General features: G+C 40.5%; 6 protein-coding genes and 3 non-coding genes across 11 annotated transcripts; 4 read left to right on the top strand and 5 right to left on the bottom strand.

The window, feature by feature from the left end:
- Nucleotides 1-2,900: 2,900 nt before the first annotated feature.
- On the bottom strand, nucleotides 2,901-33,963 carry STX7 (syntaxin 7). Its single transcript, XM_059468473.1, has 10 exons — nucleotides 33,863-33,963; nucleotides 27,366-27,506; nucleotides 13,211-13,280; nucleotides 11,596-11,686; nucleotides 9,831-9,968; nucleotides 9,131-9,183; nucleotides 8,373-8,463; nucleotides 7,695-7,767; nucleotides 6,861-6,943; nucleotides 2,901-4,310 (listed from the first exon to the last, which is right to left on the bottom strand). The coding sequence occupies exons 2-10, from the start codon at nucleotides 27,445-27,447 to the stop codon at nucleotides 4,218-4,220; spliced, it is 774 nt and encodes a 257-aa protein (XP_059324456.1). The 5' UTR covers nucleotides 27,448-27,506; nucleotides 33,863-33,963; the 3' UTR covers nucleotides 2,901-4,217.
- A 15,088-nt stretch (nucleotides 33,964-49,051) lies between these two features.
- On the bottom strand, nucleotides 49,052-50,565 carry TAAR1 (trace amine associated receptor 1). The gene has a single exon (XM_059469244.1). It carries the CDS (start codon nucleotides 50,548-50,550, stop codon nucleotides 49,549-49,551), a length of 1,002 nt encoding a protein of 333 aa, XP_059325227.1. The 5' UTR covers nucleotides 50,551-50,565; the 3' UTR covers nucleotides 49,052-49,548.
- Nucleotides 50,566-64,343: 13,778 nt separating this feature from the next.
- LOC132071560 (pantetheine hydrolase VNN2-like) lies at nucleotides 64,344-70,612 on the bottom strand. Its single transcript, XM_059469201.1, has 7 exons — nucleotides 70,391-70,612; nucleotides 70,163-70,293; nucleotides 68,918-69,110; nucleotides 68,026-68,317; nucleotides 66,505-66,878; nucleotides 66,178-66,348; nucleotides 64,344-64,832 (listed from the first exon to the last, which is right to left on the bottom strand). The coding sequence occupies exons 1-7, from the start codon at nucleotides 70,601-70,603 to the stop codon at nucleotides 64,713-64,715; spliced, it is 1,494 nt and encodes a 497-aa protein (XP_059325184.1). The 5' UTR covers nucleotides 70,604-70,612; the 3' UTR covers nucleotides 64,344-64,712.
- A 6,646-nt stretch (nucleotides 70,613-77,258) lies between these two features.
- On the bottom strand, nucleotides 77,259-90,369 carry LOC132071559 (pantetheinase-like). 2 transcript variants are annotated; one of them, XM_059469199.1, is made up of 8 exons: nucleotides 90,027-90,369; nucleotides 88,068-88,308; nucleotides 87,840-87,970; nucleotides 85,919-86,111; nucleotides 84,196-84,487; nucleotides 82,663-83,036; nucleotides 80,020-80,190; nucleotides 77,259-79,632 (listed from the first exon to the last, which is right to left on the bottom strand). In XM_059469199.1, exons 2-8 carry the CDS (start codon nucleotides 88,278-88,280, stop codon nucleotides 79,453-79,455), a joined length of 1,554 nt encoding a protein of 517 aa, XP_059325182.1. In that variant the 5' UTR covers nucleotides 88,281-88,308; nucleotides 90,027-90,369; the 3' UTR covers nucleotides 77,259-79,452. The 2 variants fall into 2 exon arrangements, with proteins under 2 accessions (XP_059325182.1, XP_059325183.1); XM_059469200.1 differs by lacking the exon at nucleotides 90,027-90,369 and having other exon boundaries at nucleotides 88,068-88,375.
- Nucleotides 90,370-93,688: 3,319 nt separating this feature from the next.
- SLC18B1 (solute carrier family 18 member B1) lies at nucleotides 93,689-112,090 on the bottom strand. 2 transcript variants are annotated; one of them, XM_059468180.1, is made up of 14 exons: nucleotides 111,969-112,090; nucleotides 109,229-109,368; nucleotides 108,073-108,168; nucleotides 106,304-106,377; nucleotides 105,398-105,545; nucleotides 102,470-102,626; nucleotides 100,842-100,978; nucleotides 99,243-99,344; nucleotides 98,697-98,788; nucleotides 97,594-97,689; nucleotides 96,935-97,009; nucleotides 95,144-95,237; nucleotides 95,000-95,046; nucleotides 93,689-94,186 (listed from the first exon to the last, which is right to left on the bottom strand). In XM_059468180.1, the coding sequence occupies exons 1-14, from the start codon at nucleotides 112,012-112,014 to the stop codon at nucleotides 94,117-94,119; spliced, it is 1,374 nt and encodes a 457-aa protein (XP_059324163.1). In that variant the 5' UTR covers nucleotides 112,015-112,090; the 3' UTR covers nucleotides 93,689-94,116. The 2 variants fall into 2 exon arrangements, with proteins under 2 accessions (XP_059324163.1, XP_059324164.1); XM_059468181.1 differs by lacking the exon at nucleotides 111,969-112,090 and adding an exon at nucleotides 109,744-109,907.
- Nucleotides 112,091-116,422: 4,332 nt separating this feature from the next.
- On the top strand, nucleotides 116,423-120,391 carry RPS12 (ribosomal protein S12). The gene is made up of 6 exons (XM_059469438.1): nucleotides 116,423-116,476; nucleotides 116,616-116,667; nucleotides 117,086-117,202; nucleotides 118,896-118,998; nucleotides 119,453-119,554; nucleotides 120,302-120,391. Exons 2-6 carry the CDS (start codon nucleotides 116,654-116,656, stop codon nucleotides 120,362-120,364), a joined length of 399 nt encoding a protein of 132 aa, XP_059325421.1. The 5' UTR covers nucleotides 116,423-116,476; nucleotides 116,616-116,653; the 3' UTR covers nucleotides 120,365-120,391.
- LOC132071895 (small nucleolar RNA SNORD101) lies at nucleotides 117,913-117,987 on the top strand. Its single transcript, XR_009418239.1, has one exon. It is a non-coding gene; the product is annotated as a small nucleolar RNA SNORD101 (small nucleolar RNA).
- Nucleotides 119,303-119,389, top strand: LOC132071905 (small nucleolar RNA SNORD100). The gene has a single exon (XR_009418248.1). It is a non-coding gene; the product is annotated as a small nucleolar RNA SNORD100 (small nucleolar RNA).
- LOC132071904 (small nucleolar RNA SNORA33) lies at nucleotides 119,823-119,957 on the top strand. Its single transcript, XR_009418247.1, has one exon. It is a non-coding gene; the product is annotated as a small nucleolar RNA SNORA33 (small nucleolar RNA).
- Nucleotides 120,392-142,257: the final 21,866 nt, after the last annotated feature.

Here is a 142,257-nt window from a genome sequence, read left to right as displayed (position 1 = left end):
CCTCCTCTGCACCACACCCACAAGTGGGATGCATTCCCCTTCTTGAGTACTTTTCTGGTATTTGAAATAGTGATATACTTGGGATAGGAGCAAACCAAATCACTACAGCTGTGCTCAACACTAGACATTCAATACAGCCAACAGGAGAAGTTGAGAATGAGTTAAGAAGCAAGTTACAGCATCATTTGTTGTTCTCTGCCTCTAAAAGGTGAAGATTTTGCTAACTTTTCTGGTTATTCCTGGATTTGTGGAGTTCTTTATTATTATGCAAACACAACTCCCTTTATCATAGAAGGATATCATGTATCAGGATACAGAAAGCTGAGTAAATGCTTTGTTATCTGCATTCTTGAACTACAGAAACCCCTGTAGCATCAGGGGCCCCCTCAGAGACTCCTACATGGACAAAGATGCCTGGTAGCTGATTGCTTTCAGATATTTATTCTTGCAACACTTATATTGCAATGGCATCTAGAATGGCTCTGCAGGTGGGCACCTCATCAGAGCATAATTAGTCCTCACTCCACATCAGCTTTGGGTGAGAGCTCTGGACTTAATTGCAAACTGAAAGGGAAAGCTGTGTGGTACCCACTTAAGCACCACTTTGCACCCCAGGTACCCTAAGAAACAGAAAGTCATCAGCTGTTGATACCCAGCAGCAAGGAGATCTCTGTACTTTCCTCTCTCACTGGTGCTCTCTAAATCATCAACGAGGTTCAATCAGAATTAAACAAAAGCCAAGCAAGTATATTATTTCACATGTGATACTCAACAACACAGTGCTTGAAACATCCTAGGCCAGTGATAAACTATGAGGGTATTGGTTCAACTTCACTAACAGATCACGTCATTCTCTCCCTCCCTCCCCCCACCTTTAGACCCCTTACTCCTTTTTTTCATGGTTTCAAGCTACTGATATCCAAAATCTAGCCCACCCCTCTGACACCAAACATATTTGCTGACAATACACACACAATGTGCGGGTGGGTGACTTAAGAAAGCTCCTAGGTACGAAGTGAGCTTGGTATTAGTATTGCATACCCTGCTGATTACCAGAACAATTTAAAAGGGTGGAGGGAAAAATAAAAGAAAAACCTTTAAAAAGCTGTGTGCCCCTGTGATTTTCAGCCCTTTGAAAAGTAAGAAAGAACAGAAAAACACCCCTGGTGTGTGGTTAAGATAACTACAAAGGAACTATTCTTAGCAGGTTCCTTCGGTAAAATGAAGGGTGCTTTGATTGCATTTTTTGGCCTTCCTAATCTGACAGATATTGATGGATAATTCAGAACAGCCAAAATCTTTGTTCTAAAAACATTGACTCATACATATTACACCCAGATGTTTTATTGGATTCTTAATAGATTTCAAAACTTCCTTTAAAAACTTGAAAGTTGCATTTCATACATTTAAGAGTGTATGCATGTAGGGGAGGGAAATGATAGAGAGAAGCTCCATTAAGAGCAGCTTAGAAAGGAGTATTTATGCCCCCCAACATGGACACTCTAAACACAACCCTTCCCAGCACTTTGTTTCTGCCTAATCAAGTTTGAAAATGAACAGCACCAAGATCCTTAATGTGCAATTAGGGCCTTGCAGGCTGGTCTCTCCAACAGGTACACGAGCTTGTGTGTAAACACTCCAGCATTGACCTCCCCACCAGCCCCTGGGGTCACAGCAGCCACCACCATATCTGCCACAACATCCCTGTGACTTCTGAGAACTGGCCCATTGTCTCATCCAGAGGTAAAGAGCTCCAGTACCCCACACCTCCACAGGATTCAAGGAAGAATTCTTTCATCTGAGAGCATGTTGGGGAGGCACCCCCACACCACAAACAGAGTTTTATTTCAATAAATCATGAATGAAAGAAAGCAAGGCACCCACGGGCACTCTCAGCAGTATTCTTCTCCCTGAGTGCCCCAACCACTAACACCAGAGAGCAGCTGAACAGGCACATGACTCTGAAAATAAAGAGACAATTCCATGTGGGAAATAAAGACATGCACACAAATCAGACACAGAAGAGCAGTGACCGCAGGTTGCAGCAGGAGTTTGGGAAATGCAATGTTGTGAAACTTGCAGAATTTCCAAGTTATTTGGTGTTGTTGCCCCAGCTTGATTCTCACCAGCTCCTCATAGTGGAAGCTTTTATGTACTGGCTATCCCACCATGCAGTCACTACTGGACAACCTCAGTGAAGAGGGTATTCACCCCTTCACAAGGTAAACAATCAAACAAGATGGTAAATATGCCATCTCTTTCTAAGAACAATATTATTCAAGGTGGTATGCATTTTAGTAGAGAATCCTCCTAATAGAAAACCAAACAAGAACAAATGCAATGTAATGAGTATCAACCATAGACAGAATTTCTGATCCGTCAGGAGTCAGATGTGAAGTTCTGCTGCCAAAGAGCTCTTTTCATTCCTCAGCATGTCAATGAAATCAGTCACTGACAGAGACAGATATGAGGTATTGCAACAGGGAAAAGATTCTCCTGGGCAAATAGGATTAGGTCATTCTTCTGTGCCTGTTTGCAGTAGCACAAAGAGTTTGTTAAACAGTAAAGCCAGGAAATTTCCAAAGTCAGTTTTAGACAGTTCATTGGTAAGAAAGCTACCCAGCTAAATGTTGACTGCTGTTCTAGTTTAGACTAGTGTAGTCTGAAACCAAAAATCCCAGAGCATTAGCATCACTAGCTGGGAATGCAAGATCCAGAAGTATTTTCATTAACAATGTGAAGTACAGTACAGGAAGAGAGATTTCCTGGGGCCACCTCACCAGCTGAGCTGAAATTCTCTGGAGTTCTTCAGAGAAGTTTCAATCATTCACATAAAGGCAAAGACAACAGCTGTACTTTTAAAGATGGATTCTGGAAAAAAAAGGCAACTACAAGAAAAGTGCACCCTTTAAAAGACCTTTATTTTGGTTGCATGGTTACAATTCATTTATGCTTACAGTTAGATTCTTTCCAAATAATATTTCATAGCTCACCATGTACACAGTGTATTCTCTATCATTCTGTTATGGAAGAACTTTATAAAATACAGATTAAGTGACTTTTTTATCTGTACACTTTTCAGATTAGTTAATCAAGATTAAGTAAAAAGGCAAATAGATTAATTGGCAAAAAAGTGGTTTTACATTTTTAATATATTAGTACAAAATGGCACAAAAGGAAAAAAGGTAATTTTAAAGGCTATAAGCATCAAACTTTTAAAATGTTTTCAGTCAGTTCAACTGATTTAACTTAATTTCAAATACCAGTGTTGACCTTGGAATTGAACTTGTAATCTTCTTTTCTTAAGCTGTGTGATAGACATCACATACAACTTTGCACCTGTTCATGGAAACTAAATCACAGCAGTTTCAGAACACTGACATTCAAGTGCAGCTAGGAAGTTGGGAATTTCTATTCTTCCCAGTAAGTCTATGAAGTCACAGACTAGAGCATATTTTCATATAACCAAATTCACTCATGCACACTTCAGATGCAAAGATACCAGATGTGTGCAATAAAGCACAGTATTTCTTAATGCAAGGACTGGAACAAAAAATTCACATACCTACATCATTCAACCTCCCTATCTTTCTAGGAGGCTTCCAGACATAACCATACTTGATGCCAGATATAGAGATAAATGGAACATTTAAAAGATTTCAAGCAAACTGAAGGCTTAATTCACAGGCTTCAGGTATAACAGAGAGATCACATCAACTTCAGCAATCTATGTTTTATGTTTGAACCACCCATATCAAATGGGTAGGTGAATGTGATGGAAGGGAAAGAGAGAAGAAATATTTCTAACTTAAAAATAAATTCTGAGATGTGAATTCGTTGCCTCAAGCAACAATTCAGGAGTTTGTTTTGGCAGCAACATTTAGCAATATCCCAAAAGATAATTACCCACCCTGTCAACACAAGTTATCATTACTTTGATTAGCCCCCTAAACCTTAAGATGCTTCATGTTTAAGTTAACGGAACAGTTTATGATCTTGACTGTTATTTTCCTGGTAAGACAGCACCCACATCTGAGAGGCCAGGCAGCTATACTGATGGCAGTACTGAGAACATTATTTCTCAGGTTAAAACAAAAAGTCTTATTAAAAAAGTGTGATGAAGTACAGAACCACTATTTTACTCAGCTTCACAATGAGCAAACCATGACTATGAATTTCCTAATTTAAATACAAATTACAAAGCTTTCTCCAGAGACTTATCTTGCAATTAACCATATGATGACTCCAAGAAGCAATGCTCCAATAGTAAGTATAATAATGAGTATGCACATCTTCTTTCGAGATCTTTGCTGGCAAAAGAGAAAAAACAAAGTTGATTTAAAACTGTACCACATCAGAAAACTATTCAGATGCTTTTATGGTCCTACTACTTGCGCCCTTACATATAAAGATGATCAAGACAGCTAAAGATGTTTAAGGAAAAAAAACCTATCTACATTACTTTATGGCTATATTATTCAACAGAATGATTTCAGTGGTATTTTCTGGTACACATAATAAATGAATTAAAGAAAACACAGTAATGCAATGAATGGATGTAATCAGAACTCCAGGGGAAGTAACATGAGGTGACAGCATAGAGAGGAAAATGGACAATCAGTTGCATAACAGAGAAAGTAGAAATGGTCTGCTAGAAAAAAAAAAAGACTATTAGTGTATATACAGAAGGGAAGAACAACACACTAAAATTTTGGGCTCCTGTGTATCCATTCACAGTTATTTTAAAGGTGTTTTTGCCAAGTTTCTTAGGTAGAACTTGCTCTTAAAGAAAACAAACAAACAAAAAAACACAAATGAAAGAGACATGACTAGAGAACCACTTAAATAGATGTCATTACAATAAAGTCCAAGCTATGAGCATGTTGAGAACTTTCACATTTTCCATACAGGTCTATAACTTGAGATACCAAAGCACTCAAGAGCAGTAGCAGTCTTTCATCCTTTACCTGAAGGGTATAGAATCTAAAGGTTTCCTTCAGAGGATGGAAGAAAATTACCAAATGGGTTTCTCAGGCTCTTGCTAATAGCCAAGGAATAACAACTCTGATCTTGGGATTCTAGGCCATAGTCCCAGAAGTAAAGACAGTCTGTGCTGAATTTGGCAAAAGTTCTTCTGCCTGGTGCCTGGGTGGTTTTGATGTTTTGGGTTTTTTTAATTTTTTCTCTCTGAAGAACAACATCTGTGTCAGTTCTTCATAGAAGCTGTCAGTTCTCTGATGAGTAACAGCCAGACCACCACATTTCATAACAATTCTCTTCTTCTAGTTTTATTGTCTCACTGCCACTTCTCCCACAATCAGGCTAAGATTTCTTCATTTCATTGTTTTATTTGCTAGAACTCAATCAGCTTGCTGGAGTACCTTCCTCTTCTGTCCATTATCATCTCCTTACACTCACAATCCCTTCCTTCTGCATCCTGCTGACACCCCTCTTACCAGAAATTCACTGAAGTCAAACATTTCCCCTGTGATACTTAGCAAGGCATGGCAAACTTAATTTCAACATACAACTGATCATCCTTCCCACAAGTGCTGAAGCAGCCTGGCTTTGCCCATATTGCTCTGCTGTGTGAATGCACTCCTCACAGCAGAAGAGTGATACAGAGCTCACCCAAGCACAAACAGGAGCTGTAGGAGTATCAACAGCCTTGTCCCTCCCAGCATACCTGGGCCTCTAACACTTCCTTGAGAGGGTCAGGCCAGATACAGTAGTTGCTGAAATTTTTCAGCACCTTGGAACAAGGATAAGTTTTCAAGGAAAGGAAAGCAAATCCAAAGCAAACTACACAGTCCTTTCATCCAAACACAGAGCAACTCTACAGTGTTTGGTGCCTCTTGCAAGACCCACTGAACAGAAGCTTGTCAAGTCTTGATAACCTTCCTTTGAGATCAGAAGATCCTTTCCTCCTCAAAATAAATCATGAAGCTTTTCATTTTAAATTTCAACCAATATAAGTGGAACCTTATACCTTCCACTGAAATTTTTGGCTGCTATTATTTTTTTCCTGAATTTTTAAAGTATCAAAATAGGAGTCATCAAACACACTTAATGTGACAATTAGTCCCACTGAGAATACAGTTCAAGGATGCACCCTCTCCTACTTCTGAAATCAGCAGGCAGTCTTTCAGACATTCTGTCACTCATTTACTGCCCTAGCTACTACTAACACACATAAGAGGATTTTTAAAAAAAAAAGTCTAAGGACTAACTCTAACTTAAAAGGGAAGATTAATTACTAATACGATTATTTCTAATAAGTTCCAAAAATGTTATAAAGAAATGGCATTTAAAGTTATTGAAGGTCTTTTCAAAGAAGTTTGACAGTTTAAAATATGTTTTTAGCATCGAAGTAGGAAATAAAAAAGCTGGATATATACAGCTTCAGGAAGATTTCAGACAGCAAAAATTGGTAATAACTGGCCACATTTTCAGAAGATTTTCCTGCCTATCTTCTCTACTCCTCCAGTGATCTCCAAAGGCTTGCTCTCCCATATACAGGAACCTTAAACTTTTTGAATTATAAAAGTAGGAGTCTGTTTGTGTAAGGCTTTTTTGTTGGTTTGGGGATTTTTGTTTGTTTGTTTTAAGTAAAGGTGTAACTCCCGGTACTCTCATAGAATCTCAGAAGATACTGAAACAGTCTGGCTGGAAGCAGCCTCACAGGAAGCCCAATGCTTTCAGAAGTCACTGACTTATTTCATATTGACCTAGAAATACCACTGTAGTCTAACAAACTTTTAAGTCTCCAAACTTAAGGCAACTTGCTAGGCAAAATCTGAAGTGCATAAGAAAGTGTAAGTCAGGACTACTGGAGGACAGTTTCACACAACTGGCATTACCTGGTAGTTTGCTGCTCTTGACAGCTGCTGGTTTGCTTGCTGCACATGTACATCTGCACTTTCCACATTGGCTTCTATGCTGTCTTTGTTTTGAAAAGAAAGATTGCAAATTTTGATAAGTCATAACCCAGACAAAGGTTTGGAATGCTGAAATACACTTGAGAGCATATAAACAGCTGCCCCAAAATGCTGTTGTCTTCATCAGTATTCATCAGTGTACCTTGTATTATGAAAGCTTGATCCATCCTACACTTATGCCTGAGCTCATTCCAGAACTGCCCAGGCAATAATTGGCTGAATTTATGTCAGGTAACAGCTCTCCTGTTCTGCATGCAAGGCTAAAACTTCAATACCAACCAAGGCAGAAGTTTTTCAGTACTTCTACTTTTTTTTTTTTTTTTTCATTTTTAAATTACCTTTTACTTGTCCTCCAACTTGCTACCGACTACTCTCTGCTCAGATTAAAAGAAGTCCTAAGGTTTATGAAACAGAGGCAATGGAACACACAATACCCAAGAGGCATGATTCTAGTTTGGTGTTCTATCATATTGACACAGAGTGTATTTTTTCCAATTTTATGTACCAACAGTTCTAAAAACTACTTTAGAGACATTTTACACACCAGAAAAATTACATGTTTTAAACTGGATTTTAAGCACTCTTACTGTATTCCCAGTCATCTCAGCCAGTCTACCCATTATTAGGTTCTATCTGATTTGCTTTAGCATTGATAGTGTCATTAAAGGAATTTTTCGAGCAAAGGGAAGTTCTACACTGCAGCTCACCAGAGAAAGTGAATAAAAAAATTTCAGGTAATATTTTAATTGGACTTACCTATTACATCACCTTGTTCATGAATCATCATTCCTAGATCTTTGAAAATTTCATTGATGTCCATAATATCAGCCTGCAAAATGAAATCATTAATGCACATCACACATTTAAGCATCTATGTGCATTATTTAGATAGAAATACTGTTCTTTCTCCTCCAGGATGTGCATCCATGACTCCTTATACTACAGGATGAAAAAAAAAAAAAACCTTAATGTGCTTATTTTAAAAGCTTTTCTCGTACTTCAAGACCGAGTTTATGAAGCCCTTTCAAAAAAGTCCACTTAAAAATGAACATGATGAATACATTGGGAAGATGTGTGACAAGAGGTATAATTTTGCTACATTTATGTTCACTGTTTAAAATAGTTCTATATTATGACCATATTGGAAAAAAATTGTATGTATCTTTTCTTGCAATCACATAAGCACTCTTATTCCACAGCAGAACCACTGAAGTTAAACACAGTATATCAAAACATGGCTTTCATACAGTAGATTTCAAATGTACATTTCACATCCTAAGGTAATATTTGCAGTTTTGAAGGAAAAAACCACACCCACAGATAAATCCAAACTACTCAAGATTCATGCCACCAATCAATGCTCATGCTCCCTTAAAAATGCTATTTCTTTGGAACATCAAAAACATGTTCTGCTGTAAAACCACTTGTACTTACTTCAAGCTGCCTAATGGAAGATTCCCTCTCCTCGATAAGACGGAGGTCATCTTCTGTAATTTCTTCATCTTGCACTTGTGCTTGTGGTTGACTATCACACAAAAAAAACCAACACCAAAACCCATGCAGAATTGAACAAACACAGTGAGAAATTATTCAGAAGGATAAAACTACAGTTAAATACATAGCACATTTTACATTATCAGTCAATAAAATGTCTGGTTTTACCTTTGTCTGTGCCTGGCTAACAGAAATGGTATAACCATCAGAGCTGATGGTGTAGCAGAGCTGCTGGAGCAGTGCTGCACAGAGCAGGGGACTGACTGGAAATTCTAAGTATGAATACAAGGTCAAAGTTCCCTCTGAATTATCAACTGCAGAGTTTACATCTATCTGAGCAACAAAAAAGAATCTGAGTCTAAGAAACAGTTCTTAAAGAATATGAAAGTAATGGGAGTTCCCAGTAAACACTGGGCCCTTATCACAAAAGTTTTACTTTATTCAATTTGGAGTCTTGTTCCTCAGTTTGGGTCCCCGAAAACCCAAATGCAGCTTAGGGGAGCTTAAGGACCTGTCTGCAGCTGAAGCATCAGGTAAAAAGGAGGGACATTATGTGAACTGCTTCTTTTTCTCCCCATGTATGCCATCAAAGTATCTTCTTTAGGCTAAACACCAAAAAAAATCATGGCCAGCTTGCTTCCCTGCAGGCCATTCATTATTCTGAGCTAGGATAAGGCATATTAAGTGATTCAACCTACCTGTCCCAAGAGACAAGTGTTCCTTCTTTGTAGTTATCTTCTGGAGCCCCACCCTACATGATCAGTGTTTAAAAATATAAATAAAACATTATACCCCTGAAAAGAGCACTGGCAGCATTTCTATAAGGAGTCAATACTGGGAGGTTTCTGGTAAGTCAAACTGAAACATGATTCAACACGTTCTGTCTGATTTTGCTTTATGCATGCATAAGGCTGAAATATGAGCAAAAGCATTCAGCTCAGTAACTGCCTGCTACAACTTACAAGTATAGAATGTGTATTGGCATAGAGCAAAATTGATATACTGACAAGGAAAATCTGAAGCTATTCAGCACTTCTCCACCTTAATACTCCTCTGAAATCTGGCAATTCATTCTTCCCCAAAGGAAAAAATCTGTTGATATGTACAGGTAGAGCAAAAGCATTACAAAATCTACTAGAAGCTTTTGCAAGATTACAGCATGAAACAGGGGCAGTTCATTCCTTTTTGTGACAAAGGAAAGGAAAAAGTAACAGTTGTCCAGGGAGGTTATTACAACTTAATGCATCCTTTATTATAAAATCATATAGCACATGTTCTGCAGCATGTAGACTCAGCTATAAGCTAAGTGGCACTGTGGAGGCAAATCTGTTCTGTGGAGACACAGAACACCACTAACATCAATGTAAAGAATATAGTGGCACATTTTCTGATACTTACAGACACCCTTGAGCTGGCTCTTACTCTGGCTACAAAGTCTTTTTCCTTCTCAGCAGCTTGCCTTTGGAGTCTTTGGAAGTTTGTTAGTGCTGTGGTGAACTCTCCCACAAGACGGTCTTTCTGTATTTTCCTTTGACGCTGTTGGAGAAAAAATTTTACCAAGTCAAATGAGCTCAGGCTTTTCAAGGCTTTACTATTTCCAGTCTGCTAAATACCAAGGCATATATATTCCTTTTTCTTCTGAATTGGTGTAAAGTAAGGCTGTCAACAAAACCATTCGCAATTTCATGGACAAGCCTTCTTTCCTTCTAGGATAACATAACCACACAAATTAAGGCATTTAAAGAAGAAATCAATGTATTTATTTTCATTTAACAACTGGAAATGAGCAGTGATAAGAAAGCTTCTACCTTCCTTATTATCCACTGATTGTAAAATGTTCTGCTTTGTTGTGAAATAATTTGACACCAGGAATGCTAAATATGCAGAGGTGACTGAATATAGAGGGGAGAAAGGATGCAGAAAAGTGCAGAGCACTTAATATATATTTTACATAAATGCTGGAAATACATATTGAACTGAATCCAGCAGTGGGTTCACATACTCCTTTAAATCCTTTAAAACAGATCCAGAAATACTTGTTCTATCCTCTCAGGTTTGTTTTTTTTCAAGATGTAGTGAGGGGAAGGGGAATATTGGGCACCCAGGAGAGCCTCCACCATATTTTCCTAAATATATGCATTCATCAACCCTTACAATTTTATGAAAGGTTGTCATTTGCCATTCATGAATCTGTTATTTATGTATTTCATTAAGAAATAGCTTTGATAAAAGGGTAAAATTAACCTGTAAAACATTTCACTGTGAACTTTTCAACTCCAGATAAGCAAACAGAAAAAAACCCAACAAACTAAAGATACTTTGGCTGAACTAGAGATTATATACCAAGATCAAGTTCTAACACTGCTGTTAGAAGTTTACAGCTTGACAGGATGAGCACACACGGATCATGGCCTGCCATTTGTACTCCTTGTTTCAAGACCATTCACTTTTCCAAAGGCTCCTTACTAACTACCTGCAGACCAGGCTAGTTGTTTAAGTGACAATAACCTGAATCCATGTTTTCTAGAATCCTGTTGTTCTTCCCTTATTTAAGTAACAGATTTTGCTAGGATTAGAAACCACAGGAGGGCAGACAGGAGTGTGCTAACCACAACAGCCACTTCACATGTTTCTGACTGAAAGATTTTACACACACTTCAGAAAGAAGATTGATTTAGTAACAGCTCCTGTCTAGTCCTCTTGAGAAAGGAAAAGCCTATGACAAGACATAGCATATGCTGATCAGAATGATGCAGAACAGACATACTGTGATAATCAAATTATTCAGACAGTGAGTGAACAGTGTTTAGGCACACAATTCCTTGACTCTGGAAGCAGTCAGAGTGCTGGCAGAGTCAGATACAGCATCACTACAATCGATTACAAAGTGTCCAGCTACCTGAAAAATCAGAAAGGCACAAAACATTGCCTTGATTCCCACTACTTCTGTCACATAACTTCATTCCTGATACATAACAACAAGTTTGGGACAAGTCTGGACGGCAACAAAATATTCTTACATTTTAGTGTATTCCCGCATTGTGCAAATGTGTTGACTAACTAACTAAACAGTGCTTTGAAAATAGGAATAAAGAAATGAAGTGGCTCAAATACTTTACATGAGCCAACATAGTCAAACAAGCCATGCTTTTTGGTTTTATACCTGTTCACTCGTTGCAGGCAAAGATCCAAACTCTTTAATGTATTTGTCAGTTTCTTTGGCAAGTTGGTTGGTGTATTGCTGCTTCTGTTGCCTACAACCAAATGCAAATTTTTGTTAGAGACCACCAGGTATCTTTGCTGAATTTCACTGATTCTCAAAAAAACCATCAGTACTAAAAGCTTCTCTGAAGCCCACAAGGCCATCTTTATTCTGTTGTTTGCTGTAAAGGCATGAAATCATGGATTCCAGGCAAGACAGGTGTTGAAGAAGGTGTATTCTGCAGTGTGACAACATAATTAATAATTACTCACCTTTTTTTTGCCCTTAGGTTTCCTCTATTTTATTCATGTGCAGTAATACATTTGTAGTCATTATGAATACATAAATATACTTCCGATTTTATCACACAATCCTTTATCAATATTCACCTTTATTTTGTTCTGAAGCAACTCAAATTCTTTACCTGCTTTGGTATCTTCCCCACCCAGTCTATATAAAAAGGTTTTATCTGGAAAGTCATTATCAAGCCATCTGCATCATAATCAAATAACTCTTGGAAAGGCCAAGTATTCAGACAAGTGAAAGATAAAATAAAAACTCAAGCAAGGTTACATATATACATAAATTATTCCAATAAGGGTCTGAAGCATGTCCTTAACAACAGTTTCTGCACTGTTTAGGTGTCAATTTATGCTTAGATCTTGTTGGGTTATTGCATCAACTGTGTATGTATGTTGCTCTTCACCTATTCTCAGTCTCCAGTAGAATATCCCCTGTGGATTGTACCTGGCTAATGTTATGGGCCCTAAACATGGGCTGTTATGAAGAAATTTGGCTGTTCACCAAAATGAACATCACAACTTTGGTCCAACACACACCTCCTCCTACTAGTCAATCGCCACAGCAAAGCATGAAACACACAAAAAATGCCAGGATGAACACATGTTGCTTACATGCATTTGTGATGCTGTGATTAATGTGGTAAAGAAGTTTAATGAAAACATCATACTGGTTCATTAAACCATGCAGAAAAGCAGAGAGCAGCTGCAGTCTCTCCTAGAGGCATGTTAGAGAAAGTCCACCTTTAGGTGACTGAACTCCAGCAGAGCATCTGCCTTGGAGTCTGATTTCACTTCTGTTATGTTACTATTTCTGGTAGGTATTTATTCTATAATGTCACCCCTTACTGTAGCTTTCATCACTAAAAATTATATTCCCCTTCCTCTCCCAGTATTCCACCTCACAAAAAGCCCATCCCAATATATTCATTACATTGTGACACTTCTACAAGCAGATTGGAAGCATTGGCTGGAGTGGAGGGGTGTGGTGGTATGTTTTTGAGCAGTGATACTGCTTTCTGTTTGTGCCACTTTGCTAACAAACAGCACAGGTTTTATAGATGCACTGATACTGCAGGCAATGTGCATGGGCAAATCAGCACATTTGAGTCTACCCTACTTTATAAAGCACATCTCAACATCTCAGTTTCAAATCTTTCTCTATGCTCACCTTTCTCAGGGAAATCAAGCACTGCCTAACAGAAACCCACCTCATCACCTAAGAGGAGATTGTTTACAATGCAACGAAATGAAGTGTTATGATGTGAAGTACTCACAGCTGTTGCCTCAATTCAGGCGTGTCCTGTGGTGTTCCAAGCTGATGGAGTATTCTTTGTATTTCAGCAGCTGTTTGTGAAGAGGAAGAAAAATTTGAATGGGGCAGAAACAATTGCTATTCAGTTTAATGCATTTTTGCTTGACAATTCTAAAGCCATATAAATAAATTGACAGAAATGGATATGCAGGAGTTTTTCAACCTACTACAAAGATTCCATTTGTAAGTGCCAAAACAACTATTGAGTGATTTTTGCCATGTCAAAGACAAAACCTGAGGTTTCTTATGAAGGATAGGAATGTATTAAAATCTTTAGGTAGAAACAGGCAATTTAAAGATTAGTCAATTATTTCATTATAGTAAGTCTAAATCAGGGGCTTTATTATATTTTTTAAAATAAACAGCACCATTCTTATTCTGGTTTATTTTATATATGTCATTTTGGAAAACCATATGGAAGACTTCTATAACATCTTACACAAACATTTCAGAATCCATGCATCAATGAAGAGACAGCAATAAAGCATTCATAGGTTAACAGTACATTAAAAAGGAAAGAAAATTTGTGTGTCCAGGTTTAAATTGCAATTTTGAGAACCTTATGTTTTTAAGTCTGGGATACAAACTGCCAGTGATTTTAAACTGTATTTCATGAAACACATTAGTTTTGAATTGCAAGAAATGACATATTGTCTGAGCCTTATTTTCAGCCTAATATATTTTACTGACTTATGAGAAAGCAAGGAAAAAAATGGACAGAAACTTAAAGGATAGGTAATTTTTCACACTGCAAAATTTAAAGTTTCCCTGTATTTCTGTGCCCCCCCCAGCAGACTGGTTACCACACAGACAGATATGGTACGATATTATGTGGGATCCTCACTTCCTTAGCTCACTATCTATTTTTTTCCCTAAACTAAGTTAAAAATGCAGTAAGTGACAACCTTACATAAGGAAGAAAAACATATTAAAAAAAGAGAGTACTTTTCTATGCACTATAGAAGTGATCTGTAGCAAACAGAACTACAGGTAAGCAAATAAGCTGAGTTATGTTAACTAGTTAGTTAAAACTGCAATTCCTTAAAGCATTTTTATTAATAATATTAATTCTGATCTTTGCTTCATAACAAACCTCCAGTGAATGTTGTATAGCTGATACTGGATAATCTGCACTGTTTTACAAAACATCCCAACTGCTATAGCAAATACTTTGTGTGCACACCCACATAATGAATACATCAAAACAGTAAAGTTAGATTTCTATGAGGTAAAAAAATCAAATACTTCAGGCAAGTGTTTTTGAGATAACTAAATGGCATAAACTACTAACAGAAAATTTCTGTGTGGAATAGCGCTGTCAGATGGGTTTCATGCAGCTTGTATTTTAACTGAGCTGAAAAACAGCAAAACATGAGTGAAGATTTTTGATTTTGGCTACTAAGGAGCAGCCCTTCCCTGCCCCCTACCTGCTAGCCACGGCAGTGCCCGTCTGCCCGCACTTCTGGGCAGCTGCAGCTGCTCGCAAACACTGATTAACACGAGCTCGGGGAAATTAAGCTTCTTTTTTATGGACAGTGCAATGCATTGTTTTAAAATAAGCAAAATGATAACTGGCTAGTGTTATCTTCAAGAATATGGAGTTTTAATATCTATAAAACTGAACACTAATTATTCTGTATTTGTTCGAAGGCACTATGCCTTCTGACTGCAGAGCCGAGGAGCTCGGTTACTCGTATGCACTTTGAAAAGGGAAAGTAAAAAGAAAACCAAAACAGACCGAAAGAAGTCTCGGTGTGTCCTAGCCCCACCTAGAGGTGTATTATTTAACTGCAAGTGAAGAAAATACAGGTTTGTGTTTTAAATAAGAATTCCCCGAAACATGGCCTATACTTAAAATATTTGCATTCCAAGCTAACTGCACATTTATCCGACTTCTAAAGCTGAACACAAGTAGATAATTGAGAGAAAATTAAAAAGCAGTACTGCAAAATTGGTCAGATGTACAATTCCAAAGGCAGAGTTTATGGCAGTTCAAGTCTTGTGATTCAAAAATTTAGCATAAAATTCAAACACATTTTATCATGAAGTCTGTAAGTATGCATAAAAATAGTAAATTTCTATTAGGACTTCAAATCACAAGGGGAAAAGTTTGAGGAAAAAAACTGAAGGACTGAAATAATATCATTTCTAAGGACTGAAATAATATCATTTTCTATGCTTCCTATAATTCAGTATTTTCCACCTTAACCTTTCTCAATAATGGGTATTACTGAAAAAAATTATTGTTTATATGAAGTATAGCAAAAAATATTTACATAAGAAAATGAAAATGCTTATTTGAGCAAATAAATAGAAAAAAAAGAGCAGAAAAAGTAAATTTTGGGCAATAGCCTTCAGCAGCACTCTGGAAGATGCTTCATAAAAAAGCCAAAAACAAGTTAGTAGGAACAGCATAACAAAGGAAGTGGAGAAGCTGACTTTCCTGAAATCTTGATTTACAGTGTATGCCTACAGGTTGATGAGTTAAAGAAATCCAGTCTTTGTACTCCTTTGTATTAATATAAATATGCTGGCATGTATACAGACTAAAAATACATTTTTTTATAGTCTTCTAACTCTTTTGGTTTGGCTTGTTTTTACTGATTTCTCACTGTAGCTACTCCTCATTCAAATATTTGATCTAATATTATAGATATAATCACAAAGCCACCTAAAATATAGACGTTAGGTTTATAGCGATAGTTTCATGAACAAAAATTTTCAACAGGTTTAAAGATATTACCATGGGGATCACAGAGGGAAAGGGTCTTCTTCCCTCACATGCACACACAGGTCTCACAGAATCTGATTAAAAGCAAGACCTAGCTTTGCAACTCCTTAGATCACAGGACAATATCCCTTCCTTTCCTCAAGGGAAAAGCAGGTAGCCTTAGCATCTCCTACTAAAGGTTAGACTGCAGAAATACCTCTGCTTGCTCCTTCCATGGCTCCATGTGTGAAACAAGCAGGGAGAAGGACCAAGCAGGCAATTGAGAGCAAAACTGCTGAAAAACTGTGATTACTCTTTGGAAGACAGAAGTTCCTAAATTCCTGATTTCACTGCTGATGGTTGTATTTATAAGGGTTCTGCCTCCTTCCTTCATTTAGCCAGCATTTCAGGCCTGTGTAGGGAGTTCAAGCTGGCAGATCACAGCACACAGCATCTGCTCTGGTGCCCTCAGTCCATCAAGTGTCTCAAGTGTCCCAGAGAGCCAAAGGCTTAGGCCTAGCTCACACAGCCATAGCACTGCACTGCAAGCATACTGGTAACAGTCAGGGACCCAAGATCACAGCACAGCTTTGACAAGTTCCTAGGCTCGTTATGGTCTTCCCTTCCCCAGTTTCCCAATTCTTCAGACATCCCAAGGAGTTCCAAAAGACAGGAATAACCTAAGGTCCCTCCTGTCCTGGACATTACCAATCCTGCCACAGACACTGACTGAATCTTGTGCATGATTTGAATTCATTTCAGTGCAAAGTCAGACACTGGCTCACGTGAGCACTTAGGCTCCTTGGCATGCATAGGTGGCTGCTGGACTTTGCCCAGGAGCTGCACAAGGGCACACACCACGTGTGCATGCAGGCGTTCTTTACCAAAGTCACCGGCGCATGGCAACAGCCTGCAAACTCCTGCAGCCACTTCACACTGCACATCAGGGGAGATGTTTGCATAGAATGGAAATCAACAGCTCTGGCAGGGCTCACACTGCACTGGCAGGAACAGCACCTTGCCAGCTGTGGGCTGGCAAATAAGAAAGCAAGTCCACTTTGGAAACTGAGCAGAGCAGGAAGCACAGTACAGCATGCAAGTAAAATGCATTTTTCCCAAGAAACTGCGTGCAAAGGAATCCCATTTTTTTCACCTGAAAATTAGTCATGTCTTAGAAAGAAGCAGTACCATAACATTAAGAAGACTTTTCATTTGTCTTTGCAGCATTCCTGATCTAGATGTCACAATACACAACTATTAGCTGATAAAAGCTACTCAGCTTCTCTAAGGCTGATCACATGCTCAGAAACAGGTCAGACATGGTTAATGATGAGCCAGAGAAACAATTAAGACCTAACCTGAATTCCTACAGAGAAAATTATTCAAGAGTCAGCTCATGTTTATTTTTACTAAGACAAACAGTGGTTCCATTTCTAGTCAGTGGAAGGCTCTTCCTCTAGTTAAGGAGAACATAAAAAGGAAAGTAGTAGTCTGATATAAAAGACCTCCTTTTCTCTACAAGAGTCATGGAAGTAGAGATAGTTGGAGTGGAAATATTTACAATGTTTAAAAGGTAGGAGTACTTGAGAAACATGTTCCTGACTGATCTGTAATACATACTTTTTTTTCATAAATAAAACCATGTTTCACATATTGGATCACACAACTACCCTTGCTTTAGGCTGGCAAGCAAAGAAGAAAGCTTCCTTGTATCAGTAATTACTGTAGAAGGTGTAACACCACAGCATTGCTGCAGTAGAAAAGGCAAAAATAATCCCCACCCAAATCCTTCAGTAAAATCCTAATGTTTGAAAGGCAATGGATCAACTAAGAGAATGGAAATGAAGAACAGAGTGGAGGTCACTTACCTTCTCTGGCAGAGCTGAGAAGTGTCCAAGACTGTTACTGATGTTCAACTACAACATTAGACAAAGGACACTGAGGATGGTCTTACTTTGCAATGTTTACAGCAACTCCAGCTACAGGAGAGAAGCTTTCTCAAGTACCCACAATCAGCTATCTTCCTACCTTAAACTCTGTTCTACTTTACATTGAGAAAACCAAACTTTAAAACCCCAAGTGACCATGACCAAGCTTGTTGCAGCTTTATAAGTTGGAGAATGACATGTATCAACAACATAATCCTGAGAGTTCTAAAAAATATACCTCAATATAGAAGTATGAAACTGAGGGCAAATATGTTTAATTAGTGCTGCTTATTACCGCACTGCAGTAACTTCACTTCTTACTTGGATCACACAAAACTGCTTTATAGCCATCCAGCAGCTGTTTTTTTCCTTCAGCTTCCTTCAGCCAGATCCACCACACTGCCCAGTTTCATAAAGCTATGGTCTAATACTTCCACAGCAAAATGTGGCACTCACTGGGTGTGCATGGAAGAAACACCAACAGCAACACAAGCAACAAACACTGAGGCACTGCAGAGGACAAGAACCAGACAAACAGGAAGAGCAAGAACAATGAAACCTGCCTTACAAAACAGCAAGGACTGGGACCTCATAGGAAGAAGGAGCAGAACAGCTCCTCCTGAATGTTAATTGTAATGGTCCCACCTATGTCACCATCCTATACTTAAAAAGTGACAGACAGGGTTTTAGTAACTGAGGTTCACAGGGCTAAAACAACAACAGATATTTAAAGATTGCTTTTCACTCATTTTCCTTATTCCTGTGCCCAAGGAGAAGAAACAGAATCAGCAAAGTGTTTCTTTGTGTACACCTAATGCAACATTTGATTTGCTCCATGTGAGCCTTATGCTCCAGCTAAGTCTTCATAAGGCAAATAAGCAGTGGCTACAGTACCAGCACAGTCACCTTGCAGAAATGCTTTGTCAAATACCTCACATGCGCTGCGACCGGCTGGGTAACTATGAAGAAATTTCCTATTTCTTTCCAGCTGAGCAAGAGAGTCAACAAACAGCACATCCAGTTACAGATTAATTTGTGTGGAATCTAATAAACTTCAGAGTCCCTTCAGAGCAGGTTATTGGAACAAAAGAATTATTTGTTAAAATTACACCAGTTCAAACTGCTTTTGCCTGGGGACAACAAACTTCCTAAATTTATTCAAATCCAATTCAATGTGTTTTCTTTCTGCACTTCAAACGAGGGTACTTGACTAAAGATGAAGAGATGCTGCAGAAAACATTCCTAGATCAAGGAAAATTAAGAGAGACACATTTTACAAGGGCACCTAGTGGTTGGACAAGGAAGATTGGCTTCAGTCTGAAAGAGAATAGGTTTAGGAAAAAAACTCTCTACTGTGAGGGTGATGAGGCGCTGAAAGGTTGCCCAGAGAAGCTATGGATGCACCATCTCTGGAAACCTTCACAATCAGGCTGAATGGGGCTTTGAGCAATATGATATAGTGGGTAGCATCCCTGCACATGGCTGGGAGTTGAAACTAGATGATCTATAAGGTCCCTTCCAACCCAAACCTTTATATGGACCCAGTGATTCTGACTTAGTTGCAATATCTTCATTAGATATAAGTGTTCTGTGTAAGACACTCTTTAAAGCTATTAATCCAGTTCACTCCCTCAAATTTTACATAAATGCCACAGTGCTGTCTTGCTAGCCCTACTTTAAACAAGAGTGACAGTTTCTCAAAGGAATCAAATCCAGGACACCAGTCAAAAGAGACCAGTTTACACCAAAAAGCATCCCCAGGAACTCACCTAATTGAAATCAAATATCCAAAAACTTCAGTAATTTGGTTTAAGGTTTAATTTGCTTTATTCTATCTAACTCAGTATGCAATACTGATTATTCTAAAACAAGAGAGTGCGTCAGCACAGAAAAACAGTAAATGATGCATGTGTGGGAAGGAGAAAATGAAATGAGGATAGGCCTAAAGATTGTCCCCTGAGCTCTAAGGACCAAAGACAGTATACTTGGACTAGTGGGAAAACATCCAGTCTTGTAACCTTTTCTTTGTATTTTGTTACAACTTCTGGCATTTCTAAATAGAATCATGCCCCAGAGTGACCAGGAACACCAGCAACAATGCCTGAAGTTCAGGATCTGCCCTCATTTTTTTCAGTGCTGTTGTAATTATTTCATTCCAGAGTACTCCCATTTATAATGGTCTTTCAAGGATAGACTGAAGCGGGGGGATTGAAGTATTGGCTGTTCTTCAAATGTGGGCGTAGAACACACTAAACACACATTGTTAAAGTGCACAATAACTGATCATGCAATCAATTATTACAGCTCAGCCAAGGTGAAGTCATTAAATCAATCCCTTTATATTCTAATCCTAAAGTATCCCTGGTAACTTCCTGAAACCCAGAAGTTTGAGCATTTCTCTAAAGAACACCAGTAGCTTTTTAAATGCTGAAAATGAAGCATAGTTCCACAGTAAACAGTAACTGCACAAACACCATAACCCAACCCACTTCCATGAAGGAAGTCTGGTTTTTAAGAGGCCAGGTCATTACTGCAGCCACCTCAGGAGCTGACATGGAAAGAGACACAACACACCACAGACCAGTCAACACAAGCAAGTAGCTGCTACTGCAGGGTCACTCACAATCACAATGAATCACTGACCTGGACTTGTTCTAAGCCCTAACAGGTGTCCAGCCCAGCACAGCAGCTTTACAGCAGATTTGATAGAGAGCTCCCTGTATAATCAAGCTGCTATGCAATCTCCTGTCCATAAGGAGATAAATCCAACAAAACTGAGCTGCAACAGGCATTTTAAGTACCTTAGAGGGATCTGAAATACAATTCTCTAGAGACAGGAAGAAGCATGAGGACTCTGGCCACATCCCTTCTCCTCTGCTGCAAGTGCAGGCTGTTTTGAAAAAGTTATCTTGCTAAGGTGAGTCCATTTATACTTGCTCCATCAACAAAAGCAACAGTTCCAGTAAAATTGTGGATGTCTTCACTGGCCAGCTTGCTCCTTTATAATTGTAATGCAATACATTGACAGTCAAGGAAAAAACTCTCCCTTTTCTGCATATATTGACACAAACTGTGCTGGGGCATACATGGAAGACTCATTTTTTTCAATCTATTCTGGTGCTAGCATAAATAAATCCCTGCCCCTCCTGTGCAATGTCAGCCAAATAAGACAAAGACAAGACGAAACACAAAAATATTGAAAAAACTTCCCAGATTCAGAGACAAATCTGTGAGGCATGCTTTCTTAAATGTATATGCTATGTATTTTACATAGAAAAAAAACCTTTAAGAACTGCATGGAAATGATTCAGGTTGAAGATTTCTATTTTAAGAAATAATTTATTTCTACAAGAACTATGAGCTTCATAACTTCACCTCATTGCAAAGACAAGCATTTAGAAAGACTCAAATTAGCTAACTTTCTCCGCAATTCCTCAGCCTTGGAAGAAGTCCACAAAATGAAATGTGTAAGGATATAATGGTTCTTAAAATCCCTAAATAACCAGCCTTTTCCAGGTTTTATAGCAACTTCACTCTCTATCCAAGAAACCTTCTGGACAACAACAACAATAATAATATAAAAATTGTTTCAGCTGCTAAGTTCCCACAAAGTTTAATCTGGTTAACTGCAGCTAATTGGAAATTTCTGACAATACCACTTTTAGAAGCCTCAACAAGCTCTACTGGGAGGCTGTTTTCTTTAGAACCACACCTGTACAAAACCACACTTTTTATATATAGACAAAACAGAATTTTCTTTTCATACAGGCTGTGATTTCAACACCTCAGTGATCTCATTTACTTTTCATGTGCCCATCTGTGTTCTTCTATAGCCAAGAGTAATCATGCAAACCTGCTGGTGTTTCAAACATAGTGACAGATACAGATTTTCGTGAATGTTTTTAGCTGAACATTTTAACTACCTACTAGGCTTAAACCACAACATAAAGGCATCCATTGAAAGTGTTAATATTTTTCAGGGTTTAATTTACATTTATTATTTTCTACAGTCAGATAAAGTCACAGGCGAAGTCATATGATTGATTTAACTCCCATCTTAATGATATTCAGTGAGGATAGTAGCTTCTACAAAACTTGAGATGCAAGAGAAATTGAATCAAATTGTTGTCACAGGACAGGTATCACATGGCAGAGGGATCTCTGCTGGTTTAAGCTGACCTTCCAGGAATGTGCTCTATATGAATTGATACTTGTGCTGCATTAACAAGCAGCAAAGGACACCAGCAGAAAGTAGAAGTCCCTATGCGAAAGTATCTCTCAAAGTCAGCCAGACCGCCTCCAACCATATGTGGATTGTGGCTACTGAAATTTATTTATTTTTATTTTATTTTTATTACCTTGCAGCATGCAGAGAATGTGTTTGTTGAGCTGGGCTGATCTCCAGTGTGAATGAACAAGTCAAATACTTTATTAGTGACCTACCATGCCAATACTGAGCAAGGCTAGATTATGCCATTCTTACTGGCATCTCAACCAACTCTGTGCAAAATGCTGACACTACCTGGAGCAGTTGGGAAGTGAAGGAAGGGTTTGGTAGGGAAGGAATATGAATCCATTACTACAGTTAATGTAGGTTCTCTAGCTTGATTACTGTTTGCAAACAAAAAAAAAAAAGTGCTTTAAAAGAAGTGTTTTAAAACCCAAAGATGGGGTATATTTTACCAATATCAGGCTTTGTTCTGTGTTTCCAAGCAAAAGACAGCATTCTAAACTGCTTCTAAATGGGCAGCTCCAAAGCCCAGCTCAAGATGCCAGTGGAGACTTGATAGTTAGAAATCTAGCCTGCACCATTCTTGCTTTTCTTCAGGGACTGCTCCAGGTCCCTGAAGCATTTATTTTGTAGCTACAAATAAAATATTAATTACAAAGCAAAACAAAAGCACACTAGTCTGCTTCTTCCTCAGTGCCCCACACATGGCAGAGTTATTGTATGTGGGGGGAGGAAAAAGCATAGCTGTCTACTTCTTGCAGTGTTCCTGTCAGAGACATGAGTCAAATCTTTCCAGCTGAGCAGAAGAGTCACCTACTCCTCCAACTCCTCTAACTGCATCCTTCCTACATTTATAACTGTGAAGTTGTTCCTGTAGAGGAATGCAACTCCCATTTTTCTCCCTCTTGGGAACATCTTTTTAAATAAAATGCTTTCCCTCTTTTAGCCACACAAAGAGAATCAGTTCTTTAAAACACAGAAAATGGTCAGATTTCAAAGAACTGCTCCCCCTCATCTTCAGTTGTGAGAAATCTGAAAATTACATATTTTAAAGTCTTTAAATTAGGCTTTTTGTTTGTTTCACTTAATCTACTTTCATCTGTCCACTTGTTGGAAGATCAGATTTATACAATTGTATGCCCTTCCAAAAGAGAGGGAGGGGGGGAAAAAAAGGAAAAAAAAAGGAAAAAAACAATCACATGTGTTCATCCTCCCAGGCATATCCCAGTAAGGTAAATGAACATGACTAGAAATACAGCTTTGTAAGCAGGCAGAATTTGTTTTGTTACAGAGATATATGTTTTGATAGCTCATCTTGTATCTGTGCATCACACTCATTCCTTGTCTATCCTGTTGCTGTAGACAAGAGGAAATATTTCAAGGAAATATTGAAGGGAAGCATTTAGATTTGTCTCAAGTTAATAGCACTGCCATTAAGCTGACAAATAGGTGAGAGTGCTACCTGTGAAATCCAGTTCTAGAACAACTGCTCCTTCAGTAAACTGATTAAACCACCTTGATAATAGGTTCTCTGTCTGCAAAGGCCAGACAGGTTGGAGCTTTACATCCCACATATATTCTTCCACATATTCTCTCCTCCATATTCTTGTTCTTCGTATTCAGAAAGCTAGGGACAAACCTCAGCCACCTTTAAACTGCACTGGACTTTTAAAGCATGAAATATAGGTCACCTAGATTTTATAAACAGATATAATATAGGCCTGAAATGAGAATTACAGTTACTTTAGACTAGGATCCAGACAGACTGTCAAACCTTAACTACCAGTTGTGTTCTAGTAAGACAGAAATTTAGCAACTATCCAAGTCTAGCTCATTATACACTTCTTTGGTTTCATTATTTGAATCTGAAATTCCCTTAGCTGTTTGCAGATCTGCTTCTCATCACTGTTAATACAGACCCGAAACCAAACCAGTGAGACATGGCTTGCAGGCATAGCTGCCCTCACTGAGGTTCAGCACACAACACTGCAGCTCATTTGAGCACATGTGATTCAGACTCCCCAGACTTCAGAGCACTGCTCAGAGTCACATGGATACTCAAACTCCAGCAGTGGGTCTAAGAGCCTCTCTCTCTCCTGCCTGAGGCCCACCACTTTCTCTGGATGTCAAGAGCAGCCTTAAGTTTTGCAACTCCAGCTTCTCAGTGAAACAGTTGTGACAAAAGTAATAGAGAAATACCCCACTGACTAGTTCCCTAAATCTCAGCTCAGAGATGTCACTGAGTTTCAGGCTGAGCAAAGCAACTGTTCTCTAGATGTTGTTAAGTGATGTTATACACATTTATTTCTGCAGAAATGCTGCAAAAGTGAAACAAAGCACATCCTTCTCTACGGAACAGCTGAGAGAAGTTTTACACACAGAATGCTCTGGGGTTGGGGATCTCAAACACAGGCAGGTGTAAGAGAACTCACAGTACACACAGCAGCATATGCTGCTTCCCATTAGCTAGCTCAATTTCAATTTTCAAGGTCCTAAGAAGGACTCACCAACACCCTCTCCTCCAAAGAAACTCAAAAAGTCCAGTACAGATAGCATTTACTGCAGTAGCTGAACAAAGGTTTGTACAAGGCACAAGCAATTTACAGCTCTTAACACACCTTCAACAAAACAATCAACGGCATGATTGCATCAACAGATAAAAAAATCTGTCCTTTAAAGTTAAAAGGCTAACCAAGATGTTACCAAACACAAGTGTATGTCCTTCCATTAACCCAGACCAAAAAGAATAGTATCTTGCAACTGATACAATTACTGAAGCAGTGTGTTAAACCAGCATAGAGAAGAGCTTTCCTAGCCAATCAGTAACAGTGGGCTAGATGAGCTAGGAAAGCAGTGAGAATACAACATCAGCACCCTGCCCATGCATTATGAGTGAGGTACTTAACATATGTATTTTATCTTGAAACAGATCAGTTTTATTACTTGGAAGGTGAGGATGTAGTAATTCAACCTTGAAGAAATGTTAAAGATTGTTGTTCTCACCCATGCTACTTCCTATAAACTCTGGTGTATTACTAAATCTTGGCTGCACAATGTTATCTAATATAGGAAGTTCTGTATTTCCCCAACAAGTTAAAGGGCCGGCTTGTAGCTCTAAGGGCCAGTTTCTTTTTGACTAATCTGTATCTCATCTCCATCTCTATAGTAGTATTCCCACCTTGCTTGCAAGAAGTGTAAACTAGTTTTGAGGTACCTCCTGAAATAGCCTGGTGATCTGAAATGAAATTCATTTCCTCTATTAATCTCACACTGAAAACCAGAGTATCTACACACCTCCAGGTTAACCAAGAAGAATTCAAATGTGTTGACGCCTCTCACAAATGCTTAGCATCTCCAGGCAGAATTGCAAAACCAAGGCAACTGCTTAGATGGAAATCCATGCATTTATGGTTGAGATTCTTGTCTCTCCCCCTTCCTTCCTAACCAAGATGAAAAACTGCAGTCTAAGAGACATGTTCAGCATCTCACTAGCACTATAGGTGCCTAAGCTTGCAGGTTTCTTCCATCTGACCTGGAAGTTCCTGCAGCTCCCACACTCCAATAGAAAGCTGCAAGGGTATTACACACAGTGGGAAAAAACGCTAGAAAAGTCCTTAAGTCTCTAAAGACCTCAGTTCAGGAAACACATAGGATCCAGACTCTCATAAAAATCTATGGACTGCAAGAGTAACTGAGTGGTTGCAATTCAGTCAGATCTACACAAGAGCAAGGGATGGACTCCAGCTGTGTCCCTACCAGGACTAGAAAAGTGTTTGGCTGCTGCTTTTCAGAGCAAAGCTCCTGTTTCTGAAGCCATGCAGCAGTGGGGCTTAGAGACATTTGAACTTGGATCTTGGCATGGCAGTAGCACCTATTTATTGCTCAGACTTCAGCCATCTAAATTTCAAGATACAAAAGACAGTAGGACTGCAGATAACTCTTCTGGCACATCTCCTATCTATGCATGGGCAGCTTGCTGTTAGCGTGCCTTGGGGAGGAGACAGAAGAAGGAAGAGCAGGGACGGAAGGGGAAAGATGAGATTAAGGAATCAGTGAGTCCAGCACAAGACAGTTAATTATGTTCAGCAACTTTCATAATACTCTAGTTTCAATTGCTGACTTTATGTTTTCATCTGACAGAAAACCCTTTTTTACATCTTGGAGCCTCAGTGTCTGTCACAGGTGGACAGCTGCCTCTGGAAGACCAAGTTAGAAGCCATCAGACTGAATGAGTTCACTGCGCAGATTTTAGGAAATAAAGCATGAGGACTTTTACAGAGTTGGTTTGTTAACTTTAGGTTGTGGAAATACCACCCTGAAGTACAGAAACTTTTCAATAAGGCAAAATTGCAATTTTTGTTCTTGTCTATTGAGATCTGAAGAAATTCTTTCTGAAAGAAAATAGAAAATATAACTGGAAAAATGGGAAAAAACCCAGTCTGTGCCACTAACCTGCACTACAAATACCAACTTCTAGAATTTGTCTTCAAAACAAAGATTAAAATTTTAATAAAAACTGACATACGTGACTGTCCAGAATTCATTTGAAGTTTTAACATAAAATACTCATTTCTGCATGCACTCTGCATCCTGCACAACATAAAACACATGTACCAAAACTAGCCACATATTGTTCATGACTATTTCCCTTCTGATTAACCATATGCTTAACATAGTTTGTCAATCAAGTTGTATTTGCTTTGTATACACACACATTAAAAAAAATGGAAAATGGTGGAAAAGGGAAAAAGGATTGACAATCCCAGCAGCCTAATTAACCTCTAGCTTGAATACCCCAATTAGGTGGCTAAAAAATACTAAGTAGCATGAAACTAAGCACTGGTATTTTAAAACTTGTAGAATCTTATTTACATATCTAAGACACACAAGGAACAAGGGGAACCTGCAAGGCCACAGCTTCTGTCCCTGTTAAAAAATTCAAGCTTCAGTGAATACTTATGCAATCCTTGCTCAGCAAACACCTCAACCTACCATCTTAAAGTGTCCTTTAACTGCCAGGACAAAACTGGTGAATACAGTGTGATACTATCTGTACTTGCCATGGCAGATCACTGCTAACAATACACATGAAGGAAGGAATGGTCACGCTGTGTGGGGTGCCACAAACCTACCAAATGAGTAGGCAGAGTCAGAGTTAACTCCCATGAATGAATCTGAGACACTCACCTCGAGTGGGGCCACCACCATTACTAAAATTTTACACAAAACATGCACAAATGTAACTTACAGCATTGTGTGATCTTCTGGATGTTAGAAGTTATGCGTTGGGCTAGTTGATTAGGATCCCCCAAACCTGGTCCGTACGACATGGCTGAGTAGATCTGCTGTCACAGTCATCCACAACAGGAAAATGACAGGCAGCCTCTACCTACAGAAAACAATAGTTATGTTTTGGTCATTGGTTTATAAAGGTCTTCATCTTCTTAAACAATACATGGGAGAAGATTAAAGAAAACTCCATATCCTAATATTTACCCTCCCTGAACGCACTGTACTTCAAAGACAGAGTTTATCTTTTGTCAAACTACTTATATATTTTCCCCATTGTAATCAAAGAATGTCATTTTCATTGTATTTACCATTCCAGTAAAAAAATGTTTAATCTGAAACTGCCAAACCCTCTGAAGAATTACATCCCAAACCAATTACATTGTTACTTACATGCCATATATCACCCACCGCAACAATAAAATCCAGCATAAGTAACCACTGGAAAAAAAACTTCAGAAAAAAAGGCAGCAACCAGTTTCCTCCAAACACCAATCATTTGTATCAACTTCAGTTTTAGTTTAACCCAGTGCCACCTAAGTTCTATGAATGCTAATCAGCACTTTATCCTGTTTCAGCTGCTGTATTTGCCAATATGAATTCATTTTTCAACAACTTGGGTATTCAAACACATTTTTAGGGGTGTTTTTCCATCCATACAGATAAAATTTCAGCACAAGCTCATAGGCACATATCCTAAATCAAAATTAATAAGACGTAAATTACAATACCTGTGCAAATCAAAATTGGTGGTTTATCTGTTCTGCAGTGAGAATGCAGAATAATCAAGTGCAACACATCCAACACAAACCCACAATTTCATCCAGGCTGTGCTATCCTGCACATCACCTTCACAGGTTGAACATTTTAGCTTCACCACTTCCCCGCATTTCCACTGTTCAACCCAAACCATGTGCCTTCCAAACAATGTCCTCTCCTTCTGTCCCATGAGCTTCTGGTTAAGAGACACCACTAAAACTCCATTTCAGGTATAGAGAAAAAGAAAGCAAATTTACTGTGTGAAAATAAGGAAATGAAATACCAACTATTTGTCAAGTATGACAGCAGCTGTACTACAATTTGCAAACCCAAGTCCTTAAAACCTTTTTTTTAAATACAAACAATTAACAGTGCTTGTTGCCAAATATTTCCTTCTACCTTGGAAATGCCTGTATTAATCCAGGCAGCAATACCCTGGCTGCTTTAAAACACAACTGGTTTCACATCTCTGTCATATAAAATGATCTCTAGCAGAGCCAAGACATGTACTGGTCTTGACATTGTGCAACTCACCAAAACTTCACCAGAGATGTAAATACAGAGGTCAGGCCCATCCCTGCCACTCTGCAGGTGACATCACCTGTGCCCCATGAAAAAGCTGCTGCTACCATGAAGACAAACTCGGCTTAATTTCAAAATGGCTGCTTCACTATGATCCCAAGCCCTGCTTGGGGTGATCAGGCCCTACTAATGAACAACCTGACTGCAGATGAGGCCACAGGGAACGTACTTGCACTCTTCTTCTTGCTGCACCATTGCCAGAGCCATGACAACTGTCTGCAGTGTCGTTTCCTTTGTCTGTACCACATGCAGATTCAAGTTATTTTGACTAAAGTCTGGAGTCAGTCAGCCAGCCAGCCTAAATCCCACTTATCTGGGCCAAGGCTGGAATTACAACCTTTGAATTTTTTTTGGAGATTCCAGGCAACATCGCACTGAATTTGTATTGCAAGACCAAACCCACGCAACCTTTACAGCAAATAAATGGCTCTATACCTTAGTGTATTGACTAAGTAAGGAAATCTACCAATTCAGTGAAAAATACAATAATAGGCATAAAATCCAAAGAAACCACCTAAAAACTAAATTTGAAAAAGATTTCTCAGAACTGCTGACAGGTTTTTGTAAAAGTTATTACTATTTCTAGATACCCTAGTAGCATGCTAACTACAATGCTACTGACTAAAAAACTTTTTAGTTAAATATTACAGTTAATGTTAAAAGTTGTTTAACTTTTATGTTTAATGGTAATGTTAAAATGCCCCTGCTAAGGAGAAGAGATGGCAAAAGACCAAGCCACCTTGTGTAGAATTAACTGAAACAACATTTCATGATTGGTTTTTCTTCTTTCATATTGGTATTCACCTAACAGCTGCCTGTAGCACTGTTCTCAGGAATACCTTTACAATAAGAGATATGCACTGAATATTTCATCCAAGTCTTGACAAAAGCAGTTACTGCTTTTTTTTTTGTCTTGCAAATTTCTACAGCAAACTGTAAATATCTTTAAAGAAGTTACACTCCACTACACTGACAAGCATACAGATTGTCCAATACATAAGACAAGAATTTTTCAACTTTCTACAACAGCCAAACACAATAGATAGCAAGATGTTCAGATGACAGAGTACAAAGTCCACAAGATATAGTTCAACTTTTCATCTGCACCTGTAGATCTCTCTAATTGTTGACACAATTCTTTTTATCAACTGTCATACTTAAGAATTGAGACTTATAGCAAATTTGTAGGATAGCCATGTAAATTCACAGCTGGTTTACTCCAGGCACATTCTTCTGCTAACAGAGCTATTCCTGAGTATTTCAATAATACAGGTAGGTGACAGTAAGTGACTGTCTGGGGAACAGACAGAAAGAGAGGTAAGAGGACAGCCATCGGCTGTCATCACCTCCCAATCTTCACCACATTTTCTCCCTCTAGATCTCACAGTAACAAGGGCCTCTGAACCTGATGAACACCCTTCTTGCACTCCCAGCCCCTTCACTTGTGAGTGCTGAGTTACTCAAGCTCCTTTGAAAACAGAGATAAGCTGAGCCCTTGGAAAGTCAACTGCTGATGACCTAGACAAGGTCAGGGTTTCAACCACCAGGAAAAAAAAGAAGCATACACCAAGCACTTCTTTCCATCCAGGGTGATAGGAGCATTCATCACGACACTGCATTTCCACAAAAATTACCCCTTTTCCCTTCCACAGCATTTAAGTACTCTGTTGTGATGTATTTGGTATGACTGGCTGCACAACTTACAAAACAGGGAAGTTAAAGGCCTGCTGCAGTTGCAGGAAGTACACTTTGCCTTCAGACTGGAACCGAGCTGCACTTGTGGTAGTCTTCAGTTCCTCTAAAAGTTTCAGTCAGGTGTGAGTTTCTGATGGTACATTTTATTATCTTCTGCTCAACATCACTGCCTCTGAATGGGAGTACACCAAGTGCCAATTCGGCTTTTCAAGCTACTGTAGAAATTCCAAGGAACTGAGTTGACAGGCACAAATTAAATGAAAAATCAGAACATTTTGTTAACACTAACTGAAGCAGGATCTCACTGTACATTGAGGCTTAACTCAAAGGACTGAAGATGTTTTCCATAATTTCTGCATTAACTAGTTCCTACGTCATTTGGTCACTTCATACCAAAACAAAAAATGAACCTTAGTACCAACATATCTTCTAGCCAGGTGTTTATCAGGCATAAGAAAAAATCCACTTTTCCATCGACTATGAATGTAGAGACCAGAAAGTCTCCACATCTGAGCAGCTCCCCAGTGTCATTCCTGAAGCTCCATCAGGACAAAAGGAAGTGATGTGACAAGCACTGCACATGTCAGATTTCACAGCAGTAACACGAATATTCTGCAGACTCCAGTAAGCTACAGTTAATAAGCACCTAATCTATTTTGTATTTTCTCATTTAGATATTTGAAGAATTCTCCTTCTCCCAGAAGTCTAGCTCAGATACATTAGGATAAGAACCCTTAAGCAATAGTTTTACTGTTTGAGCAATATTATAGCATTAGGACCTAGAATGTTTACATGGACCCTTAACTTTCAGAAAGCAAAAAGTACCCACTGCATTCCATAGAACACTTGAAAATTTACATCTGATCTGATTTTATGCATTTAAGTATCCAGAAATAAGTCATGGGGCTTTCCTTACAGGATATTCTTTTCCTAAATAAAGGTCACAGTAACAAAGCTTCTCCTAAACAATATGTGGCTTCCTCTATGAACTACCCCTCCCAAAAATAAAAAAGGTTAAAATTCTTCAAGCAGGGTGAAAACACAGTCAAAAGTGATGAACTGCTGAAAAACTTGGGCAAAAATTTCAGCAAGTCACAATGTTTGCTACAGAAAAGATAAGGACCTCCTGCTACAGCACCTGAGGGATTCTCATAACAGACTCTTAGCAACAGGATTAAGCAGATACAGGTGAGCATTAAATCTGTCATTATTTTGCTAAGGGATGAGGGAGGTTTAATTTTTTCCTGGACTGATGTCTCTTTTTCATTTATACTTCAATATTTAGAGACTGATATTACATTTCCCACTTTCTGCTTTTACAGCTCCTTGTGCTGAAATCCTGGTCCACAGGCAGGCTGTAGGCCCCCATAATACAAAACCTACCACTGAGCATAACAAATAAGCAAACAAAGTAGCAGTAAAATTAAATTCTTCTTGCCTTCTTAAAAGAAAAGTTTCCAGATTATTTTTTTATCCTCTACTTTCAGGTAGAAGTCAAACTTAAATCCATATACGGTAGAAAAAAGCAAAGTTTATTTAAAACTGCATCAACACTAACAGAAGAGATGTCAAAAGGTACTGCCTTCCTACTCTGCACAATTCCCATGTTACTGATGCTGAAACCTACCAAAACCAAGCTCGCATCATCTAACAGCTCTGTGTTTGGGGTTTTTTGAAATAATTACTAGACTGTGCCACTGGTCAGTGTTTTTAGTCATTTTTTTCTAAAAATGATTCTGTTGAACAGAGATGCAATTTAAAGCAGCGACATTTAAACTGCTCAGCATGAAAAGCTAAATTACAGAAGCCTGAAATTCTGCTAGGCCTAACGCATCACCAACGCTAAGCATATATGGATAAAAATTACCACCCTTACAATTGTCTGATTCATCCACACTGATATTTATGATGAACTAGGTGAAGGAAGTGCATAGCTTTCACAAGCCTAAGAGAACATATTAGTGCTTGGCAAAATGCCTTAAGCAAGAGAATTATGATTCCTAGGAGCACACAAGGCATTTTAAGGCCTTACGATGAAGCAAGGAAAAGGAACACTGGGGACTGGAACTATGGGGAAAGAGAGGGAATGAGAAGTCTGAAAATGGACCTGATGTCCATTTCAAAGTGCCCAGTTTCTTTTGCAGCTGGTTATCTCACAGGAAAAAGAAGATGGATGAGAAGCCTGATATATGTGGTGCGCTGTTTGTTCTCGCCCAATTCTTCATGGTAGCTTGTTGGCAACTAAGTGAACAGATCAAGCACACCAAGGGATAAGTTACCTTTGCACAAAATCTGATTGCAATGCATGCCAAGTCTCTCTGAGGCCTACCAGGGTGCTAATGACCACATAGAGCTCATGGTCTCTTTTCTTCTCCTCTCTCAAGAGTTTCACTTCAGTGTAAGTCACCAAAAAGAGTGCTACCTCATATTCTTCCAAAGACTATGAAAGGCATCATCATAAAGCAAACACAGACACAGGTTATAACAATGCCAACACTGAGTAGCATTTTCTTCTAATTTTGACATATTTTAACTCTTTTTTTTTGTCCCCTTTTCCTTCTTTTCAATTAAGAGCAATTGCACAATCCCCAGGCTCCAAGCAGAAGGGCTGCACTGCCGGCAAAGCACAAGCCTGTATAATGACCCGTCAGGAGGGCTTCACTCGCCCGGCTGGCACAGCCCTCTGCCTTTGAATGGCTCGTGGAGGGGATCACAGCACAGGAGCACATTGCTTCTGACCAAGTATCCTGAGATTTTAACACCGGGCGTTTTCAATTAAGGTGTAGTGCCCTGCGGTGCATGCAAAGCGGAGTGAAACCTTCCACTGCCTTGTTGAGTTTGAAGAAGCCTGAGTTTCCAATGCAGCGCCGAGTGATTCACCAGGAAAACAGCGATAACGCCGGGCGCCAGGCCCGGGCTCACTATTTACACCGGCTACTTTTATAATGTCCCCTCCTCCCGCTGACATGCTCACCTCGGACTTGGAACAGCAAGGGGAGCATTTCCACTAGGAGAGGGTGCCCGTCCCACCCCACAGTTCCACACCAGCTGCTATAAAACACCCGCTGTAGGCCCCGACCCTCCCCCGAGAGCATCGCCAAGCCCAAAGCCCTGGTACCGTGGGTGTCACAGGGAAGGGTGCGGGGAAAGAAGCTGCTGCTGACACGACCGGCCGCGCTCCAACACCGCGCTCCCTTCGCAGCCCCGACCCCGCCGCCCCCGCCTCGCCCACAGCCGCCCCGCTCGCACCACGGCCGGGCACGGGGGCGCGGCCCCGGCTCCAGGAGGCCCTTCCCGCCGCCTTCCGACAGGCTCCCCGCGCCTGACAGCCCCTTCCCGGCGGGCCGGACGCCGCCCGGATCCCCCTGCCTGCAGCAGACGGCACCCCCAGCGCCCCAGAGGAGCTCCCGCGGCTCTTACCCGGCTCCGGCGAGCCCGCTCCCAGGGGTGCGGCTGGGGGCGGTGGCGATGCAGGGCGTGGAGGGGCGTGCAGGCCCCGGCTCGGCCTGCCCCGCCGTGACGGGAAAGGCGGGAGGAGGCGCGGCCCCGCCCGGGAGGCTGAGAGCGGGGCCGGGCTGTCCCAGAGGGGCGGCTCCGGCCGGGCCTGCGGGGGGACCCTGCTGCTGACGGCCCCCCGGGGCTGCCCAGGGGGTCGGGGCCGTCCCGGCAGCCGTAGCCCTATGCGATTGGAAAAAGTAAGGGTGAAGGGCGGAGAGAGTGTCTTTCAGGGTGTTGCATGGTTGCTGTTGTATCAGGAAGCAAGGCGAAAAGATGGGCAAGGATACAATATTATAGTGAAAAATACGACGTTACTTTGTTAATAGCCTGCTTTGCCCGCCCTGCCTTCCGCTTGGGTTATTTCTTCTCTAAAGGGGAATGGACAATTCAAAGAGAGTGCGTGGTAAATTGTAGGTCTCTTTAAAGATGCCTTTGAATGCAGAGTTACACAATATACAGCTGGGATGGGAGGCAAGCGATGCCAAGAGCAGGAAAAATGAAGGATGCATTCACACGGCTGCCGGCACCGGGCTCGGGAGGACAAGGAGGATGCGATAGCCAAGCACCAAGGCTCCTCCCGGCCCAGCCACCTGGGAAGTGACAGAGGAGCCTCCAGGCTGCCTGCACAGCATTGGAGGCATTTCTGCATCCTCCCCACTTCTTCAAAGGGACAGTGACAGGGCCAGACGCTCCCCAGAGCCCCGAGGCTGAGCTGCTTCGTCTGCAGGATAGCCCCGTGTGCGTTAAATAGCACAGAGCAAACAGCCCGCAGACCCGATTGCTGGGAACGCCGCCTCCTCCACACAGCCCAGCCTCGCCTGAGGAAGAGCTGCAGGAACTGGGAACTGCAAGCTTAATTCTGCTTCATCATAGAACTTGGTCGTTGCTAAGATTTAGAAGTAGCTGAAGCAGTGAAAGCATACTAGGCATCCTAACCCAATAATAACAGAGAAGTCTAATAAACTGCAAACACAATGGAGTGTTAAGTTAAAGGCCTGAAATAGGCAAGACTACCCTTTACCTTACATGGCTGGTTCTTGCTGGGTCTCAAAGCGTGCTGAGAGACAACATAGTCTCCGAGACTTGCATGCCAATATAGAGTTCTGACGTTAATTGATGGTTGGAAGTGTCATTTTATCCCTTTCATGAATTGAAGTTACTAAGGAGAAAAGCCATTCTGATATGTCTTTTTGCTGCAGGAATGCGATATACATAGGCAATCTATTTTTACCAGGCTATTTTATTAGCGATGATTTTAGCTTTGCTACATGTGCAGGTGTTTCCCCCAAAATCCCACTAGATGGTGCACTAATGAGAGTATAATGAACATTCCTTCCAAATTAAGGGCCTGCCTCGATTATTATTTCTGTCATATAAACTCCATTGATTGACCCAGTCACTCCTGCTTTATAAAACTTCAGTAGAGATCACTGTCAGTTTTCCTCCAGAAAATAGTACATCTTTATGATTTCAAAAATGCATTTCCCCTTAAAATGTGACCCTTCATCAGTGAGAATACTTTTTCTGCAGGTCACCATTTGGATACTTTTTTTTAGGCTTAGAGGTAAGACCTAGTCATTGCTGATCAATGTTCATTCTCATGCTACAGAAACAAGGTATCCAAATGCTTTCCTAGTGAAGCTGTGTGCTTTATGAAGAACGTCCTGCTCCTCACCTACTGTTAGCTCATAACCATCATAACCATCCACATTTTGCTGCTAAACATCTCAAAGTCATTATTATTTAAATAACCAGTTGAAGAATAATATAAAAGCCTGAGAGGGAAAAAATGGATTATAAAATAAGCTTTTCAATGAAATGTCTGTATATAAAAATACCTAAATAGCCTTTGCAATAGAATCATAAAATAATTATGAATATACAGTACTAGACTATTGATCATATTTATTGATCAGAACTGCTAAGAGCATGGTATGCCCTCTGAATATTTTTGTTAACTCCTATAGAAAAGCCATTGACTGGGAGAACACGTCCTATTTCACCCTTATAATAAAACAAGAAGATTCCCTCAGTTTCCTATTCTAGCAATGGTGCACAGACAGGGCTGTAAAGAAGTCATGCCTAAGTGTTATCAGAGATGCTGATGCATTTGTGCCCCTAAATGCATTTCATTGGCTTGTCTCTAGGGCTCTCACACCAGCATTACCTGGGGATTGAATTAGGAATCATCATCCACCTACCTTTCCTGTTTCTTGTGGAACATAATCAGATTTCAAATGACTGAATTAAATGGGGAAATGTTGACCCCCTGCTATGCACAGTCACTGCATACCATGGAAGATGCTCTGGATATTTACTGACTGAAGGTCAGAGTGTTTGCTATTTATATTCTTGTCATGTGTGTAAAATGAAAATGAAAGGATGTCCTGTTTGGGGATCCATGCCCAGTATAATGTCTGAAAGAGATGGAAGTTAAGCCACACCATCATGGTGTGATTTGGAAAAAGCACACCTTCTTCCTAGCCCAGTATCCAACTCAGAACCCACCTTCCTGACTGTATTTCTGCCTCCCACCTCCTGCTCCTGCCCTGGCCCTAACGAGCAGGCACACAGGCCCGGCAGCGTGGGTGGCACCAGCTCCAGGGCCACCAGTGATGCAGAGATGAGGCACTCATTTCCATGCAGCTCCTAGGGCTGGCACAATGCATGGTGAAATGAAGGAGAGCAGCCCAGCCCTGGCCTCATGTTCCTGATGAGTGTCCTCTTTCCAAGGCAGGAGCAGTGCCTGAGCAGTGCGTAATTTACTGTACGGGCCAATTTCATTCTCTGCTGTCACATCTCACTTGCACACCTCTAGATTTACACAGGAAGAGTAATGTTTTCAGTATTTGGCAAAGAGTCTGGCAGAGCTTCCCAGACAGTTATTACTGATGCATTCCACCATCAGCAGGAATTCCTGTTATTATCATTGTCATCTCTGCTAATTTAATCAAAATATCCACTCCAGAACCTGAAATGAGATTAAGTTCCTATTATACCCAGGCCAGTACATAATTACAATGGATGATGGTTTCCAGCTTGAACAGATTTATGGGTTAATTATACTGTAGAATGACCTGTAAGACCTCTTAACTAAAAAAAAAAAAAGAGAAAAGCAATGACCATTTCATTCACCATTTGCGTGTTATTTAGGCTGGCACTTGCTCTCCAGCAACAGTAATTAACATAGTAGCATATGTTTTAAATAAGCAGAGAATTCTATACCCATATATTGATCATGTTTTCTTAAAAAAAAAGAAAAAAATCACTACCCACTTATTTTCAAATCTTTCTTTGCCTAACAGTTTAACTTCCAAAGACATGTTATACTTTCATCTGTAGTAGTGAAATGAGCTGACATTAATATTTCAAAGCCCAATGTTTAATTAAGTAGTACCTGAAAATACATAATTTCTCTAACTTCAGACAGACCATTTTGAAACAATTAACATTTATAAAAGGCATAAAATGAAACAGCATTGCTTTGTTCAGATATAGAAATACAACCCTACAGAAGAAAAAAATATTAAAAATGAAAGAATCTATTGACTGCAAGTTCAGCAACTACATCTGATAGAATCTGATAGGCCTTCATGTGGAAAATGAGGTCATTGTTAAGCAACCAATATTCATTATTTTACAGCTCATCATCATCTTTGTCCTCCTCTTCATTTTCAATTCATAATTACCTTAATTGCTTTCAGGAACCATGCAAAATAAAAGAAGAAACTTACACAAAGGAATCCTGACAGAATTTGTCTAGGTAAACCAAACAGATATCAAAGGTAAGGGTACACAGGGCAGAGCTATAAAGGTAAGGAAAATGTTGTTTAATGATATTTCCAAAATGTAGTGTCAGAAAATCAGGAAATCTTGGCTAGAATTTTAGCACTATTTCCTCCTCACTTACCTGCTCTGCTGTTGCTACTGTACACATCAGTGCTCTGGCTCCTGCTTTTTCCCTTCTCCATCATTCCAGCCTGCAGTTTAGCCAAAAAGGAGATCTAGCCACAATAACAAGATATTATGGCACAATTCTCACATAGCAGCATAGATGGTGGTCACCCACGAAGGGACTAAATCTTGTCCACTTCCACAGAAGAAAACTATAAAGCAGATTATGCAAAGGGACTAAAAAAAAAATAAAAATAGAGTGATTAATTGACTGCATTCATGGCATATACGCTCTATAATCTGTTGAGGACTGGTAGAAAATATCTGATTAGCAACTTTGTGAATACTGCCTTTCTCTATAGCCTTGGCTGCAGTGAGTTCAAAGCAAAAGATGTCCGTGTAAGTTATTAAAGGTGTCAATGTTGTTTAGTTGCCCCCAGGACATGACTCAGTTTGAGGCTTGCAGATTTCTGCACAGCTAAATGTCAAAACTTCTGTTGTGTGCCTTGCTTAAGCCTGATGCCCCTCAGAAAAGCATCTTGTGCCATTTCAGATGCCCAGATATGTCTCACCTAGCTCTCAGCTACTGTGTAGGCATCTCAGGTTCCCTACTACACCTTATGTGACATTTGGCAAATTATTCATAATTTCTGAATAGCCACTGACCACTAGAACTGGAATTTAAACAGCCATTCCAACTGTAGCTATAATCAGGACTTAGATACTTACCAGAATTATAAACACCTACTTATAAATTTAAGAGTCTTAGTCTCAAAACTCATCCCACAGTCTAGGTCTTCCAGTGTGTGCCACAGCTTTCCTATGTATTTCTGTGGCAATTTGGCACCAGAATTTTTACAAGAATTCTATTCTGCCCTTCACTCTTCAGCCTGATCCTGTGAGTTTGGTAATCTTATAGAAAATCTGAAACTACAGGCAGTATGGGACAGGTTTTTACGTTCTGCTACAGCATGAATAGACAGAGGAACAGTAGAAGCAGCTTTGGCTCCTGTTCCAAGAAAAAATGAATATTAATCTGGTAAAATGGGGGGACATCAGACAGTGGGAGAATGGAGTAAGATTGAATTACACTCCAACTCCAAGCACAAGGCCTCTTATAAGTCACAGTTTAAAACCACCAAAATTTTATTATTACTCTCTATTCAGGAAATCCCAAAAATATCACATAGGCCCTCTTTCTCGTCTCCTTCCTCCAGATATTTGCTCTAATTTCAGATGCTTTGAATACCAATATTTTTTATCTGACCAGAGTCCTAACCTTATGGACAATACCAAAAAGGATTTGAAATAAACAGATGTCAGAACAGATTACATAATCTCAAAGTTGTAACTAACTAAGAAAGGAAACTGTTCTTGACATTAAAAAAATAATAATGATTAGATAAAACAGGGGGGAAAAAGTTTTACCATTTATTTTATTGCACATATTAAAATATGTAGCAGCTACAACAATCACTATATTGCTCTGATGTCCTACAGAATATCTACAGTGCCATTCCTTTTTCTAGTTCTTACATATGTAGGGCCTGATTCAATTGCCTGCTTTGAAAATTGTGAAAAATTTACCACTTTTCAACAGGCTGTCAGGTATCTGCTGGTCTCTTGCTGTTAGCTTCATACTTCCTACAGTTGTTTTTTTCTTCTAGTGTTTGTACTTTTCCCCCTCTCTTTTCATCTGATCATGGAAAAAGAGACCAGTTAACAATGAAGAGAAGGGTCAAATAATGACAATTCACTCTTTCTAATTTGGAACAAGTAGAGATTTTTTATCACACATCAATTTACAATGTTGAGAATGCTATCACAAAATTTTAAAATGCCCATCATTCCTTCTTCAGACAAAATTGCTGGGTACAGTCTCAAACTGAACTTTTGTTTAATGTGCTATGCAGCCCAGCAATCCACAGGAAAACCCAAAAAATAGGATGAGTGAGCTCTCTGATGTGGCTCAATCTACAATGAAGTCATGCATAGCCAATGCCTTTTTTTATTGAAACTGCTGCACATAACCTCTAAGATCTAAATACCTCCAAGTAACATCTGAATCTCAGTTTCTTAAAATAGAAGAAGACAATTTCAGAGGATTATTGATTTTCTAAAAGGGCCATAATCGGTGCCCCTTTGCTGTGAAAATTTTTCCTTAGACCTACCAAAAGAGCCAATCTGGGATCTTTAAATTGAATATAACAGTTTGAGAAGCTATGGGCTTACTAAAATGACCTACACAGAGGTAGAACACTCATATATCAAATCATCCATCACATGTATTACAGCCCATAGTGCTGGCTTTTGCTCTCCCTTAGTGGTGAGTAATGACTACCTCTGAAGAAGCTGGTTGAGTGTTTTATCATTAATGCAGAGTGGTGGGAATGTGTGTAGAGTAAATACTCCCTCAGTTCCTTTTAAGATCCTGCTAGGTGTAGCACACCCCATCTCCCAGACCGGGGGTCTCCATAGGATATGGTGTGTCATTTCATATTTCTTGTACAAACATAAAGGTTTGACCTTAAGCTTTGCAGCTGGAAAATTCTGGTCTAAAGCACTTGCAATAAGTTCCTCCACTTGCTGCTTCCTATTTCTATGTAACTTCTGCTTTTATGTTTTCCTGCTTTTAGTTATATTGATCTGTTTTCTATCTATTGAACTGCTCATGTAGGACACACCTATATGATCAGCTTTAGAAGCAGTACCTCTGTAAGCAACTTAAACCATGTTAAAAGTGAATATGGAAAGAAAAGAAATCACTGCTTTCTCCAACTGTAATATCTTTGTCCAAATTAGTCAGCTGTAGAGAAGGATTTTTAAAAAGGACAATTTAGTTCAGAAAGTCAATAAAAAGAAGATATTTGTCTCTTATCTTTGAAATTAACAACTCATATATAGAAAAGAGCTGAATACTTGAATGTGACAGTCTTTGGGTCAATGCAGAAGAACTGCAGTTCCCTCAGAACAATTAATTAATAACAGATGTTAAAACTAATCCCTAAACTGCACAAGAGTTCTGCAGGTACAACCAATATAGCCCTTCTCCAGAGTTTCCAATTCCCTTTGCTGTTGTTTGCAGTGAGCAAAGCACAAGTCATCTGGGAATAATCTAACCAAAACAACCAAGGTGTTGCCAGGACTTGTTAATTCACGTTTCAGAAGAAAAATTAGAAACTTAGGCTATTTTAAGCTGATAGAAAAGGAAGGGAGAGGGGAGGGTAAGGTGGTGTGCTTCACAGCACAGGCAGAACAAAATAAATGAAGAATTAATATACTGAAATACAAGTCACCAATTAGTCCAGCCTGTGGAAAGCACCAAATGGCCTCCAACCACCTGAATATGGCCCATCTAAAGCTGCCTTTTCACACTGAGCAATATATTAGTGGTAGAAAAAGGGATGAGGTGGCTGAACTGGCCTGGGCAAAGGGTAGGAGAGAGTCAGGCAGGTCAAAGCAGACCCCCACAACCCCCATATTCTGCTGGTTCCAGGCCCCACTCTGACCTGCAGGCAGACTGCTGGTCCCAGGCTGTGCAGGTACCACTCACTACCTGCAATTTCCACCAAAGGAAGCAGAAATGGCCAATATATAATTGCCTTCAATTCCTTCCTTGCTTGTCCAGTGGTGAATCTGTGGGATTAGAGGTCATGTTCTGGTCCAGGACTTCTCCATAGACTTTAAACATAATTTTCAAACTCTGTAGAAACATATTTTCTTCCTTTCTGAGTGTGCATTTTGCACGGCTAGTCATGTTGCTTGAATGAAATACTGATTTCTGCTAAATTGTCACAGTGAGAAATAAAAATCACTGCCACTATTATTATGGGCTGATAAAAAAAATTATTGGCCCATAAAATTAGAAAAGGCGGATATACCAGAATGTTTTGCATCACCAAATAGTGTCATCTTCCATCTGTACTCACACACTAAAATAGCTGCATAGCAGCACCCAGCCATCCCTGTGTGTCCTATCTGTGGGAAAGGGGTGCAGTGCAGTGACCACAGGGGAGACATAGCTGAAGCTTTGCCCATGCAATCTTTGATAAATATTATAGGGTTTTTATTTATATTTCACTTATTCCCTTTTTGAAAAATCTAACCTTTAATTTCCCTGAGGGAATGTGTCCACCTTCCTAAATGATAACTTATTTTCATAAAGAATGCAGTATGAAAAGTAGGCACTGTTTCCAGAAGTAAGCCATCATACCGTAAATCAACCCACATTTAAAATATGTTTCAGCTACAGAATGAAAAATTACTTTTATAAAATCAGGCTGAGATTGGTTTACCATGAAGTAGGTAAGGTAGGTAAAAATGAGTAGGTAAAAATTATGAGAGTATTTTCAATTGGAAAAAAGTTTTAGCTCTGTTCTCATCCCCTAGCTCATTTGCAAAGATTGGTGTAACTAGGGTGGTAATTTTCAGACAATGATATCTAAATAACTACCTCCTGTGATTTAAACATGAGTGCTTCCACTGACTCATGGATACAAAGGTTCTCCAGGTCTTGGCTGTGTAACTTGTGACAGTGTACACACAGCAGAGAAGCTGGATAATGTATCCTGTACATGTTTCAGTGTGCTGGGTCATTTCCCAGAATCTGGCACAACATTTCTTAGGTTATTGTATTGTCTTGCTGGATCTAAGTCCACTCATAGGTTACCTGTTGCTATATGTGACAGTAAACGCAAATACTGAAAAGATAAAGGAATCTAGATAAATTTCTGAAAGGAATGCCTGGAGTTGCTAATTAATTTATAAAGAATAGGACAGGACAGGAAGGCAGTAGAGCACACGGAAAATAGTAGTGTGAGGATTGCAACTGCAGTGACTATTTACAAAGTGTTTTTAAATCAAATGATAAAGCATAAATTATAGACCAGCAGGCAAAGCTAAAATAATCCATCCACAAGGTGTCATTGCACAAATCCTTAGGTGCTGAGAACCTAGTTTCAACTATTGAAAAAAATAATTCAACTATTGAAGAAAGGTAGTCAAGAACAACAACAAAAAACAACCTTTGAACCAACAACAACAGCAAGAAAGCCAATCCAGAACTGTACAAACCAGCTAGTATTTAACCCTGAGAAAACCAAGCTGAAGGCTAACAAGAATAAAATTGAAAAGCTATCTAAGAAAATTACTTCTTTCACAGGGATGGTCATTTTGGTGATCTATGGAAATGGGTGGAAGATGGTATAATTAGAGTCAAGAGTGAGAAATCCAAGAGGAAGGTGAGGTGCTACACATAACTGCATCACAAGATGTGCAGGGTTTGTATGAGGGAGCCCCAAGGTACTGGCATGATTTCATGGAGCTGGTGTGCTGTGGGCCACAGTGTGACACTGGGGAAATGTCAGTTTTGGCCATGGAACAGACCAGAATTCACTCTCTTGCTGGGAGAGTGAATTTCTAGAGATGATGGATGAAAGCACTCACAGACATATTTCCCACTGTTTTGGACAGGATGGTTCCACACCTGTTCATGCATGTAGCGCAGGGCAAAGCCCACACTTTGCATTTCTAGGCCTGAAATCTTAACAAAGTCAGACCAATACTACACCAGCTGTGAGCTCCAGAGCCTGGATGAAGTCATGATTTGGCAAGTTGAGGTATTCAACAAAGTATTGCAACACAGTCAGTCCTGAGGAAAAAAAACAGCTTAAAAAAATACTTATACATTGAAGAAAAAGATCTGTTGGGGAAAGTGTTCTAGGGAAAAAGATGTTCTTTAGTACACAATCCTTTCTTTAAGTCTTTTTTTCTCCATTCTGCATTTTGGTGGAAATGAATAATTAAAATAAAAGTTAAAATATTCCTCCTTTCTTACAGGAAAAACTGGGAAGTTCTTGGTTTATATACAGCTAAAAAGATTCAAGGCTGTCTTTTGGGAAACTGCACATCCTTTCTAATGTCAGTGTTTGCTGTAACGCTTCAGCTCTGTTGCTGCTGCAGCCATTAAGGCTGACACACAACTGATCCGGAAGGAAAACAATTTGATTAGGTTCTGTAAACAGAACAACAAATAAATTACTGTAATATATTACTGTTATAGCTGTAATATATTACTGTTATAGCTGTATATGGCCTTTTGTCAGGAATTTCTTGGAACAGTTACTTTCATTTACCTAATTTTCACTAAAGGTAATTAAAATGTTGTAGGGCATTTTTGTTAAAAAACATTGTAGCTGAAAAATGGATGCTATTAAGCACTAATTTACCTGAACTTATCTGACTTCTTTGGCATATTTTAGTTTTGAGTGGAAAAATTAATGCCTGTAAACCAAAATTTTTAATTTAAATCTTGAAGAATTCATTTTGAAACTTTATGCTAAAAGATCAATATAGAATTTGCAAAAATGAAACCAGTCTATTTCTCTAAATTCTTAGATGGTGTTTTTGCAACTCAAAGATTTTGCTGGTTTTTTGTTGGGTTTTGTTTTTTTTTTTTTTTTTTTACCCATGTCTTAATATAATGTGTTGCTGACACTTTTTGTTAAAGCTGTTTTTGCCTGTGGACTCCACAAGAGGGTAGGAAATCCTTCCTCAATGTTTAGGCTGTGACAGAAAAGATTAAAAGAGCAAAATAGAGTTTAACTATTCTGACCACAAGCAGGCACTGCAGAAATACCTGCAAGTTCCTGATCTGCAAATCATTTGAGGGTAAAAATATAGCACTTTTCTGAATAAAAATCACTGTCTTTGAAGACAACTCTGAATGTAGCTGTTTGAGGCATTGCAACAGGAAGGATGAGTGCGGGTTTCCTGAGTGGGATACTCTTAACCACATCTAGCTGTCCTGTATGTTCAAACTTGGATGTACCAACAAGGAAAAGGACAATGGAAGTGCTCCTAGACTGAGGCCCTTGCCTGGATGCGGAAGCTTGAACTTCCTCCTGAAACCAGAATTGTCCTTCCTCTGAGGGCAACATCAACTCCTGCTGGAATCAAGACATCATAACCATTCTGGCTGATTCCCTGAGGAGTAAGAACAGTCTGTATTTGATGTAGACCAGAATTCATGCTGAAACAGTCCACTGTGTAGTGTGGAAAAATGGATTATTGTATGATAATGTTTTTTAAGGAAAAAAAAAACCCACACCCCCTTAAAACACCCACTAAAACAAAACAAAAAAAATTACACAGACACTTTTGTTCCCCTGTGTACCAGCAGGTGTGGTCCACAGGGAAAAAAATCCCTTTTATTCTGATGCACTAGGTTTTGTGCCAAGCAGTGGGGTATTTTTTAGCAGCAAGTTTAGCACCAGCATTAAGCTTAACAGCAGGGAGAACAGCATGGCATGCCACAAAGTCACTCGAGAGCCAAATTACACCATCTGATAGATCTGTAAGAGACCTTGGCCAGAAGAAGTACTAAAGACCTACTGACAGGTTGCAAGTAGTTTAGCAAAACTAGCTAATACTCATTTAACATCCAAAGGCATACACTGAACACACAGAAGGACATGACACACTGAAACCTCACAGACAGGTCAATATTATTCCCTGAAGATGTGCTGTCTAGGACAAAAGTTGTCACTGTAGGAAATGTAATGTACTGTGTTGACTCTGAATTATTTATGCTGTATTTTAATGAAGTAATTTTATCATTACTTAAATGTCTCCAATTGCAGTGTGTGTCACCAGCTAGACATTTAATACTTACAAGAGCTTTCAGAAGTACCTAAAAGTTTTTTTAGAGACTTAGACACCTAATATTTATGTAGCCCATGCAACTAACAGAAGGGATAATAATTTTAGATAATAACAAGGGCTCTTCCTTTATCTACCAGACCAGTCATTTCATCATAGAAGTTAATAAACTTTAGTCTTTGTCTAATGAAAACAGATTAGTCAAAAAGTGCTTGCAGGCAGACATAGTTTTTTTCTGAATTAAGTCTTCAAGTGCAATGTGTGGAAGTACCATCACAGATAATGAAGATGATCAGAAAATCTGCAGAAATAGAATTTCATAGAATATTGTGTTTAATGTTTGACTGCATCCAGTATTTTTTCCCTTGTTGAATGGATATTAATGCATTGTAGAGGACAGAGAGTGCACAGTGTGCACTGCCTAGATGAGTTAATGATTTAAGAAAAGCCATACACTTAGCAATATTTACACATTTTGACAGCTCATTTTTTTCTGTTTGAAGACTGCACTAACATATTTTTTTATCTAGGAGTTTAAAATACTCCATTTTGGAGTGACTCTTTCCTTTCTGAGGTTTCTGTAAGGATCCTGCTTGGACAGTTGGTGTTTCTCCTCCTTTCCCATCCTCCTGCCTCTGTTATCTGAGGGACCATAAGACTTTGACACAGGAGGCACCACCATCCATGAGCTGCTACATCAAAACTTGAGGCACTAAGGCAGGATTCAGGCAGCAGTTCAGGACTCTGAAAGTTGCTGTCAGTTTTGTACAAAGCATGGAAAAAAGGTGACATTGCAAATGGTCCTCACTGGTGACAAAAGGAACAGATGAAAGCTTACTGGTGAAACAGAGCCTTTCTGGAATAATTGCTTTGCACAAATTTTTGGGGAAGTTAAAATATTTGAAATCACCCACAGGGGAATAATTTGTTTTGCAAAAGGTAGCTATCTAGAAAGTGTTTAACAAGGTCACTAATTAAATGTGTTGATAGGGAATTTGACAATACCCTTTGCACTTCATTTGCATTATGATTCTTTGAGATTGCAGTAAGGTGTATTCTGCTTCACCAGACCTAACTCATAATCTGATTTGGACAACAGCATCAGATATTTTTCTTATGCTTTCCTAATTTATTCATGTTTTCGGTTCAAATAGAGTCCCTGTGGCCTCATTAACACATCTAATTTGCACATCACCTTCCCGCTGGGAAATAGCCTTACCCAGTCTGTGATTAGAGCTAATGAGAGAAAGCAGCTTGGGACTTCATTACAGTCACTGTGCCAGACAAGGCTCTCTGTAAATAGAATGCAAGGAGGCTCTTTGGGAAAGTGCCACCTTTAGGTAAGAGGACACCACAGGAAAATGGTATTTCTGAAATTTTGTGAGTTGGGCCATGCACAAAGCTGGCTTATATTTTAGTGTATTAAGAACAAAGAAGACACCCTTCTAGGGGTAGGTGAAGCATACCAGCAATCTGTATGTGGAAACACCTTCTTCTGCAGAGAATTAATAATGGTGACACCTTGGCTAGACTGCCTTGCTCAGAGAGTTTTTTATCTGTACACTGAAAATTTCTTTTACTATTTCCCCTTACACTAAATAGATTACGGTGGTCTTACGCAGCCACAATGTTTTGATGCCCTCTCTACTGGTTTTGGCTGAGAAAGGGTTAATTTTCTTTTTAGTAGTTTGTGTGGTGTTGTGATGACAGCAGTTGTGATTTGTAATGAAAGTGGTGTTGATAATACATACACAATCCTCATTTAAGCTAAGACTGAGCAGTGCTTACACAATATTAAAGCCTTCTCTGTGAGTAGCCTTGGGGTGCAAAACAGATTGGGAGGGGACATCTAACCCCAGCTGACCACAGAGATACTCCACACCATATGATGTGCTCAGCAACAAAAACCTTGGGGGAAGAAGGAGGAACTGGGGTGTTGGGAGTTACAGAGTTTTTTCCACAAATAACCATTACATGAGGTGGAGCTCTGCTTTCCTCGAAATGACTGAAGATCTGCTTTGTGGGTGGGAAGTAGTGATAAATTCCTTAATTTGCTTTACTTGCATGCATGGCTTTTTCTCTGCCTATTAGACTGTCTTTATCAGCAATTTTTCTCACTTCAGGAATGTGGCTCTGGTTTCTATGGGTTTATTAAGAAATAGCTTTGCAGTAGGGTCCAGGCACTGTCTGCAGGGACATGCTCTATTTGAACTACAGTGTGTCCTACAAGCAAGTTGGGATCCTAGTCATTCATAAACTCCTCCTGCAACCAGAAAACAATATCTGAGAGATACCACAACAAGTTATGAAAAGAAAATTACCAACTGTGAGCTCTAGTACAGCTGGCATTGTCTGGAAACACAGTAATATTTCCAGATTTTCAGGGAGATAGGGTTATAAGGAAGAAAGGGAAAGAAACAGTTTCATTAACTTCTTGAAGGGACTGCATTAACTTGTGCTGATCTTACTAAATATACTTTAAAATGCCTTAGATTGCATTTGTCATAGAGGATCTATCTTTCCTTCAATCTAAATTATGACCAGACAAAAGGAGGTATCACCTGGCAGCACTTCTGAAATTGTTACTTCAAGAGAGATCAAAGTGTCCAAGTGATCACACATTTTATTTCAGAAAGTAACGCTGTGAGGATGAGAATGTTAACTACAACAGGGCCAGACTCTCTGGAGACGAAGGAAGAAAATAATTACCCATTATTTATTAGAAAGAGATTTTTAAAAATTTTATCTTGATTTATTTTTGTGAGATTAAGTATTAAAGTAGTCATGTTGTCATTAGTAAGGATCCATAGTAGAAGTGCTGATGTGGTGTACATTTCATTGTTCTTTTTTATGTCATTTTTAGGAGGGCGAACTTTACAAGATGGCAATGAAACAGTAATATACACAATTTCAGATCCTTATACTTTGCTCTGCTGAAATGTATCATCAATCAACTTTTAATCTTTTCATCATAGAGTGCTTCAGTACTCCATAAAGCCCACAAAACAAAGACAAGATACAGATATGATGCACTTTTACAAGGAACATGAATGGAGGACATACTGCTGAGTATAGCTCTTACTTTAGTACAGTCATCAATTTCTCTCCATGGTGTCTTCTCAGCTACTGATCATTTCCTGCCCACTCCCAGTGCTGTTCCTTCATGATTCAGCTGAGTTCAGCCACAGGAAATCTTCACAATTCTCTATATGCTTTCCTCGAAAGCTCTTAGAGCATTGCCACGAGACAAAATAACATGTCCAAGCTAAAAAAAAGGTCTCTACGATGCAACATAGCAAATAATGTTTTACATCTAAACAATCACTAGATAGACATCATTTTCTGGCATTCTTGGGTGCAATGCAACTTTTTTTGCAATTGCTTTTCACTTCAAACTTCATATTTTTTCTTGTCTTTGATCTTGTTAAACATACTTTGATCTCATTAAGCAGCAAAGCCTTTAAGTGGCAAACTCATAAGTGACAAGTACTTGTTGAAATGGAAACAGAAAGAGCAGCGCCTTTCTCTGTCTCACCTTCCCTCCATGGAGTGTGTGGGTATGGCTGGTTATTGACCTGTTTTGGGCTCTGCACACATATGGAAGGGGAAGGACAAAACTTAGGGAGCTTTGGGTCATTAGCCAAAGATGCCAAGAAATCCAGAGGAAAAGGTTTCTCTGCTCTTTCTAGAGAAGAACACAAATGAACACAAATATTATAATATAAACATACCTTATTCGAGAAATTAATCTGTTGTGTCAGACAATTTTTTAAATTATGAATGTCAGGGATATAAACTGCTGTAAGTTTTTTTAAATGGAACTCTTGCTCTTCTGTGCATTGCAAATAAATAGATATAATCAAAACACCACCAAAAAAACCCAATCTGTAATGAAAGAATATGTAAAGCGCAATGGTTGCTTATCTGCTTGAACTATATTTGGTAAATAGGCAAACAAATTTTGGAAGGAATTTCCTTCCTTCACAGCTCTTACATCTGGGAGTTCAGCCTCCAGGCAAAACTTCAAAGCCATGAATCCAACCATTTAAAACACATTAGTCTGAGAACAAATGAGTCCTGGAAGAGTCCTGTTGAAAAACTTTTCCTAACAGAATAATCTTCAATGCCCTGCGAAACCACAAGTAAAAAAATGCATAAACAACTGGGTTAAGTGTAGAATTTAAATAGCCAAACCAAACCAAAGCATCAATGAGAACAGGAGGAATCACATAATTCATAAATGGATTGGTAGCTGTAAAGAAGAAGAATGGAGTCCAGCAGATGAGAAACACTCCCATTATGATGCCTAAAGTCTTAGCAGCTTTCCTTTCTCTGCAGAATGAAATGTGGTGCTTCATTTCAAATCGCATTTTTTTTCTGTTAATTGCATTGATGGATCTTGCCTGCTTCTTGGCTACAGAGTATATTTTCCTATAGATGCACAGCATAACAAATCCAGGGATGTAAAAAGACACTATGGAGGCCACAATACCTGAAGTTTCACTAAAAAGGAGAAAGCATCCTCCTGCACAGTGGACATGATTATAAATCTTTTCTGCCCCTCTCAAGTTTAGGTCTAGAAAGATCATTCCAAAAGCAAAAGCAGCAGGGACCATCCAGCTTATACACACCATGGCCACAATGACAAAAGTATTTATCTTTGATTTGTATCTTAAAGGGTCACACACAGCATAGTAACGGTCGATGGATATGAAGGAAAGATGGAAGATAGAAGCTGTGCTCAGCATAATGTCCATGCTCGAGTGGATCTTGCAGAAGAACTCCCCAAAATACCAGCAGTGCTCAACAGAGCGCACCATGCTGCAGGGCATGACGAAGAATCCCAGCAGGAAGTCTACCGTAGCCATTGAAAGTATCAGGAAATTTGTAGGCGTGTGGAGCTGCTTGAAATGTGATATTGAGATGATAACTGTCAGATTCCCAACCACTGTGGCCAGAATAATGCAAACCATGAAGATGTACATGGAAATACGGATGCTGTTTGACCAGCTGCTCCTTATGCAAGAGCCATTTATGGATTCACAGCACAATTGCATCCTTACTGGGGTCTCAAATCCACGTAGCTATGTAGCACAGGTACTGTTTTTCCCAATTCTAAGGTACGTTTACAACTGATTTTCTACTTTCTAGATCGGAAGAACTGCAGAGAGGAAAAAAAAGGGCATTGTAAACATCTTCATTTGGTTGGATGTGTAGGAAATTCACATTTCATTAGTTATGAAGGATAAAAATATTTTCTAATTACATTTAGCACAATGACACTTTTATCATCTGGCTTCTCTGGAAATGGGAATCTCCTTAGATAAACTGCATAATGGCTTGTCCTCACACCAGGACAGCAGTGACTCTGAGGGGCCTGCACTGGGCAGTGCCTTGTCCAGTGGGCAGATGAGAAGCCCTTTTCAATATTTCCTGTTTCTGTTTTCAGTCCTAGTCTTCTTCATCAATATTAGCTGGAGTACTGTATCTCCCCTTTGCTCTTGAAGATATTCTGAAGCTCCCTCAACTTCTTTTTGGATACAGAAGTCTAAAACCTACAAGTCTAAAACAGAAGATTAGGAGTCCATGCATGACCTCTCCTCCAGCCCTGCCCTGATAGTGGTGACTGGACAGATCAAGTTTTACTGGAAAATCCTTGCAGGCTCTAGCTGTAAGTAGAGATGCAAGGAAAAGATCTCAGAAAATAAAAAAACTTTTATACCCTTTTGCTGACAAAATAAAATGGAAGAATCTGACTAATCTAAAACATTATCTGCTGTATAAGCAAATGTTTTTTTTCTGTTGAGCTCTAGTTTTTTTCAGTGCTAGGAGTTTAGCACTACTATGATTATTGATTATATTAATCTGTTTTTTAGCTAAGGCACAAACATGGAGAGAAGCATTTTCAGAACACAGGTTTAGTTTGCATTTAAGGACACAAATACCACTGTCCTCTTGTGTAGGCAGTAGCATGTCCCTTTTGCAAATCACTCCTCTAGTGAAAACTTTTAATGAAAGTACTTAAACACCTGGCAAGCAATATTTATTTTTGAAAAATCTGTATTTCTTTTAAATAATAGAAAGATAGCATTATTGTGAAAAATAGAGATCATTAGCATATGTTGTTCAGTAGCACTATCATTATGGTATAAAATGGCTGTCAGAAAAATACTGACATGGCAATTCAGCCAGTACTGATTTTAACCACTTGCTTTGGGATTTAGTTGCTGCTGGTTATTCTGGATAGAGCATAATAAAAAAAAAATTCTTTCTCATATTAAACCAAATGTTATTAAAAGCACACCATGGCACTGGAAATGGAATGAACATAGGCAAAAAACAATAGCTAGCAAGAACTTGACACCTACAGCTAGCAAACAGCCTGTGTTATACAGAGGGATTTTGCAAGTAGAGCCAGGCAGTGGCACCCAAGTGCCAGGGATAAGGTTCACTCAAAGTCACTCTCAGGAGTGAGGAACATATGGAGTGTGAGTATATTTATGTACTGTTTGGGGTGCTTTTCATTTCCCCTTTTTTTCTGCCTACTAATATTCAACATCATCTCTGCTCTTTTTCACCTCAATTTAATTATCACTTCATATACCTTTTCCTTCCATTTTTGTCAGTCTCTTCATGTTTCTTTTCCTGCCTGTCATTCCTTCTTTCAGCATGTTTACACCCAAGGCCAGATGAATATTTATGAACTCAAATTTTCAATTTTCACAGTAGAAAGAATTAAACACCAATTTAACTGTATCTCCTGGGCATCATTGTAAAGGCTTTAAGCCCAATAAGATTGTAAGTGTGTCACACAGATTTTGAACTTCGTTTGCTCTGTATAAAAGTACAAATAAATTAAATTAAATTATTTCGGTAAAGCATTCTATGAAGCCAATAAAAAATAATTAACATACTTTCTCTAGTTTTCCTTTAAGATTTACAAGATTGACAATTTCTCTGTGTTTTCTGATACATAAACTTTTTAGCCTAAAGAAATATTATCTGCCCTGAAAACAAGTTTTCTTAAACCAAAAAAAAAAAAACCAAACAAAAACCAAAACAGGGATTTTTTTTTTAATTTATTTTTTAATAAAAGAAAGTAGAAACTCCAGCCAAAGGATGGAGAAAACTGAGGTCAAGTGTGTGGCTTTGCACTACACAGAAACTAATTAAATCAAAATACGTGTGGCAAACTGTTCAAGTGAGCTGAACTCTGAAGAAGTTTTCTAGAAGAAAACAGAATTCTTTCCTTCCATGTATAGTCACAAAGGTTAAAATGTAATAAAACCAAAATACAAAGAAACATGCTCTTAAAAACCTCTTCTCTTACCTTTGTCACTTCATGCTGGGTAGAAGTCTGCTCTTGACACTCATTTGTTTTCTGCTGGTTGAGCAGCACTTCTTCCTTTTAAGGACCATCTCAGAAGGCAGCTGATCCTCTTCACCACCATTACAGTTCTGGGTAACACAAATTTTGAGAGAACAGGCTTTTAATCCACATCTGGAGGGCCTGCAGAAACCCCTGTGTGTTTCTGGGGCGTGCTGGTGTGGTGAGCAGCATTCTGGGCCGTTTGACTCAGCAGCAGCTGTTGATGTGAACAGTAGCTCAAACTGTTTATTTTGTCACCCACATAGAGAACAAAATTGTGGCTGTAGCTCTCATACTGGTTTAATGGGCCTTATTTATGGGTAAATGGAATTTATTTGAAGTATGTTTAGGTGTTTGATTAAATGTTACGGTCATATTGTGAGTGTACAGTATTATATAAACAAAGAACAAAAGACACTACGTAGTCTACCTCCTGTAAGCTTTTAAAATATAGCAAAATACATGAGTATAGATTGGTTACAGAAGCATGTAAGATTTCCTTGAAAAGGTATAATGTAGACAGAGTGACACGTTGTGTATCTACCAGCCCAGCTATGATTACTGAACAAACAGGTTTAATCTATCAGCTCACCAGCTAACAGCTATTTGCAAGATACAACTATTGAAAATGTGTTTTAAGTAAACACCTTCTATTGGCTGTACCAGAGTCATGGATGAGAAGCATCAATTGTTTGCTCCACAAAGGACCATGCAGCTTTTTAAAACAGTGATACTGCTGAATGTAAAAAAGTGTTATTGAGATGACCATCAGCTAAAGGCCATCTAAGCTGGGTGCCTCGAGGGCATATACAAGGTGGGTTAAGATACGGCTTCTTGCAAATTCTTTTGATGACCTGGGTTAGCTACCTTATTATGTTATGTGCACAAAAATCAAAATGGGTACATACAACTCGGTTTTTTTGTCTGGTTTTTTTTTTGAGGCTGCTCGCATATATAGACTGAGATTTTGCACTACAAGGTTCTCTTTGCTATAAAAAGTGAGTTTGACAACTAAAAAAATGCAGAAACAATGATCAGGCTGAGAGAGAAATCACTGGAGAGTGTTGAGAGGATATGTTGAGGAGAGGAGTCAGGTCCAATTCTTCAGAGCTGGGTATGGTGTTTGTGAGGTCCCCAGGACGCGGTGAGAGATGAGAATCTGACTAAGTTCTCAGAAGGCTGATTTATTATTTTATGATATTATATTATACTAAAGAGTGCTATATTAAAACTATACTAAAGATAGATAAAGGCTACATCAGAAGGCTTCACAAGAATGACAAAGAAAAACCTGTGACTCTTCAGAGCCTCGACACAGCTGGACCATGATTGGTCATTAAGAAAAAAACAATTCACAAGGAACCAATCAAACATTCACCTGTTGGTAAACAATGTCCAAGCCACATTCCAAAGCAGCAAACACAGGAGCAGCAATCAGATAATTATTGTTTTCATTCCTCTCTGAAGCGTCTTAGCTTCCCAGGAAAAAATCCTGGGCAAAGAGGATTTTTCAGAAAATATCATGGTGACAGCTGGGGAAAAGTAAAAAAGACGTATTAGGTCCCAAATACTGGTCTGTGACTGAAGAGACCTTCATCCTTCTGAGATGCTCTGTGCTGCCTCAGAGCCAGGCACTTCTCTTTGAGGAGTGAAGGTTTGGGCCTTGGTCACTACTGTCTTGCCACATATGCATTTTATAGGAAGGTAAAATTTAGAGGAACAAACCGATTTTACATGACTCTGTACAGCTCGTTATCCTAAAGAAGTCTGGCAGCCAGCTCATTATGGACACTCAGTCCAAGGCCATCCATGCATGCACACAGGGCTCTCCCACCACGCTCTGTGCCTTGAGTAACTCAGGGACAAAACTCAAGGGCATTTTCTGGAATGGCAGTTCTGCTTCAAGTGTTTTTTCCAGAGGCAGCTCCCTGGCAGCAACCTGCATACCTTTGGGGGAACTCCTGGGGCTGGGGAGCCTTCCCCTGCCCTGAGCAGGCGTGCCCTGCTGCAGAGGGGCAGGCAGCAGCCAGCCATGGAGGGCTGTCCCCATAATATTTTCTGAAAAATCCCTTCGCCAGGATTTTTCTCCTGAGAAGCTGAGAAGAATCAGAAAAGAAATGTAAACAATAATCACCTGATTTCTTGGAATGTGGTCTGGAGGTTGCATCTTTGAGTGGTTCCATGTGAATTGTTTTTACTTAATGACCAATCCTGGTCCAGCTGTGTCAGACTCTCTGCTCAGTCACAAGTTTTTATTATTCATTCTCGTCTAGCCTTCTGATGTCTCCTTTCTCTTTCTTTAGTATAGTTTTAGTATCTAATATAATATAATATAATATAATATAATATAATATAATATATCAGCCTTCTGAGAACTTGGAGTCAATTCTGATCTCTCACCTCGTCCTGGGGACCCTCACAACATCATAACAATTGGTGACCCTGAGTGAGTGATACCCCAACAGAGGGTGGGTTTTGCTTTGCCTCCTCCCGTGCCCAGGCTGTGTGTCTGGTCAGGGAGCCCTTCCCTCCATCTCCTGGCTTGCAATAAAATTGCACTGCAAGACCCACACGCGTTGGAAAGGAGTGAACCACATGTCTAGGGGGAGCTGTGAGCATGGGAACAGTGATATGTAATGGTGTGTTGGCTGAAATGAACGTAAAGCAGGAGGTTTTGGTATATCAAGATAATTAAGTAATTAAGTAGGCCAAATTGTCAACTAATTTAGAGTGAGAAGGAACACTGTGGTAACAAGCTTCCACTCTCTTGATGCAGACGTTTCACAGGCATTTTCTTGTGTTTTAATGCTGATGTGGAAAAAATATTCCAAATATTCATGTCATGAAAATATTCTCAGACTTGCTCCTTAAAATATCAAAGAGAAACATGCCAAACTGTTTTTGTGAGAACTCAAAGCACTTACAAATTGCCAGTGTTTAGCAGTCTTTTGAATCTGTAGTGTAGTAAAGCAGTTATACATCAAAATTCAAAGTAAAAACTTGCCTACAAAATTGTTGCTGTGGCTATTTTTTTCTAAAGAAAAGTTATATTTCTCCAATAAGTAGCTTTCAGAATTATCAAAAACCAAGAAAGAGAGATGTCACAATGTCTAGAATACTGTGGGTGATCTACTCTCCTTGTTTGTTTGTCTTTAAAACATAAAGTAATTAAAATGGAAAACAGCACAGAAGGGAATGGAAATAGCACTTTTTTCAGACATTAAAACTAAAATATTTGAAAAATGTGTTGAAAAGTTATCTTGCCCTTCTTAAACAAAACTGTGGAAGGAACACTGGAAGTCGGAAAGAACAGAAAAGGACTTGAAAATGAGAACTGTTACTGTGAAAAAAATGTCAGGAAAGCACTGGTTTCTACTGTGATTCATTTAGCTTCCATTTCTGTGATCAATCAGCAGAAAGTTTCTGATCTTCACACAGTTCATTTTAAAAACTGTTTCTCTGTCAGGGGAAACATGGAGGCTGTAAGAGAAGTTTTGAAAGTGTATAACTCCACTCATCTTGTATGCATTTCTTAGGAAAAAAAAATAAAAGAGCACAATAAAAGAAAAAAAATCTTCCTAAGTTTCCAGTTATATGCTTGAAATCTAGGAGGAAATGCTCAAATTCCCAATAAGCTAGTAGTACAAAATAATTATTTCTTTATAGGGGTTAAACAAGAAGATCTTGCAACTACTAATCTGAATGCTTCTTCTGCAAACCTGGTGCAGTTCCACTGAAGACAGTCTGAAATTAGCCCAGATTTGTACCAGAGGAATTTGGACAATAAATGAGATGTTTGAGCTGTAAACATTTTCCCATGGTTCCTATTCCTAGTTTTCAGTAGAAAACATAAACATCATTTTTCCTTGTCAAGTAAAGCCATCTGTTTATACAGAGTAAAGCAATGTTCGTGCTCTTTCTGCAAGTATAGTGCTTAGGTGAAGGACTATAAATCCAAACTCCAACATAAATGCAAATCTCTGAAATGCACAGAGGAGTAAGAGATTCCAAGAAAATAATGTTATAATAGCAAAGCAAAACACATCCATATAATAGCAAAGCCAAAAAACTATCTCTGCACAGGGTGAGGGATTCTACGTATTTGGTAGTCCCAGCAAGTAATGTCATATCGTGGTCCATTGCCCTCACTGTGCAGCAAAAGCTTCTCTCAGGGCTCCCAAGGGCAGGAGCAGCCCCTTGCCTCTCACTCCAGCAGGGCAAGTGATCCTTGCAGCTGCTGCACAGGGCAGAGGCACAGTGGGCCAGGTCCCTTGTGCCTTGCCAGTGCTTCTCTGCACCCATCAATCCAACAGGAACAACTGCAGCTACCGACTGTAACTGCTTTGCTGGTATTTGCTGGCCTCTGAGCACCACCTCCAAAATGAAGGCATACACAGAGGAGGGAGGCACTGAACAGTGAAAAGGTACAATCCCATTCTGCATGCTTATGGCTCTCTAATAACTTCACAGAAAGGAAAGAGCCTTGCCCTGAATTCATAGCTGTGTGTGAAAAGAGCTTTGCCCCCAACTATGTTTTTCTTTCAGCCATTGGGAATGAGTGTTTTTTTAAATCATACTTTAAATCATATTTACTGCTGTTGGTGCTGTTGCTGCTCACTACAGAAAGAACTGTGCAGAATAATAACCATTATCTTCAGTGCTACCTGTAAGAGATTCATCTTTGAAAGAAAATTACATCCCAGACTAGCAAATCAGCAGCTCACCGTATTCCAGACTGCATGCCTCGGAGATGATACGGCACAGGAGTCACTTCCTCATCACCAAACAGCACAGGCTGCAGATACAGCGTGGAACTGACTCATCCCACACCAGTTCTCCCAACTAAGTGGCTGCATGCTTGGTCTGACTGGTTCACAGCCTGCTGGGAAAATCTCATCAACAGGATGACGTAAACCTTAAATGTCCAGAAAAGATAAACATGTAATGGTAGCTTGTGCCACTAGCATATGCAAAGATGAATCAATTTGAAGCTTGGCTAAAGCCAGGCTTCTTTCATGAAACGAAGCATGCAACATGAAGGAAATGTTTATTGTGGTCAAGGAACACACATGAGATGGAGCTAATAGCACTGAACGGTTTTTAAGATTGTTCAATATTTCACTTACTCCTTTCAGTTTTGTGTGATGTTGACAAACTGTAACACTTTCAGTTGTCTTAAAACATTTGATTTGCCTATCCCAGAGTGGATATTTCCCAAAACCTCCAAGCACAATACTTTGACAGTGTCTGACAACAAGACTGATTAAAAGATATTGTTTCCTTCTAATAAAAATTTTGCTAGCTGTTTATTTATGATGATCAGGTCTTTATATGATATGCTTTGTAGCAGGGACTTAAGAGCTGCTGCTTTCCTATTTACATACTTTTACCATACCAGAGAACTATACCTGCAGCTCAATGGCAGCATCCCCCATCCTCAAACAATAGTTTTAGTATTGCTGTGGAACCCAAGAAGGAGCATTCTTCCAGGAAAAATGTAACCCCAGAGAAAAGAACTGACTCACCTTGGGGCAGTTTGTGTGTGTCGTTTGGTGAGCTGCATTGGTGGAGAGCCAGGTCTTTCAGCTCCTGCTCCCCAGAGGTTTCTCTGAGCCTGTAGCAGGACCTGTGGGGCTCAGGCTGTAACTTTTCCCCTGGGTATTTAGAGTTGGGATAAGCTTGGGACTTAGGGAAGTATGGCACTGGCAAGGGGGCACAAAGCATGTAAGGCTGAACAAGAAGGACAACTGACGGTGAAATGAAAGTCTTGAAATGTCATATTCTGGTCTGGAAGTGTGTCTACTCTACTGGAAGCCACTGAGAGCTAAAATTGCTAATAAAGACTTATATATCAATAAATTATGTCCTCTAACTTGCCTTCTCATGGACTGTTCTCTGTTCTTTTCACAAATGCTGGACTTGACTACAGTAGAGACATGCTATTTTCCCAGAAATATTGAATCTGTTTCTAGTAGTCCATTTGCAAGCCCAACAGGCTGCAGATGCCAGTGCTAATGCACTATGGGCCATTTTTAAGGGGGCAACATTCCAGGGCCGTCTTTCCCTTCTGCAGCCATTTCCTGCTGCAGGAAGCAGTGATGCTGTGCACGAACATCAGTGGTATAATGGCACTGCAGAAACAGCAACACAACTAGTGCAGAAATTGCCAGTGCCAGAGGCTGTACCCTTTCTTGCTGAACCTTTGCTCAGGAAGACATGCCTGAGCAGTGCATTTTTTTCACCAGAAAAGCTTTATTTATTTTGTGCTTTGTTTACAGTAGGTGCTGTATATCAGTTGAATACCAGGTCACTGAAGGGTGCACTGAAGTCAATTTGAACTTGATTTATGAGTTGTCAATGAGTTCTTACTGACTAGCTAGCTCCTGCCAATACACAAGACACTTAGAGGGAACAGATGGCAACAGGAGGTTCAGCTGTTTAAATGTTCCTCTACCATCCTGAGTATGTTTTTGCTCATGTAGGTGAGGACTGGTGAAGAGAAAGCATCTCTCTCTTCTCCTCCCTTCCCTTTTCACCCCCTGTAGTCCATTTTGTTCTTATCTGCAATTCTCCCTTCTACTTGCAAATGTTTGTAAGTCATGAAGATATAATGATGAGCCTTGGTAAATCAAGGAGGAATACAGGTCACATCCTTCATGACAGAAGGGACAACAATCTATAAGAAAAGGCTCAGAAGAAAACAACTGGCATTGTAAGACTCCCTTGGCAAAATGCAGGAGTGGTTACATTAAGTGTTACACAACCCTAAAGTGCAAGAGGTTTCTGTTTTTGATTAGTCTAATGCTGAGCTTGGACGAACTCCTGCAAACAGAGGTTAATGTTAACACGAATAAACAACTGAAAGGCCTAGTGTAACACTAAAGATAGTCTCATAAACTCTTCAACAAAATAAATGTTTAAGTCTCTTTCTAGGTAATGATGATTGATTAAACTTAAGCTTTTATATATACACAATCCTCATACATACAGCCATCTGATATTCTTAAGGTCCAGCTAATTTACACTAGTTATGAAAAGACCACACATATTTTTTTTACTCACACCTGCCAAAAGTTTTCTGTCTTTCAGCCTAGCTACCAGGAAGTACCCCATGATTTATTAATGGCCATGTTTTTACAGTTTGCTCTTCCGTCCTGTAAATCAGTGTCAGATATATTTGATTTCTTCTTAGACAAGAATAATTATTTTAAAAAAAATGTTCCCATGAATGAATTACAATGTATTTTCACCATTTGTTTATTTATTAGTTGTTGCAGCCAACTTGGCATAAGAACACCTCTGAAAAAAATGGAGAAGACAACCACTTAACAAGAAGGGGATGGGAAGAAAATAAAGGTTTGTACTTTTTTTTTTTGATCCATTTTTGTACACTTTGTAAGCTGGGTGATAAACTAAGGTACTGGGAATGTCACAGGATCAGTGCACCTAACTTTTGTCAGGATGGGAGCTATATCAATCACTGTCTTTGAACTCTTTGGGGCAATGTTGATGACTTCCAACCACAACCAAACCCAGTCAAGTTGTGTGAGACCCTCCACACAGAGGGAACTGAAAAAACCACAGATTTTGCCTGAGTAGAATAGCTCTGTTTCTGCAGATGCACAATCAGTAGATGCAAACTGAATGTAACCACCACTGATTTTAGTATAGCAATCTCACTGCCCCCATTTGACTTTATTGGACCTCAATGAAAAGAACATTAAGTCAAGATTTCTGGCTCCTAGTGGAGACAAAATGAAAGGAAAGGAGAGCTTTAGGTGTTATATAGCAGCACTTAGCCAGCACAAGAATAAATGCTATATGGAAAACTTAGAAAGGTCTTTAAAAAGCATGGGAGAGTGTATCCTAAAAAGTCTGTAAGTAACATGGCAATGGCATTGGCCTAGAGTTCACTGTTCTTTGTTTGTTCAACTTAACGGCAACTGTCTGTCAGTACTATATTTTGTCTAAGAATTTCATAAATGTTGCAGAATAAAGGTTAGATTTTTCCAAACTCATCCATAAGTTTGACAAGAAAGTCTTGCCTGAACTGCCCCTCTCTCTCCCCCACAATGAATTTTCCTTAGAGAGCCCTAAAGCTAGAACTGAATAGACCTTTTTCAGTTTACAAAAAATCAATCTCAGATGGCTGGAAAACACATCAAGGTGAATTGCAAAATAGAAAAAAAGACATCTTATAAAAAACTGACCTTAATGTTTCCATGTATTTGACTTTGGTAAGTTCAAGTGTGTCTCATACTCCTGTGCTCATTTAGAAGTAAATGTTCAAAATTGCTGTTACAAAAGTCATCACTTGATCTTGAAGACTATCTCAAAGGTATTCAAATTATATTTTTAGTTTTATGTTATTATGTTTTGCAGTACATAAGCTGGGTGACCAACTGTAATCAAATATTTATTCTCCCACTTTTCTGAAAGGGGATTTCCTAAAGATTGACTGTATTTATTACATTAAAATCTATCCCTGCTTTGTATACTCCTTGTTAATCTTGCATCCTGACACCATCACAGCTCTCAGACTGAGGTTATCAATCAACTTTAACATTAGAAGCAGCAAATGAAGATGGATAGACGAAGTTGAAATCATGCAGTTACAATGCGTTTCCTATATTGTACATATTTACAGTAGAAATTCCCTGCTGCCATGAGAATATCTGAACAGAAAATGGATTATTTCCCTTAAAGCTTTATCGTAATGAGTGGCTACAATGAATATTTTAATACTTTCACAGCTACTACTTTTTTTTTCCAGACTGAAAGAGAAAATAACAGTGTCAGTATGCAAAGTTTCTCTTTCACCAATCAGCTGTGTCTGATTCACAGATAAACAACACTTGGCAATGTTGCCATGTTCATCTGTGGCTTCAGTAGGAGGTGGTGTTTGTCTACAGTGTTAAAAGGTTAATTTTTGGAAGGTGTACTATAATTATTTCTCTGTTGGGGCTCCATGACCCTTCATGGTCCATCACAAGCCACAGAGAAACATTCCTGTACTAGTTATGGTAAACCTTATAATAACTGCTGCTCTCTTTATTGACCTACGCATGTGATTTCTCTTTTTCAACTTTGTTGCCCTTTGTTGCCAACATTGGCATTGCAAACACCATCTGGAGAAAGTGGATTTATAATTCAATTGTTGGTTAATTAGAAATTCTGCAGTTCAAATTCAGGTCATTGTCATTCTGTCTGTCACTCACTAACTGCACTAATTCAATGTACACAAGAATGGTGTCCCATACTGTCAGTAACTCACCCATGATAAGTTGTTCCGAAACATTTAGCTTTGAATTACTTGGTCTAAAAGTCGCACAACCTCTGATTGTACCTCAGTATACCATATCATTTAATGCATAACTTGAGGTTATGATGACTTAAATATATGTTTAAGGACATGGCTCTCTTTAAAATTCCAGATTATTAGGATTTTGTTTCTCTGTTTTTTCCCAAGGCCTCCTTACTTTAATTCAATATGTAAAATAAAGTACATTAGACTTTACTCAAAGTTTCCCCAAAATAGTTACTAGTTTTACTTAAGGTAGCTGCAAGGTTTGGGTCATATTTGTTTAAATGGAGTATTTTTCTACCTTCATCTGAAGCCTTGCATCAATAAAATCTATTATGAACTTGTTTTTCTTTCTGTGTGGTTAGAAACACTGTGGACAGGTGGGTCTTGTTTGCTCTGGCCAGCATCAAGGTGTAAGGAAGAAATATTGATATATGAAGAGCATGCTTTTCCAGCTCAGAGAGGGATAGGTCTCATTAAGATACCATCTGTAGTAGCTTTTGGGTGGGGTCATTGACGTGAATTACTTATAAATTAATTTGACTTTTTTACTCTGGCAGATCTGTCCCAGAGTCAGTAAATACTGCTGCTGTTAAAGACAAATGTCATTTGTTGCATCAGGCACTCATTACCTCTCTGCTTCTCTATTCTGAATGTTTCTGTAATTTGCATCAATTGAAATTTCCTTTTATTACAAAACCTCATCTTTCGTTATCTGAACTTTGTCTAGACACTTGTGACCACCAGTCACTGAGGTGAAGATCTGGTTGGCTTTTGCAACCCCTTCAGGGAATCCTCCCCCAAAAGCAGGGTTCATTGCTCTTGTGTATTGAAATGGTGGAGCTATTCTGAGGCTGCTGCAACAGTCTATGCAATTTCATCCTCTGCTTGTCCAAGTTCTTGCTTTGTCATCAGAAATGGAAAAGAGCTTAATAAACTCCTCAGTGGTTCATTGTGTGGCACCCTTGGAACCCTCTCAGAGAGAGGAAAGTTGTGCAGCACATCTCAAAAACTGCAGGTGAGCTGCTCTTTAAATTTGCTTTTAGTGTAATTTTCAAGGAATCCTGGACTTCTGTATTCTGCTAATGGATGAGATATAAGAATCCTTTCCTGATATCCTGTATCAGGAATAGCAATATTTATTGTATCCTAACTGTGCCAAGCTCTGACAACCCAAGACAGTCAGCTCTGCAGGTACCTGGGAAGTACCCAGAACTTCAGAAATGCCAGCAAGCAATATGTGGGAGATTTTTGTGTTCACTTGTGAGATGCTGAACAAGGAACCAGCAAGCACAACTTAGAGTCCTTGCCTGTTTTGAGTAACTGCTCCCAAGTGATACAGTTCCCCCATTGAGTGAAAGTTCAAGTGTTTTATTTTCAGGGTTAAAACACTCCCAGAAAGAGCTCCTAAAATTGCACACTGGGAAGCTGCAGCATGGGTAAAACCAGAAATCATGTGACTTCAACAACTTCTGGATAACATACGTAGGGGTGGGAAGTCACAGAGTGTTTTTTACACGCCACGTTTAGCACAGCTCAGTGCTAACCTTGCTAAGAATGGCAGTAGATGCAAAGTGCTATGGGATAAGTATGGAGGCAGGGACCACTCCAAGGCATATTGGATGCAAACAAAGCTCATTTGCTCCATAACACGTTAGGCAGAAATGAGGCCCAGGGCTGCCAGGCTTGATATCTCATTGCTAGAATTCCAAAATAAGGCCCATTTCACATGCTACAGGATGAAATGTGTTTCAGGTGCTAAAAGATTGCCTATTTCATACATCTTAACAGTTTTGAAGAAATTATCCATATACCCAAGAGAAGGTGCTGGAGTACTGTGTTGTGTATGGTAAGTGGGATGTGAAGTGCCCTGGAACCAACACTCATCTGCCATGTACAAAGAGGTGCAAGATCAGCGTGACTGCAGAATTGGATGTGCTTTATCTTATCTTAGCCAGACTGAACACCTGGATGGGTTGTGGAGGATCACTTTCTTTCTCTAAAATTGCACCTAACATAATTTCATATCTGGTTTGCTCTTTATTGTAGAGTACCTAGGGGCAGAGTGGGGCCAAGGCTCATTGAGTAGGCGCTGTTGATTGGGCTGTAAGGCTGAAAATGCAGAAACTTAATGGTTATGCAGCCTGAAAAACAGTAAGGGCCAAAAGGGACAGAAAGACTTTCTTGGAGAGAATTTATTCTCCAATAAAATGACAAACCACATTTCATAGATGTTGGTATCAGTCTTCTTTCTACTGTAATTCTATCAATCAATATGATATCTTGGGTGAAACAAAATTTATGATTAAAAGATTTACGTGACAGATCCTGCATACTAAAAAATAATTGCACTGGCTCAAGCCCTGTTAAAAAGGCATGCACAGCAAGGTGAACACATCACTTTCTCCCAAATAAGCCCAACTGCCACAGGTGCCGAGCAGAAGTGCAATATATTGCAGAACAGGAATCATACAAGGTAACTGCTATGGCTCAGGAGGAAACTGCCCTCCTGTCTCTGGTGAGTGTGTGACTCCTAAGGACACACTTTACAGGGAAATTCGCAGAGGATGTGGCTGGTCCTTCTCATAAAGCCTTCCAAAAAGTGTCGCTGTTACGAGCGGTTTCGACGTGCCATGCTTGCTTTTCAAACGCCCGTCACGTAGCACCTGGTGGAAAAGGGAAAGAATGGTACTAATGCTCAGCTAACAGAGTAGCAATACTGCATTGTACAGAAAGAATAGGTCTTAGATGCCGTATATTTTGATGCAACACTTTTAAAAACAGTCACGGTAGCGAAAGAAAACAGAATTCTCTCTGGGTCTGCCACAGCCTTGCCGTTATAGCCTTCCTGCACTTCCTTGGATCCAGAAATCCTTAAACCTTCCTTTGTCTTTGGAAATAAAATACATTTTCTTCACCTCATAAGAAGATGAGAGTGAGAATAACTAATTTGTTAGATTCTCTTTAGTTACTCATACAAGGCAACAAAGGTTATATGCATATCTAGGACACACTTGAAACATTTTTTGATTTGTAGACCCCAGAACAATTTTCAGATGGAAATTGAGAATTTCAAGCTATTGCCGTACATAGTTTTACTTATTTCCATTTTATATATCAATTTGAAATCACTGTTCACCAACTGTGAACACCTGTAACAACTTTTTTGCCCCTGTGACAAAAGGTAAGCATGTATTTAAGAAAATACAGCCTATTGTTTTAAAATTAGACCATGATCATACTTTTAGGATACCAATAAATTCTTTGATGTGCCTATTTTTTACAGAAGTCTCCTTCAAAAACAAGTATGAAGGGTGAACAATGCTTTTCAATTTCCTATTGTGTAAAAAAATCACCTTTGTTTCCCCTAAAATTTTTCAGGTCTTTCTTGCTGTCTTCATTGTCTCTTGTAAACTGTTAAATACTTTTTCCAAATCAATGAGGATTTCATCTAGCCTATTGCATAAAACTAACCTAAGGTTTATGAATGAAAACATCTTCTAGCAAAAATAAGATGTGAACCACCAAATAAAAAATAAACCCCTACAAACCCCTCAAAAATCACTTTTAACATTCTTAATCGCATAGAATCTCTGCTCTTAAACATGATACTGCTAAGTAATTTTTCTTGGACAATTTCTCGGAGTATTTTATTTCTCTGAGTATTTTATTTCTTTTTGGACAATTTCTCGGAGTATTTTATTTCTCGGAGTATTTTATTTCTTTTTGGACAATTTCTCGGAGTATTTTATTTCTTTTTCTCCTAAAAAAACCATTATGAGAAGCCTGTAGAAAACAGCTCACTGAAAGTTGTGGTTTCTTCATTTATGATCTAAAGTGGGAAGGCAGATTTGCTGGATTGATTCAATCCTCCATTTAAATCTGTCCCCTTGGGTGCCAGTCAGAAAAACCAAAGAAAGCAGTTTTTGGATGGGGCTTTGCTGCCAGATCAATTTTCAGCCCCACAGCCTGAGAAACCTTGCCACAAGCAGCTCCAGGGTGTGCCATTACCTCAAACTCCCCAGGGGCCAGCTGCACCCCGCTGTACAGCACTTCTGGGAAGACGTGGCTGGTGCCAAACGTGCCACTGAGGGAGAACACGTCAAACTTGGTCTGAGCCATCTCCACGGGCTGCCCACATGTGCTCAGGTTTGTGCTGGGGCACTTGAGCAGAGTGCAGATCTGTGGGGAGGAGGAGACAGAAAGGCAAAGCACCACTGAGCTTTCAGCAACCACGAGCTGGATTTGGTAGCAAGCAAAGTTCCCAGGATGCAGTAATGGACAAATGTTTTTAGGTGGTTGTTACATGGCCACACTCACCTCTAAACATGCAATTACCTGCCAATGGTATTTTATGAGAGAACCGTGAAGCCCATCAAATGCACCCAGGACATAAACTTCATCTCTCCTCTTGTTTGACATCTGGTAGACCAGATGACAGCAAAGGTCTCCTTGGCAAACAGTGTAATTTCCATCCTTGTGCCTGAGTTCTCTGAAAGTGAATATATCCTTCCGGACAGCTCCCGAGAAAGTGTCGTTTTCTCCAGGAAACTTCTCGATGCTCGTGGCATGCGAGCTCCAGTTGACAGCAGGGGGGTAGGTGGGGGAAAGACGGGGGCGTGCACTCAACTCTGCTAGCAAGAGACGTCCCTCCTCGGTGTCACTGTCGTAGTGGTAGGCAGCAGGTCCCTCTGGTGTGAACAGCCCACTGCCTGCCAAGGACACCACCAGCCCCCCGTTAGCCAGCACAGCTTGGCAGGGGTGCCAGTCACCCCCCACACCGCACTGGCATTACTTTTCAGTGATACTCTGTTCATTCAATACATTACTGAAAGGTTTTGGAATAATTTTAAAGCACCAAAAAGCCAAAATACCCACCCTAGTGTTAAAACTTAGGTTTATTGAAAAATAAATCATAGCTCTCAGAGTGGCATATTTGACAAAGGAAGCAATCATGGGGGTAGCTATGTTTCACTAAAGGACACGCAGGGCTCTGGCCTAAACTCAGTCTATTTAGGGCAGGCAAAAATGCTCCTTTTTAGTTTTCACTTTGATTCAGGGAAGAGATGCAGCTATATCCTTTTCTTAGTAAAGAGGAAAAAAAGACAGTATGTTGTCATCTTATTGCAAAAGTTCCATAACTTCCTGGTGATTTCTCATGGTCAAATCCTCACAGCACTGACTCCTTCACAGCACAACAAACAAACTCCAACTCCCTTCTCAACCAGCTAACCCTTGCGTAGCACTCGTCTTCTTATTGGACCCAGCTGTGGCCTGTTAAGAGCAGGCCTGTTCCTAATCTCTGGTGATTAGCACAGCTGCAACTCCTCAGGTGTGAGATTGCCTTCTGCACTTATTCTCTTGCATTCTATCCCCCCACAGCAGTAAATCTATTTTCACAGCAAAGCAAAACATAATATCTCTAAGTCTTCAGCAGCCACAAGAAAAAAGAGTGGAATTCTTCTTTTGTTTTTACACCAATAGGTTCTTTTTTTTCTCCATTTAACTGTTGATTGAATTTTAAACAGGAAATGCTGCCTCTAGATGAGAGATTGAAAATTTAAGTAAAACTTTTTGCTATTTTCTGAAATAAAATTTCATTTTTAAGTTATCAAAACTTAATTTCTATTTTTCTACTTTTAGAAATGTCTAATGTCCTAATGTCTGTTTTTTCTATTTTTACCTTTTTCAGAACATTCAACATCCTTTTCCTTGAAGTTGTTTGTTGCATTCAGTACCAAATCACAAAGATCTTTAGTCCAATTGAAACACTGTTTTTCAGAGACTTCACTATGTCTAAAACATTTCTGCCTGCTTCTGAATCTGGGAACAATTTTCCTGTTCCTGAATGCAGCTCACCTGTCATTGCCATGGTGGTGTTATGAGTATTTGCAGAAAGTAAATTAACACCCATGCCCATAGCCCAGGCAGAGTGAAACTCAATTGCAGTCAGAAAGGGCAGGACATTCATCCAAGCTGTTGGGAAGAGCACGGTGTCCACCTGCATCTTGTTCACCAGGACCACAGCAGGCTCATAGAAAAGGATGTCAAAGCAAGTGAAAATGCCAAACTTCCCAAAAGGAGTCTCAAAGGTGACAGCTTCTGGCTCTTTTGGATAATCAAACTGAGTTTCACTTCTAAACAGATTGTACTGCAGGTGAAGAAAATGGCATATTAAAAACTGAAAATAAGGCAAGATTATGAACAGCTTTTGCATCTGAGACAGGCGTTAATGCAGAACTGGGAGAGGAGGTACCTGAGCTGGCTAGCACAGCCGGTTTGTATCCAATCAACTGACCCTCCTGCCCAAAAAATGGGGTGGCTGTGCCCCATCTACCTCCTGACAGCAATGCCCATCCAGTATTAGCTATACTCCAAGACCAAGGGCCAAGATGTCCCCTGAGAAAGCACTGTCTAGGCTGGCCACGAATGTATCAAGGAAAAGCTAATGTTTATTGAGTATGGAAAATTCTGTCACTGTTTTCTTACCATTTACTGTCATAAATGTAGCTTTTAAGTGTTTGGCAGCTGGCATGCACTCTGCAGCTGTAGTGCTCCTGGGAATAATTTGTCTGACAGGTCAAGCAATTACTTATTATTTCTTCAGGCCATAAGATCATCAAATCATCCTGGACTGGTTGTCACTTTATAGTAATGTAAAATTACTGTATAAACTATCTGAAATTGGTGCCAGAGAGCTGAAAAATTCATTGATAATGAATTAGAGGTTGATGCTGAAGCATTTCCTTACCTTATGGTAGCGAGCCACCAGTTTGCCCTGTGTGTCAAAGACAACATCTGTGTTGTAGTGGTACCGACCGTCCCTGGGGCAGCTGGGATCACTGGAGTCACACGGCTTCTTGTCCCCGATATTTGCAACCACATAGATGGAGTTATTTCTGGCCATGCAGCTGAGTCGTTCCTGCACTGGTGTTGGACCAAATCTATTGCATTTTTAGTGAAGGAAAAAAAAGTCTTATAGAATTATAAGCGCCCCATGTAAAAGTAATGCATTCAGAATTACTACACCATTAACTGCACATCCCCAGATGCTGAAAAAGCAATAGACCAAAACATAGGTTTTGTTCATTTTCTTCTCTGTTCATAGCATCATTTTAAAATGACAGTCTCTTTTATCTTTAAAAAATGGCCTCCTTGTGTTCTTCTTTCCTGTATCCTTTACAATGTTGTTTTCTGTGTGGATAGAATTTCCAGCTAACATGCATACAAAGATGTGAAGAGCTTCACAAAGCAAAGAATAAATCAGTACAGAGACATAAATCTTAAATAGCTGAAAAAGCAAATTATCAAGCAGCTCTAAACCCTGATTCAGAAGAAAATTTTAGCCTTTTTTAATAATTGTTGTCTGTATGCCTTTAGTAAAAAGTGGGTGCCCCATTTACAGAGCTGAGGACTCCTGAAATCTAGCTTCATAAAGCCTCAAAAGAGAACATAAAAGGTTAGCTTAGGTATGAACTGAATCTTTTCAGTGTCCCAAGCTGACACACATTGGGACCACCTCTATGTGTAACACAGCAGATGTGCAGGTGGCTGGATTTCCAAAAGATATTTCTTTCAGATCTAGATTAATATTTTGTGCAATTTGGTTTAGAAATCACTTAGCCACCTGAACTGAGGACTGAACCAGCTTGTCTGATCTATGCAGCTACATGATAATAAAATAGCTTCCACTTACAGAAGGTTTTCACAAGTGATCTGAATTGATAAATTTGTGCATGTTTTTAAAATAATTATTTTGCCTAAAACATCCTCATTTTTGTCCTTTTGCAAGTAAAACTGTCTCAGTGCTTTTACTTGACATATTTCCATTACCATTTAATTAAGAAGTCTTTGTAATGCATCTCATCTCTACAGTACTTGTGAATTTTTATAGAATAAAGAATTAGAAGTTCTTAGTAATTTAGTGTCTGCTGCTCAAGACTCCATGAGACAGATAAAAGGTTGAAATCACCTAAACCACTGCAGAAGCAATCACCTTGAGGGGTCAGTGCAGGGAATCCAATTCACCGCTGGATCAGGGATATCCTCCAGGTAGGGGTAGATGGATTCTCTTGTGAATCGCCAGCCATAGATGCCGTCCTCAGGAGTCACAATGATGTGGGCACCCTGTCACAACAGGCTCCGTTTAAAGGGCACCCATCAACAGACAGCCAGGAGGGTCAGCAGGAGCACTGATGGACAGCCCTCACGGCAGCCCTCGTACCTGCTGGGCAGCTTCCTTGATGGCCCCTTCCAAGACATCCATGTTTCTGTTCATCAGGGCCAAAGCATCGCTGGCAGGGACGGGCTCCTGGGTGGGCTGTGGCAGGATGACGGCGTGCTCGTAGACGGCTGCCAGGAAGGTGTCGGAGGCGAGGGCCCGAAGGGCTGCGAGTGCAAACAGCACAGCGGGCAGGAGAGCCTGGGAAGGGAGCATGGCTGCAGCCTCCCAGCTCCTGGGTCAGCATGGGGAATATAAACTGGAGGGAAAGAGGAGGAGTAAAGACTAATAGGTTTGCTTTGGCAATAATCTTCCGTTGAGTAATCTGAGAGATTTCTGCCAAAAAGTCCAAGAAGCTTTTCTCGGAATCTGATCTTGTTTCCAATATGAAAGGTTTTAAATAAAATTAGAACAAAAGGCTAAGAGAGCTTGTCAGAAGCCACGTTAATCTACAAGGGGTTCATTGGAAGGAGCACTTGCACATTTCCTTTGCACATCCCTCTCCACGCTTTTGAACCCATCTCAGGGAAAGCCCAGACTCCCCTGGCAAGGATCCACTACTCCATGTCACCTTACTGCATATAGCTGCCATCAGTGGAAACTTCAGCCACGACTGAGGGCAGACCACCTGCATGGGGTGCAGTCTTGCTCCAGAGTGCAGACAATTCAGCAATGTTTATGAGACATGGTCCTGCCATACCTCCTGCTTTTGTCCAATGGCTTATTACAGTTCAAGTGGGTGCCTTGAGAGCATCCTCCCCACTGGGCTCACACTGCAGTATAAACTATCTCTTGAATTGTGCTGACCTCTCTGCCTAGAGCTAACAGACTTGCTTGTTTTGTGAGAAAGAATTTGACGACACAATTTTTTCTTTACTATGGTCCTTTCAAAAGGAAGGTTTTGTACAATAAGCAACTTGAAATTACTCATGGAAAGCACCATTTTTTCTCATGGAAATAAATTTTTAGCACAGTATTTTGTAAATAGAATATTCCTACTGCAGTTTTAGATGATCCCTAGAAAAACCTTAGTTAGGACCTGTGGTACTTTAGTGAGGGTAAAGGAGTATAACCTGACTTGTCATTTACGACATAGAAGAAATTTTACAAAAACCCCTTCTTCCTCCTTGAAAAATCTTCCTATTCCCTATGTAGTGTCACCCATAAGAATTATCCTTCTCCATCAGCACCAAGGCCTCTTCAGGAGAAGCCAACACTTCATCAAGTCTATGATTCTAAAATGTCATTGTGCTCACAGATGGCTGCAACATCTGTGTTCAGGGCACAGGGCTCCAGAGCAGATTGCACCCAAAGCACAGAAGAGGCACAAGTTTTAGGAAGCCCCATGTCTGGAGCCTGGAAGTCACCCAAGAGGATGTGGCAGGCAGGGAAAGCAGTGGGCCTTAAAAAAGAGGAAGTCTTGCACAAAACATGGGCATTCCCCGGGGTAGCTAAAAGATGACAGCTAAGTAATCATCCTGCCAGGAAAGACTCAGCATCAAAGACAAGGGAGCTGCCAGCATTGAGCAATTCTGCCTCACAGCAACACAGGGAAGTCACTGAGAAGCCACCACTGTGCTGCAGCTGAAAAAAACATGTTACTTACCAGACAGATAAAAAAATCAGGCATAGTATTGCTGTAGTAACACAGTTAAAGCAAGCCTGCATCCCAGAAGGAAAACAACTTCGGGAAATCTCAGCAGAGACCAGCGTGGACACATTCCTGCCCAAGCTCAAGGGCATGAGGCGCTGGGAGAGGTAGGCCCCAGCATGGGTAATACCTGTGGCACCCCAGCTCAGCACAGCACAGGCTGGAGTAGCAGGGACTTTGGGGGCTGCTACATATCCCAGGGGAAGCTGCGGGGAAGGCTGGTTGTGTGAGCAGAACCATCAGCACACCCACCACTCAATAACCGAGCCCCAAATATTTCTGGTCCCCAAAGATCTCTGTAGGAAGACTGCTGTGAATAGGACACACAATTTCTAGATTTTGCCTATTGCAATGTGCTTTCTTATATCCACAGATCACTCCAGCAGAAATCTTGAAACTAAAGCTGCATGTGCACAAAAATCACTTGTATCTGGCACCCAAGTTTCTTACCTTCTTTGGTTCTGAGTCAGCAGTCAGGTAACGAAAGGGTTTTTTCTGCACTACCCTCGAAGAAGTGTTTATTGTTATTGGTGGTTACACGCAGCCTTGTTTTATACAGAGGGAGTTGGTATGTGGGTGATAGGTGGACTTGCACAGGATTACTTTCTGTATGCTTGACTCACTTCTCACAATAACAGATTTCACAATGGTAAGTGTTAAGCAATCTCTGTAGCAAAAAGAATTCAGTGTCATTATGGCTTCTGCCAGATCTGTAGGAGAATACTCAACATACCTTAACCAAACCACAATGGCTTGAACAAAATCCTGGATTCAAGATACTCACCACATTCAGGGTTGGGATCCTACACCACCTGCACACATATTTCATTATCCAGAGGACTGGCATCAGCAGTGAACAAACCTGAAGAAGCCACCTCTCAGCTTTGAGACTGGCCACACACTCCTGCTGACTCCCTTCTGCAAGATGAGACCTTCCCAGGTGCCATAACTTCCCTTAAATCCAGATCCTTTCCCTGGGAGAGAGTTGTGGTATCACCCACCAGGTTCCCTGGGGACAAGTACAGTGTCTGCACTGAGTTTGTACCCATGGGAAGAGACCACACTGGATAAACCCTTGCTGGACTGAGATCAGCCTGTGGTCACACAGTAACTGACTCAAACAGTGAACAATGTTTCAAGACAGTGTGGCTTTAGCAGCAATAATGTTGAGCTTCCATGAGTAAGAGCACATTGTCTGGGGCTTTTGATAAACATGTCATTATGTGAGACATGTCACTGTTATGTCACATGTGACTATCTATTTACATTTGGAAAAAAAATGGTCATATGGCGCACAGCAGCGGTAATCAGTGCTGGAGTTTGGAGAATATTTGCACTCCCAGTGTCTCACCAGCTCCAGAACCAGGGATTGAGGACCTTGAGAGCATCATGGCAAAAATCTCGGATGGGTAAAAAAATGGCTAGATGGCACTAAGTTGGGTGGAAGTGTTGATCTGTGTGAGGGTAGGAAGGGTCTACAGAAAGAGCTGGACAGACTTGACCAATGGAGTAAGGACAATTGCAGGAGGTTCAAGAAGGGGAAGTGCCAGATCCTACACTTGGGTCACAGCAACCCCAGGCAGAGCTACAGGCTGGAAGAGGAGTGGCTCGAGAGCTGTTTGGCAGAAATGGACTTGGGAGTGCTGGATGACAGCTGGCTCAGTAGGAGCCAGCAGTGTGCCCAGGTGGCCAAGAAGATCAATGGCATCTGGGCCTGTATCAATATCAGTGTGGCCAGCAGGAGCAGGGAAGTGATCATCCGCTGTACTTAGCGCTGGTGAGGCTGTACTTTGGCACTGTGTTTCATTCTGGAACTCTAACAAGGGCATTGAAGTGATGGAGCCTGTCCAGAGAAGGGCAACAAGGCTCCTGAAAGGTCTAGAAAACATGCATTATGAGGACCAGCTGAGGGAGCTGGACTTGTTTAGTCCAGAGAAGAGGAAGCTCACAGGAGACCTCATCACTCTCTACAACTCCGTGAAAGGAGTTTGCTGTGAGGTGAGGGCCAGTCTCTCCTGCTGTGCCTGCAATGAGAGGACTAGAGGTAATGGCCTTAAACTGGGACAGAGGAGATTCAGGTTAGATATTAGAAAAATTTTTTTCACTCTACAGGTGGTGAGGCATTGGAATAGGTTGGGCAGGGAGGTGGTTGTGCCCCAGACATGTTTAAGAGAGGTCTGGATATGGCACTGCATGATGGTTTAATGGTTTAGGGGCTACTGCGGCAATGCCAAGTTTACAGCTGGGCTGGATGATCTCAAAGGTCTCTTCCAACCCTGAAAATTCTATGATTCTATGGTGAGACCAGCAATGGTAGCAATGTGGGGAAAAGGAAGGAGAAATTACATAAACAGAGGTCTCTGACCACTCTTAAAGGACACAGCCACAGAACATGCACATCCTTATACACTGATGTGCTGAAAGAAGGTCACTAAGGTCCAGCAGCATCAACAAAACACAGGTCACCAGGGAGAAGAAAAAGCAAAAATGTGAACAGTGCCATCTCACCGGGACTAGATGGTCTGAAACAGAACTATAAATCCCCAAATTCCTACAGAAAATTCATCTGCAGGGCAGCACCACCCATCATTAGCAAGAAGGAGCAAAGGGAAAAGCTTATTTCACATACATTGGTGCTACATGACCAGAAAGAAACAGAGAAGATGGGAGGGAGGAGCTGCTATGAGATACCAGGTCACTCAGTGATTTGTTTACTGGCTGCAGTAAAAATTCTGTCACTGAATAGCATCCAGTGCAGTCAGGAGGTGTCATCAAGCTGTTTTTCAGAAATGACAACCAGAATAATTTGAAGTTTCAATTCCAAGTTTTATTTCAACAGAGGTTTCATACAAATAATGATTCAAATAATGTTCTGACCAAAAACTGGTGGCACGTTTTGTTTCAGGAGGAGCTCTTTGACTGGAGTCCTCATTCAGCTTCCATGATGCTCTCTGTTGCCCTTTCCTGCATGATAGGCACCAATGGCATAAAGGATATAAAATGAAAGCAATACAAATAGGGGGAAAAAAGGTCTAATTGTGGTAAAAGAGCAGACAGCACAAGCCATATTCCAGAGAATATTCCAAAGAAATATTGAGCATGTGTATAGACCTGCCACAAATCACATCTTTCACTGCTTTATTTACTGGTCCCATAATAATCTGCAATGAAAAAATATGCAATGATGTTTTAGTAAGAATGTATAGTCTGGACTACAATTCAGGCTTTCTGAGGATTAGAAGAATAAAAATCCAACAAACAGAGAAAAACAACTGCTGTTTTAAACTAATAAAATATTAGCAATCTTATGACATAGAAGGAGATTCTTCTCAATAAATGGTAGTAATAACAAAATATTTCCACATTATTGCTAAACAAAACACATTGATGAGTTTTTGCAACTGGAAATGAGAAACATAATTGGGATGGTGGTTGTAGATGATGCTGTATCCCATTTGAATATATATTTGATGTAAGAATAACAGTGTACAGTTTCAGTTATGGAAATATCATGGGGAGCCATGTTGGTTGTGGGTCTTGTTTCAGATGATCCCTTTCATACAACCATCTAAAAAGCATGACAGTAATGACTGATTTAGTTGGTTTTTTTCTTACTTATCAAGCATCCATCATTCAAGACATGATTGAAAAACATGAAACAAGGAGTTTATTAGAGGAGTATCCATATGAACACATTAAGAGCTCAGAAAAACATGACAAAACAGGAAGAAGGTAGATCACAACAAATCTCTCACGGAAACTAATGATTTCATTAAAATGTGTTTAATAGGTCTGACTAATCACTATGAGCAGGTTCACTGTGGCTGCTTTGAGACAGTTTATTCCATTGCTGTCCTGCAGAGGACTTAGCAGGACACAGCTCCAGGCTGTCATAAAAACTTCTTCATTCTAGTATCTTCATATTTCTCAATTTCTGTACTATGTCTCAGTACGTGCAGCTTGCTTCTGAGTTTCTCTAGACCACAGAAATTGCATTAGTATCTCAGTGTCATGCACCCCTTTGAGTTTATCCCAGTGTCTCTCCCAGTCACTTCTGTTTAGCTAGGCATCACTTTCCACGGCATTGCACAAGAAAATATTAATCTGGACAGAATTTTTAATCTGAAATAAGTCATTTAAGTAACTCATTGCCTGTCTCTCACTAGCCTGAAGCAAAAGAGCAGGCTAGTTCACCAGGTGCAGGACATGCCTGCCTCTCTGCACACCTTTCTGCCCTCATGAACATGCTGTGTATTGAGAGGCCTTCACTTTTAATCTTCAACTCACTTCAAATCCATTTGTTCCTATGACATTTTCCAGTCTTTTACTTTCTAGTATTTGCACTATTCTCATTTGAAAAAAGCTATCTGAGCAGAGGGAATCAGAGCAGGCTGTCTGCTTTCAGCTACAGCAGACTGTCACTGTAGAGCTGGTTCAGAAAATACAGAGAGGCTGATGAATGCAGATACCACAGAGTCCTCTCACAGAGTAGTGCTGACCGAGGGTTTCAATCACTAGGAACTTTGATTTTCATCTGGTGATTTTCATCCCTAAGTACTTCTCTACACACATTCCTAGATTCAGCATGCTCATTCAGGAACCTATAATACAAGCCTTTTAAAGGCTGCAGGAGAGACCTCGGTGATACTTGAACTAATGTAGCTTGGAAGCCTCCCTTTCCTCTCTGCCTCACCTTTTTACCAAACGAAATACAGGCTGAGTCACATGAAGCACAATCAGACATCAGTGTGAAAGAGGAAGTAGCAAATGCTCCCTTGTTTAGCAATAGCGAACACATCAGCCAGAAAGGTGACTGCCCTGCCAGGGCTGAGCAGAAATATTTACAAGTGCAGGGCCAGGAGAATGCCCCGCAGAATTCCAGTCCCACTGCCGCCACAAGGTGCAGGGGAGTTATCCCTGTTTGCCTCGGTACCAGCAGGCACTGCTCCCTATGTCCTGAGGAGCTGGGAGCTCGCCCAGGAGCAAGGAACTGACACCAGGCAAACAAACAAATGCACCGAATAAACTGAACAAAACTGCAGTGACCCGGGCTCTCTGTGCCTGTGGACAATGGAAGGGGGAACTTATCTACAGGATCCGCCTATTTTCCACATCTCTCTCCTCCCAATGCACCCTTCCCACCCCCGTACGGCACCCGTCCCCATCGCTGCCACCGCCTGATGGTGGGGGTTGCTATAAATGATCAAATCTGTAGCCAAATTTATGAAAAATTTAACAAAGATTTATTAGATTGATAACAAAAAATAGAAATTTGGAAACAAAAAAAGCCCAGCCACAGCCAAGACAGCGTCTGCCCCGGGTACAGAAGCTGGGTGACCTAGGGTTCCGTCTGATAGAGAAATAGCATTTCCCCCAGAGGTTCGCCCTGAGTGTTTTCAGAAGCCAGCTTATATACAGTTTATTCTGCCTGAGGCAGAGATGACCACATATTTCTTTGTGTTCCTTTGCATGTAAAGTTGGATCCATACATGTGTAGAAACAGAAAAAGACTAAGTCCAAACCCAGATGAATGTCGGAGTGCCCCGGCAGAAGGTGCATTCATATGGAGTAGGTGATGGCCAGCTCCTGAGTACCGTAGATTTAATCATATCCAGATGGCAGGTCTTGTGAGCTTTCCTCAGGACATTCCTTTCCAGGAAGGTCCAGATGATATTTTCTAAGTTCGTGGTGCCACAGGAAACCTCTGATGGACCAAGCCAGTCCCATTCATACGGTAACCGATCTGGTATTGTCCCAGCGCTGTCCGGGGAGTGGCTATGATGTGCATAACTCTGACCTTCAGGGCGACTGCAGGCTTAGCTCACGGCCCAGGCCTCCCCTATTCATATGACAACAGGTTTGATATTATTTTTCTCCTTGTCCAGGAACTGGTTATAATTTGAATAGAAGGCAGTCCCCGGCCAGAGTAGTTACAAGTATAGGTTTTGGTCCCTCCTAATATTTTATACATACATATATCTATTTCTACAGCATGAATTATCTCTACTACATATAACAGGGCTACCTGAGGATATACTTCGTGAAGCAGGATGCAATGTGGTGCTAAATCAGCTTAGCTGTAGAGGGAGTCTGTCGTCAGACGGTGCTCCAGCTTCTCTTGTGCTTAGCGAGAGGAGAGCGTGAGGAAGACAAGCGCGCATCCCAAGGGTTAACGCTGCCTGGAGGAGGCTGTGAAAGGGCGCTCGGCAGCCACGCAATCCCTGCCGAGCGCTGAGCACACGTGAGCAGGAGTCGGGAAGTCAGAAGGCGCTCACTTCTGCCAACAGCACCGAGTCATGTTCCTTGTGCCCTAACAGGACAGCTTTTCCTAGGGCGCGGGGAGAAATTTAAAGATACAATGCTTTTCCTTCCCGAACAGCAGAGTGTTTCCCATTACTTCCACTACATGGATTGTTGAGGGATCCGGTTTGATACTTTTCACAGAATACAATCTTATTTTTAAGACATTCCCTTGTCAAAAAACACCAATGTATTTTGCCTCCTACAAGTCTGTATTTTTCAATGATGTTGGCCAGATTAAGTATAAACAAAGTTTGTACTTCAAAGCAAAACTGCGGAACATACAACAGAATTGGGCACACACAGAAATCTTAGCTGGGAAACACAAAGTAATCCAGTCCACTTGCCTAAAGCACATTCTGCAGGGCCCACATCCTCACACGTGCCAGCCTGTCCCACCTGCTCCAGGTGTTCCCTCCCCTTGCGCAACACCCGCTGGCACAGTCCCGGCTCTCCCTTGCACCAATAGGAGCAACCATTCCATGGGAACACAGACATGCCTCTGAGAAATTGCTTCTTTTGAGCTTTTGTGACACAAATGGTTATCAGCAATTCTGTGCTAGGGAGATTTTCCACATCCTAAAAATGTGGAATATTAAAGTAGAGTCCTCCAACTGTGAGTTAGGCCATGGTATGATAACACACTGCAGTGTGCTGAGCCAAATAACTAGTTTTGTTTGAAGGAACATATACTTGAGACTATTTTTCCTTTTCAAAGGAAGTTAAAATTTTCAGTTTCTGGTAGTCTCTTGTTTACAAAAGTGGCTGTTCAGAAATGGGGTGGGAACAGTGATGTGGAAATGGCTTTGAATACTCCAACAAAAATTTCAAATAATTAAAAACTGTTTTTAATTGGGGCACAACCCACTTAATCCTACACCACTAAAATCATAGGAATTTATTTTCGATTTTTCCCAGTGTTTTTATTGTTCACAGGCCAAACCTATGCCAACCAAATCTACCATATAAAAATTCATACACAACGTTCCAGCAGAGTATTGATTTTTGCTGCAAAATCAAGTCAATAAATCAAAGTGCAATAACTATGCCATTAGATAAGGCAACTAGAAAAATAGAATGCCATTTTAATTATGAATATCACTATTAATTACCATTATTTGTGACTAATTAGTGTTACAGAAATGAGCAGATGAAAGCTTGAAGGATCTGCAGTGAAATCATGCTGAAGCTTGATGGATGGAGGGTCCTTTTCATACCACCTCCCAAAGAGTGTTACACTCAAAACTGGCTTTGATGTAGCATTCCGGTTTATCAGACGTCCATCAGCCAGCACCTGGTTATGAAAAAGCAAAATAAACAGGAGCATCATCAAAGCACTGCTACTGTATTGATGACAAAATACAAAATCATATATTCAGTAATGTTGATCTAGTCAAAAGAGCTCCAATCTCAATTGGAGCTAGCAGGAAGGCTGAGAAAAACTACATTTCTGTCTTGAGGGAGATCTGGTTCTAGAGGATTTGGGGGAACAGGGCAGAAGAGAATTGGCAAGGTTGACTTACTGTTTGAATACAACCAAGAAAATCAGGCAGAAATAAAGCTGCCTTGAACTGAAGGTAGAGTACAGAGGACTCTGGTAACAGCTAAGTTACAGAGTGCCAGCTCTTGTAGTGGCTTTTTGACCACTGATGTCTGACAAATCACAAGAGTGTCCCATTACCTCAAACTCCCCAGGGGCCAGCTGCACCCCGCTGTACAGCACTTCTGGGAAGACATGGCTGGTGCCAAACGTGCCACTGAGGGAGAACACGTCAAACTTGGTCTGAGCCATCTCCACGGGCTGCCCACATGTGCTCAGGTTTGTGCTGGGGCACTTGAGCAGAGTGCAGATCTGTGGGGAGGAGGAGACAGAAAGGTATTTAGCAAGATGGTAACACTGGTGCCTTGTGTCATCAAAGCTAATGTGCTTCAGAGCAGGTGATGGTCACAGGATCTTCTTCATAACTCTTGGGTGACTCCTTTTCACTTGTAGCTTATTTTTTTACCACTTGATCTGACTGGGTGTATTCCAGAACTTAGTCTCATAATTTTATAAATAAACTGTCTTAGTCTTATAATTTTATAAATAAATTGGTTTTGACATAAGTGCAGCCTAAGTACCTTATTTCATCTCTGAAGTCTGATCCTGTTCCTCCCACAATTCTTATTTGTCTTATTTGAAGGTTTCCTTCCCATAGGTCTTAGTAAGATGAGTTTGTGAATGAAAATTTTAGGCAAACAAAACATAGTCTTCCACATGGGTACATTGTACAAGTGCACATCCAAGTCCTCTTACTGCTAATTATGTATGTTGCTAATGATACTTCATTAGATGGCCTGGTAGTCCATGGAGGTCTGAATTTGATGTTCTCTGTCCAGATCCTAGTTAATATAGGCCAAGGAGATGAAGTTAGCATCTTTGGTTACTGTTTTGTGTTAGTAGTTGCAGCACATAGAGTAAAGTAGGAATCACAATGTTGTTTCCTTTTTGTCATGAGAGTTAATTATCCAGCTGCTAAGTGTTTATGGTCTTCATGAGGAAATATGAAATAGGACTAGCACTCCTGATTCAGGAATGGTTTGAAGGATGTTGTCTGGTTTTGCTGGTAGGTGATGGAGTTTTTCTACATGTCTGGTATTGGGGGATTGCATATTTGCAAAAATTCAGAAGTATTATTCATCAGTAAATATGGTTTTGTGTTGAAATGCAAATAAGCAGAGAAATAAGGTATAAGTTCTGGGGAAATGAAAAAAAAATTGAGGGAAAAGGGAAGAGTAGAAATTCCTGTCTTCTTTAGAACTTTTAATTCTGGCAGAGACTATCTGGCTCACCAAGAACTGAATTTATTCAAGTGACCTTCCTAGTATTAGATGAGCTGTTTGCTGGACAACACCTCCCCTCATATCCCAGAGTCTGTATCAGCTGGTACAAAATGTTGATGCTGACAGACAGAAGTAACTAAAAAAAAAGTATAGTCTGCTGGCACAATAACTTAATCATGAAGGCAAAGGATGTTTTCAAATATGGCTTTAAGCAAATTCAACCAGGATGTAGCTCACTGTCTTTCCAAATATTTGATTAAAAGAGAGGAAGTGAGGATATTTCCACTAAAAGTCATAAGCCATTTAAGTAAGCTTCATTGCTATGATTTGTATAATGACAGAAAAATTAACATCTCTGTGACCCTAACTTATCAGAGCATCCCATAAAGATAGCTATGATCAACTGATTTTTAACAGCATCTCCTTGATGAAAATACAGTGAGACCACATCTGGAGTACTGTGCCCAGGCTCCTCTTCCTTCCAGCACAAGAAAGAAAAGGAGCTACTGGAGAGTGTCCAGCTGAGGCCACAAAGATGATTAGGAATGAGGAGCTTCTCTCTTAGGAGGAGAGACTGTGAGAGCCAGGCCTCTAAGTCTAGAGAAGACTGAGAAGTGTCTCATAAATATATACAAATATCTCAAAGGTGTGTGCCAAGAAGATGGTGCCAGACTCTTTTCAGTGGTGCCCAGCAACAGGACAAGGAGCAGTGGCCACAAAAACACAAGAAGTTTCACCTCAACATGAGGAAGAAGAACTCTTTTTACATGGAGGGTGGCAGAGCATCAGGACAGGCTGCCCAGGGAGTGGGGGGAGATAGAATGTAAGAATCACCAAAGATTAGGAACAGGCCTGCCCTTAACAGGCCACAGCTGTGTCCAATAAGAAGATGAGTATTACAAAAGGGTGGGTTAGCTGGTTGAGAAGGGAGTTGGAGTTTGTTGGTTGTGCTATGAAGAAGGAGTCAGTGCTGTGAGGAGATGCCTGTGAGAAATCACCAAGAAGGTATGGAGCTTTTGCAATAAGATAACAACAAGGAAGGTCTTGGATACTCCCTCTCTGGAGACACTAAAAGGCCACCCAGATGTGTTTTTGTATAATCTGCTGTAGGTGACTGTGCCTTGGCAGAGGGATTGGACTATGTGATCTTCAGCTGTCCCTTTCAATCCTAACTATTGTGTGATTCTGTGATACAGAGGAGATTCAGAACACTTACTGCAGATATTCACAGAAGAGAATGTAAATTTAGCCAATATTGCACACCCCCAAAATAGTGAGTGCACTCTGGGCATTTAGAGGAGGTTTAGAGACCTCTCTATTGCATTTGTTGGATTTGAAGGCAAATAGGCTTGGAAGTTTTAGCAACTTCATTCCATTACTAACAAAAGGTGCCGTAGGACTCCAGCATAAAAGAGAGTCATTGTCTTTTCTTTTTCCACCACAGAGCTGAAGGTTTCTCCCTGTAAATAAGCTTCCTAAATAACCACCTCCAAAGAATTACCTGCAGATAGTACTGTCCTTCAAAAACATGAAGGCCATCAAAAGCACCCAGCACATAAACTTCCTCATCTCTTTTCTCTGCCATCTTGTAGCTCAAATGACAGCAGAGGTCTTTTTGGCAGACAGTGACATTCCCCCCAGGCTTAGTGAGCTCTGTGAAAGTAAAGGGATCTTCAAAGATGATTCCTGTGAATTCATGACCATTATGTGAGAATCTTTCAACACTCAAAGCATAGGAGTTCCAGCTGACAGTAGGTGGAGAGGCAGAAGAAAGACGAGGGTGTGCATCTAGTTCAGCAATGAGGAGGTGACCCTCTTCAGTTTTCATGTTGTAGGAGTATGTTCTGGCTCCAGTTGGTGCATAAATTCCACTCCCTGAGGAGAGCACAACAGTCAGTCTGAGAAGAATTTAAAAAATCATGTTGTCCTTCTAGTTGTCTCTACTGATTGCTTATCCACAATTCTACAGAGATTACAGTAATTTTAGTCTCATCAAAGGTGACAGTTAGCAACTCAGTACACAGAGCTCATGCTTTGGCGAAGAATACCATTTATTCCCTTAGAGAAGGTCTGCTCAGTGTAGCCAGAGGATGTTTGCATTTTTATGTTATGTTATGATTGTATTTATGGCCTCCTCAGTTCTCTTTTCCCGTGTGTGCAATAGAGTTGATAATTCCTTTTTTCTTGGCTGATTGATGTGAAAGGACCAGCTACTGACTGAGACAATCCAAAACACAACACAGGCAAGTATCACAGGCCTGTCCATGAACAGAAGGAGACAGCAACTGTCCAGCCCCTTTTATACTGGCTGAGAACTCCTTCCCTCATGAGTAATTCACATCTGAACAGCACCAAGCAACAGAGGGAAATCAAAGGTCTGTCACACTCATCACTGCAAAAGCCTGTCAGGCATTTCAAATGAAAAGTCCCAAAACAATACTGTGGTTGCACAGCTCAGTGAAGATACTGGTCTAATTGAAATACACTATTCTATAACCTGAGCTGTAAAAAAAAAATCAATGCTACATTCTAAAATGAAAATGTGGACATCTTAGCAGTGTTACTACAACAGGCCTGAACATCCTGAACATGTGTTTTTAATGGTTTTCTGTAATACTGTTAAATACAGCTATAAAAATAAATATTTCATTTGGCAGAATAAATGTAGCAACATATATGGTTTATAAGTATATTTACAGTTTGGCATTCAAACACAGACTTATAAGTGGAGATGAAAAGAGCCTTAAAAATCATGAAAATTTCTGTTCAGGCATAAGGGCAGTGACCTACTACTTATTTAGAGCCATTAAAAGGAAAGATAATCCTAAGAAGCTAGGGAAAATAAAACGCTACAAGTTTTGTTGTGTCTTTATGAAACCAATAGGAACAGGATTCATCGGCTTTAATATCTGGTGACTAGACTGTTCACCTTCTAGAGAAATACATTATATTCCTCTGCAAAATCACTTCGTAGAATGGGCAATAAGATATTCATGGTTATAAAGATCCTTGCACAGAGTGAAAATTAAGTTACCTGTCATTTCCATGCTGGTGTTGTGAGTATTGGCAGCTAAGACATTGACACCCATGCCCATAGCCCAGGCAGAGTGAAACTCAATTGCAGTCAGAAAGGGCAGGACATTCATCCAAGCTGTTGGGAAGAGCACGGTGTCCACCTGCATCTTGTTCACCAGGACCACAGCAGGCTCATAGAAAAGGATGTCAAAGCAAGTGAAAATGCCAAACTTCCCAAAAGGAGTCTCAAAGGTGACAGCTTCTGGCTCTTTTGGATAATTAAACTGATTTTCTCCTAGAAAGAGATTATACTGTAGGGGAAGGAAAATAGAGAAACCAGTTAGAGGCACTTACTAACCATGTGACTTGGATTCATTCCCTAAAGCTGCTCAGAATGACTACAGAAAATTTTTGACGTGTGTTGGAAGCCCTCACAAGTAGGAAATCAGGCAAAAATTATATGATCATCATACCCAAAATATGGAACACATATTGCATACTGCCCTGGCATCCTGCTAGGAAAGCAGCCAGCTGCCTTGAGGTCTGTTGGTGTCATCTGCATAACAATAATCTCTCCATTCTCCCCACCTATTTTATATTTCTGGCAAACCAAATGCAACCAGAAGAGAAATAGTAATGTAAGAGAAGTATGGGGGATCTGGTGCCAAAAGACAAAATTGGTGAAGTTGGTATGGAGATGCCCAGAAGCACTGACGTACAGAGCACCCACATGAACCACAAGACAGGATTTGGGACACTGCAGAGTAAAAAACAAAGGCTGTGCTGATGGGGGAAAGGCAGATGATCTCAGCCAACAGAAAAACTGAAGTTTTTGACATCCTCAGCTTTCCAACATTTTCCTTCTTCCTTCACATACATGTCTTTTTTTATAAATGTCCACATGGCCTGAAAGTAAATATGGATACCAAGCCAGAAAAGAAGTTCAAGTTCACTTAACTTGCAATTCGGCACCTGGGCCATAGCAGGCTGGGAGACAGACTTGCTTTATCAATGTTTCATTCACCCAGTTTACTCACAAATAGATATCTTGGCATCTTTTCTCTAAACAACCAGATGAAATACTGGGCCCAAAGTGCATTAAATAAACTGACTTCACTCTACCCACACTGGCAGGATATCTGGCACATATTCATAAACAGCTTTGATGGAACTGGCAGGTAGGAACATAATATTGAAAGAGGAACTTCCATTTGGCGCAAATGACCCAATATTCTTATCTCTTTTTACACCCATCTGAATTTTCACTTGCTTTGCTATGTCCAAACAATTCCCATTGTGCAAAAACTGTGCCAAAACAGCATCAGAAATAAAGATCCTGCCTCTCTGAAGTCAGACTGCTCATCTACGAGGAAATGGATGTGAACATTGAAATCCTGGAACATGAAGTGGTAGTCTGGTGAAAAGCTGGCACTGAAAACTGAAGCTGCTCAAGCAGCAGAATTTACAGTAGTAGCGAGCTAATGAACTGAGGAAGTCAGCCAAAACCATATGCCACTAAATTGCACCAGAACAATCATTTTTCATTCCAATCTGTTTTGAGAAACATGACAGCAAATGCAAATTTGGCATCGACACTTCATAGCAAGAGAGATATTCTTTTAACTTATAAAGAAAAACAAAACTCTGACAGTGGACAATGACTGGCATCTAATTCTTTTCCCAAACCCAGACATTTTGGAAGTAGGGGAAAATTAATTTCTGTCTCTCCAAGGCCACTTTACCTTGTGGTAGCGAGCCACAAGTTTGCCCTGTGCATCAAAGACAACATCTGTGTTGTAGTGGTACCGACCATCCCTGGGGCAGCTGGGATCACTGGAGTCACACGGCTTCTTGTCCCCGATATTTGCAACCACATAGATGGAGTTATTTCTGGCCATGCAGCTGAGTCGTTCCTGCACTGGTGCTGGACCAAATCTAATGTATTTTCAGGAAGGAAAAAACCAAAATTAACAAAACCTGTGCTGTCAGTGGTGTCCATTTCCACAGTACCTGAGGTCACACCAGCAGCATCTCCAACCCTACAGCCATGGCAGGGTAGGCAGATACACAGAGATGCTGCAGTGCTTCCTCAGATTGCTTCCTGCACCTTGGGGTAGGCCCTGGAGACCTCCCTTTGGCCTCTGCAGGGACATGCCTGCCAGTCTCCTTCAGCACCTGGAACATGCTCTGCAGTAAACAGATAATCCTTGGGCTGGGAAAGGGAGGGAGAGCAATCTCTGGGCAGAGGAAGACACTAGCTTGGTGTCACACAAGCAAATATTTTAGCGTCAGGCATGCTGACACCTGAGGGCTGCAGCTCTGGGCCCTTAGCACGCTAAGCAGGGTTGAGCTCTGGGATAATGCAGATGATATGGTTAAGGCAATTCAGCATTCTCTTCCTCCCATAGACAGGCGCACATAAACCTATAACCACAGCATGAAGAGCAGTGGGCTATTAATTTCGAGACATGACAGTGTCCATGTGCCAGAAACTGGCCGCACCTCTGAAGCATCCATACCAGGCCATAAAGAGAGCAGCCATCCATTCCCCTTTGCAGTGTGGCAATGTCTATGGCTTTGCAAGGTGTGCATGGGCCACACAAGGAGGACCTCCATGCAAGATACACACACAGCACCAGGAATATGGCAAGCCAGACACTGACAGCAAGTGTTATATTCCCAAAAGCTGCTAGTGAAACATCTGATTTGGAACAGCAAGGAGGCATTCAGATCACCTCTGCTAAACCTGCGTGATGCACTAGATTAAAGACCTGCTTAGACACACTGCCACACCACACTCCACCTTCAATGAAAGACTGTATACTTTAGCTACTTATATCTCAGCAAAAAGTTGCATATCCCTGCACTGAGTTACTATATCCCCACTGATACAATAACCCGCTCTCATCAAGGAAGTGCAGATAACCATGATGAAAAGGGCAGACTACGGCTGTAATTCCATAGCTGAACACGTATTACATGCTGTAGGAGTCTAAAGTCCAGTCCTCAGCTATAGCTTAGTTTGTCACTGCTGAAACATGCAGCTTGAATGACAGATCATGTTTTACAGCACAGAGACTCTAGCAATTCAGACTTTATCTTACCTCAACTGTGGAAAACCAAAATTAAAAATTCCTGGGATTTTATCATTTAGAAGTTTGGACTTTATTACTGACTTCATCATCTCTTATTATCTGCTCAGAGACTACTTCATGGCTGTCCACAAAAATGATTTGTGTGCTTTTGTTTCAACATGTCATTTGCAAAAGACAAACAAACCAAAAAATCAAAGAAATACTACTGTTAATAATTTACAGTCAGTTCTATTCAAAACAGTGTGGAAAAATTGAAAGCAGAAGAAGAAGCAGGATATATTCTGGCATCAAAAAAAGAGATTTCCTCAACTTTTAGTAACCCAAATTCTGTATATTGTTTGAATTTCTCCTTAAAGTTTCTAATTAAAAAAAAAAATCTTAATGTTTCCTGCATTGAATAGTCATGGACATGGTATATATTTAACCATTTAATTACCTCCATACTCAATTTCAATTAAAATTTATGTCAGAGTCATTAGCAGTTCTTAGTCATTTAATGTGAGCTGCTCAAGACTCCATGAGACAGATAAAAGGTTGAAATCACCTAAACCACTGCAGAAGGAATCACCTTGAGGGGTCAGTGCAGGGAATCCAATTCACCGCTGGATCAGGGATATCCTCCAGGTAGGGGTAGATGGATTCTCTTGTGAATCGCCAGCCATAGATGCCGTCTTCAGGAGTCACAATGATGTGGGCACCCTGTCACAACAGGCTCCGTTTAAAGGGCACCCATCAACAGACAGCCAGGAGGGTCAGCAGGAGCACTGATGGACAGCCCTCATGGCAGCCCTCGTACCTGCTGGGCAGCTTCCTTGATGGCCCCTTCCAAGACATCCATGTTTCTGTTCATCAGGGCCAAAGCATCGCTGGCAGGGACGGGCTCCTGGGTGGGCTGTGGCAGGATGACGGCGTGCTCGTAGACGGCTGCCAGGAAGGTGTCGGAGGCGAGGGCCCGAAGGGCTGCGAGTGCAAACAGCACAGCGGGCAGGAGAGCCTGGGAAGGGAGCATGGCTGCAGCCTCCCACTCCTGGAGTGCTCTGGACAAACAGTGCAAAAGCAACAGGCACAGAAAAGAGAAGGGGGACAAAGTTTACTTTGAAAGAGGGAGGAATGAACTGCAGGTCTGTTAAAGCATTACCTTGGAACCAAGTGTGAGATATAAGACAGTATTGCAGTACACAGTAAGGATGACATAACTGAACAAACTAAAAATGCTGGGCAATGCCAAGACTAATGGGGCCAGTAAAAAAATAAGTCATTAAAACCATATCTAGAAAGCACAGGCCAATTTTTGTTGTTATACTCTTCTCTATCACTGATTACAGCAAGACTTTTTCTGTGTGGGCTCAGCTGATACCCAGGTGGATATTGCCACCAGTGGAGCTGGCCTTCTGTGAATTTTGAGTGGCAAAACTCAGGGTAATAAAAACTTTATTCTAGTATCTTGGTACTCCTCAGTTCCTATGCTATGTCTCAGTATGTGCAGGTGGCTTCTGAGTTTCTCTAGACCACAGAAATTGCATTAGCATCTCGCTGTTCTTAGATGTCATGCACCCAACATGCCAGCAACAGAACTGTCCCTTGAGTTTATCCCAGTGTCTCTCCCAGTCACTTCTGTTTAGCTGAACACCACTTTCCAAGAGTATTCCAACAGAAAATACGAATCTGGATAGAATTTTTCATCTGAAATAAGGCATGTAAGTAACTCATTGCCTGTCTCTTGCTAGCCTGAAGCAAAAGAGCAGGCTAGTTCACCAGGTGCAGGGCATGCCTGCCTCTCTGCACACCTTTCTGCCCTCATGAACATGCTGTGTTTTGAGAGGCCTTCACTTTTAATCTTCAACTCACTTCAAATCCATTTGTTCCTATGACATTTTCCAGTCTTTTACTTTCTAGTATTTGCACTATTCTCATTTGAAAAAAGCTATCTGAGCAGAGGGAATCAGAGCAGGCTGTCTGCTTTCAGCTACAGCAGACTGTCACTGTAGAGCTGGTTCAGAAAATACAGAGAGGCTGATGAATGCAGATACCACAGAGTCCTCTCACAGAGTAGTGCTGACCGAGGGTTTCAATCACTAGGAACTTTGATTTTCATCTGGTGATTTTCATCCCTAAGTACTTCTCTACACACATTCCTAGATTCAGCATGCTCATTCAGGAACCTATAATACAAGCCTTTTAAAGGCTGCAGGAGAGACCTCGGTGATACTTGAACTAATGTAGCTTGGAAGCCTCCCTTTCCTCTCTGCCTCACCTTTTTACCAAACGAAATACAGGCTGAGTCACATGAAGCACAATCAGACATCAGTGTGAAAGAGGAAGTAGCAAATGCTCCCTTGTTTAGCAATAGCGAACACATCAGCCAGAAAGGTGACTGCCCTGCCAGGGCTGAGCAGAAATATTTACAAGTGCAGGGCCAGGAGAATGCCCCGCAGAATTCCAGTCCCACTATCGCCACAAGGTGCAGGGGAGTTATCCCTGTTTGCCTCGGTACCAGCAGGCACCGCTCCCTATGTCCTGAGGAGCTGGGAGCTCGCCCAGGAGCAAGGAACTGACACCAGGCAAACAAACAAATGCACCGAATAAACTGAACAAAACTGCAGTGACCCGGGCTCTCCGTGCCTGTGGACAATGGAAGGGGGAACTTATCTACAGGATCCGCCTATTTTCCACATCTCTCTCCTCCCAATGCACCCTTCCCACCCCCGTACGGCACCCGTCCCCATCGCTGCCACCGCCTGGTGGTGGGGGCTACCTGAGGATATACTTCGTGAAGCAGGATGCAATGTGGTGCTAAATCAGCTTAGCTGTAGAGGGAGTCTGTCGTCAGACGGTGCTCCAGCTTCTCTTGTGCTTAGCGAGAGGAGAGCGTGAGGAAGACAAGCGCGCATCCCAAGGGTTAACGCTGCCTGGAGGAGGCTGTGAAAGGGCGCTCGGCAGCCACGCAATCCCTGCCGAGCGCTGAGCACACGTGAGCAGGAGTCGGGAAGTCAGAAGGCGCTCACTTCTGCCAACAGCACCGAGTCATGTTCCTTGTGCCCTAACAGGACAGCTTTTCCTAGGGCGCGGGGAGAAATTTAAAGATACAATGCTTTTCCTTCCCGAACAGCAGAGTGTTTCCCATTACTTCCACTACATGGATTGTTGAGGGATCCGGTTTGATACTTTTCACAGAATACAATCTTATTTTTAAGACACTCCCTTGTCAAAAAACACCAATGTATTTTGCCTCCTACAAGTCTGTATTTTTCAATGATGTTGGCCAGATTAAGTATAAACAAAGTTTGTACTTCAAAGCAAAACTGCGGAACATACAACAGAATTGGGCACACACAGAAATCTTAGCTGGGAAACACAAAGTAATCCAGTCCACTTGCCTAAAGCACATTCTGCAGGGCCCACATCCTCACACGTGCCAGCCTGTCCCACCTGCTCCAGGTGTTCCCTCCCCTTGCGCAACACCCGCTGGCACAGTCCCGGCTCTCCCTTGCACCAATAGGAGCAACCATTCCATGGGAACACAGACATGCCTCTGAGAAATTGCTTCTTTTGAGCTTTTGTGACACAAATGGTTATCAGCAATTCTGTGCTAGGGAGATTTTCCACATCCTAAAAATGTGGAATATTAAAGTAGAGTCCTCCAACTGTGAGTTAGGCCATGGTATGATAACACACTGCAGTGTGCTGAGCCAAATAACTAGTTTTGTTTGAAGGAACATATACTTGAGACTATTTTTCCTTTTCAAAGGAAGTTAAAATTTTCAGTTTCTGGTAGTCTCTTGTTTACAAAAGTGGCTGTTCAGAAATGGGGTGGGAACAGTGATGTGGAAATGGCTTTGAATACTCCAACAAAAATTTCAAATAATTAAAAACTGTTTATAATTGGGGCACAACCCACTTAATCCTACACCACTAAAATCATAGGAATTTATTTTCGATTTTTCCCAGTGTTTTTATTGTTCACAGGCCAAACCTATGCCAACCAAATCTACCATATAAAAATTCATACACAACGTTCCAGCAGAGTATTGATTTTTGCTGCAAAATCAAGTCAATAAATCATAGTGCAATAACTATGCCATTAGATAAGGCAACTAGAAAAATAGAATGCCATTTTAATTTATGAATATCACTATTAATTACCATTATTTGTGACTAATTAGAGTCACAGAAACAAGCACATGAAAGCTTGAAGGATCTGCAGTGAAATCATGCTGAAGCTTGATCCATGGATGGAGGGTCCTTTTCATACCACCTCCCAAAGAGTGTTACACTCAAAACTGGCTTTGATGTAGCATTCCGGTTTATCAGACGTCCATCAGCCAGCACCTGGTTATGAAAAAGCAAAATAAACAGGAGCATCATCAAAGCACTGCTACTGTATTGATGACAAAACACAAAATCATGTATTCAGTAATGTTGATCTAGTCAAAAGAGCTCCAATCTCAATTGGAGCTAGCAGGAAGGCTGAGAAAGACTACCTTTTTGTCTTGAGGGAGATCTGGTTCTAGAGGATTTGGGGGAACAGGGCAGAAGAGAATTGGCAAGGTTGACTTACTGTTTGAATACAACCAGGAAAATCAGGCAGAAATAAAGCTGCCTTGAACTGAAGGTAGAGTACAGAGGACTCTGGTAACAACTAAGTTGCTTTTGTAGTGGCTTTTTGACCACTGATGTCTGACAAATCACAAGAGTGTCCCCTTACCTCGAACTCTCAATTCTGCAAACACATGCGCACAAAATTGGTGCTTTACTTCTGGCATCTGCTCAGCAAAAATATACAGTGAAAACAAAGCCTACAAAGAAAATGTGACACTGAAAGTCTCCAGCCCACAACTACTATTTGCAGAACTCTCAAGAACATTTCTCAGAGTTAGGGTTCCATCTAGTGGAAAAAATGAAGTTTGGGTCTTTACATGGCCAAAATACCAACAAAACACCAGGGTCAAAAGATGAAAATAACACTCATAAACTCCCAGGACTGATTATTTAACAAAGACTAGAGGTGTTGTAGTCAACTTATGAATTTCCAAATTCTTACATAGCACATTTTTATTTCCTTTTTATCAAGAACTTTGTAAGTTGTCATGCCCTAGGGCTGTTGACATGAGTATGCAATGCTTAAAGCTGATGGGAATTTCTGCTCAGGTCAGCTGCACTACAGATACATATGTTGCCCATGAGAAGGAGGATTAGTTAGAGCACTGTCACATCACCTGTCATATCTAAAGTTGTGTGGAGTTGTGTGTATTTGCTGAAAAGGAAGTTGACCACCATTCCCAACTCCCACGCTGAGTGAAACTGGACAGCTGACAACAGTGGAAGGGGTTCACCCAAGCAGTTAGGGACAGAATGGCGTCAATCTGAAATCTGCTCACCAAGACCACAGCTGGGTCATGGTAGAGTAACTCTGCACAAGTGAAAATACCGAAGTAGCCAAAGGATGTATTGAAAGTCACAAATCCAGGATCCTTGGGTTAATTAAATGGTTTCTCTGTCACAAAAAGGTTGCACTGCTCATGGAAAAGAAAAAAAAATGAAAAAAGTAAAATATTAGAAAATATCTTGCATCCACCTCCAGTCCCCTCAGCTCCTTCTCACCTGGCTTATCATCAGCACTGGCATGGTCAGCATTTCCCAGTAAACTGAGGTGTACATTCCTGGTTTCAGTATAGTCTAATGTCTGATACGAAATGCAAAGGAAGCTATTAACAAGATGTTCCATGGGGAAGCCTGCCCTTTAGTACCCTGAAGTTTCACAGCTCATTTGGCTACCACAGCAGTTGTTCTTTCTAGGCCAAAAGAGCTCTGGCAGAGAAAGATGTATTTCTTATGTAAAATCCAGGAACTATTCACAGAAGAAACCGACTGGAAGTTGCTAGGACAGACCGCTTTTCTTATTTATGGTAAAGAAGTCATGACAGAGAAGCCCTTCTAGAAGCCAGTTATGGGCTCCACAACAAATTAAAAGACTTTTGCCACAACCAAGGTCCAGAAGTCTAGTGTGAGTTTGTCAGGAGTGTCCTTGTCTCAGTTCCCCTTGAATATCTTTAGCTGAACATCTGGAAGAGGTGCGGAAATGTTGAGTCACAGTAGCCCTAAAGTCCTTAGAGATTTGCTGTTGCAGAAGCAATAAATTCAAATATTTTAGCTAGCATTTATTAGCAAAATAAATCTCACAATCACCAAGCTGAGTCTTCATATACAATACAAACATGAATTTATCTTTTGTGTATGTATATAAACGTATACACCAGATGCCAAGTCTCCCCCAGGACTGAAGATCAGTTTTTGTTGTGTAGATATGGCAAATTTTCATTATTTTTGCATCTCATTTTCAGGCACTCGCAAGATAACACAAGTGCTGGTAGACAAGAAGTATCTTACACTCTTGTTGTCTAAGAAAATGTACAAAACTTAGGGGAAAAGTTGCTTTATTGAAAACAATATTGTGCTTGGTCCTTTATAATTTCAAATTCTGTTTTCACAAGATAAAGAATTTCCTTTAAAAAAGTACAGAAAATCATGGTAGCAAATACAGCACGCACAAGAGTGGAAACCAGACATTTGAGAACACATTTTTTCACATACAGTGGTGCACTGTTCATGGAACACAATTAAATAGGCTGACAGCTGAGTGTTACTCATCATTTAGGAGAACTTCCAAAAGAAAGGCAGTCAGTGTTTAGTGTTTCAAAACAGTAATGCCTCTACAATTAAACCACAACTGGTTGTTCACTAAGGGATCATGTCCCAGCTCCAGAATAATGAAGCACAGTTAAGGCCAGTCACCTCAATACTAGGTTAAACCACAACAACAAACAGAGAATTGAAAGTATGCCTGGCTATATTTCATTGCCCAATAGACGAGTCCTTTCTTCATTATCACGAGGATTTTGCAGGCTGGAACTGGAACTGTTCGCATAAGGACAAGAAAAGAAGAGATAACACAGCTTTTATATTCTCTAGATACTTCAATGTGATATCAACATAATATGCAAAGAAGCACATAACATGCAAAGAACTACATGGATCACTGGTTTCCCTACTACTGCACAGAACCATGCACTGTTCATTCCCATGATCATACAGTGGATCAGATTGAAAGGGACCTTTAAAGGTCAGCTAGTCCAGATACCCTGCCATGGGTAGCAACATCTTAAACTAGACCAGGTTGCTCAGAGCCATGTCCACCCTGGGCCTGAATGTTTCCATGGATAAGGCATCCACTACCTCTCTGGGCAACCTGGTTCAGTGATTCACTACCCTCATTGTAAATTTTTTTTCCTCATATCTAGTCTGAATCTACCTTCTTTTAGTTGTTGGTGAGGATACTAAACAGTACTGGTCCCAAAGCAGACCCCTGAGGGACACGACTCGTCACTAGTCTGTATCTGGACATTTGAGCCATTGACCACTGCTCTCTGCATGTGACCATACAAACAATTCCAGCTCACAGACACTTTCCTGATGGAGGAACCATCAGAGGGTTTGCTCATTAATGCCATGGTCTTGCTGCTTGTATAGAATAGACATTGCCTGGTTTAGCTGTCCGTTTAGGTCAGTAGGGATTTGGAAACCATACAGAGAAATTATTTAAGCAATGTTTTTATTGCTCATCTTATCATTCATTATTAGGTTGGTAGTGAGGAAAAAATGCAAGCACAGATTTCAAAGGTTTTCTTTATATGATTGCAAGCAAAATAAAGAATAAATATCTCAGCATACCTTTTCCTTGTTGCCTCAATGATATAAAATATTCCAGTTGCAAGACCCTTTGAGGAAACAGCCAGTTACAATTGTAGTAATTATAACAAACTTATACAATAGCTCATAACTGCAACAGATATTAAAAAATGTGTAATTACTTACACTTAACAGTGGCCATCCTCCTTGGATGGCTGCAGCCCATTCAAAACCTAGTTCTTCATTTAGAAATCCTCCCAGAATTGGACCTACAAATGCCCTGCATCAAATCAAAATCAGGTATTGGCATCCCAAACATAAAGGTTAACATACCATATTCTCAGAGAACTGTTTTATTGGGGTTTGTGGCCTTCCTTCAAAGACTCTTACTTTTGACAACAAAGAGATTTTCTTCCACAGACCTGACTTTCCTAAAATGCACAATGTGTGAATTTGTTGTTTGCCAAGGCCCCAGTAAATCTAATTACCTCCTCACCTGGAAACAGGATCCACATCCAGAAAGCTGAATGCAGTCTTTTTCAGTAGAGAGACCCAATTAAGGAACATGCTCTAAGAAAACATCTATGCTGATCAGTTCTATCATAAGAGAAATTCAAAGTTGCATCCCTCAAAACAAAAAGTTTCTAAACTTCAAGACAAAGTTGTGATAAATATAAGCAGGTGGGGAGGCACAATGTGACAGACATGCTCACTGAAAGGTTCAGCTGTGTTTAACTGCCCTGCACCTTTATGCCTGTCTAAAAATGCAGGTTATAAAGGTTATGCAGCTGCTGTCTCTTTAGAAAGGTCTTACATTATATGGTCTCTCACGACCGAAACTAGAGAGTGTGTAAAACTAGAGAGACTTCCTGGAAGCAAGTTACATTATAACACCAGGCTTGATAGCAGAATAAACCTGTGTCTGTACTAAACCCTATACCAAATAAACAGGACTGCTAGACAGCTAGATCTTGGGGAAAAATGGTGCAAATTTGTGCCACTGAAACATACCTGCAGCCACAGAGGATTACAAGGACAGATAAAAATATCCTGCAAGTGACTACCAATAGGGTCATTCTGTCACTTCCCACTGATGGACAGCTCTGAAGGGCGACTCAGCCAGTAGTATGTTTCACTTATTTCTGGGATGATGACCCTGACTATATAGAGTTACAGATACACTCTGCTAAGCTATGAAAGCATAAAGAATTTCTGTGGCTTAAAAAGAAGATTCTACTTTAGGCTGTCTCAGGAAAATGGAAAAAGGAAAACCGAATTAGTCAGGAGCAGACATCTAACTCACTCCACGTGGGTGGTCTTAGTTTTGTAAAAAATTAAAGTCCACATCTCTCTGTAGTGAGCATTAGATATTTTAGTGAAAGGAAAAATGACCACAAAAAAGTGCAAGTAAACATCCACTTCAATCACTGCAGTTTTTTGATATGCAGAGCAACATGTTTCTAGAAAGACAAGTTCAGAGGATTGTCAAAACAAAAGTTTTACCTTTTTGGGGGTAAAAAGCTGTAACATGCCTACCATACACCGGTCATGCAAGAAACTTTTGAACCAAGATCAACACAGCGACAGTCAGGTTTCCATGTGGCAGTATGTAGGGGGATAGAATATAAGAAAATAAAGATAGTGTAGAAAGTAATCTTACCCCTAAGGAGTTGCAGCTGGGCCAATTATCAAAGATTAGGAACAGGCCTGACTTTAACAGGCCACAGCTGTAACCAATGAGAAGAAGAGTGCTGTAAAAGAGTGGGGTGGCTGGTTGAGAAGGGAACTGGAGTCAGTTGGCTGTTTTGAGAAGAAGAAAGAGTCAGTGCTTGGAGGAGATGTCCACGAGAAACACCAAGAAGGTGTGAAACTTTTGTGATAAGGAGACAACAGTATGGAACCCCTGCAATAAGATGACAACAGCAGTAGTGTGGAACAGCTGAACTCTCATGGCTTACAAAAAAGGGGTACACTTACCCAAGGGACCACATGGCATTGAAGAGCCCAGACACCAGTCCCAGAAGACTCAGACCTTCTTCAAATCCATTCTCACTGCAGAAAGACAGACCAGTTGGAATAGTACAATGCATACTATGTCTCAGTTTGTAGACTGAGACACAAATAGACCCCCTATAGACTTTTCCCCCTCCTTTTAATTTGCACACCACATAAATAGTCAACAAGCAGAAGGGTACGGTAGAATTTGTTTACCCAGTACTTTCTTCTTTACTGTCCCTCTGAAGGATTGGAGAGCCATTCTTCATCTGTTTTCTCCCAAGTTAAGATCACACCATCACACCAATTCCCCACGTTTCATATGGCAAGTGTGAAATTGCAACAGGTGGCTTTTTAGAAGCAAAGACTTGTTCCAAAAGGAACATACTAATAAGAGTAAATCAAGGCCCTTCTAGGTCATTACTGAAGTATGCATTCACAAAGTTATATTGGGAGGATAATGACTGGGGTGCTCAGTCAGAGAAAACTAAGACAATAGAGTAGTGGAAACATTTAAATATTACTATCTGCCTTTGCCTCAAAAAGGGGGGAAAAAGTCACACTTCATATTCACCCCTGAAAGACAGTTGCAGATTCCTAGTGTCAGTAACATGAAAGAAGTGTTGGACTGATTTACTTACTACGCACATTGCAGGATCTCTGGAAACACTGGGATAGCACTCATGCCAAGGGAAAAGCCAATCAAAACCAACACTAGCACAAACATCCACAGCTGACTGAAAGAGAGGCATTTACAAGAAGTTAGCTGCTGAAGAGTCTTTTCAGTAAGGACTCCATTTCACTGAAGGCTGTTGTATCAGCTCTCCCTGACTAATCAGTAAACTATGTGTCTTGAAGCCAATACTAATACTTGAAAAATCCAGTTCTATACTTTAGAAAAAAGACTTTGTAAAAGGCTTGTGCTCAAATGATATATTTTCTTATCAAATGCAGTTCATTTTATGACATGCATATAGGGAAGAGTTATACAGATGAGGTTAACTGAGCAATGCCTGTGTGCAAGCACCAGACTTGGTTTGTTGCAGAAGTGAAAGATTCTGAAAATTTTTGATATTTAAAAATTAGCAACCTAGGAGGAGTTCTATGCATTAACAAGCCTATTACTTTAACACAGCATCTAACCTAGGACAAAAGGATTGTGTAGTTGTTTTGTTTAATGTAGCAGTGTTTTGCTGTGAATTAACTTGAGAAATATGACATTACAGCATTCAGGTACAACAAACATTGTCTTTGCTAGTGAAAACAAAGCTAAAACCTGTCACTTTTCTCAGTAGGATATATACAGAGAGAAGTAAAATCAGTACTGCTGCACAGCCATGCAAATAAACCCTATGGTTTAAAAACATTGATGAAACAGAAAAATCTGGAAAATAAGACAAAATGAGAACTTTGTTTTGCTGAACAGGAAATGCCACAAAACTGTGAGGGAAGGAAAATAAAAAGCAACATTCTTCCTACCATACACATTACGATGAACAAAGTAACACTAAAAAGCAAAAGAAAAGGATCTATTTTATGAAGCTGTAATATCTCCGTTTTCAGATGATTTCACAGCTTCAGTCTCATGCTACAACATCAAAAAACAACCATGTTTCATGGTCAAAAGTGGAAGTTAAAAACCAAATCTGTTTCATGGTCAGAGCTGCTAATTACAGACCTATGGACATACATGACTATGGTTGAAAACATCACATAATGAGACAGGCTCAGGTAGAGGCAGTACCTTTCAATGTGCAGTACAGGAGCAGGTCCTAGCATGAAAAGGCACGCTGCTGTCATTAAGTCTCCAAATATCAGCAGCCACTTCCTGATGTACTGTGTAAGAAAAGGAAAAGCTATGCAATTTTAAATTGGGAATTTGTCATGTACATCAAAAAACAACAAATTCTTGTTTCCTCACTCCAGATGCAATCACTGGCAGCAGTGGCTTAGTACAGAGATTTCAGGATACTGAGCAATGATCCTTCTTGGTTAGCAAAGTATTTTAAGTCTTAGTCTTCTTTAATATAAAAAACACCCTGTATCATTTTACGATGATCTGTAAGTTCCTTCCAACCCAGGCCATTCTATGATTCTGTGTAATTCTCAGGTACAAAGAGCATTACTAGTTTGCGTCAGGAAAAAAGCATCAGAAAACTGTCACTGTCCTTCAGGCATAGTATTCAAAGTGTAGGTTTCCTTGATCAATTAGCACTGGCTGTCAAAAAGGCAGTTTTAGGTGCACCACTGTGCTTTAGTCGCGCTGCACACACGGCAGGGGAGGACTCACCGGCAGTTTGTCGCTTACAAGTCCAAGGAGGGGAGAAGACAGGGAGTACGAGAGTGCCAAACCAAGGAACACCAAGCCCACATAACCAGCTGGGAGCGTGAACTATGGCAAGGAAGATCAATAAAACAAAAACCAAGACAAACCATATATGCTATATTCACATTCATTAAGGACGATCTAAGAATTATATATAAAGTCAAAATACTGAAATGTGCAATTTAAGTATTTTACTGATACCCTGCAGAGGTTTTTCATGTATTTGAAATCATTCACAAAGCTTCAGTTTCATTGCTTTCACCAATACTTTTTAAGCATGGAGGAGTGGTAGAGACACCTGACACAACTGTACTCATATAAAGCCTAAATAATGTCAGGAGGAAACATTATGCTATGTCCCCTACACCAGCACACTGGATTCCAACATTACAATCTAACACACTTGAAAGAAGACACTTCAGATACTGCAATTTCAATGGATTTAGTCTCTACCTCTCAAATCTTTAGTTTTATTTGCATAAGAAAAAAGTACTGTATTCATCCATTGTTAATCAGCACATCTTAGAAGTAAGCAGTGCCATAAAACTCAGTTCCAACTTTTCAACCAAAGGATGATTTTTATGGGAAAGAATAAGAGGCTTTTGCTGACACCGAGGCCCACATTTTCCTAATCCAGGCACATATTTCTGCATTGAAACAAAATATGTAATGAATCAAAAGCACCTTAGTTTCTCAAATAAGTGCCTTAACTAAGAGTTACAAGGTATTCCAAGATGTTTCATACGGTATAGACTCTATAAATATTCACTGTTTCCCTGTCATATGCAAACACATGATAATAACTCTAATTTAGTGGTTGGAATACCTGCCAAGAGAGCCACAGCCCTTTCACAGCAAGTATCTGTGAGCACAGAGCAGAAGGAAAGCCGAAGAGCCATAGAAACACACAGAATCTACAGTGGGATAATTTCAAATCCCTCCTGGGAGATGGACGATGTACATTCACATCTCCACTGACCAAAGAACTTAGCATCAAGTCCCCACCACCCTGAACAAGTACTCCAAGTACTACAAGTACAGATTAGGCAGACAGAAAGTACCACAGCCATCTGTGAAATATTACCCCTTGGAAAAAAACAATTCATAAATAAAGCACTCAAAGACCATTGCTTAATTTTATCTAGGAACAGAATCGTAAAGGAATTCACATCAAGAGATGTAACATTGCCAGTGGTTGCAGCAGCTTTCAAGAATTTGATTTCAGGAAGGAAGAAAAAATACCTTTTTTACGAAAGCAGTTTCTATGCCCTATTCAGAGACAGTACTTTGCAGTTGAAAGACATTTAAGTGGAGAAAGCCCATTTTAAAAGACCTTACACTTCTCATTCTCAAAGTTACCAAGACACAGCAGGAAGAGATAGTGCAATAGATATTGACTTATCAGTACTGTGTAAATCAAGTTATTTGGAATTCATACAACTAACAGTTAACTAAAGCAGTGTTAATTGGATGAAGCTCAATTTTGTTTAGGATATTTACATTTAGAGCCAGTTACTCAATATTTATTAACCCAAGACTTCAATGCATGTTAGCAGGACTTACCTTCTTTAAGATAAATAGAGATATTGTGGGATCAAAAAAACCCAAGCATGCACTTAGAGAAAATATAGTGAGACAGAGTATTAGGACTTTTGGCAGAAGAATGAGCTTCCAAAATGATTCCTTCCTAGGAGTTGAATCTGTTTCAATAGAAGAGGGGGGGAAACTGCATTATTTTCAGCGGCATAAGCTCATGATTGATCTTCTTGTTTTAGAAAATAAATAGTATTTCCCCTTTTTTAGTTTTCTTACTCCTATTGCACAACAGATGAAAGTCAATAGTTGATTATTATGTGCTATACCATTTTTATAGCAAAAACTAAAATTCAATAGATGAAGAAGAAGAGCATACAATTTAGATTCCAGCACTGCAAATCCCCAACTTGAAAAGAACTAAAGCATGTATTACTCCAATTATGTGAAAAAAGTATTTGCTTCTCTGCTAGCAGTTATACAATGAAACCTTCATGGATATGTCTCAGCTTGATACTTGAACACATATATGAACAATTCATATCTAATAAAAGAAACATGCTTTGAGAGTAAGATTGCTATCTATCAGTTGAGATCTATCCAAGTTTTTAAACAACTAATTGAACTCCAACATGTTCAATTTGTAGTCCAGGAAACTTTTTACAGAGGTCATGGTTATGTGGGAATTTTAAGTCAGGCCCTATTCCTGATGGTGTTTCTCCTATAATACCTGAATGTGGTCTCAAAGTATACAAAGAACTGAAAGTTCAAGCATTAGCATCCATCAGCTCAGAGCTAACATTTATGTAACATACTTCCAAACTGGCAGTGATATCATGACAATTTCAGAGCTTGGGGAGGTCAGGAGGGAAAATCAGCAGTAGCAACACATGATTAATCATTTTAAGTTTCTTCTAAAAGCCAATATACTTGACATTATTTTCCATGGTTTTCGTATTAAAGGATAAAAAAAATCAAAATTAAAGAAGCATTTCAAAGTTACTAGCATTTTTTTCTCTAGAAAAGAATAACAGAATTGTAACCTTACAATTATAGTCTTGCATGAGGACTTACCTTGAAGCTAGTTTTCTGTCCAAACAGGATCATCTAAAATTTAATAAATTTATATGACCTCCAGCACTTCATTAAACCTTTATTAACTTTAACATTCTTTCATGTTTATCAGATCCTGCACAAATAAATCCAGATCCAGTACAAATAAACACTTTTTTTTCTCCCTATAATTAGTTTTCCTCTCCACTGTTAACTCCTCAAACATGTTGAGTTTTCCTGTTTTAGGCAAAATCTGTCTCCAGCTTTTCTTCAGCTAGCTGCAATGACAAACCTATAGGAAGCAGACACAACTGATCCTTTACAAGCCCTAAATCTAAGACAAAAGAAAACAAAAATATATCAGTTCACTTCCACACAAAGTTCCTACTGTTTGCAGAAATTAGCATGAGAATTTGTGTTAATTCCAGGCCATCTCATGAATTTAGGTTATAATTAAACATGAGCCTTATCAAGATGATAAGCTAGTTCAAGTGGAGTTTTGCCCTCTGACTTGGATCAGACTCCAGAAGCCGACACTTTTTTAAAGACGCCTAAGTAGATGAGAAGTTAAGGTGAGTGAAGGAAGCAGGCAGAAGGATGCTTACCGTATCTTGGCAATATGCACATATTCACAGGCACCAGAGCCAGCACTATGCATCCCAGCGCGATGAAAGGGACCTCGTAACCAAATGATTGATACAAAAAGCCACCCAAAGGTGGGCCCAGCACCAGTCCAAGTCCTGAAAAAATCTCAAGGCTGCCCTAAAGCATGAAAAAGCAAGCAGAAATGAAGTCAGTATGTTGAGAAAATACAATGCAACAATACAAAGCAAGCCATGTGTCTGAGGAGCAGTACAACATATCCAGGGTAGTGAAAAACAAGACAATGCATTGCCAGAACAAGAGCTAGTAGTGATGTTCACAGGGTGGGATAGCAAAAGGAATTCCACAGTTATGTACCTGACAGCCATGACCTCTTCTGCTTTTCTACAGGGAACCTGTACTGGTTCCTGTACAGCATTCACAACTCTGCTGTCACCTAACAGATATCAGTCTTGATGTAAGGCAAATGCTCCAGGTAGCAGAAAGCATTCACAGGATACCTCAGGCTGAAGGGATCACCTCTCCCACCTGCCATTACACTCCAGCCTGAGGGAAAGGATCTAAACACACCTACTCAGATGGGTCATTATCTCACGGCATGAAGTATATGTGCAAAGTTAAAGCTTTCTCTCCATAAAAACTGTTTGGACTCACTCCCTAGGGATAGGAAAAAATAATGAAACTGCAATGGGGACAACTCAGATTGTTTTGGATATAATTTATTAATCTGGTATGTTTTATAAGATGCTAATTTGTAAAAGGACAGTAATACAGATACATCATGTGCTACAATGTCATAGTCACCACTGTCAACAATTGATTAATCAATGCTTAGATCACCAGGAAGAGCTGGTGGTAATAACTGCTTACAGATAAAAGTTTTGGTAACTTCCAGAACCCAGAAAGACAACTCCAGGGAAAAATTCTCATCTTTAGTTTTACTGATACAAGTCAGAGTAGTCAAATGTCCTGAAAACAGTCAGAGTCAGCAAAAGCCAAGTTCTTTATCCTAGATTAGTCTAGGGTTGCAACCTTTTACTTTCCTAGCAAAGAAAATAACTAGGTATGGCCATTAACATCACTGTATCCAGATGATGCTTTCACTTTTGTTGCTTACCAGCCATAAAAAACACTTGATTTGTGAGACTTTGGTTCAAATAATTTACATGATTTGGGGCTGTACATCATTTAGCCTTTCTAAGTTAATGAAATGGGGAGGGCATGGGGGGGAAGCTGAGACATTGCAGTAGGACAGATCAGAGGATAAGATAAACCTGATACTGTAAGAGAAGTGAGATTCCTTATGTTCTTAAGTCCACACCTCCTCCCTCCACAGAGGGATCAAGTTGACAAATGCTCAACTTCCCACTCCAACAAGGCCTATACTTAATAACTTCCCCATATACCCTCTAGGGTACCCAACAAGTAAAAGGAAGGCTGAAAACTTGTACCAAAATGGGAAGGAGGTGAAAACTGATTTTCACAATCTAGCACTATCAAGAAAGACAACAGAGAGCAAGGCTAAAAAAGCCTCATCCCCTCCTTCAGGCCTCAATTTTACCCTAGGATGCACCTTGCTTAAACAATCAGCTCTTTCTTCTGCCTCCTGCCTCAGAGCTCACAGTAACAAGAGCTCTCCATCATGCCCATTTAAGGACACTAAATCTACATGAATAAATACGAAGAGGTTTTATTCTCAAGCAGAACAAGACACTGGAGTTCACAATATGGTGAAGACAAACATTTAGAAGTCATCTGTCTTTTTATAGCACCCTTTCTAGATTTTAAACAAAAGTAGGTACCAAGCCACAGCTGAGTAGCATTTCTGATTTTGGTCTTGAGATGACCTTCACCACCACATATCATTTTCAGCTGCGCATTATGGTTACTGTGCTCTCATAACAGAATTTCTTTTCAATTCTGATTATAAAATGGGTAACTAAGTCCCTTTAAGTCAACATTACTTTACTTACCTTTTTAAATTATGTTTTAAAATTTGCAAACAGGAAACCTTAACCTTATTGACTGAATAAATCCAAAACATGATTAAAATATATAAATTGCTCCAATTAAAAGGTCAGCTAATCACTGCTGATACAACTTAGTAGGTTTCTTTTGAGTTATAGACATATTCTTATAGATATATATTTATAGAAGTAATTAAATAGCTTAACAAAAATATTATTAAAAGCAGAAACTTTTCTAATTTTATTTAATATTCTTAAGTAATTTCTCAACATTTGCTCACTCATTAATATTTAACCCAGGTATTTCTGACAGAATATTTTTGAACTGAAAACCAGAATGTATCGAAGAATAGAAAGAGAAAACAGTATTTATTAAACACAAAACTTTTCTTTAACACTTTAAAAACCCCAACTGAAAAAGGGTAATATATCTGTTTGAAATGAATTGTTGATGATCAGAAATACTGCCCTCCAGTTTCAAGAAATTCTAGCTCTTATCTTTTCATACATAACTTTTATCAACAGATTAGAAAAATTAAACCAAAATTGTTTTAGTTTTGCATCTTTCAGTCATTTAAATCAACACCATTTGAATTAATTTATCATTTTTAATCAATTCACATGGATCCTTACTATCCAGGTAGAAGCAGTCACTAAAAGTCAGACTAGTATTTTATTAGCATTTTGTCTTGATTTTCACTGAAGAGATAACTACTGCCACTAATGGTCAGCTGTCTTCAAAGCACAAGTAACTAATATATACTGCTTAATTTATATCTAACCAGAGTTATGCAAAGGTCTGAACTTATTATAGGATTGATTCTAGATTACAAACAAAACATTACATGATTATTTCAAATAAGACTGCATACAAGACAACAAATTTTCTCCTGATTTTAGGCTGCCCACTGGCAATTTGTCTTATTGCTGGAACTCAGCTCTAACACTAGTTTCTGAACTTACCAGGACAGTAGCTATATTAGTGGGAAATGCCTTTGCAAGGATTGAGAATGATGCTGTAATTGCTGCTGCAAAGCTTATTGCATCCATTGCTCTTACTAAAAAGCAGAAACTGATGAACATTGGTCCACTTGGCACCTTGTCAAGTATTCTGGAAAAGAAAAATCCCAACAATATATTGGATCTCTCTCAAGACGGAAGAAGTCATCTACTAAAGGCCCTAGAGCATCATTTCTTGCTCATTAAAAGACACAGTTACAAGACACTCAATGCTTTCTATTACCACTTATCTTTGAACCACATCAGTGAAATTATTCAAACTCTACCAAACTATTTCTGGCAGCTTTCTCCTTTTCCCCTTTACTTGGCAGTGAATAGAGCATGAAAACTGTAACCTGTGAAAAACTCAAATGCCACCTTTGTTGCATTCCATAGTTTTTCCAAGCACCTGTGCAAGAAGTCTGATGCAATGTGTTAGAATTAACTAATAAGAGATTCCTTAATTGATAATAAAACATTTATTTTGCTAAAATTAGTGACTTAGCATCTCCACCTGGCAGGCAAAGCTTCCCGTTTAAGCCCAATATTTTTAAGGAAAGAATAATTAAAACATTATGCAGAAATAGTTTTCTTGTTGCTGCACCTTTGACAGGCTTCTCACTGTCTACGAACTACTACTTAAATAGACAGAACCTAGCTCCTCTAATTTCAAAGTAGTAAACAGACTCTGAAACCTAGTGAAAGGGAGAATTGTTCATTCTGGTTTACAAGAGGTAATAAAAATTAAAGATGCAAGAAGTTAGATGACCTAAGATGCCCAAGAGTTTCTAATTTTGTGTCCATCTTTTCATATGGATGAAAATAATCAGAAGATAAATGCAACAAAACCAAGCAACAGAAATTACTTACCCAAACAGAATGGTAACACATCCTGAAACAAACATCCCTGACACAAACATGAATTTTGCTCCAATTTGTGAAAGCTGTAAATTAAATATCATTTTTACATGTTAGTATTTCAAGGAAACATCAAAAATTTCCCATATAAGTTACTGTTAAGAAATCAAAAAATTATGGGAACTTTATAGCCCCTGTAACTAAAAGATTGGGAAACACTGCTTCTGCTGGTGTGCCTTCATTCAATAATGAACCTAAAAATACTCTGAACAGTTAAGTGACTTAACCCAGTTTTAGAAAGGTAAGACAATGCTGTAGTTAACTATTTCACAGCCGCATGCTGCAGCTTCTGCAGAGCAGCAGGTTACAGCAGCATTCCTCATTATAAACAAACAGAAAGTTTGTTTCCAAAGCCCCCCTGCAGCACTATCACTGACTGAGGCAAGGCCAGCAATACCCATCACGTATCTGGCTAGTGAGAGTCAATGCAAGCTGATTTTTAAGCAAATTTAAGACAACCCTTAACAGCACAAAGCTTGGGCATGGGAAGTATGGTACTTTCAGGCCTCCCCATTAATTACCAGGGAAGGACCCCACCTTTCTTCATTTCAGACTCTCTCACCAGAGTGAAGGGTGACAGGAGGCATCCATAAAGGAAACTCAATCCCGCAACAAAGTACAGCTGAGCTTCTAATTCCACCCTGCAACTTCCCCTAAGGACAGTAGGTGTTTCAGGCCCTTCTTTTGTTCAGGCCTGAACAAAGTCCCTGCCTTTCAGCCATTATTACTAAAGCCCATACTTTGCTGAGTCTCACCCAAACCCTGAGGATCTCTGATTGCTGCACTGTCCAGGTCTGTTGATGCTCACTTCAGCTGTCTGCAGTGAGGACAGCACATTCACTGTAAAGTACCCCTGTAAAGTACCTGGTGAGGCTTGTGCCATAGCTGAATACCACTACAGACACCAAGATTTGGACTTAAGTAATGGCACTTATGTGACACTTTAATGAGCCATGTCAGCACCAGACAAAAGCACTCACCACAGGGTCAACAAAGAGGCTTCCCAGTCAAAGACAGAGAGGATGGTGAACTGCTGCTCTGCAGCAGCCCCAGCTTAGGGAGTGATCCTGAGCAGCCCTAGCAAACACTGCATAGACAGCAGTGCTGCAGCACATAAACAAACATTTATATAACTTATTTGTGATTTCTTCAACATGAGAAAAATCCTGAATCTGTGGGAAAGCTCAAGTTACAAGAACTGGAAACATTTCTCTCATATTAATACAGAATGAAGTTTAAACTGAGTTAAGCAGCGGAAAATCATAACAGGAGCAAAATGTTAAAAAAAAAAAAAAAGACAACATACCAGAAAAGAAGAAGAGGTGCAGCTAACTAAAGAAAGAAACAAAACAAAAACAAAATACCTTTAATGTCGCCAAAGGCAAACCAACTATATAAGTGCCACAAATAAAATGGGGGGGTAGGAGAAAGGAGGTCATAGGAAGCAGAATTGATCCGATTACTCTAAAGCAAACAGAAAAGTTAACTAGAGAAACAAAACAGTTACATGTCTGTTGCCCTATGCTACTCTCAGGAACGACAGAAAAGTACTGACAAGACTTAGATCACACTCAGACTGACTGGTCAGACTCCAGTTACTGCAGACAGAAAACTGCAGTAGCACTACTGAAAAGACGTCTCTTTTCTCAGCCTTGCAGAACTGCCTTCATGTACCAACCTGTGTCACCACAGAAAAAAGTTACAGCTCCAATTATACTTACATAATTTCCCAATATTAAAGAAGTCAAGAAATTGACCAAAGCAAAACATCCAAAAATCAGGCCAACAACTGTGTTACTGGCACCTTTTTTTTCTGCCTGCAAAAAAAGATCACAACCGTGTAACGACTCAGTCAAATTCTTGAGGTGAACAACATTCATGCCTTACATATTTAAATCTATTTAATTGTCTATTAATGCAGTTAGAAAGCAATTTCTTTTCTCAAAGGCAGTAGGAGCTCATAAGGTAACAACACAATTAAAAGACATGTTGCACTTCTAATATGTCATCAAGGGAAAAGCAATGTTAATTTGTCAGTGAATGAACAGGCAGTCAGACTATATAAAGGTGGCTTCAATTGGTGTGCAAGGGCACTAGCTACAGAACTTTGATCCCTTGCACAGTGAGCGGGCAGTAAATGGAGAGATCTGTTATCTTCACTGTGACAAGCCACCCCATAACAAGCACCAGACAATTTTTTACTTATTTAGCTGGCCAAATACACTCACTTGGGCACCAGCAGTACACAGGCATACTTAGAGAAAAATAATATTTCTTTGTTAATACTTGAGAGAAAAAGAATATTTCTTTATAAATACTTGGTAACAATTTGGTCATTAGAGAAATGGACTTCTGCTGCAAAGGCACCATGACCATCTTTTTCTTTGTTGTATTCATTCAACATAAGCAGAGATTTTATTTTTTCCCCCTTCCTAGGTCAGGAAGTTAGCACAGTTAATGATGGCCCAGAATGAGTTAACAGAGGAAGCTATAAATAAAAAGTCATTGAGAAGCTAGGACACAGAAACACAAGTCAGGACATTGGCAGAGTTTAATCTCAGTTCTACAAAACTTCTATGCAAAACTGAGCAAAAAATTATTTCACTTCTCCAAGAATCCACTTTGACTTCTATCGCATCTCATTAGTTTGCTGTCTCCTCTGCAGTCATAGGGAAGATTAATCCATGGACAAGATCCAGGTCACCATTTTATGCACTGCAGCTACAGCAGCATCTTGCTATCACTGACTTCCCACAACTCGAAAGTCTTAACTCAGAGCTCATAGCCAGCCATACATGTTCCATGGAGGTCAAGATATTTCTAAAAGTTTCAACATGCAAAAAAGTAATGTAGAGAGTAGCTAAATTGTGTGTTTACCTCTGAAGGGAAAAAGGGTCCCAGGATTGAGTAGCACATCATTGAACTGAAATTTATAGAAGCTGCTGCAACTAGTGTATAAAGCTGTTCTCTGGTAAGCCGTCTCGATTCCTCACCAACTGCTTCTGACAGGCCATCATCTAAAAATACCAAATAAAAATTATAACAAATCATTATAAGCTGACAGAGAGGAACAATTTACGAAGCAGGTTGGAAAATTAAAACCCACACTAAACTTGTACCCTCCCAGCTCTCAGATCGGAGTCGAGCCGTGCTGCCTTTTACCCCGTGCAGAGCGCAGACCTGGCCGCGGTGCGGGTGCCGGCAGCCGCCCCTCAGCCCGGCCCGGAGGCGCTGGGCTGCGGCCGGAGCTCCCGCCGCGCTCCCGGCCCGGCCCCGCCGAGAGACCCGGCCCGCTCCCCGCTCGGCCCGGCCCGGCCCGGCCCGGCCGCAGCCCGCGGGGGAGCCACTACCCCGGCCCGAGCGGAGGAACACGGGGAGCCCCCGCCTCGCACCTGGGGGCTGCTCGCCGCCCGCCGCCCGGCTGCCCATGGGGCCGCAGTGGCGCCTCCGCCGCACGTGTGGCAGCGCCCGCGGGCTCCGCGAGCACCGGGGCCAGCGCCAGCCCGGCCGCCGGCACTGAGCATGCCCGGCCCGAGGAGCGGCCGCGCCCGGAGCCGCCGCCGGGACTGCCCGCACGGGCCGGGAGAGCGCCGCTCTCGCCGCGGTGCCATGGCAACCTGCCGGCCGCGGGGTGCGCCGCACACCTGGCCCGGGGCATGCACACCTGGCCCGCGGCAAGCACACCTGGGCCGGGCATGCACACCTGGCCCGCGGCATGCACACCCGGCCCGCGGCATGCACACCCGGCCCGGGGCATGCACACCTGGCCCGCGGCATGCACACCTGGCCCGGGGCATGCACACCTGGCCCGCGGCAAGCACACCTGGGCCGGGCATGCACACCTGGCCCGCGGCATGCACACCCGGCCCGGGGCATGCACACCTGGCCCGCGGCAAGCACACCTGGCCCGCGGCATGCACACCCGGCCCGCGGCATGCACACCCGGCCTGGGCCATGCACACCTGGCCCGGGGCATGCACACCTGGCCCGGGCATGCACACCTTGCCCGCGGCATGCACACCTGGCCCGCGGCAAGCACACCTGGCCCACGTCAAGCACACCTGGCCCGGGGCACCCACGATACATTGCTAAGATTGGTAGACCGAGCAAGATCGCCGATTATTACACAGCCTGGCATGTTGCAGGATTCGTTATACAAGGGCTTAACCACAGCGTTGGTGCAAGAATTACTAGCTGTAAACTGACCAGGAGTTAATTCAAGGTGGAGATGAGGAAGAGGTGGTAGAATCACTGCATTTGGCACAAGATCCTATCCACAAGGTGAGAAAGTGAGGAAGGAGATGAGGTGTGAGGATAAGTTCCAAACATAGTAAGAGACAGTTGTTCACCTGTTACTTGGAAGAGGAAAACCAGTAATCACATCTTAAAAGAACTATTTTAACTATTTTAAGCTATCAGTATTCCATCTAGTCACCAGTTACAATATTAACATGCTTAGAAAGGACATTTCAGAACAAACTTTGCCTTGTACCTAACTTTAGAATCTCACAGTCCACATGACAGGAAAAAGCAGAACTACTTTCTTACCACAAGATTAGAAAACTTAAAAGCTATTTAGCAGCCACAAAATAAAAGCAGCGATATGTTCCTTTGCTGGAACCTAGTCTGAGAATATATTTTGTGTGGCATGTATTATGGCTGTTGAAAAGTCCCTAGGAATAACTTGAACTTTCCCTGTGTGCTTCCAGAAAAAGACATAACCATAAATCCTTTCCATAGATATTGCCTCTTCAGCAGCTTTACTCCCCTCCATGAAAAAAAAAAAGAAAAGAAAGAAAAAAAAAAAAAAAAAAAAAAAAGGAAGAGCACTTGCAAGCCATGATGAGTTCACAAAAGCATAATAACAAAATATGATATATTCAAAGTATGGCACACAAGTAGAGTGAATAAGAGAGAATAAGAGAAACTTCTAGAGAAAGAATAAAATTGTGGCAAGAGAATAAAGCATTCATTTTTGTGGCTGGAGATGCAGTCAATTATCTTCAGGAGATGAAACAATTCTTACTCCAACTACTTGCTCTTTCGAGCCTAGACTCTTTAACTCCACAGCTTCCAACTATTTTCAAACCCCAATCATCCTTACATTACTAATTACACACGAGTAACCCAACAAAGCCTATAGAGTCAGTTTTCCACAAAGTCAGTGTGCACAGAAGGTTACAGTGTGAGAAGTAGCTGTGATACATGACTCCAATAGTGAAACATGGCTACAAAGGTCCTTGCTTATGCACTGCTCATTATTGCCAAAAGAAACTTGTTAATACAACATGTTGGTTAATTCCTCACATATTCTTAGTAAGCTTTCATTGTGGTTTAACACCAGCCAGCAACTCAGCCCCACACAAACTCTCATTTACTCCCTCCCAGTGGGATCAGGCAAAGAATCAGAAGAGCAGAAGTTAGAAACCCTATGCATTGAGATAAAGACAGTTGAACTGGCGAAGGAAGAGCCATGCATGCAAGCAAAGCAAAACAAGGAATTTCTTCACCAATTCCCATGGGCAGTCAGGTGTTCAGCAATCTCAAGGAAAGCAGGCTCCATCACAGGTAACTGTTACTTGGGAAGACAAACACCATCACTCCAAATGTTCCTTACTTTCTTCTTCTTTTCCGAGGTTTGCATATGGTGAGCATGACATCATACAGTATGGGATATCTCTGTGGTAGTTGGGGTCAGCTGTCCTGGCTGAATCCCCTCCCAGCTCCTTGTGTGCATCCCCTGCTTCCTCACTGTTGTAGTGGGCTGAGAAGCAGAAAAGGCCTTGGCTCTGTGCAAGCACTGCTCAGCAGAAACTAAAACATCCCAGCATTATCAACACTGTTTACAGCACAAATCCAAAACACAGCCCCATGCTAGCTACTCTGATGACAAATAACACTACCCCAGCCAAAACCAGAAGAGCTACAAATACTTGCTAACCTCTGAACTAGGACCGGTTACCAATCTATTAAAACAGTTTATCAAGTCTAACAAATATGTATATATTTTTTCAAAGCATATAAGCCTTTCTTGCTTATGTCACATCTGCAACAACTTTAATGACATGTAGTTTTCCTTTCAGATCCCAAATTGGATGTAGAATTCAAGGTTTAGAGCACTAATTCTCTATAAATACTAGTCATAGAGTCAAATTCATGGCTGATGTTCACAAGGTAAAAACGTATGAAGGACAATTGCATTAAGAGTAGCTTCCTTCACAGATGTCCAGGATATTATGAAATGCTCAGCACATGTGGAACTACATATTCCTTATTATTGCTCTGTATAGTTGTGGAGATCTTAGAAAGACTTGCATTGCAATCAAGAAAGTCCTTAGTACATATTTACATCATATTAATATTTTTTTTTGTCAGCAGCTGCACAATGCTGTTGGGAAATAGTTTAAAATTACTCTAATGTGACCACATGATAACCACATCCTTTTAGCATTTCATGCAAAATCTGTAGAAGGCAACAGAAACTAGCAAACTGTTTTGTTCAGTTATCATGATCAAGGCCTTAGTTAATTTCAAATTGGTATTGAAATACCATAGCTTGTCCTCTCTCTGAAACTCCAGAATGACTTCTTAATTTCTCCAAGTACTTGAAACTTGACACAGAGATCTCTTGCATGTGGGTGGCTGCTCTTTTCTACATCTGGAGAAATACACATTTCTCCCTCAGGGCTGGTGAGCAGAACTTCTGTGGATATAAAACAAGAAGGCTTCCAGCTTGATTTTCCATAGGTGTGAGAAATAATTTCTGTTTTGCAAGAAAAATGAGACAATTCTATCCTATGATATTTATTTATTGCACATGGCCATGTTTTGTATTTCTGGAGACAGATGTGAGATGAAAGTTCAGAACTGAAATTCACAATTTATTGTTCAGAGTTCAGCAGTGTCATGGACCTCTCTTGGGAGTCTGCAATACCTGATACTTTCATCTGCCTACGTGGCTGCCTCACCACACTGTGCCACTGTCTAAACTGCTCATTACTCACTTCCTGAGTCTCTAGTTTACAATATGGCACTTAAACCATCCCTGTAGTCTGACATTTTGAAGAAGACGGGTTGTGGTTGCCAGGGTGGGTACAAGGGGAAGATAAATGTTACCAGAGCAAGAGACAAGGAGAGATAATGGGGAAAAGGAGCAGGAAGAGGATGGATGAGACAAGAGTGAACCATTATAGTCTCACTGCAGTACTGCTCTTCTGAAAAAGTCCCCAGGTTCAGTTCCCATTTTGATCAGAGTGGAAAAAGAAAGGAAGGCTGCCAGCCTGGAAAGGGAGACAGTCAGGGAGTGTCAAGGAACTGAATGGCAAGTGCAAAGGGTAGTAGCTATAACCAGAGGGTTTTTAAATACATGCAGCAAGATGGTGAGTCCAAATGGATCACTCAGAACAGCAGGCTGGAGAGAATAAAAATTCTTGAATGCCATGTGACAGCAGCTCATCTTCTTCTCCCTAAATCCGAGTTTATAGGCAGCACATTATGCTGTTTGTAATATAACTAAATTTTGAGAGGACCAAGTTCCTCTGCTGGGGCTGGCTGCTCAGTGAAGCTGAAGATTAGCATCTGCACTGACAGCACCTCAGCCCTTTAGAACACTGCATCTGCCAGCTCCTCATTTTCTAGCACTCACATTACACCACTCACCCAGCCTCAAGTGCACTGGAAGTACTTCTAACACAGGACTGCAGTCCTTGGTTTAAACAGTTCATTCCCCATGGCTGTATGCCAGCATTTGAACTGCAGGGTGCTCAAGGGAAAATGCAGAGCTTAAGAAATTAGCTACTACTTCTAGGAATATAGAGAGAAAGGTGGAGCAGGTGGAGTAGTACCAACAGCTTGCAGAACACCCACATGAATGCTGAGCTCATGCTGTGCAATGAAGCAGACTTTCCAACAAGATCATATGCTTTCATTAGTTATTAGACAAAAATAACAGACTCCCACTAGGCTATACCAACATTTCCACACAGAGTTCAGTGCCAATGAAAACTTCCTCTCTACAAATATGTAACTTTTATCTCAGCACAGCTTTGTTTTCTCGCAACTGTTCTAGGAAAACTGCTTTTTAGTGGTGGGCTGCTAGAATATTAGACTATACTTTGACTGTTATTATCATTTTTGCTGTAATACAAAGCTTTCAGATGTGCATGCTTCCATCTCCTGGGCTGAATGTATATAGCACTTCCTGGAGATACTGATGTGTCATAGGCTGCATACAGACTTCTTATCCTTTCAAGACCTTTAGGGCAGATAATGGTATATTGTTCCACTCACTACAAAAACTGCCCTGTAGATTAGGTGCCTTTGAGGCTTTTCAAGGGCACAAGTGATGGATGGATATAGGGAAAAACATTCTCCCCTGAAGAGGTGGGAAAAAAGCGAGCAGTATTATTTGTGTGTGCTGTGCTTGCATGCTTTCTGAGCAGTGCAAAGGAAATTACATGTTCCTACTTCTTGTGGAGGAAGAGCTCCTGTTTCACAGGAGCTGCTAAATTAGAATATCTATGTTGGGACTGTAGTGGTTGCAACACATCGGGGTATTGCAGCAGGAGTTGCAGTTCAGAGTTTCAAGCAATACATGGCACCACTGGAGGAGCCAAATGCATCTCAGAGGCTGCCGTGTTAGCAGTGGGCAGGGTTGTTCCCACTTTGTCCTTGGTAGCTCAGTTTGCAGGGAGAGGACAGCCCTCATACTGCGCTTCTCTCTCCATGACTTGCTCAGGGGTTGGCTTCTGCCCTTTATAGATCTCTGTTGTGTAAATGTAGGTGACTGTCTCAGAGTTGGCATGAGCTGTGTCTCACTGCTGGAGCCTGGAAGTGCTGCAGCCTCCAGCCAGCATTTCCCCAGGCAGGCTCTGAAAAGCTGTGCAGGCTGAGCTGGGCAGCTCCAAGACAACCGAGCAGGTTCCACTTTTCCTGTCTTCCTCTGCCCTGACCAGCTGCAGTGAATTGCTTTGTGCACGGTGTCCCTTCCCTAGCTGTATTTAGCCTACAGCCTGCTGCTTGGCAACACCAGGAAGACCAAGGAAGAACATATTGTGGAAAGAGTGGCTAACAACGCTGGTGACAAATGTGTTTGATTGCACTAGCCACAAACCATGGCTATCAAAATTTGTGACCTACTTTTATTTTATCACTATGGTCTTTTTACAAAGATAGTGATATGTAGAATACCAAACAGTCAAGTCATCCATCAGAAGCAGCTGGGATGGACAAAGCCCCGTGTCAGACTGACAGCACCCAAGTGAGGAACACGTGTCAGTGCGGTGGCCGTGCTGCACTCGCCGTCAGCTGAACCACCTGTGCATGTGTGACAGGAACAGGGCTGAGCAGTCGCACTTATGAGGCTTCCAATCTACAGCTCAGCGCTGTGACCTGCTGGCAGAGAGGGGCATTAGGGTGTTTTCTCCATGTTCCCCATTTCTCGGCTGCCAGGGCAGAGGGACGGTGCCAGTGAGGCCAGCCGGCTTTGGCAGCACCGGGTGCCCGTCCTGCCCAGGGAAGCAGCCCAGGTGAGCCCTGGCCGGTGACCCAGCCCGAGGTGAGCCCTGCCCGGCTGCCACAGCTGGGGATCCCTCCGGAGGCTGCTCCTCCAGATCAAATGGATAATATGGGCACTTAAAAGTTATTTCTCTATTAAAAGAACAACGTTCCTTTTTATGGAACGTCTTGGGTGTTAAGTTTTCCTTCAAAGACCTAATTGGCACCGTTCCTTCCCTAAAGAAAAGTAGCAAACTGAGTTTCTTGTGAAGCTTTATTTAATCTTCCTTGAGGAAGGGCCTCACTGTGACTGCTGGGGTCAGCCATTGGGAACAGCAGAGGTATCTCCCATAGAGTATTTGTTTGACAAAGCCACCTTGCAGTTGTTGCTTACAGCTACTCAGTTTCATCCTTTAATTTCTGTTTCAAACCACTTCCCAGCTCTCGGTTTCAAACCGGCACAAATCTCCCGCTGCCGCGGACACAGGGCAGGCAGGCCCAAAATCAGGCACCGCGGCGGGCAGCCCCAGCCCGCGCACGCGCACACCCAGGCCGGGGTCCTGTGGTGCTATAAGAGCACGCGGCGGGAGCGCCGCCCCCTCTCTGTGCAGCGGCGCGCGGCGGTGCCGGGTGAGTGTCCGCGATGGCGCCGGGGCCCGGCCGGGCGGAATCCCCCCGGCCCTCGGGGCATCGCGGCGGGAGCGGGCCGGGCGGGGGCCCCGGGGCGGCCGGCGCCGCTCACCGGGGCGGCCTGTGTCTGTATTTGCAGTAGGAACCCAGGCGGGGACCGCACCCACCGAGAGCGCCATGGCCGAGGAAGGGTGAGCAGGGCCGGGGCCGTCGGGGGCGGCGGGCGGAGGGGCCGGGTCGCTCCGTGGCGCGTCCGGCTCGGGAGCTCTGGCTGTGCCGCGTGTGCAGGCCCCGGCGCGGTGCTGCTGCGTGCTTCCTGCAGGCCGGGAGACGGGCGCGGGTCCGCCTGGCAGGGCCGCTGTGCGCATGGCGTCCTCGCCTCCCCAAAGGAGCATGGAGGCAGCATGGCCCGGTGGCTCGCCAGGAGGATTTAGTGCCTTCGCTTCTTTCGAGTTCGTCCTTCGTCTCGTTTTCCTTTGGCATAGTGCTTTAACTTGCTTTTTTTCTGTCCTTTTTTAATGGCCGGATGCTTGCAGGTGAACGGGAAGCTTTTGCTTATAGCTGAAAGTTGTTGGCACGCTGAGAACATAGTGTGTGTCTTTTCTTTAGCATTACTGCTGGAGGTGTAATGGATGTTAACACCGCTCTGCAAGAAGTGCTGAAGACCGCACTTATCCACGATGGCCTTGCTCGCGGTATCCGTGAAGCAGCCAAAGCCTTGGACAAGTAAGTGTGGTGTCACCAGTTTCTCTGCTGTGAATGGTAAAACTGGGTGAGACCTTGTGATGAGGTGTATTGAACACCTGCAGTGGCCATTTTGTTCAGGTGTTCAGTTTTAACTTACACAAGATTATAGCTATCTGCCAGTAATTGTTGTCTTTTGGGGCCTTTAAGAGAAATATTAAAATATAAAAGCTAAACTCAATAGTTAAAGAATAGCAGGATCTGGTGTATTAATTTCTGTAATTTTGTGGCCCCAGTGCCACCAAGTGTTCATATGGGTGTATGGGTTTTGTGAAGAAAATTTAATCGTGCCTGCTGTATATGGCTATGGAAATCTAGGTTTCAAGAACTTTATATTTTAAGAAGTAATAAATTATTCTCAAAACTTTAGATGATTTTAATAGGGTTAATATATATATTTCAGACTTTTCCTGGAAAAGTTCATTTCCTTTTTATGAAAAAGCCTTAAATTCATAGATTTCTTAAACTTTTTTTTGCTGTCTTTTTTTGTATATTGCAGCAGTAAGTAAATTGTCAAGGTGCAATATCAAAACATTGTTGAACCTCTGTGCCAGTTATTGGGTAATCAGTTATGGTATTTTCTAGGGCAAAATGCATGTGTATCTCCAGGTATGCATACACCCCTGTGTGTGTTTATTTGTAAATCCATACTTGACTTGCAAGAAAAATCTGCTTAGATGTAAAGCTACAGTGTTTGGGTGATGACTTCTCAGTTAGTCGGATACCCCTTCACTCGTCCTGTGAGTGATAACTGCTGTCTGACAAACCTGTATGCAGAAACCTCTGGGACAAGGTACTAAACAAGGGCAGAGAAATACTGTGAGCTTGGGTAGCTCACAGCTGCTTTGTGCGAGTTCTCTGAGTTCAGCTCCTGCTTTATAAGCTGTGTTTTAGGGTGATGTGTGTGTGAGGCTTCTACACATTTGTGTGCAATGGTTCTTGCTTGGAAACATTTCTGGCATTCTGGTGACAGTCCTGATAAAGAAGGTCTTTTTAGGGAAAAGTGACCTTGTTTGCAGAGGTCACGTTTCATTAGGTTAAGCATAGAAGACCTACTCAGCTCTCTCTGTTGTCAGGTATCCCTTTGGTATCTTAACATTGTACCACAGTATACAAAGATCCTAATTAGAATTGGGGCCCTGTCATTACAGCTTCTCTGAACGTAAGTAGAAAAGATTGTTCTGAAGAACTTGAAAACACTTTGGCGTGGAAATTCAAACTTTTAATAACTAAAATTCTAATGTTAAATTACTGTATTACTGTAATCTGTGGTAAATATGAAAAAGTCACTTGTAACTTGGTTGCTTTGTAACAGTGACAGTTCTGTAGGGTACCTGGTGTTTATGCAGTCATTAGACTTTTTCCAATGGCTGAGAGTTTATTTTTAGAAGTGGGATTTTTAGAAGCTTTCAAAGCAGGAATAGAATCTTAGGATAAAGCTAACAATATATGAATAGCCTGTAATGTATATATAAATAACATTAAAAGTGACAAACCACATCAAAAGTATATTTAGTATTTCAAAAGCTTATGGTGTCTGATAACCAAAAGTTAAAGCATAGGAAGTGGTTCTCTAGAAATGCATGTGCTGAATGCAATTATTTTTGGTTTTGATTATCAAGAAATTTTAATTGGTGCCTGAAGTAACATCTGTCGGTTCTCTTTTTTTTTTTAGACGCCAAGCCCATCTCTGTGTTCTGGCTTCAAACTGTGATGAACCCACATATGTAAAGTTAGTTGAAGCGCTCTGTGCAGAACATCAGATCAACTTAATAAAGGTGCGTGAACTTGAGACAAAAGTTTGGAACAGTTATGCTGCTTGCTTCAGCATGTAGAGAGCTGAACCTTTAGAACACTACTGTAATTCTGTGTATGGCTTGCCTAGGCAGGACTTAGCAGCAGATTGTTGTAGTTCTGATTGCCATTTTTCCACAGTGCAAAACCTGTGGGTGTAAATGGCAAGGGATGTGGATTAGTTATTTTGCACAGTTTAAGTGAGTTCTGGTGTCCTGTATAATAAGTAAAATTACTGCTGGGAGTGGAGGGCGGGAGGAGCATTCCTGTGGCTTCAGGGAGGCTCAAGCTGTACGATGATGATACTTTGGCTCCCTCTGCTGATTCCTGTGAGGAAAGCAGCCATCCGTTACCCAATGCTTCTGACAGTACAGCAGCTTGGAGGCTGAGCCAGCCGTGCTGGGCATGGCAAGCTCTAATGTGATGTGCTCTGCACAGGTTGATGACAACAAGAAGCTCGGCGAATGGGTGGGTCTCTGCAAGATCGACCGAGAAGGAAAACCTCGCAAAGTGGTGGGCTGCAGTTGTGTGGTTGTCAAAGTAAGATTGCTAATTATGTTTTATTTCTTGACTTCTGAAAATAATTAGTAAACTAAAGGTTGCATTAGATAAGGAACTGTTTAATACAGCTCCTAATTTTTTTTGTGAATGGTGAATAGAAGCTGCTTTCCTGTATCATAGGCTCTGTCATGTTTATTTACTCATGTACATATTGTGAGTTAATAGTTGTGTCCTCAATGCCTACCTGCCAGTAATCATTAGAAGGAAAGGCCTGCTTAGAAGATAGGAAGTTTTGCTTTAGACAGAAAAGCCAGTTCAGTGTGTCTGCTCAACTTGAAAATGTTGTGCAGAGCTTATTTCACAATAACACTGGCAAAGTAAAGCCACAGTACGAGCCTTGAAGACTGTGTGGTCTCTGAGGTCCCAAGAGATGGCTACATCTTCACAATGAAGACTAGTGCCTTCTGCATGCATGCTCATAGTTATGCTACTTTTTCACGTGCTTTGAGTTTCTTTTAGCAGAGAACATTTTGTTTGCATTCCTGTCAATGGGTGTCCATGTCAAATTTCATTCATTCATTTGCATGAAATACAGCTGTACTTTATTAGAATAGTCTTGTTAAAGAGCGGGGAGAAAACTGGCAAATTGCTTGAGCTTACTTGTATGGAATTTTGGGAATTTATTTTGAAAAAGTGTTGTAATCCCATGTTTCCTTATGAAAAACAGTTTGTGAAATTTAGAATGAGTCTGTCTTTATGTTAACAATATGTTGTTTTGTGTTACAGGACTATGGCAAGGAATCTCAGGCCAAAGATGTCATCGAGGAGTACTTCAAGTGCAAGAAATGAATGGCAAATAAATTTTGAACCAGTCTAGTGTATGTGTGATTAATGCTTTGGTGTCTGTGGAACAGTTCTTTCGAGTTGCAAAGGGTAGCGTCAGAAGATGCAAAAAACTTTGCATTTGTTGGTGTGGTTTATTAGTATTTTAACTAAGTCAGTTTGCTAAAAAGATCATGGGGATCCCTGCCACTATTCCTGGTTTTGGGTACTTCTGTTTTTTTTTCTACCCCAGAAGTTACTAGCTAGAACATGGCACAGATTCAAGTTGCAATAATTCAGATAGTTAAATACTGTCTTTGCTTAGTGGTGCTTTGGTCTGTATTTCTAGGATTCTGAGTAACTTAAGTATTACTGCCTCTGTGATAATAATTTGGGTCCTTCTGCTGAGACAAATGAGAAGAACAGCTTTAACTGTTTACCAATTCTTCTGAGATGTTGCAGGATTTCTATAAATGCTTTTTTAATTCATCCAGGGAAGTTAATGGACACAATATGTGTTTTACTTGTTCCTCTGGCTCAAATTGTGGGTGATAGCGTCTTCTAACTAGTATTGTCATGCACTTGTAGCTCTGATTCTCTAGTTCTCAGTAGGGTAGCCAAGTAATTGAATTCTCACTTGCTCACATTAGGTAGTGTTAAACTCGTAACTTCCCTAGTGTTTTGGATTCTGTAGTTGTTCAGAACTTGTGTTTCTGTCTGTTTTTTGGAAGCAAGGGATTCAGACTGGTGTGATTTGTTATCTTCCTGCAAGTTGTTACATGTGTCTTAAATTTTCTGCCAAGTAGCTCAAAAGTGGAGTGAGTCATAAGGAATTGCTGATTATGCTGATGTGTAAGATACGAATGTGAATATTTGGGACTGAGCATCAATGGCTGAAGAGATGGGAATGTTTATCTGTTTTCAGGCTCTTCAACTTAGATTTTTTACTATGGTTTGTAACCCCTCTTGATACTCCTAGTTCTAAATGTGAGAGCTAAGGCAGGCATCTTCTCCAGCTGGGCTCAGATGCCTTTCTCTTACAGTTCTTCTTTAGGCTCTTGAAGGGTCTTTTTGGTTTTGGCCCTGTCTGCTACTTCGTAGTAGCTACATCTGGGTGACTTCGTTGTTAAGATTTCTATAGTAACATTTTCAGGTGTACTCAATAAGGTCACCTGGACAAATATGTGAGGTGTGTATCTTTCTGCTAAACTAATGCATGTTCTCAGAAACCAGACCTTAAGGCACTTTAGTTTGTTCAAAAGAGGCTGGCAAATCTTGTGAAGGGTTGGGGCCAGTTAGGAAGCCGGTTATTAAACCTGGAGGAGGCTTGGGGGATGCCATACCACTCTACAGCCATCAGAAAGGTTGTAATGAGGTGGTGGTCTCGTCTCTGAAGTAGCAAGTTACAGGTTAAGAGGAAATGGCCTGGCGAGGTGTTAGGAAATACAGTCAGGCATTGGAGAATGCCAGGGAAATGGTGGAATCAGCAGTCCTGCAGGCAGTTAAAAGACCTGTAGATGTGATGCTTAGGCAAGTGGTTTTGCCAGTGTTTGGTTTGCAGTTGGACTCAATGATCGCTTCCAACATAGTTTGTTCCATTATTTAATTCATATTTGTTGAGCCTGCAACCAAGTTGAGAAAAGTCCAGCTCACACAAACCATTTGGGTTTGCAAAATACTCATTTAACGTGTTTTATCTTGATGTGAAAAAAAAAATCAAAATGTTTTTTGTGCTTGATTTATACCAGTGTAATGGCAACATTAACAGTAGCTGGAATACTGCATTTCCTTTTAATTGCTGTGAAGGGATTCAAGTAAGGGGAGCTGTAGTTTACAAGCAAATTTGTTAGGCAGTGTTTCTTTCACTGCAGTGGAATGATACCTCAGTAAACATTCAGGAGTGTTATTTTTTTAGTGTTACCATACCATTTTACATAGCAATGAATGTTAATACCAGGGAATTGCATAGTTTCATGCCAAGTTTTTTTTTCATTGGAATAGCATCAACACTTACTAAATTTTTTTTTTTTAAAGAAGGATTTAGGTTGAAATTAAATATTATCAAAATGCTTATGTTTCAAATTAGGACTTTTCCAGGAAATTAGGCTTTACGAGTGATCTTGGAGCTTACGCAGAGTGAGCATTGGAGAACTGATTGTTTGCTTCATGCTTTTTATTTAAAATTCTCCCTAGGGTCTGGTTTATTTTCAGAAATTTCCTGAGATTGAAATTCTACCCAAGGCTTTTGATTCACCTTGATATTTTGTAAAGGTTTATTTTATTTTTCCAAACTGGCTGAGGCAAAGAAGTGCCTACTACTCCTTATACTGCATCACTTCGTAAATGCTTCTCTGAGGCCTCTGCTTTGTAGACTAGAGAGCCAATATCTTCATGCTTTCTTGATAAACTGAATGTACTGATGTACTGATTTTTGTATGTCCTGCAGGATTTCAGATAAGATTTTGGAGGAGTAGGCTTTTTTTTTTTTTTTTCAGTAGGGATTCTACTTGAGGTTGCAGCCTCCCTGCCCAAAGCGGTACATTACTAGTCGCAAGAATGGGTATGGTTGGACAGCACTAAATATGGGAACGGAAAATTAAGACTTCAGAGTTAGGGTTCCCGGACTGACCCTGACTTTTCATCGTGTTTAATGTCACTTCCATGTTTTCCTTTTCAAACTAGAATAAAACAGAATGGTTTGCTCAATGATGTATGTTTTGTAGCTTTAGATTGGCAAAATCTTGAGAATTATTTTTTGTTTTCTGAATTGTAGTAGTGGGATTGGATGGGTTTTGTATGGAAGGGTAGGTGTTTACAGGCCTAAAATAAGTTTCACCATGAAGTAGAAAGCTTATGAAGTCTGAAGAAATTCTGGGAAGTCATTTTGAAGGTGTCAAGAACAGACTCCCAGAGAGCATTGGAGAACATCCTACGTGATAATAAAAGTCTTGAAACCAGTTAAGCTAATTTTCTTTTAGAGCCACCTGTGTGTCATCTGGACCACTACTGTTTTCTGTCTGTGTTTTGCTGTAGGTCACAAAAGCTTGAGTATATGCACAGCAGCAGCACCACATTTGCACAGTTCCTGCTTTGATGGAGTCATGGGCCTGACTGCAGCTCCTGTGGGAGAATTGTTTATACCTGACCTCTGTTTCCCATGACAGTACATATTTCACTGTTGCAGTCCCTTGGAGTTTGGGACAGTGGTACAGCTACTCAGCTGCTTCTGGTTAAAAGGGACTGTGTGTGCTTCTGATGTGTGAGCATGAGAGCTCACTTGAAGATAATTTTGGTTTAGGACAGTTTAGTCACAATGTGCTGGTGTGCTTTGCAGTAGCACAAGTGTTGGGGCATCAGGGCTTGTCAGCAGCAAATCTGCTGCTGCACAAGCACTTTTGTGGGCTTCAGCCATTAATTTGGAGAGCATTGTTTACTTTGCCTGCTTTGCCAAGAGAAGATATGTTCTTGTCTTATTTAATGCATTAAGTACTTTATGAAGGGTGAGAATTAATCCCACATATAGAAAAAATATATTTCATAATATGCCACAAAATATCCTTTAAAAAATTAAGCCCCAATATTTTCTGTTTAATAACATTTCTGGCTAAGAATTGCCTCTGTCTGATTTTGTTCCTTGTTTGCTGTGAAAGAGCTGTAAGCCAGTGTTCCTCAGGTATCTGTGTTCCTGAGTCTGGTGCAAGCAGTGTCCCTGAAACCTGCTCCCTTTTCTTTAGACTTCACAAAGGTCTCTCATCCAAGGATGTGAAGGAATTCTGAACATTTATCTATTTGTCAGCCTTGAAGATCCCTTTGAGATGATATGTTTGGAATGTAAAGCCTTAGTAATATTTGTAATTTATGTTAGACTGTTGCCTGGAAAATAGAACAGTGTTCCCTAACGTTAGAGTGATAACATAAAAGCAAACCTTTACTTGAAAGCTTTCAAGTACACAATATGGCAAAAACTGAACATGGCACAGTAATTCTATAATTTTTATAAGGTTAATTGATTAGTATACCTGTCACATATTGTCCAATTAAAATGTTGGTTGGTTAGGTAATAATTCCCAGGGTACTGTCCCACTGGATGCAGCCCAGGACTTCTTTGCCCCAATTTTGTTATCTCTAGTCCAGATTCTGGTTGTATAACAGAACATCCTTGTAGTTGATTCTCTTCTTGGAATAAGACTTAAGTATTTTAGAAACATGTTTAGGCGGTTGGCTTATTGTTCCTAAATGTAGGGAAAGAGGATAGGAAAATTGCTAGGAGCTACAGCCATGCATTATCAATCTACAAAGCTACAAATACATGAAAAATGCAAACAGCTAAAAGTCTTAGGCATCAAGACCATAGAACCAGATAGCAGTGTTAGGTGAAATCAGATGTGGTTTGTATTTTTCAGCCTTAAGGAAAGCAGAAGTAATGACAAATTATTTTTTCAATGGTTTTAGACATTTAAGTAAATACACAGAAATGTTTTCAGCCATTGGTCAGCAAACAAATGTTTGTTTTGAGATTCTCTTTAATAAATTGAGCAGATGGAGTGGTTAGTATGTGTTGTATGTAATGATCCCACATGCATTCATAATTTCTTGGTGCACTGGCATTATTTTTGTGTGAAAGTCCACCACAAAAACTGTGGACATCAACTGCTTCATGTACCTGATCTACTCTAAATTATGATACAATCTTTTACGGAAATAAATCACTCTACAAATATCTGAACTTTCAGCCAGTTGTTACCATGCTTCCTCCTTTCCATTCTGAAAGCATCCAAGTCACATTATATGGACTAATGGAAACTAATCTGAAAATCACTTTGTCTTAAGGAGCTTTTCCCCTCCTCTCCAATTCAAAAACAGGAGGGATTTTTTTTTATAGTTTGTAAGTAAAAATATTTAAAGTATTTTCAGAGACCTCTGAACAACACAATATTACATGAATGGGGATACTTAGTGTAACAGGTATGGTTTTAAAAAAATTAATTTAAAAAAATTATAAACCAAACACAATTTGGATTGTACCTGATGGGTTTGTTTAAAAAAATTCTTTCATTGATACCTAATATTTCCTATTCCTGAAAGATTAGGAGGCACAAAACAGAATTACATAAAAAAATATCTACAAGGGAGTAAATGTTTGGGTACAAATCAACCTAGTTTGTCCTTTAGCTCAGTCAGTGTCAGGAATCTGTTCATCTTTGCTGTAGTCTGACTAAGGTCTAAGGTAAGGTAAGTTTTACACTTTGAAGCAGAACAATAGTTAGTATGTTGATAGTCTAAAATACACTAATGCGTAAGCAGACAGATACTATTTTCCAAATGTGATGAAAAAGGTATTTATGTCAGTTCCTGGCATGCCAGGTTCCTGCCCTTTAAAATTTATGATCAAGTTTTGAAACTTAAAAAATGTATTTTATGTGGATGTGCAGAAAAATGTTTATTAAATTACCCATTTTTATATTAAAAAAAAAAATTGTACTTCCAGTATGCTTTATTTTTCCTTCTCACCTGAGTGGTTCTAAAACATTTTCTGCAGTGAAAGCAGTCAGATCCCTGTTAAAATAAGCTTTGTATTTTGAGGGCAGAAAAAAAATCCATGACCCCTAAGTAACCTTTTGTATTGATTGTATTGTTAGCAGCCAGTGTGTTGGATAACATAATACAGATGCTTAGGACAGGTTTAGGAAGGCAAATTGGAGAAAAAACCAAAAGACTTCTAGTTTTAAGACTATGTGTTTAAGGAATTGAGGTCATGTTTTTGTAGAACCCCTCCACAAAAAAAATGAAACACCCTTGGATATCCATATATATAAAAGTGTTCATATGTCAATAGAGCTATGGTATATATTCCTTTTGATCCATATATTTGAATGGACAAAAGTCAAGTAAGAACCTTCAGCTATGCTGTTTTCAGAGCAGCAAAATAGAATGTTTGTCAGCACATGTACAAGAAGTACCTTTACAAGCACAGAACTTAGCAAGCTACTGTACTTGAAAAAACCATGTCAATTCAAATCCTGTTTCTGCAGAGGCTGACTTCCATCCCTCCCTCCAAATAAAAATCTCAGCTGCTTCTGACTCTTCCCTCATGGTTATCTACCTTTTGTTTTTCAGCATGACAGCTTATACAATTTCTTTTAAAACCAGTATGTTTTTATCCTTTTTTGACCATTGTGAACAGCATCATCATTCTGTCTGACCCTCAAGACCATATTCATGTCCTTTTCAGATGAAAGTTATTGGAAATATATGTGCCTCTTCTACTTGTAACTGTGTGAAAACACCCCTAAAGCTACTTTTTGGACATGTATTTTGAGTAATTTTTCCTATATTGAGAAGAGGCAGACTGATCAACATGGTTAGTAGTAGGTGGAGGCAGGGCAACAATTGCAAGAGGTTAAGTTAATGAGACAATCTGGCCATGAGCCTCGAGGTGACCCTCTTTCTCCCACCCTTGATTTCTTGCCCATAAAAATCCATAAAATGAATGGCAAAGCATAGGGAGAACAACTGTCAAGGGACAGAAGAGTGGAAGAGCAAAGATGCATGCATGCAGACACATGGGTGTGCCATTTTAAAGGTAGATTACAAGGCTCAAGATAGTATTAGGTGGGAAAGAAAGGCAGTGTGTGCCATCCTAGTAAAGTCTCTTGGCATGTATGTGTTCTTTAAATATGCAGTTATATGCTATTTTTCCTACAGTTGTGTCAGGAAGTTTGAAGGCAAACCAGCAGACGCTATGAATGATCCAAGGTTCTACTGGGATGAAATCTGAGGTGTATAAAAATAAACCAAACAACAAAACCAAAAATACTACCAAAAAACCAATCCCCCTGCTCAAAACCAGGCTCAACAAACCCAAATGAAGACTGTGGTTTTTATGGTTAAAAACGGTGATGAATATTTGTGCCACCAAGCTCTTGTGTGGGGGCTGGTAAGCCATTTGGAAATGTTCATTGACTGTGTGTTTTCATTCCTTGGATGCACCAACTTTGCCTTTTTTGCTTTGTTCTTTAGGAATGAATAATGCTCACACATATGGACATTTTCTATTTTTCACTTCTTTCCATGTTTTAAGCCCAGAAAGCTACCAAGAGTGCTTTATCCCCGAAAAACAGAATTTAGAAGAGTCTCAGACCGGGAGGTCTGCGTGGACGTGTGCTTGTAGCTTATGAGCTGTAATTTCCCAAAGTGTAGAATGGGGAAGCGGGCCCGTTTGGGAGGCTGGGGACCCTAGACCCCGCTCTGCCTGTCCCGGGTGCCGCCCTGGGGCTGGCTGGGGTCGGGCACATCGGCGGGGCCCGGCGGCGCTTCCCGGGCCGGGCAGGAGGTGGCAGCCGAGCCCCGGCCGGAGCGGGCTCGGGCCGGCGGGAGCAGGTGCAGGCCGCGCTCATCCCGGCGGGCTCGCCGCGCAGCGAGCCGGTGTGGAATGTGGCTCTTTAATGCCTTTGAACGCTGCCGGCTTCTATGCCTCCTTTCCAGCGTTGCAGCCTTGTAAAACCCCAGCGCGTCAGGTGTTGGGGCTTTTACGGTGTGTGGAAATGTGTTTGCTAAACCCGAGGTCTTTGTTGTACAGCTGCGACACCTTTAATCCGTTTTTGTGGGAGCTGTACCACACAGGGCAAGTACTCTCGTCTGCTTTCCTTCACAGAGATACTTGATGAACAAGCTAACAGGTCTGGGGGATGTGGTCAAGGATCCAGTTGTTTGGAAGTTCACTTCATACCTTGTAAGTAGTGCCATCCATCAGACCAAGAACACCACTGTCAAACACATAAAGGAGCAGTACAGACTTGAGATAAGAGCCAAGATAGGTGAAGGCTTTTTTTTCTTTTCCCTCCCTGACTCAAGTGTCTGATGTATTACAGTGTTCAAAGCGTTTCAGTATGCTTATATTGTATTCACACATATGCAATGTATTTGAAACATTCCTACCAAGGAGATTGTGGTAAAAACTGTAATGTGCAGCTTGCTGGGTTTCATTGTAAGGTAATATAATATCCACATGTGCGAAGGCCAACTCAATATTTTATTTTTTGCTTACCCCAGGGAATATGATATTAAATTTATCAGCTGAAGTATTTGAATGAGAACTCATAAATATTTTCTGAGGTGCATCAGTGGCATACATAGGGAGGGAGAAGACATGCAGCACTGGGTGAAGAGGAAGTTGTTCATACTTTCCATCCTCCACTATCACATAACAGCTTTGTCTTGTCCTTCAGATGGGATACTGGTAAAGTTTCTTGGTGACTGAAAACCAGTCTTAAATTGTGGAGAATTTGCTAGTCTGTGATTTTTTTTCTTATAATTATTAACGCTGTTGTACATGGAGTGCAGATGTTGTTCACATTAGATACAGTGCTTGGGGAGGGAGGAGAAGGCTCCCAAAAAGAGAGGTACTGTTCTGAAGACATTTCAAATGCATAGGAGGGCTGTTGGCCTGTCTGCTTTACTTGATGTGCTGTGATTGTAGGCATCCTAGATAGACAAGCTGCTACCAAATCTAGGAGGAGTTTGCAACTGCCCTTGTGTAGCTGTAAATCTTCCAGGGCTTAAGCAAGCACCTCTGTGTGGCATTATCCTCTCTGGCTTTGTGAGCCAGCCTCTTGTTTGGAGTTAATTTAAGCACCTCCAAAACAATTCTGTGGTGCTTTAGAACAGTCCAAGCCATGCTGAGTTAGCAGTTCTCTGTCAGCATTGTCTCAGTGTGTACCTGCAGCTAAAATTGCCCATATCAGGAATGGCACTGAGAACAAGACCAAAGAGTACATTTTGCCAATGAAGAAAATCTTTGTGCCTCCACACCTTGAGTATCACCTACAATTTGTCCCTGCATTCTGCAAGAAGGCAGTGCAGAAGATGAGTGCTAAACTTGTTTACCAAATCCTACAGTACTGGATCAGGGAACATGTATTGAAACTGATCGGATGTAATTTAAAACAGGTTTTTAAAAGTGCCTTTCTTCAAAGCCTGTAATAAACTCCTAAAACTGGCTGCTGCAAGAAAGTGTGAAGTCAGAACACATCAAGATTTTCAAAATAGATTAGACAAATTAATGGATAAAAGGTGCAAACCAGATCCTATTGGGAAGGCAGTGATATTCCCTCTAACACCTGAAATCTAACAGCAGGATGCAGAAGGAGCATGAGGGTTAGATTTCAGATAGTGGCTTTTTTCATGTGCTCTCCTTAAGCCACCTCTGCAACAGCCACTGTGGGAGACAGAAGCCTGGGTGATGGACATTGGTCTCACCACATGGGGCATTTCTGATAGAAAAAGATCATATGGGCATGCCCTTGGAGTGCTAAAAGAGATCAAATTGCTGCCTAAAACTTCTGGTTTCAAGGCCACAGACTTAAAAAGGTACAAAATAAATCAGTACTTGCAGAGAAAGCAAGTCAAGAGGAGGTAGCTGCTACAATCCTTTGGAAGTCAGGAAGCAAGACATTTTAGGAATCTGTTTGATTAGCAGACAGCTCAAAGGTGCAGTCTAGCAGACTGAGTGTGGCTCAGAAGTGAAAGAAGTAAAAAACCTTTTTTGTTAACATTTGAATTGAAAACATGAGAACCATGAATATACCTATGCAGTTATCTTTCTATCTTTACTTGTGAGAAATTGTATTAAAATATCCTTGAGCTTCTTTCTTTCTGAGCTTGCTCTGATTTTGCAGTGGATGCATCTTCTGTGACAATGTCGTCCTGGGAATTACATCACTCTTGGATCTACTTATCTTCTACTGGCTGAAGTTGATCCAGGGCTGAAGCTGGTGTGTGCTCTCTTTTGCCAAGTATATCACCTTTGTGCACCAGGATGGGCTATTTCCAAAAGGAGTTGAAAGTTGTATTTGTCCAGCCCATAATGTCTTTTGTCACCCAGCTCTGCCCTTATTAGATACATTCTCTCTCCATAATATTTAATCCATCTGAAAAGATGAACTGGCACGTTTATTTGGTATAATAGCAAGGAAGCTCTTGGCACTTCAGAAGGCATTTCTCCCTTTGATCTAAAATAGCCTGTGTGCACTGACTTCTCTGGCACATTGCAATGTTCACCAGTTCTCTTAAGTTTTCCTGAGAGGAACAGGATTGTGAAGGTGGTGAAAGGGTGAACGGGGCAAGAATTTATTTGGTTTTTTTCTTTTAGCTGTTGTTGGCCTGACATCTGAGGAATGAAGCTAAATTTGTAAGGACTATATTTTAAAATATTTGCCAGTTGTTCCAGATAATAAAATAGGGATTTTTGTCCAGAGGAGAAGAAATGAAAATAAATAAACATGGATCTTTTTCACCTAATTTATGACCAGCAAAGAGGGTTGCTCCTCAACCTGCATGATTAAATCTCTCCAGTCAAAAGGGACTATTTTGATTACGTCTTCTATCAATAAAAAGTCATGAAAACTTTTTTTTTCTAATAAGAGAAAAGAAATCCAGCAATATTGGGTGGCTGTGGTTTAGATTGTTTGGCCGTTTCTACCAGGAATTTGACCGTGTTACAGGCAATATATAAATTATAGTTCCTCACCTTTAACATTGCTGTCAAATTTAGTTTAATGGACATTGCCTTTACTCATACCAATTTTACACATGGTAGAGATGGAAAGTCTTTTTGTATAGGTGTGACATTCTTTGTTCTTATGGATGCTGGTTATGGCACAGCTTTGGTTTTTGACCTTGTACATGTGTCAAGAGAGATTAGAAAGTTTTGTTTAAAATGTTGCATTTGATTAACATTTTTGAAGCCCAGTCTTCTTTTAGAAATACTTTGTGGCATAAGTGCTTTTGAAGGACAGTTGATTCCCAAAGGAAAAGCAGTTCTGTGTTAAGACCACTGTTCAAACTTATTATCCCAGCCTCAGAAATGTGTTTTCACTAACCTAAGAGTGTGATAAGCTGAAGGAGAAGGTGCACAGCTTAGGCATTTGGCATTGCTTCCACTGGAGCTGCTGTGCAGGGTAGTGATGGAGGATCATGAAGTGAGGTGTTCTTTCACGTCTTATCATGTCTCAGCTACTTTACAGTCTCTGGAGGGTCCCAGGCAGAGTTTCTGCAAGCTGCGCCTTAGTGTTCACCAAATTGTACATGTGCTGCAGATGTCCCGGGCTATCACCTGAAGTTTGTGATAACTACAGCACATGCTGTTTTGGATGATCTCAACAGGGCATCTAGTATCTTATTTCTGAGGCATTTTTGCTGCTAGAAGCAATAAATTCAATTCTGTCATCATTAGGCAGGTGTTTATAAGTACTGCAAGGCTTTAATCTCTCTCCAGGGAAAAAAATACTTCAGGGGCCCATTCTACAACTTGGCATTTGCTTTGCATCTCTGGCATGTTCCTGTTTCTTTCCATGTCAGGAGAGCAAGCATAGTTTTATGGCTAGGACACAGGTCTTGAATCATTTCTCAGCTTTGCCAGTGACTGCTACAAAGTATAGAGCAAATCAGTCCTTCAAATCACCAGCTCCAAAGAGTGAGGGTAGTGTGGCTTTTTATTTCTGTGATGTGTTTCTTCTACATACTTTTAGGACACAGACTATGTTGTGTTAGATCTATGTATCATGGATCAAAAATTTGTACACAAAGTCACCATCTACTGCTAATAATAGAGCAGAAGTTTAATTGAATTTAATCAGAATATTTGATAAATTGACCTCCAAGCAACTTTGCCATCATCCTTTACTTTGATAGTCATATGATGTGCCAACAAGAGATTCACGATTGTATGTGACTACTGCAGCGTCTGGGTTTGGGAGAGTGGCAATGTGTGCCAACTCTGGTTTTCTTAAACAGATTTATGTGAGTAGTGAGCTAATTTATAACTGGATTATGAATTAATTTTCTTCAGACCTACAAAAGTTTATCCAAGCAATGTCTCCCTGGTCCCTGTAGGAAGCCCTGTGGTCTCTCACAGCCTCCATCTCCAAGGAGACAGTTTTTTCTGGCTGCATGGTTCCTGGATCTGAAGGCAGTTTGTACCATCTGAAAGGCCTGGAAAACCTAAAGTCCACTCACTGATAGTTGTTGAGCAGTCACTAGTGAAATTTGCTGAAACATTTTGAAAATTATTTGGACAGCTAAGAGAAAACTCATAAAACAAAGAACACAGGGAAAGAAAATGCCTTGAAGAAGCTTTGAGTAGATTGTATAGAAGGCCAGTAGCTTTCATTGCTCTGATTTCTTACCTCAAGGAAGAAAAGAACATAATTTTTAAAGTTTTGGGGCCTGGGAGAAAAGTCATAAAGAAGTTCAACAGGTTCTCTCAAGAAAATTTTGATGTGCCACACTGACCTTGGAACAGCCCACCCATAAAGGCAATGTTAAAACAATTATCTCAAGAAATTGTGGTGAACTGAAGAAAAAAAATAAACATTTCCAAGTAAACTTCCCATATTTAGAAGAATGTGGTAGAATAACATTAAGACAATCAGGAAGGCTATGAGAAACACAAACAAATCCTTAAAGCTTTAAATATGAGCTAATTTGATGTATGCATAAAGTCATGGCAACTGCTGCCATTTGCAACAAGCAGTTAATATTTGCTTTTAGCTGTAGTTTAATTTTTTTCCAATTAATTAAGATAATATTCTTTGTTTTACTCATGAAAACATTTACAGATTCATCATATTATAAACTATTGTTAGCCTTTAGAAATCTGTGCTGATGCAAAGAAGAAATTTCTCCATTGTTATTTTACAGCTTTTAATTTGTTTTTTTCAGGAAAAATACACCATAATCTATTTTTTTTTTTTTGGTGAGTCTAGGAAAATTAAATTGTTTCCTTTCCTAACTCCCCCACTCCCCCACATCTGCACTTATATATGTTTTGCACACATATAAGTGCAGATGTGCATACACATTTCCCTCTCACAAGAAGGTAATGTACTTGCAAACATTCATATTATCTCTACCCACTTCTTTCTTGACTTTAATAAAATTATGTCAGAGTTTCACACTCTCTTGTGCTTAAAAATATGAGATCCTTAAGTACTTTAAAATGTGTAGTACATTACCTTAATTTGGTATATTTTTATTCCAGTAAATAAATATTCATTCTTTTATTTTTTTCCTGTGTTAGAAAGTTTCTGCAAGCGATTTTAACTGCTTTATTTTCTAAACTGATCCAGCCTTTTCTATCTATCTGTGTAGGTTGTGTCTCCCCAGTGCTGCTGAAGCTGGACCTGTGCAGTGTAAATGTTGAAATCTTGAAGCAAGAAGGAGGGGTGGCCCAGAGATCTGTAGTTTAGTGTATAAAATCCTGGACTGGGAATGGGGAGAAAGAAGTTTGGTCCTTTATGTCCCAATAATTTCTTGAGTCTTTGTCTGCATTTGTTTTTGAATAACTCTCTAAAGTAAAATGCAGAAGCAGTCCATGGGACAGAATACCAGGAAGGCTATTGAGTTTCCTCTGGTAAGGTTCCTCATCTCTCCCTTGGTGTCTCTGTTTATGACTTCAAAACTGGTTTACCAAATCTATGTATCTACAAGATACAGTAAGCACCCCTGACTCTCCTTATGGCAAATAGAAAACACAAATGGGGTCACTTTATCTCATCTTAAAGCAGATATTTAAATGATGAGTGAAATGAAGTATTTACTCCTCCAGAACTGCAAGGGGAGCTTTTGAAGACTGGTCCAGGTGCCTGCATACCTCTGGTGCATGGACCCTCATGGCACTATGAACAAAGACACCTCAGGCCAGTGTTAAGTCAGAGTGCCCCAGTTAAGTAGGCCTGGCTTAATATTTTACAGGAAAAGCCTGAGTTGAACAACCTTTTGTTTCTTTATTCCATGGTTTTGTCTGCTGAAATCTGAGTAGCAGCCACTAGTATTTATCTGTTCTCCAAATTTGGTAGGAATAGGGAGAATCTCCCTTCCAAAAAAACTCCAAAAAACCCAACAAACCAACAACAAAACCTCAGGAATCACCACATAGAAAGAAGTGGATTGTGCTTGTTTAGTGAGCTGTATGAGGAGGAAGGCATTGGAAGGAAATCAAAGGCAAGGCCAGTGCTTAAAAACAGTGTGTACACAGTACCAAATTGCTGCTTTACCCTTAGCATAGCCACCTAAAAACTGTCCAAAGCTGCTCAGTTCTGCTCTCAGTGTGCAACCTGAATGTATCCCAAGCTCAAATTGCAGTCCTTGAGACTGCAAAATCCATGTGGCCAGTTAGTAATGCTGAAAGTCAGTTTGATGTCTGCAAATGTGAACACACTGAGGCTGCCCCTACTTTTAAAGGAAGAATTAGCAAATACATATTTGGGCCCTTTATTGTTATTGGCTTCAGTGGAAGGTGATGTGGAAACTGTTAAATCAGGTCTAGAGATTATGAAGTCCTAGGAATACTTTTATTTGGAGAAGAAACATCTAACACAAGAGAAGATCCTTTCCATCTTCTCCACAGCACGTCTATTCAGAACAGTACATTTTAAAAAGTCATTGTTAAGGTGTTTCCTTCCCTCTAAATGACTCTGAAAAACATAGAGACACGTATTTCTTCCCTCCTTCATAATAAGGAATCAGAATCACATACCCATCCTTTGTACAAACCAGTTGCTGGGACTTGGCATTGTCCATCTAGCCATAGCAGTATATAATATGGGCAAAACCACAAATGTGTCTAACCCTAAGAAAGATGCAAAATTTTGCTTTCACAAAGTGACTCTACAACATGTGAAACAGATAAACTCTAAACTTTTTTCCCTCCAGATCAGTGCCAAGGTCAGCACAGTATGGGGAAGATGCAGCTCTGATCATGAAGGACAGGAGGAAGGAGCTGAAGGGGGTTTGCTGAATGGCTATACCCCTTCCACACAACACCACCTTCTAGTTCTTGGCAGCTCCAGCTGCAAATTGCCTAAAAATTCTGATAGATGTGCTATGCCTGCCCTAGAATCTGAGTTACTCAGTCTTAGATTTCTGTTCCCTGATTAATTTTTTCTGGATTATTTAATTTGTGACTCCTGAAGTACAGAAGATATTAGTAGCTGCATTACCCATAGTGTTGTGACCAATAATGTCCGGCACATTCCTGGTTCAGCTATTGTAAAAATGCTTAGGGTTCCTCATCCTAGGATAAAACTAAGCTTCAAAAACAAATACCAGAAATCTTGCCTATGGCCTTTTCTCCAAACCCAGTGCAATTAACTGCAGGGCCATGTTTCCCCTTAGAGCAGGAAATCACTCAGCTGAAAGTATTATAAACCATTAAATAGTTATCAAGTGTTTTTCCAGGAATTTTTCAGTACTCATCAGAAAATAGCATCATAACTTATATATGCTAATTTTAACTCTTTCACATATGTATGTAGTGTAACTTCCATTAATGTGTGTCATGGTTTAACTCCAGCTGCCCCACAGCTGCTCCCTGACATGGAGTGAGCACTGCACAGCGCCAACTCAAACATCGGAGTGTTACCAACATTGTTCTCATCCTGAATCCAAGACACAGCACCCTTCCAGCTACTGAGGAGAAAATTAACTCCATCCTATGCTAACCTACAGCAAACTGCCTTTACATTTACAAAAGGGGTACCATAAAAATGACCTCATGGTCTCCCACATTTTTCTTTCAATGGTTTCAGATTAAATTTGCCTACTTCAAATATTATTTTTAAAAACTGATGGTGTCATTCACTGATCCCACTTTGAATCACATTTTGTTTTTTCTCGGTTGCATTTATAATGTGGATGGCTTCATTATTTCACTGTCAGTGTTATTAATGATGTGCAAGAGGGGATGGAGACTGGCCCTTCAAGCCTTCCTCCCTTTCTATCTTGTCCTCATAGGAATTGTTGTAATTGTAGACTGTTAACAGAGGAAAAATCTGTATTGTTTGGCCAAATGTGGAGATAGATCTGGATGAGAAAGACAGAGCTTGGTGAGAAGGAACCATACACTAAACTTTTCTGATCGTTGTTGTATTTTAAGACTAATGAGAATTTAGTACACATGTTGAGTGAAAGGATTTAGGCATCTTAAATCACTGCAAAACTAGATTCATTGGTGGTTGCCTTCTGTTTCCTTCCAACTTATCTCCAGAGAATTTCTGTAGGAGAAACCTGCAACCTTAAATCCCACCCCAGAGATTTGTGTGTTGCTGTTGGGTGTTGCCCAGGATCCAGGAGAAGGCTGCTTCACCACATGTCACAGCTCTATTGCTTCAGCCCCCTCCACTCTCCCATCAATGCTGGAACTGTTTCCTGGCCATTGTGTGGCTTCCCCAGAAGAAGTAGATTTGTCTGCATTCAAGCATTTTGCATATACAACCTTGTCAGCTAAGAGTATCAGAAGAGAAGAAAGGAAACATGCCACTAATTAAACCATCGGTTCTGGTCTATGTTCTTACAGAAGCAAAATGCTCTGTTGAGAGGTTTAACTTCTGTCATGTGGGTAGCTGGTTTAAACACTGCTAGAAAACATCTCTTGCCAGTATGCACCACATCTCCACAGATTTTGTTGTGGAAGCTATGTTTGCAAAGATTTTGAACTATGGAGAAGGTTCTAGTCACAGGGTGGAAGCGCCATTATGTTGAAAGTGAAACTTCAGTTTTCCTAGTCTGTAATGGAGTCTGAAACTGCATGAAATGGGGATAAACAGGCAAATGTACCCCAGTATCTCCTAACACTTGAAATGGAAGCTTGCCTTTGCAGCAGATGCTTTGTAAATACTTCCTCTGCCTGGAAGCTTCTCATCACCTGCAGAGCCTCCGGACAATAACCCAATGCAGGCTTCAGCAGAGTAATTTCCGCTGGCCCTTGGGGCAGTTTATCCCCTAGTCTCTTTCCCCAGTTTTGCTGACTGGATATGGTTTGTGTGTATCCACTCTCTTGCAGTGTTCAAGAGTTCCTGTGTGTGAACAGGGTGGATGTCTGGGAGCAGCAGCAAGGCACCTGAGACTGATGTGTGGGTCCTGAGTGAGCAGCAGCTCAGTAAAGCCAGAAGTAGGAAGGGGAAGAATTATAGAATAGTTTGTGTTGGAAGGGACTTTTAGAGATCATCTAGTCCAATAAATGCAGCTGCTTTCTGTCCCATGTGGCCTGTGCCTGTGGGCTACTGTGACTCGTCCCTGAGATTTTCCTGCTGGTGGTGTTTTGTGCAAAAAGTGAAATCTGAAAATCTAGTGCAGGGGGTATTACAGATAATAACCTTTCCACAGAGAACAATGGACAGAAGCAGCAGGACATCAGATGTGACAGTGCCTCCAGTCATCTATCAGGCAGTGTTGGCCATTCTAGTGGTTTGTATAAGTGGAAGAATTCATATCAGAAATATTTCCCTTCCATCCAGCCTAGAACATCTGGGCTTTGCTGAAGTCATTAAGTGCAGTTATTTCATTGTGAACTAAATGCCAATTAGCAGAGGGAAGCCATGCTAGAAACGGGCTACATGACTAAAATTTTTAAAACCCATGGTGATCCAAACAAACTGGGAGTAAAGTGCAGAAGAATGAAAGCTCCTTTTCACACAGGTTTTATGCATTTACTTGAGGACAAGAGGGAAATGTGTCTTAACATAAGCTTCATTTTCAAGGGAATGCATACATGGATTGGCTGATCTATTAATTACAATAGAATTAAGGAAAATGTTACTTTTCACAGGGTTTTTAAACCACCCTTAGCACTGCCACTGCTATCACTGCTAGTGACTGGGAATTACAGGAAAAAAATGTAAACTTGTATCTGTATGACTTGGTTTAGACTATGAAATTACTAGACTTGTCTGGTTCACTTTTCTTCATGGGCAATGCGCTGTTCTGGCTTTCATATCCTATAAAAGTAGTGATGCCACAAAATTGCAAGGGAAATGCTTTGGTTCCACAGCATAGATATAATTAAATCCAAATAAAGTATTTTCATTGCGTGAGATGAGGAATCTTAAAAAAATAAACTAGACCAGCAACTCAGGTAATAACATAAATATAATTTTTAATACTGTATTATCAGACAGTTGATGAGAATTTTGAATTTAATTTTTAAATACTTTCTTTAATGAAACATACAATCATTATCATATGGTATAATGCCTATAACCAGCTATACCTAACAGGATTGTAATCCTGTTGAGCTGCTGTAATGGCATGAACCACAAAAGCAAAACCCAAGCGGTTTATCAATGTCAACAAACTCCCAGATGGAATTACAGTCTTATACGCACCATTTAGCTGTATGCTATTCATTACAACATATGACAAAAATTATGCTTCTATTAAAAATGCACAGATGAGAATATGTGTTGTTGAAGAGGGATTGTTTAAAGAGCAGAAGGCATCTTTTGCTGCAAGGCAGTCTTGTTTTCCGTGCAATGCCTTTTCAGGCGTATTTGCAGAAGGATGGGGAATTAGGTTCAAGTCCTGAAAGAAATGCTGTGACTTAGGCTCAGTAGAATATTTCTGTTTTTTTCTTTTCATATGAACTTTCCTTGTGCTGTCCATGTGTGGTGAAATCTGGCCACCCTCAGTGAAAGCATGAACTGGAGCATGGCAGTGAGAATCTTTGAGAAATAAACCACGAGGTGCTGGCCTTGGAAGTAGTCTGGAACCCACTGGGACTTTGTAACAGAGTGGAGACGGCCCTTGGATGTTGTAAGGATCATTATTTTGTAAAATTTCAAAACTTGTCAAACAGTATGGATTCCAAAGTTCAATGTGCGGTTTGTGCAGTCATTTTTGTAGAAAAGTCCCAGTGTAAAAAAAAATAAATTTCCCAGCTTAAAATGAACTTGCAGTGGAAAGCAGTGCCATGAGACCAACTTGAAGCTAAATTGTACCTAGTAAAAGTGTTTTCTGGCTTGGAGCTATGTTGGGAACCCCCAAAGCATTTGAAGAGATCCTCAGTGCTTCGAGCAGCACTCACCTATTATTGAAGTAGATGGACTCTCCTATATTTACCACTATGATGGCTGCATGAGCAAAGAGGAGAGGTGAAAGCAGAAAAGGTTGAATGGGGGAAGTGGTTTGCTGTGCTGTAGGACCCTCCAGAGAGATGTCAATTCTGTGGATGACCATTCCACCAAGAGGGATGGCAGCTCTGGGTCTCACCGGGAGTTCAGCAGGTCACTCCAGGGAGGCAGTAAGGCAGGCTCTGTGAGAACAGTGTGCTCCTGTAGGTTTAATTCCTTGCTGCAATATCAGAAATAGGGTGATGGCACGGTAGGATAGTGCTTTCAGTACCTCTGAGTTATTTAATTCCCCTGTCCTAGGGAACTGAGACATGCCTGCCTGGAGCTGGCTTCTCCAGGTGTGCTTTATGCAGGAGCAACAATGGTGGGCACAAAGAGGATACGTGTGCAGGATGAAGAAGGAAATCACTCCTTTAAATTTCGTGCCTCAGCCAGCAGATGCTTGGTGCAGATTTCTGCAGCATGCTCAGTGTGGAAGACATGTCTGGGGACATAAATCCTGTCCCCATGGCCCATGTGACATATGCATATTGTGGTTTAAACCCAGATGACAACTAGACATCACTCAGCTGCTCACTCAGTCCCCCACCAGCAGAATGGGGGAGAGTAACAGTGAGAAAACTTGTGGGTTGAGATAAAGACAGTTTAATAAGAGAAAAAAAGGAAGAAAATAATAAAAATAATAAAAAAATATAGAAAGCAAGTGATGTACTGTGCAGTTTCTTACTGCTCACCAATAGATGCCCAGCCAGGCCCTGAGCAGCAGCCCCTACCCAGCTTTCCTCTCAGTTTATGTACCAAGCATGAGGCCATATGGTATGGGATACCACTTTGGATAGTTGGGATTAACTGTCCTGTCTTGTGCCACCTCTTGTGCCATCTTCTTGTGCCTCTCCAGCATTTTTACTGACAGAGCATAGGAAGCTAGAAAGTCCTTGACTTAGTAGAAACAGTACTTAGAAACAAATAAAAGTATAAGTGTATTATCAACATTATTCTCATGCTAAGTCCACCACATATCACTGTACCAGCTACAAAAAATTAAATCTAAAAAAAATTAATTTTTAATTTTAAAAGCTAACTCTATCCCAGCCAAAACTAGGATAATGCACGTCCCCAGCTGGCCACAAATGTATGTCCACAAATGCAGGGTCCTGCCATCATTGGCTGGGCAGCTTGTCTGAAGTGTTGACAGAGCATCAGTCTCATAATTTACTTTTCTTCTGAGCTGGGCATACCTGGAGATTTCTTTCAAACATATTGAACCTAGCTTAGCAGAGAGAAAGCAGGTAATGCCTTGGATTGTCACTGATGGGTGACAGTAGCTGGGCAGCATCAATCTCATGAAGGACAAGCTCCAGTTGCCTATAAATGGACAGGATGGAAATTAAGTTAATTTACAAGATAGCAAGAGATTTTAAGGGCAAAGACTAGGAAATTAGATTGAACTGGGCAGACATATTGTCTTTAGGGTAATCTTGGGTTTTCATTGTTTTAGTAAAGCAGATTTCATCCCAGTGTCTTCTCAGGCTAGACCCCTCTATCTTTCATGTTTTCCTCACATACCAATCCCAATTCAAAGCTTTGTTTTCAGAAAAAAGAATTAGAAATGAGAAAGTTTTCCTGAAAGGTTTATGTTTTGTATTTCTCACTGTTGTTTGTATGCTGTAATTCCATGAGATGTCAGTAGTAACACGTTTCAAGATACTAGAAATACCACCATAACATGCAATTGTTGGAATATTTCACACTCTGTTTTATAATAGAAAGACCCCGTTTTTTACAGGAACAAGCATGAAAATATAAAACCACAAATGAAATTTAAAATGTCTCAATTTTCTGAACAACATTACCTCTTTTTCAAGACAAATGCCAGAAAAGCAGAGCATTTTTACAAAATCGTTGTTATTAAATTCAGAGACCGATTGGTTGAAAAAGGAGAACCTTAAAATCTTTGTGCAAACTTCATTTTGCTGTCCTCAACAACTTTCACAAGGAGACTAAAAGCGAGAAAAACCAGGCATGACATTACCCCTGGCCCCTTCCCATATCTCTTGGTGCTGTTCCTCTCTGTCTGAAATTGGTTGGTGGAGATTCCTGAGTGAGCTAGAAGTAGCAGGTGAGAGGGTTAAATAAGCTCCTTAAACTATTTCCATCCTGCCTATGCTCTGTCTTAAATTCCTGAATTACTCACCCAGCACAACTATTTATTTCATTATTAAAATTAGGCTACAGGGCTCTTCCTTCTCCCACCCACGCATGATGATCACGGAAGGAGAACTGCTCCCACATGGATTACAAGGTCTACTATTAAGTGTGAACTTCATATTTAATTGTAATTGCTAGAAAAATATAATTTAACAGCGAAGTATGCTGAATTTGTAACAAAGTACCCCTTTTATTTGAGCAGGAGTATGGATGCTGCCCAAATGTGTCCGCATGGTTCCAATTAAGCTGAGGAATGTTTAATGTAAAACTCAACTTGATGAAAATAACTAAAGTTTCTGACAAACCAATAAATTTGAGTCTAGAAAGCTCTGCATATACAGTACAGTCAGGGAGGGGCAGCACCCACTGGGTCATCAATTTTGGTGCAGCCTTCCTGTTCGTTTATGCTAAAATAATACTATGTAGTTAATTCAATTTCTTCCCAACTGTAAACATAGAGAGGAATGCTGGATGAAGATCTAGCTGAGGATGGAGGGGGGCCTGGGCTGATTCATTAGCCTCTGTGCAATTTCCAGGCTGAAATGCTAAGAAATTTAAACCCAGCATTGCTTTCCTTCTTTTCCTGCTTTTTCCTTCTTCTTCTTCTTCTTCTTCTTCTTCTTCTTTTTTGTTGGTGGCTAGCACACCAAGAGGTCAGAAAATGGGAGTGTTTGTTGATGGAGACCTGAACACATGGTTGTCTTTAGGAGCTACCAAGGATGCTGTTGATGCTGCAGGGAGATTTTCAGCAGATCTCTCAGTGAGTTCTACTCTTCTCAGCCCTCTTGTTACTGGCAGGTCCCACCT

This window comes from Ammospiza nelsoni, chromosome 3 (genome assembly GCF_027579445.1).
Source record: "Ammospiza nelsoni isolate bAmmNel1 chromosome 3, bAmmNel1.pri, whole genome shotgun sequence".
NCBI lineage: Eukaryota > Metazoa > Chordata > Aves > Passeriformes > Passerellidae > Ammospiza > Ammospiza nelsoni.
Note: the sequence above shows the minus strand (reverse complement) of the source record. Positions and strands in the feature narration are given on the sequence as shown.

Coding starts and splice junctions, on each gene's coding strand:
- STX7 (XM_059468473.1), bottom strand. CDS start 27,447: ATGTCGTACGGACCAGGTTTGGGGGATCCTAATCAACTAGCCCAACGC. Junction 11,687..13,210: donor CCTGAATTGAGGCAACAGCT/GTGAGTACTTCA, acceptor ATTTGGTTGTAG/GCAACAGAAGCAGCAATACA. Junction 6,944..7,694: donor TGAACAAGGTGATGTAATAG/GTAAGTCCAATT, acceptor TTCAAAACAAAG/ACAGCATAGAAGCCAATGTG.
- TAAR1 (XM_059469244.1), bottom strand. CDS start 50,550: ATGCAATTGTGCTGTGAATCCATAAATGGCTCTTGCATAAGGAGCAGC.
- LOC132071560 (XM_059469201.1), bottom strand. CDS start 70,603: ATGCTCCCTTCCCAGGCTCTCCTGCCCGCTGTGCTGTTTGCACTCGCA. Junction 68,318..68,917: donor TGGTGGCTCGCTACCATAAG/GTAAGGAAATGC, acceptor CTTCACCTGCAG/TACAATCTGTTTAGAAGTGA. Junction 66,349..66,504: donor TCATAAAATACCATTGGCAG/GTAATTGCATGT, acceptor TCCTCCCCACAG/ATCTGCACTCTGCTCAAGTG.
- LOC132071559 (XM_059469199.1), bottom strand. CDS start 88,280: ATGCTCCCTTCCCAGGCTCTCCTGCCCGCTGTGCTGTTTGCACTCGCA. Junction 84,488..85,918: donor TTGTGGCTCGCTACCACAAG/GTAAAGTGGCCT, acceptor CTTCCCCTACAG/TATAATCTCTTTCTAGGAGA. Junction 83,037..84,195: donor CACCAGCATGGAAATGACAG/GTAACTTAATTT, acceptor TGCTCTCCTCAG/GGAGTGGAATTTATGCACCA.
- SLC18B1 (XM_059468180.1), bottom strand. CDS start 112,014: ATGATGTCATGCTCACCATATGCAAACCTCGGAAAAGAAGAAGAAA. Junction 109,369..111,968: donor CCTCGGAAAAGAAGAAGAAA/GTAAGGAACATT, acceptor TGGTATTTTTAG/ATGATGGCCTGTCAGAAGCA. Junction 105,546..106,303: donor TGTGTTACCATTCTGTTTGG/GTAAGTAATTTC, acceptor TTTCTTTTCCAG/AATACTTGACAAGGTGCCAA.
- RPS12 (XM_059469438.1), top strand. Junction 117,203..118,895: donor GCAGCCAAAGCCTTGGACAA/GTAAGTGTGGTG, acceptor TTTTTTTTTTAG/ACGCCAAGCCCATCTCTGTG. Junction 118,999..119,452: donor ATCAGATCAACTTAATAAAG/GTGCGTGAACTT, acceptor TGCTCTGCACAG/GTTGATGACAACAAGAAGCT.